The sequence below is a fragment of the Perognathus longimembris genome, chromosome 16, assembly GCF_023159225.1.
Source record: "Perognathus longimembris pacificus isolate PPM17 chromosome 16, ASM2315922v1, whole genome shotgun sequence".
Taxonomy (NCBI): domain Eukaryota; kingdom Metazoa; phylum Chordata; class Mammalia; order Rodentia; family Heteromyidae; genus Perognathus; species Perognathus longimembris.
In genome coordinates, this window is record NC_063176.1 from 26,499,578 (window position 1) to 26,643,756 (window position 144,179).

General features: G+C 42.2%; 1 protein-coding gene, 1 long non-coding RNA gene and 1 other non-coding gene across 4 annotated transcripts; 2 read left to right on the plus strand and 1 right to left on the minus strand.

Annotated features, from left to right (window-relative positions):
* Nucleotides 1-26,095: 26,095 nt before the first annotated feature.
* On the minus strand, nucleotides 26,096-86,650 carry Usp46 (ubiquitin specific peptidase 46). 2 transcript variants are annotated; one of them, XM_048363913.1, is made up of 9 exons: nucleotides 86,431-86,650; nucleotides 59,481-59,561; nucleotides 55,933-56,146; nucleotides 55,082-55,311; nucleotides 42,768-42,844; nucleotides 35,968-36,051; nucleotides 33,769-33,966; nucleotides 31,257-31,335; nucleotides 26,096-29,071 (listed from the first exon to the last, which is right to left on the minus strand). In XM_048363913.1, the coding sequence occupies exons 1-9, from the start codon at nucleotides 86,464-86,466 to the stop codon at nucleotides 28,970-28,972; spliced, it is 1,101 nt and encodes a 366-aa protein (XP_048219870.1). In that variant the 5' UTR covers nucleotides 86,467-86,650; the 3' UTR covers nucleotides 26,096-28,969. The 2 variants fall into 2 exon arrangements, with proteins under 2 accessions (XP_048219870.1, XP_048219871.1); XM_048363914.1 differs by lacking the exon at nucleotides 33,769-33,966.
* Nucleotides 86,651-103,069: 16,419 nt separating this feature from the next.
* On the plus strand, nucleotides 103,070-105,064 carry LOC125364491. Its single transcript, XR_007213534.1, has 3 exons — nucleotides 103,070-103,127; nucleotides 103,412-103,507; nucleotides 104,336-105,064. It is a non-coding gene; the product is annotated as an uncharacterized LOC125364491 (long non-coding RNA).
* Nucleotides 103,739-103,859, plus strand: LOC125365094. Its single transcript, XR_007213644.1, has one exon. It is a non-coding gene; the product is annotated as a small nucleolar RNA SNORA26 (small nucleolar RNA).
* Nucleotides 105,065-144,179: the final 39,115 nt, after the last annotated feature.

A 144,179-nucleotide genomic window follows, 5' to 3' on the forward strand; every position in this document is an offset into this window, starting at 1 on the left:
CTCAATAGATGCCCACAGTAAGTAGCTTTGGCTATTCTTTCTCTTTTGATTGCATAAACCGGATCATGTGAACATGATTTCACAGTCTTCCTTAATATAATCATCTTTCAACCACCTCTAGACCTGGGGGGAAAATTCAATGACACTTCAGATTAGGTCCATATCCAAAGTGCTTGGGCCCACAAGTGTTTTGAATTTCAATTTTTCAAAATTGTGGAATATTTGCATATGCCTAATGAGATGTCTTGGGCATGTGATCCCAATTTATACAATTAATTCATTTATGATTAATATACTTCAAACTCACAGGCTGGATGTTTGGTTTTGTTTGTTTGGTTTGGGCAGTATAGGTATTTGAACTCAGGGCCTCATGCTTGCTAGGCTGTCACTCCACCATTTTAGCCACCTCAGCTCTGTTTTTTGCTGGTTAATTTTGAGATAGAGTTTTGCTTCTTGTCTGGGCATGTGCCTGGATCGCCATCCACCGTCTACAGAATTTCTGTCATTGCTGGAATCACAGGAATGTGCTTCTTTATCCAGCTTCCCTGTATGGAGACAGGCATCTTGTAGTTTTCTGCCTGAGCTGGCCTACCACTGTGATCCCCCAAATTCCAATCTCCCACATAGCTTGTGATGACAGCCATGTACCACTACACCCAGCTATGGGTTGAGAAGGGGTTTTGCAAACTTCTGCAAGGGCTAGCTGTGAATGGCAGTCCTCCTGTTTCAATCTCTTAAGTACCTAGGATTTCAGACATGAGCCACTAGTATCCTGCTTTCTTTCCTTCTCTCCTTCTATTTCCTCTCCTCTCCTCTCCTCTCCTCTTCTCTTCTCTTTTCTCCTCTCTTCTCAATCTTATTTGATTATTTTATTCAGGGTCTCATTATGCATCCCAGGCTGACCTGAGACTCACTATGTAACCCACACTGGTTCAAAACTTGGAAGCCTACTGCCTCAGCCTCCTGAGTGCTGAGATTACAAGTGGATGCCACCATGCTCTGCTCAAAAGATGATCTTGGACAATATTTTTAGCACATCTAAATTTTCATTGGACCAGTCACACTAGGAAAAATGTGGAATTTTCCTCTTCTGCTGTCATGTTGATGTTCCAAAAATTTCAGATTTTAGAGCATTTTTGATTTTCCAATTAAGAATGCTCAACCTATCCCTCCACTTTGTACACTATGTACAAACCTATTTAAAAGTTCTGACCAACATATATTACGACATTTTTCTGTGCATATCTATCTCCCCATTAGACCATGAAGCTCTTGAGGAGGGCAGGGCCTTAACTGATAAAGTATCCCCCACACCTAGCACAGAGCTAGCTGCATAACAAGTACTCACTATGTGTTAGAAATATGTAGACAATCTAATCTAAAACTACCTTCAATTACATAGTTTCTGTCCTATTTAAGAAAGCATTCTGAACCAAAGAAGTGAAAGACCTCTACTATGAGAACTTTAAAAACATGAAAAATGAAATTAAGGCAGAACTAAGGAAATGGAAAAACCTCCCATGCTCCTGGATTGGGAGGATTAATATAATCAAAATGGCAATATTGCCAAAGGTGATCTACAAATTCAATGCAATACCCATTAACATCCCAACACCATTTTTTAATGAAATAGAGGAAGCAATCCTGAAATTCATATGGAACAATAAAAGACCTAGAATAGCAAAAACAATCCTAAGCAGAAAGAACGGTGCTGGAGGAATTACAATACCCAACTTCAAGCTGTATTATAAAGCTATAGTAATAAAAACAGCTTGGTATTGGCACCGGAACAGGCCTGAAGACCAATGGAACAGAATTGAAGACCCAGAAATGAACCCACAGAACTACGCCTACTTAATCTTTGATAAAGGAGCTAAAACAATAGTCTAGAAGAAAGATAGCCTCTTGAACAAATGGTGCTGGCAAAACTGGCTCAACACATGCAACAAACTAAACTTAGATCCTTATATATCACCCTGCATCAAAATCAATTCCAAATGGATCAAAGACCTCGAAATCAAAACAGACACCCTGAAAACACTTAAAGGAAGGAATAGGAGAAACACTTGGCCTCCTTGGCACAGGATGGACCTTCCTTAACAAAGACCCAGAAATGCTACAAATAAAAGAAAGGTTGGACAAATGGGACTACATCAAACTACAGATCTTCTGCAGGGCAAAGGCCATAGCTCGCAAGATAAACAGAAAGCCCACAGATTAAGAGAAGATCTTTACTGGCCATTCCACAGACACAGGCCTCATATCTAAAATATATGCAGAACTAAAAAAATTACCTTCATCCAAAACAAAACAGCAAAGAACCAATAGCCCCCTCATCAAGTGGGCTAGAGATTTAAAAAGAGACTTCTCTGATGAGGAAATGAGAATGGCCAAGAGACACATGAAAAAGTGCTCTACATCACTGGCCATAAAAGAAATGCAAATCAAAACAACATTGAGATTCCATTTCACCCCACTAAGAATGTCATATATCAAGAAAACAAACAATAACAATTGTTGGAGGGGATGTGGCCAAAAGGGAACCCTACTTCATTGTTGGTGGGAATGTAAACTGGTTCAGCCACTCTGGCAAGCGGTGTGGAGATTCCTCAGGCGGCTAAACATAGAGCTCCCCTATGACCCAGCAGCCCCACTTTTGGGCATCTACCCAAAAGACCACAAACATAATCACACTAAAGCCACCAGCACAACAATGTTTATCACAGCACAATTTGTCATAGCTAGAATCTGGAACCAACCCAGATACCCCTCAGTAGATGAGTGGATCAGGAAAATGTGGTACATATACACAATGAAATTTTATGCCTCTATCAGAAAGAATGATATTGCCCCATTTGTAAGGAAATGGAAGGACTTGGAAAAAGTTATACTAAGTGAAGTGAGCCAGACCCAAAGAAACATGGACTCTATGGTCTCCCTTATTGGGAATAATTAGTACAGGTTTAGGCAAGTCACAGCAGAGGATCACAGGAGCCCAGTAGCTATACCCTTATGAACACATAAGATAATGCTAAATGAAATGAACTCCATGTTATGGAAACGATTGTTATATCACAGTTGTAACTACTTTCAACATGCCATATGTAACTGTAGCCTCTATTATTGATGACATTCCTGTATCACCTTCCTGTGGTTGTACCTACACTATCTCTGTATCTTATCTGAGTATATTGGAAACTGGGTATACTGGTATTAGAACCAGGAAATTGGAAGGGAATACCAGAATCGAGAGACACAGGGTAAAAAAAGACAAACAACTACAAAAGCAATACTTACAAACTGTTTGGTGAAAATGAACTGAACAACTGAACAACTCATGGGGGGTGGAGGGAAAGGGAGAAGGGGAGGGGGGAATGAGGGACAAGGTAGCAAACAGTACAAGAAATGTATCCAATGCCTAATGTATGAAACTGTAACCTCTCTGTAATTCAGTTTGATAATAAAAAATAATATTTTTTTAAAAAAGCATTCTGCTTTGCTGAGCCACTGGGAATAAGAAAAGATGACTTTACTTGGATGGCATACTGCTGAGATATCTGGAGGACATCGAAGAGTCTTCTCAATCTTGTGAAGAAGAGATGCACACATTCCACTTGCATTCAGTGGATTTGCAGCGCACAGGGTGTGTGCTCAGTTGAGCTGCTGCAATCATGTTTTCTCATGGGGATGCTGAAATTCCAAACTATGATGCCCACAAAGTGCAAATAACTCTTGCTCCTTCATCACAACCACCGTAGCTAAACAGACATCCAAGTCAATACTGCTCCTGGGGTGTGGACTCTTTAGAAGTCAACCCTTACAAAATGAAATTTTGCTCTCTCTCCTCCCCCCTTTTTATTTTTTCAAATTAATCTCCATCACCTCTTTAATCTTCTTTAGGGATCTAAAAGATTGGTAGATTAGAAACATAACAGAATGTACCCAAGAGGTGTCTTTATCAAGCTGCTATGAAAACGGAAATGTGTCTGTCAGGGATGACAGACAGACACAGAGAGCAGCCTCAGTTAGGGTAGACCTGGAGCTTCCTGGAATTTTGTTGAGATGCCCCCAGGAGAGGCTAAGTCTCCAGATATGGAGTCCTGACTGGGTTTCTGTGGCAACCATCACTGGAGGCTTGGGATCTAATAAGAGAAGTAGGAATGATGGATTGACTTTTATCTTATGGATATTGCACATCATCAGACTGCCTGTTTTCCTTTTTGAGTTGCTTATTGAACAAGTCAGCCACATTTGGTGGCCCACCTTTGCAAGTGTGTGTGTATATTGTGTGCACAGTCTCTTTGCTTACTGCAATTTTACATCTCTACCTTATCCTATCCTTATAAATGCTCACCAATGTGTGAGGCAACAAAGTGGAGAATGATGGAAATTCAGTGCACACAGGGCTTGTGGACTGCTGGACTTCTTGCGGGGGGTGGGGGGATATTGGGGTAGAGATCATTGAGTTTCTTATATTACAGGACTAGAAATCACTATTTCTTTCCTCTTGGGCTGATAAGTTTTTCCTGAGAGCAATCCTCCAGGTTTCTGCCTGGGATAGAGAGGGCTACACAGCCTCTTTTCTATTTCCTGTGTCTTAGAGCCTAGTTGGGAGAAGGAAGAAGGAGCAGGGTATGGAAATCTTGTGCCTCACTTTCCCCATACTGCATACAGTAATGAGATGGGTGGTGACTAGGGTGAGCATATGTCTTCCAGCCTCCATTAGCTACAAATCCTCCCAGCAATGTCAGAAAGATCTTGTTCTCTCCACAGAGACACTGGTGAACTAACATTCCAATTTTTTAGTGTCTACATACATGCTATCTGAGGGCTGGGAATATGGCCTAGTGGTAGAGTGCTTGCCTTGTATACATGAAGCCCTAGGTTTGATTCCTCAGCACCACACATATAGAAAAAGCTGGAAGTAGCACTGTGGCTCAAGTGGCAGAGTGCTAGCCTTGATCAAAAAGAAGCCAGGGACATTGCTCAGGCCCTGAGTTCAAGCCTCAAGACTGGCCAAAAAAAAAAAAAAAAAAAAAAAAAAGAATTTCACATAATGCTATCTGAGAATTCCCACAAGCTATCTGAAGATTCCCACAAGTGATGCTTGCCTGAGCAAGAATGTCACATGGCACACAAAGCAAGCACAAGGCTCTGAGTTCAAACCCAAGTACTGGAAAAACAAAAACAAATCAAAACAAGAGACTACAAGTGATACATTTAGGTTTCTAAATCTTAGCAATCATAAGGTCAATGAACACAACAGCCACATGGGAGCGGAATGGCAGGGTAGTGGGGCAAGAGGAGTTGCTAAAGCTCTCTCACCCCCGTGAGGGTGGGATTCGATGTATATACCTCATTCACTGAAGGTGGTGACTTCACATTCCAACTGTATAATCATTTTACTGCTATTCTTAAGCTGTTGTACAGAAGGATTAACATTTCATAAGTCGAATAATGGGTACATTTCCTCCTTAGGATAATGTCACACATTCTTTGCATTCTCCCATCATCCAGTTTTTAATGTCCACATACCTTTTGTTGGATGGCAAAGCACACACAAGTGCTGAGGATAATTGTTGACACACAGTTGCTAAAAATCAGCTGCCTCCTTTCTCTTCCTTGATATTAAGATGAGTGTATCCAGATATTTCCAGAAGCATGACTTTTATCTGAAACTTTGTTCCTTCAAGACACTAGATTTAACTCTAGACCCCAGCCCTCCAAGCAATTCCACAGTTGGTAAAACTGAGAACTCCTTTCACTACTTAGGGGTTTCAAGACTTCTTTTGTTAGAAGTCTTTGGAGAGCCAGTTTAGGCTAGACTGGCCATATGTATTGGTTGATTTAGAATCATCACCCTGCTTCCATTAACAGCTCTATTCTGTTTCTTTGGAGAATCTACCCTCTCCTATTCCGGTTCTATCTGGTCAGATACATAGCACTTCTCACCATCTCCCCAAAACATCACCCTGTAGAGTGTAAAGGTTGAAGCATGTGACTTCAACCAAAAAGTACATCCAAATTCTCCATGCACAGTGGATGGTCTGAGCACATACATTCTAATCAGAGTCAGCGATACATCAACGAGCCAGTCCTTCAGTAGAAATGCTACAGTAGCATTTTTAATGAACTTAAACTTCAGACATTAGAAGACCTAGGACTATAGTAACCTTTGAGACAGGTGAGTACTGAGAATAAAACTAAGTTAAGAAGAAGACAATATTGAAGAGAGAATAGAGATTGGATCCTGGTGACATTGTTTTAGCCCTGGATCAAACCATACTTGAAGCTAGAGATAGAGAGCTAACAGTTTCAGCTGAACCTCTTTATTAGCTTCCCATCACTATAACAAATACCCGAGATAGTCCACTTATAAAGCTAATAGGTGTATTTGGGTGCACAATTTTGGAAGTGTCAGTCCTTGATGGATTGGCTCTGTTTACTTGGAGCCTGTGTAAGACAGTGCATCAGGTCAGGAGTGCAGTGAAAAATAAATCTTCTCATGTCTGGAAAGCAGAAGAAAGAGAGAGGAAGGAGCTAGGGTCTGTAACCCCTTAGAGAGTATACCCCCTAAAGACCTATGAGACCTCCCACCGGGCCTCACCTCTTAAAGATTATCCCCATCTTTCAGTAGTGCCATGGGACGCATCATTTAGCATGTGGACTTTAATGTAAACCATAGACAAAACCCAAACCATAGTGAGCTCCCATTTTTACTTAAGCTCCTTTGTATAAAATAGACTGCCTCTTCCAAGGAAAGAAGCCTAGTAGCCATGTCATTGCAACTGGCATCACAGTGTAAGGGAGAATGGACACCTCAGTGATGTCATTTGAAAGAAAACAAGCTCAAGGCTTTACATTATGTATCTAAAACAAACTACTAAACAAACATAAAAAGGTCTAGGATAGACCTATCAGTGAATCATAATAGCTCAACAGCTATGTACACATGATTATATAAGATGAGGATAAGCAAAAAGAACTCCAAGAGAAGGACACAGGAGGATTCTACTGTTGTCATTCCATTTAATGTTCTAGGTGAGTTTCCTTTGGCGTACTCTACGTGGTTACTGTATATGATTTTGGTATACTGGATATTGTATATATGTTTACCTGAACTAGTGAAGGGAAAGAAAAATGAGGATGTAACAAATATGACAAGAAATGTACTCACTACCTTATTGTATAACTGTACCCCCTTTGCACATCACCTTGTCAATAAAATTTAATTAAAACAAAAAATAGAGGGCTGGGGATATAGCCTAGTGGCAAGAGTGCCTGCCTCGGATACACGAGGCCCTAGGTTCGATTCCCCAGCACCACATATACAGAAAACGGCCAGAAGCGGTGCTGTGGCTCAAGTGGCAGAGTGCTAGCCTTGAGCGGGAAGAAGCCAGGGATAGTGCTCAGGCCCTGAGTCCAAGGCCCAGGACTGGCCAAAAAAAAAAAAAAAAAAGAAAGAAAACAGGCTCAAGATCATAGGGCTTCATGGGAAAAATATGCAAGTAAGATTTTCCCTTGACTTTCCTCCAGGAACTGAGACCACTGGGAGTTCAAAAGAGGATGTGACTGTGTCAGAGAATATCTGGTGTGTTCATAAATTGGGGAAGCACAAGTGTTTTGAGTGATCACAAACAGGAATATAGCTGGGCACCAGTGGGTAATGCCTGTAATCTTAGCTAGTCATGAGGCTGAGAATAAATGATTCTGTTTCAATGCCAGCCTGGAGAGACAAATCTAAGAGATGAAACAAAAAGCTGGAAGTGGAGGTGTGACTCCAATGATAACCATGTTTGAACAGAAAAAAAGAAAAAGCTAAGTGAGAGTACAGGCCCTGAGTTCAAGTCCTATTAGCAGTACTAAAAAAGAAAAAGAAGGGCCTGGGAATATGGCCTAGTGGCAAGAATGCTTGCCTCGTATACATGAAGCCCTAGGTTCGATTCCTCAGCACACATATATAAAAAACAGCCAGAAGTGGCTCTGTGGCTCAAGTTGGCAGAGTGCTAGCCTTGAAAAAGAAGCCAGGGACAGTGCTCAGGCCCTGAGTTCAATCCCCAGGACTGGCAAAAAAGAAAGAAAGAAAGGAAGGAAGGAAGGAAGGAAGGAAGGAAGGAAGGAAGGAAGGAAGGAAGGAAGGAAGGAAGGAAGGAAGGAAGGAAGGAAGGAAGGAAGGAAGGAAGGAAGGAAGGAAGGAAGGAAGGAAGGAAGGAGAAGGAAGGAAGGAAGAAAGAAAGAAAGAAAGAAAGAAAGAAAGAAAGAAAGAAAGAAAGAAAGAAGAAAAAGAAAAGAAAGGGGGGAAAGATAGTAATCAACTACCTAATAGGACAGAGTCCTCAGGTCTCTCAGATTCCAGAGAGGAATGTAATCTTCATAAGGTTCTACCTAGGAGATTCATCACAGGAATGCTGGGTCAAGGCAAAGAACCCAGGCTCTGTGTCCTACATGCCAGAATCTCTTTGAATGCTGGAGAACAAAGGAAACCACGTGATGCTGCGGAGACTCAGAGGACTTCTCACATATTTCCTTCAGTTTCACGCTATTAGTAACCTCTTCTTGTTTGGCAGGGACTGCAGTCGCAATTTGGAGAGTGGAGAGCCCTGATCCTATTTGTTGGCTGCATCTAAAACAGAGGCATCTATTTCTCATGGAGTACATTTAACTTTGTGTTTTCCTTCAATTCAAAGTAGGACTTTTAAATGGGCGTGCTGTCCTTTTCTATTGATCATAATGACCTTCGAAAGGGCTTAGTGGACAGGGTAATCCTTAGTCCTATGAAAGACTCCTGCTGTAAAAGCTTAACCTAAACCACATTCCACAAATCACACACCTCCCCAACTCCAGGACAAACCTCCTTCCTTAAAGAGGTGCTTGCACTTTTTTTCTTTTTCAAATACAGCTCAAATCCTGGTAAATTTTATATCAGGGATTCTCCATGAGATAATAGGATTAATGCTAGAATATGCATCGTGAAGTCTCAAAAAGCTATTATTCCTTAAATCCTGGTTTTCATTTTGTTTGAATATGAAGTTAAAGGAATATCAAATTGTTCACTTGTTGGTTAATTAAAATGACATGAAGTAAGACTTTTATCTTTGGTTAACTCTTATTTTGAAAAAAAATTTTTTTTTCTGCCCAACTGATTCAGGGTGAAGCAAAAAAAATAGAAAAGAGAAAAGCCAATCTGATAAGTACTGTCATCTGTTCTTTTAGGGTAAACTTGCTATTGTAGCAAATAATCCCAACCTTAGTGGATTCACCTGAAATTACCTTCTCATTCACAGAAAGCTCACACAGCTGTTGGGAAAGCAGTCTAGTGGGCCTGCTGTCTCATACCTTCTCTTGGGGTGTCCCCTAGAGCTTTTGTTTTCTGGCAGGCAGGGGATGGAGGGAGAGCAAATGGCACCTGTGGAAGGACTGGGAAGGCTGGCAGTGCTGGACATCACTGGTACTCCTCTGGCCAGAACTCAATCTGCAAGGGAGGCTGGGAAATTCTATCCCTCTCTATCCCCACAAGAGGAGGTCAGGGTTTGATGGGCCTCTTGTTGGTCTCTGTCATCTCTGCCATGACCATCATTCTAAACCAACACAGAGGATTCTCTTCCACCTCTGTTTTCTGTGGAATCTTTATCAAAAAATCACAGTGCATAATACTTTAGAGATTCTTTTTTTTTTTTTTTTTTTGCCAGTCCTGGGCCTTGGACTCAGGGCCTGAGCACTGTCCCTGGCTTCTTCCCGCTCAAGGCTAGCACCCTGCCACTTGAGCCACAGCGCCACTTCTGGCCATTTTCTGTATATGTGGTGCTGGGGAATCGAACCCAGGGCCTCATGTATACGAGGCAAGCTCTCTTGCCACTAGGCCATATCCCCAGCCCCTAGAGATTCTTGTAAGTCCATTTTCTACATCACTCAACCTCTCTGTGATGCAGCATCAGTAATCTCCTCTTTAAAAACAAGGAACCTGAGACAAGAGCTGAACCCAAGTCTTGAACCCAAGTCTTGCGACCAACTGTTTGACTCCCTAGAGAGGGAGGACACTGAGGTGACAATAGACCTGGCTCTGCCTCAGACTGACTGAGCAGAAACCCAACTTCTGCCTCTTTGTGAAGAAGACCCATAACCAAGGGCCTAGCCTACAACAGTCTTTGTACTGTGGTCTTGAACATTTTGAGCATTTCTTTTCAGCACCAAGGAGGGTTTCTTTTTATACCAACATCACATTAAATTTCTGTAGACTCAATAATATATGAAAACATTTCTTCATTAGATCCATGAGTTAGACATGGAAAATACTATTCCTTGATTCTAACGCTCAAGAATCTGAGTCCTTCATTATATGATCCAAGATCATATAATTACAATATCTTTTCAAGATGACTATGAAACAGTAAAGCAGCACTAAAATGTGGTGGCAGATAAAGTGTGGCTGGCTTTCTTAGAATGTCTTCCAGAAGCAGATTCTGATGAAGACCAGAGGGCATGTGTTAACTTTAGAGGCGATTCCAGGAAGGAAGAAATGAGAAAAGAAAGGAATATGCATTATTGAGCAGGTTACCCCTGTGGGCAACTGAAATTTCTGGGGAAATAGGATATGCAAATCTACTTGTAATTTCTTCAATTTTATATTTTCAAACACATTCAGAATGTCCTTTGCTATCATGAGAGTTCTATTAGTATTCCCGGGCCATCATAATAAATTATCACAAATTTCACAACTTACAAGATAACTATATCCTCTCAGAGTTCTGACAAGAAGTCAGAACTGTGATTTTGTTTGTGGTCTTTTGGATAGATACCCAAAAGTGGGGCTGTTGGGTCATAGGGGAGTTCTATATTTAGCCTTCTGAGGAATCTCCATACTGCTTGCCAGAGTGGCTGAACCAGTTTACATTCCCACCAACAATGAAGTAGGGTTCCCTTTTGGCCACATCCCCTCCAACAATTTTTATTGTTAGTTTTCTTGATATATGACATTCTTACTGGGGTGAGATGGAAACTCAATGTTGTTTTGATTTGCATTTCTTTTATGGCCAGTGATGTAGAGCATTTTTTCATATGTCTCCTGGCCAATCTCATTTCCTCATCAGAGAAGTCTCTTTGTAAGTCTTTAGCCCACTTGATGAGGGGGCTATTGGTTCTTTGTGGTTTTGTTTTGGAAGAGGGTAATTTTTTTAGTTCTGCATATATTTTAGATATGAGGCCTTTGTCCGTTGAATGGCCGGTAAAGATCTTCTCCCAGTCTGTGGGCTTTCTGTTTATCTTGCGAGCTATGTCCTTTGCCGTGCAGAAGCTCTGCAGTTTGATGCAGTCCCATTGGCCACCAGCACAACAATGTTCATCGCAGCACAATTTGTCATAGCTAGAATCTGGAACCAACCCAGATGCCCCTCAGTAGACGAATGGATCAGGAAAATGTGGTACATATACACAATGGAATTTTATGCCTCTATCAGAAAGAATGACATTGTCCCATTTGTAAGGAAATGGAAGGACTTGGAAGAAATTATACTAAGTGAAGTGAGCCAGACCCAAAGAAACATGGACTCTATGGTCTCCCTTATTGGGAATAATTAGTACAGGTTTAGGCAACTCATAGCAGAGCATCACAAGGCCCAATAGCTATACCCTTATGAACACATAAGATGATGCTAAGTGAAATGAACTCCATGTTATGGAAACAATTGTTTTATCACAGTTGTAACTACTTTCAACGTCCCATGTGTATCTGTAGCTTCTATCATTGATGATGTTCTTATATCACCTTCCTGTGGTTGTACCTACACTATCTCTGTAATCTTATCTGAGTATATTGGAAACCATGTATACTGGTATTGGAAGTAGGAAATTGAAAGGGAATACCAAATTTGAGAGACACGGGATAAAAAAAAGACAAACAACTACAAAAGCAATACTTGCAAAACTATTTGGTGTAAGTGAACTGAACACCTCTGGTGGGGTGGTGGGGGCGGGGGAAGGGAAAGAGGGAGGAGGAAGGGGGGTATGAGGGACAAGGTAACAAACAGTACAAGAAATGTATCCAATGCCTAACATATGAAACTGTAACCTCTCTGTACATCAGTTTGATAATAAAAATTAAAAAAAAAAGAAGTCAGAACTCACGGTATTGACAGCATCTTCCTTCTGAAGGTTCTGAGAGAGTCCATTCCGTGGTTCTTGTTCAGTGGCCCCTGGCCACCCATGTCCCACAATCTGGGCTAGTAGATTTTTTGTTTCTTTTTTTTTTTTTTGGCCAGTCCTGGGCCTTGGACTCAAGGCCTGAGCACTGTCCCTGACTTCTTTTTGCTCAAGGCTAGCACTCTGCCACCTGAACCACAGCACCCCTTCTGGCCGTTTTACATATATGTGGTGCTGGGGAATCAAACCAAGAGCTTCACGTGTAGGAGGCAAGCAAGCTTGCCACTAGGCCATATTCCCAGCCCTGGGCTAGTAGATTTATCTCTCTAGTCTCTAGCTCATCTTCACTGGCTCCTCATCCAGGCTCTCTGCTTATTTGTCTCTCCTTTCTTGTCTCTTATTAGGAGACTAGTTATTCAGTTTAGGGAACACCCTAAATTCAGAATGGTATCATGTGAGATTCTTATTTGTGCTAAAATCCTATTTCCAAATAAGTTCACATTCCCAAGCATTGGGTGTTAGAATTGGACATTGTTTTGGGTGTCACAATTCAACCCACTGCAAAGGCATAACCACCTATATATTAGAAAATAGAACTTCAAAAGGAATAAAAGAAATTTCTGAGTTTTGAGAGCCTGTAAAAAGATTAATCAGCTTCTGCTGTTGGCAAACATTAATTGCTATAGTTTCTCTTTTTTTCTCCCCAAAATGCTTCAAAGAAGAGCAAGAATTACAGTAACTAACTGGAGATTATGGATAAACACAGGAAACAAAAGATTTGTTTCATGGTGCATGGCCTTGGAAATGTATACAAATTCTTTCAAGCTAGGACTAATTGTTTAGCTTAAAGGCTGATAATTTATTTACGAAAGTGTCAGAAAATAGCCAGAGATTAAAGAACAGCTGTGGATGAATTAATTTTATCCCCATCACATGAATGAAAGCTGGAAATGTACCAGGAATGAAGAGTAAGTGAGTCTTAAAACTCATAGGCATGTAGTAGGCTAAAGATAGTTTATTCGCTATTCTGCATTATAAATAATAATAATCATCATAATAATAGTATTAGTAATAATAATTATAATAATAAATATAGTAGCTTAAAATATAGCAGCATTTTCTTTATGCTTGGAAAACCATTCTCAAAGCTCTTAACATGTATTATCTTATTGTATCCTCACAATGGCCCTGGGATACTTATTCCTTCTTACTGAAGAGACTATTGAAGCAACAACAAGAGGCTATACAACTTACTCAAAGTCACAAGGCCAACTAACAAGTGGAGGACTACTCTGTCACCCTCCCTATTGTGATAAACTGACATCTCTGAAACCATGAGATTACATAAACCCTTCCTTTAAGTTGCTCATGTCAAGTATTCTGACATGGAAATAACAGTAACTAATACAATAACATTGGCTTTTAAGTAATACTTATTAAAATCACCATAGCATAAATGTGTGACCTCAAGTCACATTAACAACTTGTTGCCACGGAATTAATGGATGCTCATGAATGAATTGCAACTCCATGTTGTAGCCTGTGATCCCACAGATATGGGGCAAGATCTGGGAGAATATATTGGTGTCATTGGTGGTGGTGGATTAGTGATAGGGTTTGTGTTGTTATTGTGGTTTGGCAATTGTTGGAGGTAGTAGTGGTGGTGGTCATGATACATCATCAGGTTGGAAAACATTGCCTTGGGCTAGGTCTATATTTGGACTCCTGACTCTGACCGTGAAATGTTTTGCTTTCCTCAGTGATTCACAGCAATCTGCTGATGCAGGGATTGTCCAAACAAGATTACTCAAGAGATCAAAGCAAGGGTTCTGTCATCTGTTTCATCAAGGACTTTGAAACAGTAGCTTCCTGAGTCCTATTTTCCAAGGCTAATTTTCAGATTTCCATCCTTTTTTCTCAAAAATAACAGAATAAATGTTGTGACATTTCTAATTTGTATGACTTTGGCAACAAGTACAAACAACTCTAAACCAGACATCTTAATAGTAAGACAAGTTTCACAACTGTTGTTGAAAGAGAAAAAGTGGAAAAATGCACATTATCAACTTTCAAGCCTCTCTTGGGCCTAGAATACTTGAAAGGAAAGAAATCTATGCGCTAAATGAAGACAGATAAATCCTATTATGCTTTCTTCCAGCAATCTAAAAATGATGTCTCAGACTATCATATTAGTTGATTCCAGAGTTTAGATATGTGAAACTACATAGATAGACAGACAGATATAGTCCTCTTGGCATTCAATAAAACAAAGTAGTTCTGGGGTCCAGTACTAACTCTTAACTAATTCAATACTTGCTTGTAGACCAGCTAAGCTTTCAGAGCCTGATTATACAGGTCCATAGTGCTCTAAGAAAAGAATTTTAAGTATATGTACAAAGATACTCATTACAAGGATGTTTATAACAGCAGAAAACAAGCAAAAACATCTAAATGTTCTTCAAATAAATTATTATATATCCATATTACATAATTATATCGTGGTGTTATTTTTTTCCTTTATTGTCAAAGTGAAGTACAGAGAGGTTAGTTTTATTTTTAATAGACTCTAATATTGAAAGATCTTTAAGGCTATTGTATTGGGGAAAAAAAGCTATAGGATATAGTTTAACATTTATGTTTAAGAAGTCAAAAACAAATACATTTGCACTTATTTTATATCCTTGTACATAAATATCTCTATTAACATTAATATCTCTATTAATAATGCAAGAAAATCCTGCATAGTTTCATTAGTAATTACCTTGGTGAAAGAAAATGCAAGTGTGATAAAGAGGAATTGTTACTTTTTTACTCTTTTTAACTGTAACCATAACTGTTGCATCTGTTTTATAATTGTTAGAAACTGTGTATGAGTGCTGGAATATGGCCTAGTGGCAAGAGTGCTTGCCTCGTATACATGAAGCCCTGGGTTTGATTCCCCAGCACCACATATATAGAAAAGGCCCAGAAGTGGTGCTGTGGCTCAAGTGGTAGAGTGCTAGCCTTGAGCACAAAGAAGCCAGGGACAGTGCTCAGGCCCTGAGTCCAAGGCCCAGGACTGGCCAAAACAAACGAACAAAAAAACTGTGTATGAAAGTCAAATGTATAAAAACTGGCAGAAAGTACTGTGCTGATTCTTTCTGTATTATTTTTTCCTAATTAAGAATTATTAAAACATTATATATACATAAATATATATATATATATATATTTTTTTTAAGTAACAAAGTGATATGTGAGTATAGTCCCAGCTACTCAGGAAGCTAAGGCAGAAGGCTGACTTGAGGCCAGGAGTTTGAAGTACCAGCCTGGGCAACACAATGACAACCTGTCTCAAGAAAACAACAACAGTTATAATAGTTTTTAAATGAAAGAATAAGCATGTTGTTTGACTGACACTAGGGAAGTCAGGGTGGTTGTGAGTTAAAGCATTGAACAGATTCTCAAATGGCTCTGGGGAAGGGTTGTCACATCACCACAAATATGGAGTGGTTTGTGTTGCCAGTGCACCATGTAGGAAAGGCCTGAAAGCAAGATGGCCACCCTCATGTTGGGCACCACTGATCATTCTTCAGGCCCTGGAAAGATGCTCAGGAATTGTTGAGTGTGGGCCTCGGCAGAGGTGGGTGCCCGCCTCCCCCAAGGCCAGTGCAATGTGAGAGAAGCCTGTGCCAGGCAGAGTTGTCATTACATGCCAGCAACACAAGCCACTCTGGGAGAACTCTTCTTTCAAAGTCCGAAGTAAAAGAATCTAGCCATTTCCGCTTTTTTTTTCCAGCCAAGGAAACAGCATTCATACCTGCCTTGATCTGCAATCTGTAAATTTTACTTTTTAATAAATATTAACTAGCTATCTTTAGAAGCAGGTCACCACGCAGGCTGCATATAAGCTAAAGAAGTAACCTTACTTTCAAAGAATAAAGCATTAAAAGCTAAATGATGTCAGCACAATTCATTATATTTATATAAATTCATCCAAGCAACTTCACTTAGTCCTGTTTTAAATATGTGCTTAAGTAGAAAGATTTTCTGGTACTGCTTATTAACAATAAGTTAATAATAACAACACGATAGCTAATGTTTTCTGGCCACTTCCATTCCAATACTGAAAGTAGTAGGTGTCACTTTGGTCACAGACATCAGTCTATGTGCATGACATATATTTAATCCTCACAACACTTAAGACATAAGTACTGACATTATATTCCCATTTGCATATGGGGAAACTGAGACTGTCCAGGTACATCCACCTGGTAGAGGCAGAGTCTACATTCACATTATTCTATTTCAGGGCTGGGGATATGGCCTAGTGGCAAGAGTGCCTGCCTCGGATACACAAGGCCCTGGGTTCGATTCCCCAGCACCACATATACAGAAAACGGCCAGAAGCGGCGCTGTGGCTCAAGTGGCAGAGTGCTAGCCTTGAGCAGGAAGAAGCCAGGGACAGTGCTCAGGCCCTGAGTCCAAGGCCCAGGACTGGCCAAAAAAACATTATTCTATTTCAAAGCCTGCAGTGTTATTTGAGGGGAAATCTATTCCTCTAGGTCAACAAAAGCTTGGGTCTAAAATACCTCATCATTTGTACTAGACCTTGCACCAAGTAGACTGGCCAGACACTGAAATAAAACTCTTCAAAAGAACTCAGGAAGCCCCAGACTCTGTTTCTTATCTCTATGGGAAAGGTCACACCATAGAGAATATATCTCATCTATCTTATTGTGAGAACCTAAGGAAATAGCTCAAAGTGCCAGGATGTTCAAGTAGATTGACTGAGAGATATTTTGATTAGTAAATCACACCTCATATTCATTGAATAGCCTCATTGTTCATATTAACTAGCTCCATAACCATATAATATAAATGGAGTGTAAACCAATAACACATAAAGTTCTGGACCATTTGGACAATTGGATATGGAAGGTCAAGTTCACTCTATAAAATCCTAATTCTGCCTCCTTCTTGGCTGCTAAAACCACCTTGTTCTCCTTTCTGCCCAGACAGACCCCTTTAGCTCAAGCCCCCAGGAGCTTCTCTGAGACAGCCTCTCGAGCTCCCAAGAGAGAAGGCATTCAGAGAGCTAAGATGTAGCTTGCACCCCCTCCCTGCTGTGAGGGTCACTTCAGCAGGAAGCTGCAGCACAGAACAATTACTCCAGCCCCCCTCCCTTACTCTGAGTAGCACCAGCTCAAAGAGCCATGTAAAGGGGTTTTAGCAATTGAGCCTGGCCAAGATGTCAGGACATCTGTTTCCTTATCTCAATTTGGGAAAGTTCGTGCCATTAACTCAGAACTTCCTTTCCACTCTGGCACTATTTAATGTAATCCAGGGATCAGTGAAAGCTGCCATAACATGTCATGAGAGGAGACAACACAGGAAAGGGTGGGACAAATATAAAAGCCAAGCCTGGCGCCATCTCCTTGGGATAATTCCAGAAAAGCCAGGGGTTGACAGGAGAGTGGGAACGCAACTGAAAGAGACAGATGTAAGATGTAGAAGTTTTCACTTTTGCATAAATGCATGTAAGAACATATTCTATAATTGATATTAGTTATGATGCGCCATTCCATTAAAAATTCCCATTAAATGTAATCACTCCCATGTAACTGCTGTTTCAGTTTCATTGTATTTCATGTTATTTGTCCTCTATAGACAACAATGTAAAGCTGTTTCAAAAATACAATATCTGGAGCCAGGTGCTGGTAGCTCACCCCTGTAATCCTAGCTACTATGGTTTGAAGCCAGCCCAGGCAAGAAAGTCCAGGAGACTGATCTTCAAATAACCACCCCCAAAAAAGTTGGAAGTGAAACTTTGGCTCAAGTAGTCAAATGCTAACCTTGAGCAAAAATGGTCAGGGACAGTGCTTAGCCCTGAGTTCAAGCCCAAGGATACACACACACACACACACACACACACACACACAGAGAGAGAGAGAGAGATACACACACATACACACACCACAATACAATATCTGTATCACAAAAATGCCACTGCCTTTAATCAGATGGCATATAACTTCAAGTTAGAATAATGACAAAGTGAATGGCTAAGCCCCTAGAGCTGGTTGCCAATCTGAACTGTATTAACACCTGAGACTTTTATCTTTTATAGGTTAGAAATCCTGGATGCTTAAAAGCCAGTTATCTTAGTGACTTCCAATCCTATCTGAAAACCCATCTGGATTGGCTAGAATTAACTACCAAACACAGGCAAGGTGCTTTGGGACAGACTCTATCCTCTCTGTTCTTATGCACTTCAAAAAGTCGCCATAATGAAAAGTTTTTTGTTTTAGAGCAAAATCTATTTTAAAAATCAATTCCTTCAGGCAGCTTCATGTAAATCTTACTGTGACAGAAGTCTCTCACTAACTTGCCCTGCCCAGGAAGAATCACACGTTATTTCCCTGTTCCCAAAGCTCTGCTTACTGAATATTCTCCTCACATACCTGCCATTCGCTCGCAGCTCCTGTCCTCAGAAGGTCACTGCTGACTTCCACTCCACCATTTCTACATAGGGACCAGAGAAAATCCCTGAGCCTAATATAATCAACATTCCCATTATAGGAACTATAGTTTGAACTCAATAGTCATGACACAAAAATGCCTCTAAAAATGCTCCAAAATGCAAAATAACTTTCCAGAAATCCTAAACAGTAGACACGTGTCTGGTTTCTATTGCTTTGGCTTAGGTCTTACAGTTTTTGTTGGCACATTCAATAGCGTCCAGAGAATTGTAACTTGAATAGCAACCCAAACCAGGTAATTACTTGCCCATGGGTAGGTCTCTATGGATTGAAATGGTGGTTTGCATCCATGGCTAGCTTGATGTGTTCTGTCCCTCAGGTCATTTGTTGACTTAAACCTTTCCATTGATTTCTCCTTGATGTCATTTCTTTTCCTGCCTATTTTTAATTTCTTCCATCACAAGAATATCTCTTGGTAACATAGCCCAGAATAAATGTCCCCAACAATTCTGTCATGGGGTTGCCATGCTTTAACCCCTCCCCACATCACGTACATGTTTAATTCCACACCTTGTCTAAGCCTAAAGCTCCAGAGCTAATCAGGACCCTGCCTTCGTGGAGTTCATTAGCTCTCCTCCTCTTACAACCCCTTGACCCACTGACCAATTTTTTGCAGAAAGAGGAGGGTCTATTTAACTTCAGCTTTGGCTTAGATTCAAGATCATTGTTGTTAGACTTTGGTTTAAAATTTTGTTTATTTTCAGAGAGACGCATGGACACATAATGTATATCAATAAAAGCAAGACTTGCACAGTAGCTCTTCTGAGAAAATTTGGGGGAGGGGGTGTTTTAAGCCATTCCCACTAGAGGGCACCAGACCCTGCACTTATGTCCTAGGTCCTAGGTCACCTCTATAGCCACCTGCCTGCTCTACTTCCATACTGTCCTCTCCACTCCCAGCCCTAGGGTTCTGTGATGGTTTTCAGCATACACAAGATCCAGGAAGAACTTGGACTTCTCCTGAATAGAGTAGAGCAATAAGAATTCCTGAGGGGCTTTGAGCCTTCCATATGAATGGAGCTAAGCCTCTGTCTTCCTTAGTAGCTTTAGGCCTTGATGCAAATACTAGTTCTAACATTTCAGCAAACTGAGGGATCTGGAGGTAAGCACACTGATCACAGGGACTCTCGTGAGAGGGGTGGATGTGCTCATAACCAATGTGCTACATGCCTTCCAAGCCATTACTGTATATTGAAAACCTGTTCTCTCGTGTTTATTTCATAGGTTAGGAAACACTGACGACCAGACTTACCCAAGTTGGAAGCTTCTCTTGTTCTGAAAACCAACATAGCCAACTCTTTGGGCAAGAATTGCTGTGGACCATTAATAGTCACCTTAGTCATGAGTATAGCACTCTTCTTTCTGACCCCTTTGGAGAAACAGCCAACTGTAGGAAGTAGTTTATCTCTCAGTCCTATCAATTCCCTCTCAACCAGATGAGGCACACAACTCTGGCCTACAGAGTTTAAAGTTCATTGCAGCAAACCAGAGACCAAATACCATAAGGAACTCTGAGGCCTCTAGCGAGGCCTGGGGCTTCGGCTGGCTGATGGGGGCAGGGTTATGCTGCAGGAGTTTGTCTGGATACATGCTGTCAGGGAGGGAGCAAAACTCTTGGGGAATCTTCCTAAATTTCATCAAGGTCAAATTAGAGTGGAGGTAAAGTGGTTACAAAAAAAAAAAAAACAGCAGGGCTGGGAATATGGCGTAATGGTAAAGTGCTCGTCTCATATACATGAAGCCCTGGGTTCGATTCCTCAGCACCACATATATAGAAAATGGCCAGAAGTGGTGCTGTGGCTCAAGTGGTAGAGTGCTAGCCTTGAGCATAAAGAAGCCAGGGACAGTGCTCAGGCCCTGACTCCAAGGCCCAGGACTGGCAGAAACAACAAAAAAACAAAACAAACAACAACAAAAAACAGCACTCACTCACTTGGACTATAGACCAGCCCTCTGGCTCTTGGTATTTCATGGTTTGCATCATGATCTTGGTTCTCCCTGTGCTTTGATAAAATTATGGAGTAGATATGTTTCTTTGTGTCACTGGGTCACAATCACATGATCTTGTCTGAAGCCCATGATTGTGTTGAACACGGCCCAGCTGCGAGTTCCAGGCCAGGTCCTGACACAGCAACCCCAGGCAGCTATCTCTCAGCCAGTTCCTTACTGTCACAGATTTGTTTTTTCCTTTTCTCACCTCTCTTCAGCTTTGTTTCATGCCTGGGAGATGATACTGTGGCCAGGAGTTTCTAATTATTTGAGCAACTAGCTATGACATGCTTTTTCCACTGTTTTGCATTGGTGGATCTCTCTCAAGGACTTGAGGAGCAGAAGCCTTCAAATGCCATTGATTGACTGGCATCCAGCCAACATTCTACCCACCTCTAATACCACCCATCAGGGAAGTCACAGGCAAGCCTTAAACTTGTGTCCTATTACTTCTGATCCTTTGCTTTCCACATACCACATGGCAGCATCTGGAGACCAACCCACACCAGAACGTGGACTTGGAATCCCAAGTCCAAGGTTTGTCCATGCAACTAGGAAATGTGCCTAAAACTCTCCTAGCAGGGCAACAGAGTCTGTATGCTGCTGCTCAACTGGAAGTGCTTTTATATGTTGACCCAGCTTTTAGATAACTCTGCAGGACAAAGGCACAAAGGGATTGTAAGGAGGTAAGGTGTTGTAGCTATTATATAAGGGGCCCAGGAGTACAAGATAAGGTAATAAGCCTTAACCTTTTCCCCTCCTCTTACCCTTGAATCCATTGACCTTTATTCTCCCACATTCTGTACATGTAGGTATATAGGTATAGGTATCCTGAGATCAGGTTCTGCAGCTCAGTTCTTATTTTACAGACCATTACAGGCTCCTCAGATGCCATATCACTTTAAGTCCAAGTCGACATGTGAACATCTGGGGGATTTTCCATCCTTTCTATAGTCCTCACCGTACATCTGCTGAAGCCCTGTGTGTCCATGGAGGTACAGACCGAGTACTTACACTGGCGATTCATGCTTGTGTTGTTTTCTTTGGAGACGGGTTAAAAGACAGATACGCAGGTGTGTGTGTATGCACGCGCGCACGCACATGCACATGCACACACATGCATGCATGCTAGTCCTGGGGATTGAACTCAGGGCCTGGGAACACTTTTCCTGAGATCCTTTTGTTGAGCCACAGCTCCATTTCCAGCTTTTTGGTAGTTCAGTGGAGAAAAGAGTTTCATGAACGTTCCTGCTTGGGCTGGCTTTGAACCATGATCCTAAGGTCTCAACTTCCTGAGTAGCTAGGATTACAGACATGAGCCACCAGTATCTGGCTTAGAAGTGATTTCTTTTTGAAGAGTTTCCTAAGAGTTTTTGAGTAATTTGTTCTATGGAGAGTAATAGCCTCTTCATCACATAGGTTTTATAGTTCACTTAAAGACTTGATTTAGCTGGGTGTGGTGGCTTCTTCCTGTAAGTCTAGCTAATCAGGAGGTAGAAATAGCAGGATCAAGGTAAAAGAGAGAATTCTCAACTGAAAAACTAAAGCAACAACCTGAGACAAATGGCTCCAGATAGAGTGCTTGCCTAATAAGCATGAGAAGTCCCAAGTTCAATATCAATACCACCAGAAGACATACATGTACATTCACACACACACACACACACACACACACAACACACACACACACACACACACACACACACACGTCTTTCTAGTCCCCTTAGAGTGGAAAAGTCAATTCTCAACCTTAAAACAAATGTACTTTAAAGTATCCAGTTTGCTGTAGAAACTATCAAACCCCTTCAAATTCCTCTTGTGTTTATTTAGCATAGTGCAGACACTCTCCACTCCACCCTCGAATTCTTGTGTTTCTTTTTAGTTGGCTCAGCACACAGAGCTCTCCCTGTGCGGTCCACCAAGAGAGATATGAAATATAGTTGGGTTGGTTCACAGGAGAAGAACTCAGTTAAGTACATAGAAATTGTGACTTTAACCATCCATCAAGTATTTTACTTCCAGCCAAGTCAAATCTAGGTCATGGTTTTTGTTTCTAAGACCTCTACTACCACAAGGGAGGTAAGAACAAAATGGGATTGCCACAGCCTTTACACTGAAGAGCTTCTGTGGATTTCACATCACCGTATATCTAACCTGTATGCTCTCTAGGGAGACAAAAACAGTGAAAGAGGGGTTGGGGATATAGCCTAGTGGCAAGAGTGCCTGCCTCGGATACACGAGGCCCTAGGTTCGATTCCCCAGCACCACATATACAGAAAACGGCCAGAAGCGGCGCTGTGGCTCAAGTGGCAGTGTGCTAGCCTTGAGCGGGAAGAAGCCAGGGACAGTGCTCAGGCCCTGAGTCCAAGGCCCAGGACTGGCCAAAAAAAAAAAAAAAAAAAAAAAAACAGTGAAAGATGTGTACTTATAATTTATAACTCGAATAGAATCCCCCAACGTTAATATGATTTTATTATAATCATATGGAAAATGAACACAAAAAATAGAAACCCTTGTTATAAAATCTAATACCATTTCTGACACTGGTCTCTCAACTAACATTAGTTTCTAAGCTACTCATGTGTTTGGTTCAAAACAATTTAAGTCAGAAGGTCACCTGAAAATAACAACACATGTTGTTAACCAATGAAAATATAGCTTTTACATAGCTTGAAGACTCTTATGCCAATGGGGGTGGAGGCAGGGGAATGGTAGAACAACTATCTATCTAGCAAGTGCAAGGACTGGGGTTCAGACTTCAATACTGAAGAATATGTATTCTCATTTATTTTTGTAAGTCTGGTTAGGATCTAATGATTTGGGTGTCATATAAACAAACTGTTTAGAAACATGTCATTTCTGGCTGGACACTGGTGGCTCACTTGTGTAATCCAATCCCAGGAGACTGAGATCTGAGGATCAAATCTGGAAGCAAGCCTAGATAATTAACCACACACAAAAAAACAACAACACAAAAAATCTGAAGTGGAGCTGTGGCTCAATTGGTAGAGTGCTAGCCCTGAGAGAGGAAAAAAAGTCAAGATAAAGGGCCCAGGCCCTGAGTTTAAGGAGGGGGGGGAGAGAGAGAGAGGAGAGAGGGGGGAGGGAGGGAGGGAGAGAGAGAGGGAGAGGGAGAGAGAGAGAGAGGAATGAAAGAAACAAAGAAGAAAGAGAAAACAAAAAAATGTAATTTCATAAAATGTATCATTAGGGCTTCCAAATATAGGCTCTTTGATGATGAGGCAAGACACTCAAATCCTTTGCTACAATGTAGTAGATTCACACTTTATCTTATTGCATTATCCATAGGAGCTTGGAGGAAGGCTAAGGCAATGACAAATGCAGACAGAAACCTCCCCCAAGAAAGGAAGAAAGGAATAAGCCCCAATGCCTGGCACAGTGACACTCACTGCCCACCACCAGTAGGTTCCCACATTATTGCCATATCTTAAAACATAAACTTCTTTTCCACACAGATTTTTCTTCTGAGGTAAATGAGACAGAGGACCCTCTCTGTCTCACCTTTCTATTTTCTCACTACTCCAAAATGCCTCATACCCAAAAGGTGTTAAATAACTAGTTGCTTACAAAGTCTTCTACCCAGGCCATCTTAGGGTAGATCTAAGGAGTTTGCTTAGCGTTGAGTCAACATTCAAAATTTTCTTTCAAGAAAAAGAAAACTCGAAAATATTCTCAAATAAATAAAAGTAAAAATGAGAGGCTGTAATCTGTTTCAGAGTTTATAGGTCCATGAGAAAGAAGATAGAGAAGGCAATTTGGAGGGGGAAAAATAGGAATACTTCTCATTCTTCAGAAACTGGTGGCTTGGAAGTGCTGACAGTCCTTTCCTAGAAACCTCAATTGACAGATAAAGGTTCAAAGAAGGCTTATAAAAGTACAACCCACACCCAAGATAGTCTCTTTATTTTCCCTGGCCAGGCAGGCAGATAACCTACCCAACAACCTTTGTTGCTCCTCAGTCAGGTTCAACTGTATGGCCTCTTCCACAGATGACAGAAACCAGAAGGCTCAGCACTTACAGAACAATCCCATTTCTGGTCTGTGGTGGTGCATTTCCATAATGGAGCCCAGGCATGAATTCCGATGATAACCCCGTCTGTGCATAGACCAGTGGAAGTGACAGGCTGGGAAAAGTCCTATCTAGGACAACTATAGGTTGTGCTCTGAGAACTCAGGGGTAGAGACTTACACCTGCCACCTTCTGGGCAGGGCACAATGTATACTCAGCTATAGATTCTAGAAACTATGGTCTCCATAGTTCAGCCAAGGAACCCAGGGCCAGAACTACATTTCTACTCTTTCTGTAAAACCAGATGCTAATGGGACCACAGGGCTGGAAGCCCGTTCCTTCTTTTGGGAATGGAGCTTTCAGTTGGGCACTAGGGGCTCATGCCTGTGATCCTACCTGCTCAGGAGGCTGAGATCTGAGGGCTGTGGTTTGATATTTCCAATGAACCACCAGAAAGCTGAAAGTGAAGATGAGGTACAAGTGGTAGAGCATCAGCCTTGAGAAAAAATAACTAAGGGACAAGCACCCATGACAAGAGGAATCCATTGTTATGTCTAAAAGCTATCCCCTAAATTTTTTTCATTGATTTTTCTCAGTGTGCTACTTCCTAGGACTTTTTAAAAAAAATGTATCCTCTTACTAAAAAAATGCATTATCTCAAGAACATTAATTATTGTCCTCCTTGAAAATAGCATTGCCTTTACAAATCACAACAATCAAAATCTTTACATTTCTACTACTTCAAAAAAAAGTTTAGAATGAGGACGTGGACAGGAAACTTTCATGAGATTGACATTATTGCTTACAGTGCTTGAATTGGTTACATGGGAGGGAAAAAGAAACCGAAGACGCACATATTTAAATAAAAGCTACAAGTCCTTTTTTTCCTTTTCTTTCTTTTTTTTTTTTTTTTAGCAACAAAAATCAAGTGAATGCCACAAACATACTATTTTGGTTACACAGAAATGGGAGCCAAAAATAAATTAATGTAATACTAGAAAACAGAAATTTAATTAGACAGAAAAATAGGAACTAATTGTGCCTGACCCACGCCATCTGCATGAGTTAATCACAATAGTGCTGATAAATGCCTTGATCCGACGGCAGCAAACCAGGGGGGAGGATGTAGTGCACAATACTTTAATACACATGAATATACAAAGTTGATCAAAATGTAATGTTTAAAGATAAAATCCATCTGTAATAAAGCTACATTCCAATATCTAAAATAAGCCCTATGCGCCAGTTAGAACATAGTTCTCTGTTAGGCATGCCCATGAAATTAAGGGTAACCATGAAAATAATCGCATAGGAACCATTTCTGTCATTTCCCCCCATTTCATCATAAATCCAAAATATATTCAGGCCCTAAAACCACACAATTGGCTTCCTATTCAAACAACACCCCATGTACTGTTTGTTCCTTGCTTTCCTCATACCAGTCCACTTCATGTTGCATTGGAAAAAAAAAAAAAACTCCATCAACATAACAGGACTAGATGTCAGCACTTTACAAAATCCACTTGCAAACAATTTCTTTTTCCACATATTGTGCCAATAACCTAGATGCTAAACTAGTAAGTGACCAATAAAGCAAATATTTCTTCTTTTTTAAACATGTAAAACATTGTAACTTGTTTTTAAACACCCAGCAGTTACAGAAATACAGCATGCCTACTCCCTCCTGCTGGAGTAGGGCCCTCATTTAAACCCCCAGGCATCCAGGACGTATTGCTGAACCTTTGTGCTGTCATCGTGATCTTGAAATGGTCCCACACCCCCCATACCATTCTCTGCAGTATGCTAGGAATGAGGGATGGCAACGTAGGAACGTGCTTACAGGATATTGTCTTTATATGAAGAAAAATGAGGGGAAGGTAGCTGCCAAATGTTTGTTTTGTTTACTGAAGAGGAAAAGATAAGGAAATACCAGATAGCTCTAAATTAAAGGGCAAAAAAATTGATGTGAGTACTGATTGAGAAATATGACAAGTCTTCACTCTTCTTGTATCTCACAATCATTTGAATGTCTATTATATTCTCCATATTCATCTCATCTTTTTCCAAAAATATATTCATGAATACTGAATTTTAACTGACTTTCTATTAAAAGCAATTACTTCAGTTCAATCACTGGGGAAAAGTTCTTTACACATTCCAAAGGGGAAAGAAATACATTGAGCCTATAACATTATTTAAATATTACTTCTACCAACTTGTAATTGAAACATTTTTTGCCTAATAAATTAGCTTCATGAATTGCTGGGAAAAAAGGTTTCCAAAGGTACTTTTAATAGTTTTCTTATGATTCAACTCCAATATGTTCTAGATCAACCATCATTTTCATAAATTTTGTAATCTACAGTCAAACCTATGAAGTGTGTGTAGCAAAAACATTTCCCTATATCAATTAGCTTCACATGGAAAGTGCTTTTCCTAAAAGAATAAAGACTCACCTCCCAGGTAAGAGATTCTGCATATGTTTTATGGAGGGGAAAAAGACAAATATTCATAAATATGAATTTGCCTCTAATCAAGGCAAAGTACATTTTTGTTACTTATATAAAACAATAACATGATCACCCTGTTTGTCTTCTCCAGTGAAGAGTAAAAATATTTAACTTCAAGCATGAACAAATGAAGTATTGGCATGCTTAAGTTCGAAGCAAAAACAGTTCAAGATATTTCAAAGTAAGAAATCCAGTTTTCATCACAATAAAGTGCTATCCTCTTCATTGTTGTAAAATGGCCACTAACATCTTCAATTTGTGTTTTAGTTCACATTATGCCAAGAGTTCGCATGTTCACTAGCTCACTGCTGTACTAGGAAACAAAATAACATGTTCACAGTATACCGCAGAATATGGAAGTCAACTGAATTCCTGAAGAGAGCCAAGATTTATGACTCATTTGTAGGAAACCAAAAACCAGCTCCATGAGGAAACACCAAATCGACCCTTTGAATAAAAGGTACCAGTACTCAAAGCTCTAATAAATACATACATAACAAAAGTGAAAACAAAAATAATTATAGTGAGATGAGGTTCTTCCAAACAACGGTCTTGTCAAGCATTCTAGGAATCTGAGCCAGAGACAGAGCCGCCATGTTGCCATTCTTCCACCTACCCACTAACACTTCCTGTGGCCCCACCCACACCCAGCTAACTCCAGCATGCCCTCTCCTGAGGGTTGTTTTTTTTTTAGCTCTGGGGCTTGCCTGAGCTTCAGTAAACAGACAGAAAATGTGTTAAGAATGAAGCTGTAAAATGTGGCTGATGGTTGGGGAGGTGCAGTACTCTTGATGTGCTTGGTGTGGAAGGATGTTGGTGCTGACCGGCTAAGAGATGTGCCAGAGGCAGTCAACGTGGTGTTCCAGGCCCGCCACCACAGACTGTGAGACGTCAGCAGGATTTGAAAAATAGCTTGAAAAGCTTAGCAGGGCCAGATACAGGATACACATAACTCACAGGACCTTACAGAAGAAAAGTGTCACTAAAAATTAACAGCATCAGGTTATTCTCCTGAAACTTGGGTTTTGGTAGAAAGATAAGAAAAGTAACTTTTCACTGTCCATAAAAATCTTCTTCTTCTTGGCTCTGCCTGCCCTGAGCTCCAGAATTTCTTAGCCCCTGGGATGCTAGTGGAGAGGTAAACACAACCTGATGTGGATGCTAGATGTCAGACACTGCAAACAGCTTCTCTTCACCCTGTTCCTTGTAGAGGATGTTTTAGAGGATGTTTTCGGTTACCCATTCTTACACATTTTCACTTGCATACACTTAAAGCTTATGGTTGCAGACTTCAAAGGTGACCATCTACCCAATTCCTCCATTCTTCTGTCAGAAAAAAGGAAGATGAGATTAAAAAACAAATAGGTAGCAATGCTTCCAGGGAAAAGCTAAAGGAATGTATTATAAGGAAACCCCCAGAAGCCATTTAGGAAGTTTAGCCAATACTCAAATTGGACTGGAACATTCATAGAAAATGCCACTCTAATTCAGTCAGACCTAACAAAAATGGCAGAGCATTTAACCAAATCCTAAAATTAGCAACTGTGACTCATATAAACCTTACTACACTCTGATTGCAGTTAGCCCTACCTCAGACCAAAAGACAACCAAGACTAAATGCTGCATGGAAAACAATGAAGGGAGAAAGCTTAACACAGCCAGACCGCTGAGACTCAGAGTGACAGCTTTAGCGGGCCACTGGGAAGAAGGAGGTCGGCAGAGAAACCAGGTAATAGTGCTTTGAACATTTTCCCCCATGTGATTTAGTCCCACAATTCTTTAAGTTATTCTCTTGACTGGTAGAATAAAATATATCCAGATTCTGAATTTTTTGATATATCTGATGTCAGGCCATAAAATTCTTCAATAGCTTGAGCATCTATTTTCTGCAACAGAGGAAAAATGAAACAGCATAATTATTTACTGGGAAAAGAAAAACTAATAACATATACCATAAAATTAGCACTATACATACCACAATTAGGAATTTTTATGGGCATGGTGTGTGTGTGTGTATGTATGAGTGTGTGTGTGTGTGTGTGTGTTGCTGGGCATTGAACACAGGGCTTCATGCATGATAAGCAAGTGTTCTAAAACAGCTACATGCCAGCTTCACAATTAGGATCTTTGGATAGCAAATGGTTAATTGCACAGACTTTAACAGAAAGACATCATTACATAAACTGCAAATCACTAGGGGAGAAAGGCCATCCTTTCATTTATCAACAACCTACTCAAAGAAGCCAAGAATTCTGTCTTTCAAGAAGTAAACTACAGAGTCTGGGAATTGTTTTACTTGTGTTATTCTACTCCATTTTACTTAATTTGTTAAAACAGTTCATATCTTTGCAGAATTCACTCCAGATAGTATTCCTTTACAGCAAAATAAATATATGAAATTGGTGTAAAGATTTCCAGGTCCAAGAGAAGGACATATAAACATCTGGGTGCTGGTGGTTCACACATATATTCCTAGCCAATCAGGAGGCTGCGATCTGAGGATTAAGGTTTCAAGTCAGGCCAGGCAAGAAAGTTCGTGAGACTCTTTTTTCTTTTTTAATTTTTTTTCTTATTTATTGTCAAAGTGATGTACAGAGAGGTTACAGTTTCATACGTTAGGCATTGGATACATTTCTTGTACTGTTTGTTACCTCCTCCCTCATTCTCCCCTCCCCCCTCCCCCTTTCCCTTTCTCCCCCATGAGTTGTTCAGTTGGTTTACACCAAATGGTTTTGTAAGTATTGCTTTTGGAGTCGTTTGTGTTTTTATCCTTTGTCTGTCGATTTTGATATTCCCTTTCACTTCCCTAGTTCTAATACTAGTATATATAGTATCCAGTGTACTCAGATGAGATACAGTGATACAACCACAGGAAGGGGACATAAGAGGATCACCAACAATAGAAGCTAGGTTTCACATGGCATGTTGAAAGTAATTATAACAGTGATATATCACTCGTTTCCATAACATGGAGTTCATTTCACTTAGCATTATCTTATGCATTCATAGGGGTATACCTATTAGGCTCTTGTGATCCTCTGCTGTGACTTGCCTAAACCTGTGCTAATTATTCCCAATAAGGGAGACCATAGAGTCCATGTTTCTTTGGGTCTGGCTCACTTCACTTAGTATAATTTTTTCCAAGTCCTTCCATTTCCTTACAAATGGGGCAATGTCATTCTTTCTGATAGAGGCATAAAATTCCATTGTGTATATGTACCACATTTTCCTGATCCATTCGTCTACTGAGGGGCATCTGGGTTGGTTCTACATTTTAGCTATGACAAATTGTGCTGTGATGAACACTGTTGTGCTGGTGGCTTTAGTGTGTTTTGTTTGTGGTCTTTTGGGTAGATGCCCAAAAGTGGGGCTGCTAGGTCATGGGGGAGCTCTGAGGAATAGCCTTCTGAGGAATCACCATACCGCTTGCCAGAGTGGCTGAACCAGTTTACATTCCCACCAACAATGAAATAGGGTTCCCCTTTGGCCACATCTCCTCCAATATTTATTATTGTTAGTGAGACTCTTATCTCCAATTAACTACCAGAAAACTGGAAGTGGCACTGTGGCTCAAGTGGTACAGTGATAGCCTTAAGCTGAAGAGCTCAGTGATATTGCCCAGACCCAGAGTTCAAGCCCCATAACCAGCCAAAACAAACAAACATATAAACAACTTTCAATTATAATCAATACAAGAAAAATCTGCTATAATAAGAGGATATTAATAGAAATCTGAAGTCTATGATCTGGCTCTATATCAGAGAGGCCTACAGTCCCAGTAGCAAGCAGTATCTCACGTTAAATAGCTATGTGACTTAGGGCAGCCTAATGTTTCAGAGATGCCATGTCTGTGGCTGGCCAGTAACAAGAGCACAGTAGCAACAACTCTACAATCACAATTCTTCCTCATGGAGAAAGAGGATCAGGAGAATTTAGTTTTGGTAGAAATGTAAGATGTTTTCAAGTCAGATTACAGGGAAATAGGCTTAGTTCAGAAAAATGTCAGAAGTGGATTTTGTCCAAAATCCTATATATACCTTATGCCTACTGGAAAATAATCTGCATACCAACCTCTACAATGTCGTCATCAAACAAAAGCCAGAAGCCATGGCTTTTCACAATAGTGATATAATGCCCTCGATTTGGACCACTGGAAAAGAACAAAGGAAAGAAAGTGACCAGAGTGTCATTTACTTTATAAAACTCTTTTAGCTCTTTATTAGCTGAGATTTCCACAAGAGGAGAAAACTAGTGTCATCAAGACAAAGCCTAGTACAGTGACACTTACCTGTAGGTTCATTTATTCAGGAGGCTAAGACAAGAGAACCACTTGAACCTTCAACTTCAAGGCCAGCCTGGGCAACATAGTTAAGATCTCATCTCAAAAACATAAATAAAATAAGAACTTGGTACAGCTCCTGTCACAAGGCAGATGAGAAGGGTGCCAGCAATGGCAATAGGGAAGAACTATACGATATACAAAAGAGCTGTCTTCTAAAAACTTAAGATCTGAACAGAGAAAATAGATATTCAAATTTAGCAAACGTTAACAAAGAGTTACTGTATATCTACTATGTGTCAAAAAAAAACTGAACTAAACAAAATCTCTGCTTTCTTGGGGCTTGATGCTACAGGCCGAACATATCTCTCACAATTCATGTATTAGACACTTAATCCCCAATTCAACAAGAGTTTAGAGGTTGGAGGTAGGATCTTGGTCTTGTTTCATTTTGTTTTTGAGACAGAGTCTCGCTCTTTAGCTCAGACTGCCCTCAAACTCATAATTCTCCTACCCTGGCCTCTCAAGTGCTAGAATTACAAGCCCGAGTCACCAGAACACGGATTGTCAGATGTGACACTGTACTTTCTGAGCCATCTACCCCAGTGTGAAAGGAAAAATAAATTAGCCAATCTCCCGCATGGTTGAGGTACCATCTTGGCATAGGTACAATCATAACATCTGATCCAGGTAGACAGAGAGGAAAAGATATTCTGTCTATGGCCACCAAGCCAGAACCCATGCAGACAGGGAAAACAGCCCCTATCCCAAGAGAAAGCACACACCCATTCACCTATCCCAACCCCACAAAGGAGAGCAAGCAGGAGGATTTTCAACAGATTTTCTCATGCATCTGTCAAGACATGGAATAAAAAAAATATTTGCTCAAGGGACTTGCAGTCAAAACACTTTGCTTAGCCATATCTAGAAGAGTTCTCTTTTTCTCCCCTAATTGTATACTTATTGCTAAAAACTGCAAAAAGAATATGTTTAGAATAGACTTTGGTGGGGGGGGGGGGGGGCGGTGCTGCTTCTGGGCCTTGAATTCAAGGCCTGGATGCTATCCTTGAATTTCTTTTGCTCTCTATCACTAGAGCCACAGCACCATTTCTGGTTTAGGGGCGATAGTTTATTGGCGATAAGAGCCTCATGGATTGTCCTGCCTACGCTGGCTTTGAACCATGATCCTCAGATCTCAACCTCCTGAGTAGCTAGGATTACAGATATGAGCGACTGGTACCCAGCTTAAGATTTGATTTTTATCACTTGAAATGCCACAAAATTATTAAAATCTGTTTTACTGCTTCCAGTTTGTATTTACTCATTATAAAATACATGAGGTATCATGCCACATATATTATTTTGGCTGTTTGAAAATGAAAATTACAACAATTGAAGCATAAGCATTTATTTTATTTATGAGTTTTGTTGTTGTTAATGGTACGAGAGCTTGAACCCAGGGCTTTGCACTTGCTGGGCAGCCACTCTACTGCTTAAGCCGTGCTTCCAACATTATTTAAAACTCATCATAAACATCATATCTACACAAAGGAAACTCATTAACTTGCCTCCCAGAACATTTGCTTCATTGTTATTATAATATTATTGTATGCGAGTCTATAGCTATGTTTACTTATATACAGTCATTATGACATAATGACATTTGGGCCCATAAGAGATGCAGATATAACAGTTCTTACATAAAATTGTACTGCCTATGTTATGGTTTAGATATAAAGTGTGTTCCAAAACTCTGGGGGGCAGGCCTTTCTCCTTTAAGTTGGCTTTCTCCTGTATTTTATAATCATACTGAAGATGACATCACAGCCATACTTGTATACTTGTCTCATATATCATGTTTACAACATGATGCAATCACATACTATCACATTTTCATTGTTGAGCAACACATCTGTATCTTCTGAGGCGATAATTAAGTGTTTACATGAGGCCAGGCACAGGTAGCTCATGCCTATAATCCTAGCTACTCAGGAGGCTGAGATCTGAGGATCATGGTTCAAAGCCAGTCCAAGCAGGGAAGTCCATGAGACTCTTATCTCCAATTAACCACCAGAAAACCAGAAGTGGCTCTGTGGCTCAACTGGCAGAGCACTAGCCTTGAGCTGAAGAGCTCAGGGACAGTGTCCAGGCCCAGATTCAAGCCCCACAACCAACAACAACAACAATAACACCAAAAGTTTGCATGATATTGCCCAAACTACTGAGTGTCAGAGCCCAGGAAGGGTGAAACTAGGTCTACCCAGTACACTCATCATGTGTACCCGCCTCTTGGCCCGCCTTTACCTGCCACAGTGAACGACCACAGCAACTAGGTCATACATGCGGTCCAGGTTGATGGCATCACTGGAGGTATTGAAGAGCCGGAGCTCCAGAGGGAAGACCACCCGGTAAGACAGCTTGGTATACCTGTGGAGTTGTTCCATGTACTTGAACCTCTTTAGGTGGAGAGCCAAAATCATGGGCAACTTTTTTACCCTCATCCTAAGAAACCATGAGACAGAAATCAGTTGTAACAAATGCCAATTCAGAGAAGAAAATATACTATTACCTGCACACTCAAGATCAGAAGGGGAGAGGGTGGCTGGCAAATAACCAAAACCGTTTACAGAAAGAAAAGTATCTTATTTTGGATTGACTCATCCTATATCCTTGGCTAACTGGGGTGTGCCAGGGAGGAAAGTACAACTGTGTGTCTCTGTCTGATCGAGTCAGATGCTGCAGAATTTGTGTACCAATAAAACACCAGGTGCAATGGCTGACACTGTCCTCTGCCTCCCAGAGTGGAAAGCAGATGAACCATTCACTCTTTGAAGTGGACAGGAATGCCGAGAGGTTTTGAGACTGGGGAGCTGGGGAGATAATAAAGGGAAGCGTGCAGACAGAACTTCCAGTTGTAAGGACCAGTCAAGAAGGCCTGAGGCCCCTATAACTGGGCAGCCAACACTGAGCAACTGTGGACAAGTCAGTGGCCTTCCACATCTCTCACTTTCCTCATTTATAAGTCACTGAGGATGCCTCAGGCTATGTTTCCCAAACTGGTCCCAGAGCACTGGGAAAGTTACCAGACACAGAGTTCCTGCGGCCAAGTTTGGACAAGACTACTATGTTAAAGCCCTCTGTGTATATGAAGTGCTGAAGGTTTTGAGAAATCTTTCACTAAAGGATGGATGGTTTACTAGAAGCAGCACATACTAATCTCATACAAAGATATAGCCTTATTTTCATTTGATGATCATTAGTATTCCTTAACTATCAAAATAGTAACAGCTAATGTACAAAGTACTGCCAGGAGAGGGTTACCAGATACCACCCAGGAACCCAATGCAATGAACACCCTTAATTAGGGTACATGCCGTTCTGCCTGGGCATACCTTCAATGCATATTGGTTGAAAAAGATACATTTTAAAGAGAATATTTATCTTGCTGGGCCCTGCTGGCACATACCTGTAATCCCAGCTACTCAGAGGTAGAGATGAAGATTCTGGTTCAAGGCCAGCCTCGGGCAAAACGTTAAAAGAGATTCCATCTCAAGAGAAAAAAATTGGGTGGAGTGGCATGTACCTATCACCCCATCTATGGCAAGAAGCATAAATGGCAGGATCAAGGACTAGCCCAGCTTGGGCACAAAGCAAGACACTATTCTAAAACATGACCAGAAAAGGCTTAGAGGCTTGACTTCAGTGGTAGAGCACCAGGCAGGCACAAAAACCCTAAGATCAAACCATGGTACTGCCAAAAAAAAATGATAACCATAGAATACAGCTTTTCATTAGTGAGTTTCTTTCACTATATATTTAAAGAAAAATGACAGGAACTATTGCTCACAGACAGTAGCTTGTTAACATGTGTGTGTGCACATGTGTGTGTCTGTGTGTGTGTGTGTACTTGAACTCAAGGCCTTGTGCCCTTGCTTAGCTTTTTCTGCTCAAGGCTATCATTCTACCACTTAAGCCACAGCTCTACTTCTGGACTTTGGTAGCTAGGAGATAAGAATCACACGGATTTTTTGACCTGGACTGGTTTTGGACCCTGAATCTCAGATCTTAACCTCTGGAGTATCTGGGGTGACAGGAATGAGCTACCAGAACCTGGCATACCTAATAGATTTTTTAAAAACCCTTTATAAGAAATCTCCATGTATAAATAATCCTGGTGTCTACTCTGTGTTTTGGTCTGTGACAAATTCTTGACATAATTCATCTTGGATTCCCAAGAGGATACCAATTATAGGCGATCCCCAGTTGTTTATCAGCCGGGTATCTGTCATGGAACAGCACTCCATGTTTGTTGAATGAATGAGTGAAGGAAGAGCAAACAGACAAGGGACAACTCTCCAGTCAGCATTCTTTTCCAGGTTTTACTGACGAGGAAGGTCACTAACCCCCCAAAGCGGCACAGAGATGAGCTTCAAGATTCATAACCATGCCTGTTGCACACTCATCTGATTCCTTCTGGGGACACAAAGCCCACCCTTCACTTACCTTTTCTGGGCCTCCTGCTTGCTGCAGCATGTCTCGCAATAATACTTTTGTTCACTACACAGTGTTTCTGTGTTGCTGAAGTCTCTGCAGAGAAAAACGTTTTCATCTTTAAAAATGTCCACACATACTTGGCATACCACATTTTAAATTCCTCTGTTACCTACAAGGCAATTGTTAAGTGAGTCAAGACCGCACTGTAAGAACTTTCAAACATAGTTTGATTAAAGCCAAGTGTGGTGGGTCATACTAGTAATACCAGCACTCGGAGCCTGAGACAGGAGGATCATGAATTTGAAGCCATCTTGGGCTACATGATGAGACTGTGTCTCATAATAATGAACATCTTTCTTTAAGTGGCTTGACAGGTTTCCAACAGATTCACAAAAATACTTGGGATTCAGGAAGAAAAAAAAAAGCTATAAGTTGAAAATAAAAAGTATTATAATAGAGAAAACTGTTCCCTAGAGTAAAAGCTGACTTGTACATCAGGTGTCAAAAGGCCCTCATGAGTCCAGGTGCCAGTGGCCCACACCTATAATCCTAGCGACTCAGGAGGCTAAGATCTGAGGATGGGTTAAAGCCAGCCTGGGCAGGAAAGTCTGAAACTCTTTATCTCCAATGAGCCACCAAAAATCCAGAAGTAGAGCTGTGGCTCAAGTAGTAGAGTAAGCAAAAGAGCTTGAGCAAAAGAGCTCTGGGACAGCACCCAGATCCCAAGTTCAAGCCCCAGTACTGGCACAACAACAAACCCAGCATTCATATAAAATACAAGGGAATAACACTGTGTGGTTCATGAAAAATGGTATATCTCAGAAGGCTCATGCTTTAAAAGACCACAAAAGCAAAGACAGTGAAATCTGAAGCACACACAGCTGCCCTGTGTTGAACTAAGAAAACCCTAAGTTATTAGGAGGTATCTGCCTCCCACCCACCCCTGCTCCCACCTCCCTCGAGGATGAGAACTTTGGCCTGTCTTCTTTTAAAAAAGGTCATTGTGCTTGTACAAAGTACATCTTATAACGTTTTACTGAGACTTGTGGTTTTCTTTTCTTTTTTTTTTTAATATGGAGGTCTTTCATTCCTTTCTGGTCATCAAGATTCTGCTGAACAATTCTGTGGTCTTCTTCAAAGGGCAGAAAAAGGACATAATAATACCCTGCAGTTCTGAAGATGCCTGTGACATTTTCTTATTCCCCATGTCCTAACCGCAGCATAGTCAGACTTTATTAGATAGAAAATGGTATTGAAATATTGATAATGAATGTACCACTTACATAGAGCATGTCAAAGGCAAACACGGATTGCTCATTCACTGACCCTCTGGACATTAACTGACAGTTTCCAGGTTCAGTCTTGGGGATTCCCACAAGTCCTCAAATGGCTCTACATCAACCAGAGGTAGGTGCAAAAGATCCACCAACCACAGTGAAGCTTAGACAAAGCACTGTATAGGATTTCTCCCTCCAGCTTCCTGTTTTACTCAGGACTATAAAAGCTCAACTTCCAAGTCTCTAGGCCATGATCATCCACTGATCTTCACAACTCTCCTCCTCTTTCTCTTCCTCCTCCTCCTCCCAATCTTGTTCTCTCTCTCTGCTACTGTCACAAAGCCCTTGGATGTTCTCCTTCCTTCCCAGAGCACTCAGCAGTGCTATTGTCACAATACTGAGGTCAGTTCCCAGAGGCCTCCAGAGCTGTTTAGAGCTCAGTGGGACCATCCCCTTTTGCAAAGGGCTTCTCCCCACCCAGCCCCCATATCACATTGCTATCTGGTTTTCTTCCCTGTGCATGTCTTCATCTGAAACCATCCTCAACTCATCTGATCACCTGTCTCTGTCTCTTTTATTGCTAGATCCCCAGATAATGGCAGTCGATAATATTTGCTCACACCATGAATGAACAAACAAATATAAAGTCTGAGGGAAAACACAGAGAAGAGAGAAACAAACTTGAATGGGCATTTTTCTAAAGGGCAATGCCCAGGTCAGGTGCTTGGCAGGTACATATGCTGCAGGGGACGAGAACCAGGCACAGAGGTAAAGGAGGGTGCGCCACAAGTGCGTGACTCGGTCTCAGGTACACTTCTAGGACACAGAATGGATGCTGTGGCTCAGTAGCCCCATGGCCTAGCAAGGAAATAGATGTTCAGAGAATGCTTTTGAGAAATACTACTTTGGATAGCACCTCAAAGAAGGATTGGAGGTGGTTTGAAGGCAAGGAAACCATTTAGAATGCCATTCAGCCCAACCTTTCACTTTCTAGGTCTTGATTCATAAACAAACTTGGATTTAGTCAAATTGATAAGTCAATTGCATAACTTCAGTGAAATCTTGTGGTTGCGCAGAACTGTCTCAAGTGGATGGGAAACTGGTGGACACCTGTGGAGATTTGTATCTGTCAAATGTCTCCACACTCCAAGGTCCCTATTCAGCAACAGAACCAGAATAACCAAAGAAAGAACAAAGGGTTAAACACTCATTCCCCCCCCCCCCCCCACAAAAAAAAAAGGTTCGGTATAGACCCAGACAGGCAGAATTATAGCAGAAGTTTGTACAGGTTGAACAAATTTAATCTCCAGATCTAAAACATTTCTGGACCAAGCATTGCAAAACAGCGTTACTCAACCAGTACTTATTTATTTAAAGATTCTGTTTACAAAGAACCACCATTCTGCCCAGCTCCAGTTGGCTAGAAGCCCATTACTATGAGAAAACCCGTCATGTGGGTGGTGATGCAGTCACCACACTGGAGTGGAAACGGGAAATCAAGGGAAGGGGCTGGCACTGGCAGCAAACTGAGAATACAGCAGCGCTGTGACTTCAAGCTGCTAGATGTTGGAACAAAAGTGAGCCACAGAAATGCGAGGTTGAGTGGCATTTATGCTGTAATCCCAGACGTCAGACGGTTGAGGTAGAAGGATCTAGAAATGGAAATCAGCCTGGGCTATAAAGCTAGATCCTACCAAAAAAAAAAAAAAAAAAAAAAAAGGAGGGAGGAGAGGAGGAGGAAGGAAGAAGACAGCAAACATCACCTTTTCAAGGAGAAAGCCAAAAAGAGAGATGACTAGAAGTCTTTCTGGCACTTGGGATAAATGATCAAAGTACAAAGATGGGGTTAGGGGTTGATAAAGGTGTTTACCAAAGCTCTCTGGATTTCTACTTAAAAGGGTCATAGTAGCCAAGTATTGGTGTCTCACACCTGATACTTTTGCTACTCAGGAGGCTGAGATCTGAAAATTTCAGCTCCAAGCCAGTTTGCACAGGAAAGTCTGTGATACTCATCTTCAGTACCACAAGAGACAGAACAGGAGCTGAGACAGTGCCCAGGCCCTGAGTTCATTAGCCAGAATTAGCATACAAAAAAAAAAAGTGGCAGGGGCTGGGTGGGGGGGTCATAGTAGCAAACAAACATTATTTTAAAATATACTTGGGGAACAAATCTAAAAAGAAATGTATGCCTTACATGAAACCCTGGGTTCAATTCCTCAGTACCACATACATAGAAAAGGCCAGAAGTGGAGCTGCGGCTCAAGTGGTAGAGTGCTAGCCTTGAGCAAAAAGAAGACAGGGACAGTGCTCAGGCCCTGAGTTCAATCAAGCCCCAGGACTGGCAAAAAAACAAAAACAAGAAATGTATGCCTTTATAAAAGAAATCATAAAACCTTTTAGAAACATATATGAAAATTCATGTAAGTGGAGAAAAATCAAAAAAAGCCAGAAGTGGAGCTGTGACTCAAGTGGTAACACACCAGCCTTGAGTGAAAAAGCTCATGGACAGTTTCCAGGCTCTGAGTTCAAGCCCCAACACACACACACACACACACACACACACACACACACACACACACACACACACATTAACCAAATCCCACTAAATCACCAACCACAGAAATAGAATAGGTAAGCAACTGGATGTACATAGGACTGGATGTACATACGTGAATTTACTAAAGAACAGAACTTTCTCAAAAGAGTAGAAATGAATTTCTTTCCAAGATTAACTTCAAATGGAAAGAGCTTTGGGAAAAATTAAAATGCTGCTTCCCTCTGACACCTGGCTAACCTCCCTGGCGTGAAGAGTAGGGTTTTTATGTGAGAGGAAGGCAGAGGAAAGCAAGGAAGTTTTCAAACATGGAGTTCTTAGAGGAAAGAGTGAACGTTCTGGAAAGGAGATGCAGGGAAGGGCAAGGCACTCAAAAGGAAGATAAAAATACTAAAAGAAAGGCCAAGCAAGGACAGGAAAGGAAGACAAATGGCCAAAGGGTATCCCTGACCTTTTCAAAAGGAATAAAAATCTTTCTCTCTCAGTGTTCTGCTGTCACCCAGATGGTTTATGCCACCTAAAACACAGAACAGAGCTCTAAAATATTAGAATTGTACTTTAGCTACAGCACAAATTTATAGCTTCCCACCACCTGCTCCCTAGACTTAACCACAATACCATTTCTCTAAGACAAACGTTCAATGAAAATGCACTGTAATCCATCACTTAAAGACATTCAGGTAAGAAGTGGTAAGACCTTATATTCAAATCTCATGATTTTAGCTTGATTTTTAAAACAAATCATTAAAATAGATGAAAAGCAGAAGTATCACATAATGAGAGTAAAGTGTCAGTGGCTCACGCCTATAAGCCTAGGGCTTGGGAAACTGAAAGTAGGAAGATTACACTTTAAGGCCAGCCTGGGCAGAAAACAAAGAAGAAAGAAGAAGAAAGAAGAAGAAAGAAGAAGAAAGAAGAAGAAAGAAGGAGGAGGAGGAGGAGGAGGAGGAGGAGGAGGAGGAGGAGGAGGAGGAGGAGGAGGAGGAGGAGAGAAGGAGAAGAAGGAAGAGGAGGAGGAGGAGGAGGAGGAGGAGGAGGAGGAGGAGGAGGAGGAGGAGGAAGAAGAACAAGAAGAAGAAGAACAAGAAGAAGAACAAGAAGAAGAACAAGAAGAAGAACAAGAAGAACAAGAAGGAGAAGAACAAGAAGAAGAACAAGAAGAAGAACAAGAAGAAGAAGAACAAGAACAAGAACAAGAAGAACAAGAAGAAGAAGAAGAAGAAGAAGAAGAAGAAGAAGAAGAAGAAGAAGAAGAAGAAGAACAAGAAGAAGAAGAAGAAGAAGAACAAGAAGAAGAAGAAGAAGAACAAGAACAAGAAGAACAAGAACAAGAAGAAGAAGAAGAAGAAGAAGAAGAAGAAGAAGAAGAAGAAGAAGAAGAAGAAGAAGAAGAAGAAGAAGAAGAAGAAGAAGAAGAAGAAGAAGAAGAAGAAGAAGAACAAGAAGAAGAACAAGAAGAAGAAGAACAAGAAGAAGAAGAAGAAGAAGAAGAAGAAGAAGAAGAAGAAGAAGAAGAAGAAGAAGAAGAAGAAGAAGAACAAGAAGAACAAGAAGAACAAGAAGAAGAAGAACAAGAAGAAGAAGAACAAGAAGAAGAAGAAGCAACAGCAGCTGGGCCCTGGTGGCTTATGAGATCTGAGGATCATGATTCAAAGCCAGCCTGGGAAGAAAAGTCCTGGTGAAACTCTTATTTCCAATTAACCACCAGAAAACCAGAAGTGGAACTGTGCTCAAAGTGGTAGAACACAAAAAAAGCTTAGAGACAATGCTTAAGCTCTGAGTTCAAGCTCCAAGACCAACAGATGTGGGAACACTCTCTCTCTCTCTCTCTCTCTCTCTCTCTCTCTCTCTCTCTATATATATATATATATATATATATATATATATATATATATATATAATTTGCTTCTTTTCATGGACATGTTGGGAATCCATGCCATTAATAGAATCAGGCAATAGATAAAGAGGCCATCCTGGCCTACCAAATACACACTGAAAACAAAGAGATGGCAAGTGTGTTGAGGGTGAAGGAAGGGTTGGGGTAGTCAAGTCCCTGGGAATGAGAAACAACCCCCAGGTCATACAACATACCCTATGGTATGGACCAAGAATCTCCCCCTGAGCTGTTACTGGTGCCAGGTAACATGAGCTCCTGAAACAACTGCCTTGTCACCTGAGCCTTATTGATCCAAATCAACAGTATCTGGTTAGGAGAGTACAAAACGTCTCTGAACTGTGTGACACCTGTCCATCGGGAGGCCCACCCTGAGCCCTCAGTGTACACCAGCACCTTCACCATCAGCCTTTCTCGAGACTAGTTTTTTCTTTCAACACACTCAGCATGTGTGCATTCCCATCAGGAGGGAAAACAGGGGCTTTCTCTGACATTTGCCCCTCTATCTCTAGCAAATTAGAAGCAGTTGTTTTCTCTTGTTGAAAGAGAGTGGAGAGTGGGAATCTTGTTTCTACAGCAACTCTGAGGACATGTTCAACACACAATTCAATACTCAATACCTATGATGAATCTGGGCATATACTGTTGTATTCTAGACTCCTTACCTTTTCTCAGTATGAATGAGGAGGAAATTCCTGTCATGAATCATCTCCACAGAATACTCAAAAGATGGAGTAATGGTTAGCACCTGTAGCATTTGTTAACTTAATGATATGAATGTGTGTGTACAGGAAAGGCTGAATGATGAGAGCTCAAAGCATACATCTGTATTAAAGATTAACATTTTACTTTTCAGTTTAGTGACTGACTTCCACCTGATGCACCCCCCAGCTCAGTAAGCCTCTTCTCCAGACCACATAGACTTACTTTGCTTTTCTCATGGGAAAGTGAAAATAGAAAATAATAGGATTATATTGGTTTAACAGTAAGGAAGATTAGGTCCTGGAGGAAGTACAGGATTTTATTTATCCCATTTATTTACTAACTCAAAAGCTTAAACCACAGTGAGAATTCATGAGATTACCTCAGACAGTGGGTAATGGAAGTATTTTGTTCCACATCAACAGAAAGGTCAAGAAAATCTTCATCTTTGCTACTCACCTGAAGGGGGGAAAAAGGAGAGGTGCATTAGGCACATAATACAAACGCAGGCATCATGTGGCTAAAACCTTCAACACTTACAAGTACTCCAACACTGTAACTGCAGGAAGGGTCATGTGTGCCTATGCAACCTCACGGAACCCACTGCCTAGGACATACCCTGGACATCCTAAAGTCTCAATTCAACCTCATTTTGAATCACAATTATGATTCAAACTCAATTTCTCTTCCTTTGTAGTCATTTCCCCCCTTGCTTCAATACAGGAAGTAGTAAACACCCATGTGACCCAGAAGGTAGAATAATGGAAATGGAAAAGGGAAGAGAGTCAGAAAACTACTACCCAGGTGATCATCCCTGCACTATGTCCAGTCCTTTGAATTCACTCTCTCCTTCCCGTGTGTCACTGTGTGTGCAAACTATGTCTGTGGCCAGGAAACCAGAGAGTCACTCTAACCACCCATCAAGCTGTCCTTTGGCAAGGAAGTGACCATCATTTGCAGAATCCTCTGCCATCTGTGATAAACAATCAGCTCTGAGCTGGCCTGGAGCCGTGGCCCACACAGCCAGCTCACCATACTGTGGACTCTGCCCAAGCCAGATCCTGGGCCTGAGCCATTCCTCAGCCCTGCACAGGTCAGACCAGACTCCTGCTTAGCTCACTTATCACCCCCGCTGACCTTGTGCTTACCAACAACCCTTGGTTTTTGCTGTCTGGATGGCCCAGCCACAAACTGGAAAAAGAAAACTACAGCAAAATGAAACTACACCCTTAAAAGTGTGGCTACTATGCTAGGACCAGAAGTTCTGGGAATAGTCAGAGTAGTAAGTACATCCTTTGTTGTTGTTGTTGTTTTTGTAGATAGACACAAAAATGAAGACTGAGACAGACTGACTGGGCCTAGACTCTGTCCTTGCACCTTGTAAAAAGCATGATTTAGGGCCAGGTACTTATCCTCCATATACCTCAGTTTCCTCATCTGTAGAAACAGAAAGAGCATTTATCCCAAAAGGCTGTTCTACAGATGAAATTATATACATATGATAGTGCTTTCTCAATAAATAGGGGTGAATTTTAAATGGCCTAAAATTATCAAAAAGTTGAAAATTGTTTATCACATGGATCATATACTAGTAAATGAGAATGTGTGTTATACAATTATATATAAGTTGGTTCCAGTTATATTAAAAGGCATGCATATCTGTATACACACAAGACCCTTCCTTTATAGCTCGCTACCATCCGGCTTTAGTTTTCTATTTATTATTTCTTGTGGTTCTTATTCCAGCTATGGTAGATGTATTCATGGCCATAAATCTGCCTACTTTGGTTTCTTTGCCTTTATAGTGATAAAGATTTTTCCCTGCCTTGGCGAGTGGGAATTTGAGGAGACATAGTACAAGCAGAGGCTCTCTGATTGTAAAATTGTTCTCTTACACTCCTGTCGTCACCATGGTTTCTCACGTTTAGTCTTCTGGCTCCCATCAGAAAGTCTTTGCCCCTCCCCACAAACCCCCCTAAGGTAAAGGGCATCAAACCATGAGCTCATTCTGTCATTTTGCACAACTCTTTCCCCAAACATATCCATCCCCATTTGCTTGTTTGTGTTCATTTGCCAGCATTTTGGGGGTATCTGCTTTTAATTTAGAGTTATTTTGGAAGCAGAGTAGTATGCTAGGATCTCAGTTATGAATTGAACTTCTGAAAGTTCTAAAGCCAACCTTTGAATTTCCATTTTAGTAAGAGAGGGACAGATAGTAAATAAAATAAAAAATACATCAAATGTGAAGTGGTCATAACAGCTCCCTGTTGCTTTGCTATAAACCAACCCCAAAATTCTGAGGCTTAAGTGAAACTACCATTTTTCATAGCCCGTGAAACTGTGGGTTGGCTGAGGGTCAATTGATCTAAGCTGGCCTTAACTGAACTTGACTGAACTTGTGTGGTTGTGGGTCAGCTGGCTCATTTTGTGTCAGACATAGGCTGGGAGTTTTGCTCAAGGCTGTGCTTAACTGCCGTGCCCTGTAGTTAGGACAGCTCTTCTTAGTTCCTCCATCTTTTCCCTGAAAACAGCAGGCTAGCTGGACTAGCCTAGAATGGATTGTTTCTATTTTTTGCTAATCTTTATTGAAATGGTGATGAACACTGTTGCCCCATTTCTCATTATCTTCTGCTTACCCCTTCCCAGACACCCCCCAAGTTGTAGAGCTCTTTTCCAACGTAGTGTCAAGTGAGTATCAATGGTGCATTAGTTCATCCTTTGTCCAGTTATTCTGTGAGTCCCTTTCCATTCCACAGATGGAATAAACTTATATACAAGACACAAGGTACAGAAAATCAGAGAAAAGAAAAAAAAGAACTAACGACATACAGGACATAACAAGGACCTCTTGTTTCCATTTCTTGGAGTTCATGTTGATATGCTTAATTATATAAGGTCCTATGTGCTTAACAATTGGGTTATTGAGATCCCCTGTTAAGAACATCATAGACATATTCTAGTTATTACAAATGAGGGAAACCATGCAACCTACTTTTCTTTGTGTTTGGGTTACTTCACTTACTATAATTTTTTCCAGGTCTTTCCATTTCCTTACAAATGGGGCAATGTCATTCTTTCTGATGGAAACATGGAGCTCCATTGTGTATATATACCATATCTTCTTGATACATAGAATGGATTGTTTCTAAAAGCAAAACTAACTATATTCTGTCTGTTTAGCTAAACTTTAAATACATACTATGAAAAGAATTAGCTTAAGTACATAGAGGTCTAAAAGTACTATAAAAAAATAGATTTATTGTGTTTGCTGGTTCTGGGGCTTGAACTCAGGGCATAGGCACTGTCCCTGAGCTGTTTCGCTCAAAGCTCTACCACTTGAGCCACAGCTCCATTTCCAGCTTTTTGGTGGTTAATTGGAGATAAGAATCTCACACTTTCCCACCCCTACCTGGCTCAAAATACATTTTAAGACAAAGTTATAATGAGAAAAATAAAATGGATATTTCCTAATAAGTCAATATATTAGAGAAACAATATTATCAAATATGAAGCCCTTTAGAACAAAGCCTCAAAAACACAGAAAGCTGGAATGAATAGAAATCAATCATTAAAAGGATTGGACTACTGATCTATGCTATATGCCTCAAAACAACACATAAAGGAAGAAGTCAGACACAAAAAGCCACATATTATAGGATTCTAAACCTATAAAAAACAGAAAAGGGCTAGACACCTGTGGCTCACGCCTACAATCCTAGCTACTCTTGAGGTTGAGATCTGAGGATCATGGTTCAAAGCCAAGCTGGGCAGGAAAGTCCATGAGACTCTTATCTCCAATTAACCACCAGAAAACTGGAAGTGGCACTGTGGCTCAAGTGGTAGAGTGCTAGCCTTGAGATGAAGAGCTCAGGGACAGCGCCCAGGCCCACAGTTTAAGCCCCACACACCAATCAGTCAATCAATCAATCAATAAAACAGGAAAGGTAAATCTCTAAGGACAGGAAGTAGACCAGGGGGTAGTCTAGTGTTGAGAACAGGGATTAACTTCCAGACACAAGGGATCTTAATGATGTAATTGTGATTTCTAATACTGGATTATGGTGACAGTTGCACAATATAGCAAATTACTAAAATATCACCCATAGGTGAATTATATGCATATAAACTGTACCTCAACAGAGTCAAGAAGTGATAGAATTAGGAGAAATTATACAATCCCACATAGTTAAGGTTTTTTTGGTGTTTTTTTAAACAGCTTTTCTTAGCATTTGATTTTTTTTTTAAAGTTGGAGGAGAAAAATGTCACAGACATCAATGATCTGAAAAACCTTATCAACTACTATACCTAACCAACAATTAAGGAATATTACACCCAACAGCTACAAAATAGACGTTTTGTTCAATTCAGAGGTTTTCAACAGGGGAACATTTGCTTCCAGGGACATTTAGCAATGAGTGGAGCCATTTTTCATGATCACACCTTAAGAGACCCTGTTGGCATCTGGTGGGTGGAAAACAGAGGTGCTGGGAAACACCCCATAGTGTCCAGGGCAGTCCCCACAGCAAAGAAGCACCTGAACAGACCTGGTAATACTTCTGATCTTGAGAAGTTGCTTATGTATAGATAGCACATTTACCAGAACAGTTCTTGTTTTTTCCTTCTTTATTGTCAAAGTGAAGTACAGAGGGGTTACAGTTTCATATGTAAGGCAGTGAGTACATTTCTTATCCAACTTGTTACCTTTTCCCTCATTTTTCCCCCACCTCTCCGCTCCCCATTTCCCTCTCCCCTCATGAGTTGTACAGTTGATTTACACCAAATGGTTTTGTAAGCATTGCTTTTGCAACTGTTTGTCTTTTTATCCTTTGTCTCTCAATTTTGGTATTCCCTTTCCCTTCCCTAGTTCCAATACACATATATACAGTATCCAGGGTACTAATAACAGATACAGTGATAGCAGGGGTAAAACCACAGGAAGGGAATATGAGAGGGAAAAAAAGGGATACTGTTTCACATGGCATGTTGAAAATAATTACAACAATAATATACCACTAGGACAAAAAAACATATGTCAGCCAGCACCAATGGCTTACGCTTGTAATCCCAGCTACTCAGGAGGCTGAAATCTGAGGACTGTGGTTCCAAGCCAGCCCAGGCAGTAAAGTCCCTAAGACTCTCATCTCCAACTAACCACCAAAAAGCCAGAAGTGAAGCTCTGGCTCAAGTGGTAGAGTGCTAATTTTGAACCCCCCCAAAAAAAGCTCTGAGATAGTGCCCAGTCCCTGAGTTCAAGCCCCAGGACTGGCACCAAAATTTTTTCAATTAAAAAAGCAATTAATTTATCGTGACTGAAACCATGTAGAACACATTTTGAAACTGCCACAGAATTAAATTAGCATCAGAATATCTAAGAAAGTTTAAAGTTTTACAAGTTAAACAACCTACATCTTATACATGAGCCAACTTAAAAATCTCAAGAGAAATTTTGTAATATTTTAAGCTAATGGTAAAAAACCAATATCAAAGTTTGTTGAGACACTGCTAAAGCTATAGTTAAAGGCAAATTTACAGCTTTGTAGATGCATATTAGAAAACAAAACAGTAAGGACATTCTTTCCTATTTTAACTGCTATAGTCTTGGTATCCAGTTTCAACAGTTAGTAAGTATCTTATAAATATTTGCTAAATGAATTATTTGACAGAACAAAACTTGGGCAAACCAATTTAGTCTAAAAGTTATCACTAGCATCTGAGAGCCAGAAATATAAATTTCTTTTTTAATATATTCCTTTTTAAAAATAATCTACAAGGATTATAATTAATTAGTAAAGGTTCTTTGGAAGAAAAATGAAAAGTTTATGGTCAACTGGAATCATATAGAAGTTAGCCTGGATCTGGTTAAGAAAACATTCCCATTCAACAAAGTCTTTTCCTACATTTAATGGCTTCAGAGAGAGGGAAGGAAGGTACAGATCTCATTAACCAAATGAAGAAAACAAGTGTACCTTTCTCAATTCCAAATGCAACCTGCTTCCAGAATTACAGTGAGAAAGGACTGCCTGTAAGTCAACCCCTACAGGGAATGTTGAAACATGACACAACCTTTCCATCTGGACTTTTTCTCTCTCCCTGCCCAGAACGACAGCACAGCTAGAAGCCATGAGCCACTAAGCAATAATCTTTGCAAGATTCCCTGCCACCTTGGAGGAGAGGGTTGTTTGGGGTTTTGTTGTTGTTGTTTTGTTTCTCTTTTCCAAGAAAGCTGCCATGAAAGAAAAGCATATTATTCCCACACATAAGGATCTGGTCTAAGGCGAAGTACAGCTTGTCTCCAAGGAAACATATATCACAAGAGATTCATTCCAGTATTCTCGGCAAGAACAGCTGCTTCTTCTTTCTTGCTGCACCCTAATTCTAAGCATGGAGATCCCCACCAAAAAAGTAAAACTACTGTTTAAAAAATGGTAGAAGACACCCTACTTGCTCTTTACTTTAAAAAAATTATTTATGAATCAGCCCATAGGATGTATAAGCCTTTCATACAAATCATAAGTGTTGCTAGGTTCTTGAATAATTACAGTTATATTCAAACATGCTTCTAAATTGCCTGACTCCTTCCTGGGTTAGTGGGAAAGATCAGGAGGTGACATTTCTGTACAACTCAGCCATAATGACCACTTGCTGGCTGGAGGCGATACCTGGATGGGAAAAGTAGGGACCCCTGCCCATTGGGTCTCCAATCTCCTGAGTAAATGGGCACACCTCTGCAATCCAGGCGGTATAGGGCTATAAAATTGGTAATCAAGCACTTCTTGAAAGCAGGTGAGAAGCACTGAAAACAGATTCACAGAGCAACAACTCAGCTGAAATAAAAGGGGGAGGGCATTAAGGTAAACAACAACCAAATTAAGCTCCAAATAGCCTCATAAATCTTAGGAAGAGAACAAAGGAACAGCAAAAGATGCACTGAACTAGAATTAAAAATAATTTAAAAAAAAAACCCAAGCCCCAACACTGAAGTACCTTTATCAAGGTCATCTGGAACATTCGCCCTGAATTACCCCTTCAAACAGTCTCTCCAAATCTACTGCAGAATGAAATTGTTTGTCTCCATAAATCCCACAGTTGACATTTGCACTGCAAATCATAAGCAACATTTACAAAGGGTGAGACCAGGGAAAAAGAATCACTGTTTTCTGAAAACATGAAGACTGGCACAAAGGTTTTCTACAACTGCAGGAACTGAGTGAGGCCGAGACAAAGACAAGGTACCCTCCAGGGGCCAATTTGCTGCTCAGATCTAGGGCACTTGAATCCCATAAATGTGGGTTTTAACAATTCTGACTGAAGCTGCCTGCCCTAGGCAGAGCCCTGCCTCAAAGACCAAGCCAGGAGACTCTCATATTAGGTCCTCTTTAAGGCTAAGTCCTAGCCATTTTACTATAGGAAAAGCCTGCAGGCAACGCATTTTCTTAGAAAGTAGACCGCTTTCTAACAACTAGAGCCATCTAAAAATGGAATGTATCCTTGAGAGGTTGAATTTCCTGCCTCTGGACAGGGTCCATCAGATCCTAGGAACCAACTAGTTAGGACATCACAGAAGGGTCGCAGGCATTGGTTAAAAAAAGGGAGGGGGGATTAGATAACTCCAAGGGTTCCAAGAAATGCAGGCTTTTAAAAAATTGTTCCATCTTCCAATAAGACATACCACCCACTGCCATCCATTTTTGCAAGCCAGACATAAGCAGTTAGAATCCCATGATAACAAACACTATAACAAGACTGGAAAATGCTGAAGGAATCTTTGGACAGAGGCTTTGTGTCTGAGTCTGTAAGACTCATCCAAGAAATAACAGACTTGGTAGTACTTTCTGTGTGGGCATAATTACTTGATGCAGTATTTACTTTGCTGGGGATCAGTTGATCTGTTCATAGGCAAAGAAAGAATTATAAATGCCCCTGAGCCTATCATCAAAATCATCCTGAAATTCTACACCAAATACCACCAAGAGGGATTTAGTAACAGTATTCATTTCAAAGATAACGAAAGCATGAGAGCAGCTGTGCAGTGTGGTGCAGGTTTCCTGGCTACAAGCGCAGTAACCTGATATGCTCATTGTTCTGGTCTCTCTATGGTAAGCTCATGGAGGACTCCGTATCTCTCCCTCACAGGGTTTTGTCATCATAATTACATGGCTCATTATCCACCATGTTGTTAATATCTGTCTTTGTGGTAGAAGTTCCAGAAAGGTGAGGCTCTCACTGTCTCTTTGGTGCCCCTCCTTTTACAAGGCAGTATGGCACAGGTGTGCACAGGGGACAGGGGCTATTCACTGAATACGATATTGGCTGGAGATGCAGCTCAGTGGTAGAGTGGCTTGCCTAGCATGTGCAAGGCCTTGGGGTCAAATACCCAGCATGGGGGAAAAAGAAGAAAGAGGAGAAAAAGAAGAGGAAGAAGAAAAGGAAGGTAAGGAAGAGGAAAACACTTACCTAGCCACTAGATAAACAAAGGTGATGACAGATGAGAATGTGGAGTAACAAGAATGCTCACATACCAGGCTCATACTTGTAATCTGAGCTACTTACTAGGCTGAGGTCTAAGTTCAAAGCCAGCCAGGAGAGAAAAGTCTTTGAGACTCATCTCCAACAAAAAGCAGGAAGTAGAGCTATAGCTCAAGTGGTAGAGCACCAGCCTTGTACAAGCAAGCCGAGTGAGAGTATAAAGCCCTGAGTTCAAGTCCCAGTACTCACATTCACACACACACACAAAATAATAATAATAATAATAATAATAATAATAATAATAATGAGAGGAGGAAGAGGAGGCAGCTCACATACTGGGTATACAAGTGGTTCAAAGCCAGTCCAAACAAGAAAAGTCCATGACATGCTTATTTCCAATTAATCACACACACACACACACACACACACACACACACAGCCATAAGTGGAGCTGTGGTACGGTGCTAGCCTTGAGCAAATAAAGCTCAGGGACAGAGCCTAGGCCCTGAGTTCAAGGCCCAGGACCAGTTAAAAAAACACAATTCACAGCAGCATTGTTCATGATTTCTCAAAAAAGAGAAACAACTAAATGTCTGTCACCAGTGAAGTAGATTAATAAACTGTGGTTTGGTTATGCAATGCGAAACTACAGGGCAAGGATAATGAACGAACTAATGTGTCATGCAGCAACACAAATAAACTCCATCAGGGACCATGAACAAAAGAAACCGGGACACCAAATGCGACAGGTAATCAGTCCGGCTTTTTTAAAGCATAGAAAGAGTAAAACATATGCAAACTCTCCCAAAGAAAAGAGGACTTGTTTTTTTCAAGGATGTTCATTCCAAAAACACTATGAGCAAGGAAAAGTCCAAGTCAATAACAAACAGAGTTGAGTGAGGAGCCAATGGCTCACTCATAATCCTAGATACTCAGGAAGCTGAACTGTGATATAAGGATTATGGTTCAAGGCCAGCCCCCAGAAGAAAAGTCTCTAACACTCTTATCTCCAATTAATCACACACACACACACACACACACACACACACACACACACACACACACTCTCACACCAGTAGTGGAGATGAGGTTCAAATAGTAGTGGTTCAAATGGTAGGCTACTTGCTTAGTAGGCAAAAGGCCCTGAATTCAAACCCCAGAACCAAGACAAAAAAAAGGAACAAAAAATTTTATCTATGGGATTTGCTTTTAAAAAAAAAAAAAAAAAAAAAAAAGCTTGATGGGGAAGGGTAGAAGGTAAAAACATAACATAAAAACTAGCCAATGTTTTAGCAGTCACTAAGCCTAAATGATACATATAAGGTGTTATAGAACTCTCTGCTTTTGCATTCATTTGAATTGTTACTGCAGTAGAAAGCATAAGTGGGGCAGAAGAGATAAAGGAAGGAGAGAAGAGGAAGAAGAGGGAGAGAAGATTTCTAGATAAATGAGTTGGTGCAGAAAATACTTTGGTAACATTTGTTTTACTTTACTGAGTTCAGGGGCTCTTGCTTTTGCTTGAACTTGCTTTGGACCTCCATAGTCCTATCTCCACCTTCTGATTGACTAGAACCACAACCATATGTAACTATCTCTGGCTTGCCCACCCTTCCTCCCTGTCTCTCAGTGGTATTGGGATTTTAACATCAGGACCTCAAACTTGCTTTACGTATTTCTTGGAGAGGGTCTTGGGTTTGGGGCCAGTGCTGAACTGGACTTTAATATTCCTTACTTATGTCTTCTACATGCCTAAGATGACAGGTGTGAACCAAGCCTATTGGTAATGGGGAAGGGGGTTGTCTTAATTTTTGCCTAGATGGCCTTGAACCTACATCCTCCAAATCTCTACCTCCTGAGTAGCTAGGATGACAGGTGTGAGCCACCGTGAATGGTGCCCACTTGCCTTTTGACATAGCATGTTGAGTTTTTTCCCAGGCTGGTCTCAGCCCATACTCCTCCCATCTGTACTTCCCAAGTAGCTGAGATGACAAATGAGTGCCACCACTCTTAGTCCAGTGACAATATATTTTAAAGTTTCAAGAAGTTATCTCTGGGAAAATGTGGTCATAATTTTTTAGACAATTTACAAATTTAATGTATCTGGGCAGGAAGATTACTGGTAATATTTAGTCTCTTTTTTACATAGCTATGTTTCTTAAGTGAATGCACAATGCACAAATCAGTATATTTGAACAAAGACAGTAGAAAAGGACATGGGAAAGATAATTTTTAAATGAAAGGGTTCCTATCTTACATAGCTGTATAAATGTTTCAGGTTTGTTTTGTTTTGTTTTGTTTTGGTCAGTTGGTAATAGGGTTTGAACTCAGGGCCTGGGTGCTGTCCCTGAACGCTTCAGCTCAAGGCTAGTGTTCTACCACTTTGAGCCACAGAGCCACTTCCAATTTTCTAGTGGTTAGTTGGAGATGAGTGTCCCGGACTTTCCTGCCCCGGCTGGCTTTGAGTCATGATCCTCAGATCTCAGCCTCCTAAGTATCTAGGATTACAGGCATGAGCCACCACACCAGTGTAAATCTGTTTCTTAACCAATTCCAGGGCACAGCTTGCAAAGGCATACATATTTATGTCCTCTCAACATTGATGTTAAGTCTTAATCCCTGCTGTCATGATGCTTAGTGACAGGGTCTTTGAGCCATGAGAGTGGGCCTCCATGACAGGATTAGCGCCCTTAGAAAAGCATTTTCTGTCTGTTGCTGGTGGCTCACGCCTGTAATCCTAGCTACTCAGGAGGCTGAGATCTAAGGATTACAGTTCAAAGCCAGCCCAGGCAGGACAGTCATGAGACTCTTAGCTCCAATTAACCACCAGAAAACTGGAAGTGGCTCAAAGTAGTAGAGCACTAGCCTTGAGCAGAAGAGGTCTGGGACAATGCTCAGGCCCTGAGTTCAAGCCCCAGGACTAATGAACAAAAGGAAAGAAGGAAGAGAGGGAGGGAGGAAGGGAGGAAGGAAGGAAGGAGAGAAAGAGAAAAGTGTTTTCTTTTTCTACCTTATGAGGACACAGCAAGAAGGCAGCCATCTACAAACCAGGAAGAGTCCAGAACCCAACCATGCTAGCACCCTGATCTCTGACCTCTAGCCTCCATAACTGAGAACTAAGTTTCTATTGTTTATTAAAGCATTCTCATAGCAACCTGATCAGACTAAGACACAAGCCCTTAGTAGCATCTGTTAAAAGTTACTATCTCTCTCTATAGAAAGATGCCCAAACATACACAAATTTCATATAATTCAAGAAACTCTGAGGTCTCTAACCCATAGAAGACTGAGCTGTTTGTATTGCACACTTGCTATGTGCCAAGCATGGCCCCAAGTGTTTTACAAGTATAAAGCGCTTGACTCATTTATTCCTTTCAGCAGCCTGAGAGAGACTCATACTCACCAAAATCATTTTACAGACAAGGACAGGGAAAACAGAGAAGGAAAAGATACTCCACCTTTAAAGCATATGTAACACACAAATTACTGTGCTGTAGCGACTGTCTTCAAATTCAGCTACCAAGAAGTGCAAGCCATAGGCCAGAGTCTTGGAAACCCTTTGACCAATGCTATGACTCCTTCATCTACCCAGCAAGCTATGGTACAAACAAGATTTAATCTCTAACTTTCAAGTTCACTGGAACACAGCTGAGACTCCCTGTAAGTCAGGGCCATGGTCTCCTCCAAATCACACCTCACTTCCTCAAAACTACAGGCTTTTCTTTTTTTCTGGCATAGGTGCTGTCCTTTACCTTTTTCACTCAAGGATGGTGCTCTACCACTTGAGCCACAGCTCCACTTCCAACTTCTTTGGTGGCTAATTAGAGATGAATCTCATGAACTTTCCAGCCTAGTCTGGCTTCAAATCATGATCCTCTGATCTCCTGAGATAGCTAGGATTACAGGTATAAGCCACCGATTCCTAGTCAAAAATCTTTTTGAAGACCAATGGTCAAGGTCTAGTTCAGTTTTTAGACCCTAAAATTTGCCCATAGCACAAAACAATCCCGCATGTCAGGAGATTTGTGCTCAACTATTTCTTCAGCAACTGAGGAGACATGTGGGATCAATGCATGCTTCCAAAAGTTCACACGTGTAACAAACAGGTATAAACAGGACCATCCACATGTATTAAAAGCAACTCCTGAATACTCTAAGCCACGCTGCACTCGCACACAACACAACCTGTAAAATATGCATTAGGAAAGTCACAAGAGAGCCCTGGTACTCACAGTTTCGCAGTTCAAGCATCGGGTTTCATTGGTGAGAGTTCCCTGAAAAATTTCATGGACCCAGGTGAGTTCTGGTTTATTATTCTCTGCAGGTTCATTCATGTTGCCATTTTTTAATTTCCCATTTTGCTTTTCCTGTTTCTTCTCTTCCTGAAGGATGTCCGCAATCGTGTTTAGCAAATAATTTAAAAATTCGTGAGCATCCTGTTGCATGTAGTTATCAAAGAGATCTGAAAGGGAAAGAAGGTCATGATTTCACTCTCAGGTTCCTGAGAGGCAAAGAGGTGCTTAGTTTTACATTCCAGGCTTCAGTTTCTTTATATTGCAAGGGTGGACAGGTGTGGAATATGAATATATTCAGCTCCACTCTCCAGCTTTAATGTCTAAGTTTCAAAATAATTTTGTTCATTTCTAATAAAATGAATAATTTTGCTGCCTGCCAAGGACTAACTCCCCCTCTCGCCCTATAGTCAGGTATATAAAAAGTACCACAATTTTTACTATGTTCTATAGAACAGCAATTGCCTGACAAGACCCTAATAAGAGCTGGGTGCTGATGGTTCATGTCTGTAATCCTAGCTACTCAGGAGACTGAGATCGAAGGATCATGGCTTGAAGCCAGTCTGGGTGAGAAGGTCTATGGGATGCTTATCTCCAATTAAGCAACAAAAAAGTCAGAAGCAGAGCTGTGGCTCAAGTGACAGAGTACTAGCCTTGAGGAAAAAAAGCTCAGGGACAGCACCCAGGTACTCAGTTCAAGTCTCAGCACTGGCACCAATAAATAAATAATAATCAGCTTTTCATTTGGAAAAGAATGACCCACTTTCCTTATTTCAAGCCATATGACTCACCGTTCTCCTTCCTCAGCCTGGAAATGAATTTCTTTGGTGGGATGACGCCAACCTTCTTCTTCTGTGTGGCAATGCTGTGAAAAAGGTCTGCCAGGCACGTCAACAGGTTTTCCTTCTTTTTTTGCTGGGCTTTGTATGCCAACACATTCTCCCGGAATGGCCGGCAGAAGTACAATGCTTGAAGCACGGAGTTACAGTAGCATGTGTTTCCAAACTGCCAAAGGACAAGAGGGGTGGCTTGAGTCACTGTCCTGAGTCACGCCACCTCTGGACCAGAGGAGGAAGAGAAACGGCCAGGATATATGAGCCTGCCCAGATTCTCAGCATGTCCCTGTATCAGGGCCCAGCTTGCCCTATTCAAATACTAGCTAACTCCTTGAAGCACTGGGGGGATGACTTGATCAAGAAATAAAGGAATAAAAGTCTACAGCAGTCCCCTGGCGCCTCTAGTTTCACATTCTGTTTTCCATTACCTGGAGTCAACTGCAGTCTAAAAAACTCAAATGAAAAAAAAACTTGTGGAGATAAATAATTCATCAGTTTTCAGTGTTGCACCATTTCAAGTAGCATGATGAAATAGCACATTATGGCAGGTAAGCCGTCCGGTCCCTTTGCCCATTGTATCCATGCTGTATACAATACCTGCCCAGCAGTAGTCATGAAGTAGCTCACTGTTATCTGATCCATAATGGTTTAAGTAGAGCTAGTATTAAGAAACAAGTGCTACTAAGTTTATTCCAATACATTGTTTCAATTGTGCTACTTTATTAGGGCATTAGTTATTGTTTATTTCTTGTTGTGTTTAATTTGTAAATTAAATTTACAAATATATGCATAGGAAACTACCCACAAATACATCCCCTTGGGGGAGAGGCAGGAGGTTCTGGAACACATCCCCCACAGGTGAGAGGAGACTCCTATGTATCACTCTGGTGCTTCTCAACCTGTAGACATCTCTAAAATGATAATAAGCACTCTGACCAAATAAAGAGTCTAATGAGAACTTCTGAAGCTTAGAAAGGGAGAAAAGAAAAAAAAATCTATATAATACAGAGACCCAGAAAAGCAGCTGGCTAGATAAAAGATGCCTAATTGTAATACATCAAAATGCTCATGACAGGGAAAATAAAAATGCAAATCAAGAAGCAATTGAGGGGTTTCAGATGTAACTCAGTGGTACAGTATTTGCCACGCATTTGTGAGGACTTGGGTTAAATTGAAGCATGACAGGAGGGGGAAAAAGGCACAGAGGAAGGAAGAGAGGGAAGAAAACAGGGAGGAAGGGGAAGAGGGCTAGAAAGAGGAAGCTAAGGAGGAATAGAGGGAAAGAATCAAAGAACTAGAAACCACTTAGCTAGAGCTTGTTTCTGTTTTCCCTCTTTCAAGATTCCAGCGCTGAAAGTATCACTGTGGCTCAAAGTGGTAGAGGACTGCCCTTGAGCAGAAAAGCTAGGGACAGCACCCAGGCCCTGAGTTCAAGCCCCATGACCAACAAGAAAAAGAGTCCAGTATCCCTGCCCATTGGCTCAGACCACAGTGCCTTAGCTACTCCAGAGCAATTGAGGTAAAAAGGTGTCGACTCAAACCAACTTCCCAGCTTCCCACACCTTCACTTTTAAATGACCCTCGCTCCTGTTTCTTTCAAGGTGACCATTGTCCTGATCCAGTAGCACCCAAGGCCCTGGTATCCTACCATCAGAGTAGGGCCCAAACAGTACTGCTCTATCCCTCTCAAAGCCATGGAGGTTACAATTACAGAGAGAGAAAAGCCATTATCTTATTTGTACCAAGTGACTGTAAGAGCAACTCTGTGGGAGAGTCCAGCTGCCACTTTCACTCAAGAACTGGTCCTACACGGTAAAATAAGTAGGAAAATTCCTAAAGAAATAAGATAAATAGCCCCGATTACAAAGAAGCCATGAAGATTTAAAAAGATCACTTCTCAGAATAGGCTACAAGGCAACAAACAGTACAAGAAATGTATCCAATGCCCAACGTATGATACTGTAACCTCTCTGTACGTCAGTTTGATAATAAAAATTTGAGAAAAAAAAAAACAACAACAACAAAAAAAAAAAAGAATAGGCTGCTAGTTTGAACACTGTCTCCAAGAAGGAAAGGGACACTTCACTAAACTTACATGACATGCTCAGGTAGAAGACTTCTTAGTGTCATACATTTCAATCTGTTTTGACATATTTATGTAACAGAAATAAATTCTTTTATAGAGAAACTATAACCTTCATAAATTACTATCAAGAGCTCATAGATGAAGCTATTAATATTCTCAGAAGTCTAACATAAACTAGGAAGTGACTTAATTCCTCATTTTTCGCCATAGTTTGTGTCTGTATTTCCCATGCCTTGAATAACTCTCTTCAGAGAACTAAGCAGAGGCCCCGCACACAATGGCTTAAACAAATCTAGCACAACTAGAAGTCAGTGTTTCACCAACACAATGCCCTGTATTCCTGTTCCTTATTTAAGTCTACCTCCTTCTAGTCTTTTCTACTCGATATCTCACTTTCACCCAGACACTCTTCAGTCATGTTATGCCAGGCCAGTAAACAAGACCCAGGAAAGAAATGGATCTCACATTGACAGAACACGTATCTCGATACACCTCAGCCTCATGCTGCTTCTCTCAGAGGATCTCTGGTTCGATGGAACCCCATTTTATAGATGGGGAAATGGAGGGTCAGCTTCCCTTTGAAATTACATTGTAAGGCAGTTACTGGTGACAGGCTGGTAACACTTAGAAAACTGGTGGTACAATGTATGGCAAACTGAAGACTTCCTGAAGAGCTGACCCGCATGACAGAGGAAGGAAAGATAAAGTGGATTTAGCTACAAAGGCTCATGAAATCACCATGAAAGTGATGTGTGGGAAGCACAAGGAGGGGTTGTGAACTTGATCACATAATTTAGTAGTTAAGACCATTTTCTAGAACAACTAATATTCTCAAAAATAGATTAAAATACCCCTGACAAATGTTTGCTACTTCTACTATCTAAAGAACATAAAAATTGTTTTAAAAATTAGTTATCACGAGCCAGGAACTGGTGGCTCTTACCTGTAATCCTAGTTACTCAAGAAGCTGAAATCTGAGGATCTTGGTTAGAAGCCAACCTGGATAGGAAAGTCCCTGAGACTCTTATCTCCAATTACTCACCAAAAAAAATGGAAGCAGAGCTGTAGCTCAAAGTATAGAGCCCTAGCCTTGAGCAAAAAAGGTCAGGGACATCACATAGGCTCTAAATTCATGCTTTAGGCCCAGCACACACAAAAAAAATAGTAGTGATGAAAATGGGAGGCGGGCAAGGTACATGCCTGTAATCCCAGCACTCAGGAAGTCCAGACAGCAGGATCAAAAGTTCAAGGCCAGCCTGAGGTGACACAGCAAGTTCCAGGCTAACCTGAGATACACAGGAAGACCTTGTCTCAAAAATAAGCAAAGAAATAAACAAGCAGAAAAAAAAAAGAGCAGAGGAGTGTGTCAAATGAGTTAACATGTTTGATGAAAAAATATTAAATGTTAATTACTTACATTGACCAATCCGAAGTAGTGTTCATTGATTGGAAACTGCTCTGGACCAATGTCTTTTTCCAGAGCAGAGGCATTGGTGCCCTGAAAGAAAACATACCAAAAGTTCTATTGCATGGAAAATAGATGAGAGAATACAATGAACTTAAGCCAGTGCATTACTGTGACAAGCATCTCCCTATAAACAAGGCATTTGTGGACACTCAGGCTGAAAGAAAAAGGGTCAGAAGTTAGTGAACCGGTAGACTAGTTAATAACATCAGTTCCATTCTCATCTCACTTGTTCAGCCCTGTCCTATGTGGCTTCTATCATCTTTCCTGAGGAAAGGATGTTTTTAGATAGATAGGCAAATGAGGAAGCTATCTCAAAGAACTTCTGTGTAAAACACTGGCGTTCCTAACAGCTGAATCAGCTTTAGAAACACAGTGCCTAGAAATATATTGCCACTTTCAAAATCAAATTCTTCATTCTGGTAAGGATTTATTGGGCACTCACTGAGACAGACATTGGTCTCTGGGAATAGGCATTGAAAAGACAATGGAACAAAACAGATGCGGATGGCTGCTCTCATGGAATTCCCATTTTAGTAGATGGAGATGGCCTGAAGCATGAGCAAGTACATCAGGCATTACACTGAGAGGTGATAATGCACTGGAAAAATACTGTGGGAAATGGCACAGGCAGGACATTACAGCTGCACCTTTCCATGGAGTGGTCAGGGAAGGCCGCCTTGCTGGGAAGGGAAATGTCCAACAAACAATGTGAATAATGATATCAGATGGTAAGTCATATGACCCCCTGATCATAACATGATCACAACAACTACTAGGTTATCTTGCTACATACCAGGACTATGCTGCTCATCCTCATTAACTACTATATGAAGTAGGTGCCATAATGACTCCTGTCTAACAGACAAGAAACTCAAAGGCTCAAAAGGGTTGAAGAATGTGCCTTAGTCAGTACAGGGTAGAGCTAGGGGTCGAACCCAGCAATCACACATGACAGCCCTTCATTTTAACAAAATCACACACAGAGAAATCCTATTTCTTAAAATATTGACCAAACATGGTAACCGTAGCTCACACCTTGTAATCCTAGATTCTCAAGTGGTTGAGATCTGAGGATCACAGTGTGAACACAGCCTGGACAGGAAAGTCCATAAGACTTCTCTCCAATAATCACCAGAAAAAAAGCCAAAAGTAGAGGTGTTGCTCAAGTGGTAGAGCACCAGCCTTGACTGAAAAAGCTAAGGGAAAGTGCCCAAGCCCTGAGTTCAAGCCCCACAGCTCACATACATACACACATGAAGGAAGGAAGGGAGGGAAGGAAAGAGGGAGGGAGGGAGGAGAAAGAGAGAGAGAGAGAGAGAGAGAGAGAGAGAGAGAGATGGAGAAAAAAGAAAACCACTACAACATTGACCAAGCCCCACTACAGACCAGTCACTAGTGGTAGATTATCATTACTTTCCCAGGCCTAGATGAGTCTGCTGGGAACAGGGAAAGTGATGAAAGTTCAGAACAACTAGTTAAGTACAGTCATCCGTCATTATCCATGTGGGACTAGTTCCAGGACCCATGAGGAGATGCACAGATCCCTTGTATAATTTTGCTTATAATCTACTCACATCTTCCCATCTACGTTAAATCATTTCTTAATGATTTTCGATCCCTAATACAATATAAACCTTACATAGCTTTGTGTAGAGAATATCAAGAAAACAATCCACAAGTAATCAACACAAACACAACTTTTAGAGTATCGTTTGATCAGCAGATAACTGATATGTGGCTACAGGCCCATGGATCTGAGCAGTGGGGCAGGCAGGCTCCCATCTATCATGTGGGTCACCCATCATTCCATAGCTTTCTCACTTTCTCAGGCGACCACAAAAGATATGTAGCTCACAGAGAGGAAAAGGAAATGAAGAAGTTCTTGTTAAAAATAATAATACTGGGGCTGGGAATATGGCCTAGTGGCAAGAGCGCTTGCCTTGTATACCTGAAGCCCTGGGTTCGATTCCCCAGCACCACATATATAGAAAATGGCCAGAAGTGGCACTGTGGCTCAAGTGGCAGAGTGCTAGCCTTGAGCAAAAAGAAGCCAGGGACAGTGCTCAGGCCCTGAGTCTAAGGCCCAGGACTGGCAAAAATAATAAGAATAAGAATAAGAATACTAGCCTAGCACTGATGGCTCATGCCTATAATCCTAGCTGCTCAGAAAGCTACGCTCTACGGATCACACAGTTCAAAACTAGCCTGGGAAGGAAAATTCGTAAAACTCTTATCTTCAATTAACTATGGGGGGAGGGGTTAAGCCAGAGTGGAGGTGTGGCTTAAGTGGTAGAGTGGTAGCCTTGAGCACAAATGATCAGAGACAACTCTCAGGCCCTGAGTTCAAGCTCCAAGACAGGCACAACAACAACAACAGTAATACTTTTCACTCATATGTGTAGCATCTCTCTCCCAGGAAGAAATAGCCCAAAAAGCAGCCTGGGAACCAGTGAAAATGTCTACTTGCTGCCAAGCAAACATTTAATATAAGATAACCTAAGCCTGGGCTGAGAATGTGGCTTTGTGGTAGAGTGCTTGCCTAGCATGCACGTAGCCCTGGGTTCAATTCCTCAGCACCACATACAAAAAAAAAAAAAAAAAAAAAAAGCCAGAAGTGGCACTGTGGCTCAAGTGGTAGAGTGCTAGCCTTGAGCAAAATAAGCTCAAGGACAATGCTCAGGCCCTGGGTTTAAGCTCCAGGACTGGCAAAAAAAAAAAAAAGATAACCCAAACCTAAGCAAAGAGAACAACGCTGGCTCTCCCCTTCACAGCAGAAATGACATATCTATAGCAAAATTCTGTTTTTACTTGTTTTCTGATTCCTTTCCTCTATCTTACCCATCTAAAACCCTCTCCCTGTCATCTGAGACTCAGGGCTCAATGCTCACTTGTGTGCAATAGTTTTAACAGCTCTCCCTAGTGAGCCAGGTGTCATTGCCTTCACAATATTGTGACTCCATGCACAAGGTTGAACTTTTGAAATAACACAACAAACTAGGGCAGCATCTTATGGCATTGGCAAAAATCACTACAAATTTTTCAATAAGGTGACTTCTCAATCACATATTGATGTAAATAATGTACCTTAAATATATTCCTTGCCATTTTCAAGGATAATTAGAATATATGGCATAGAGCCCAGGAGAAATGTCAGATATAAAAATACAGCACATGAAAATAGATCTTGTTAAGTCGCCATGGGGGAAAAAAAAAGCAAAAGATCTAAGTTAATCTATGATTTCTGCTACTTGTTAATTCTTGGATTGTATCTGCTCTTCCCTACCCATCTTAGTATTTTTACCCCTTTCTGGAGGGGAATCTATGAGGGCAGTGATCTTGGAGACACACAGTCTCAGACACTGCTAGGAGCACCTCCATAGCACAAGGGCAAAGAGAGAATAAAATTAGCTTACTGTGTTTTCAGTGAGCCCTGGCTCTTCTCTGAGGTCCACACTCCTCACCACCTTCAGATCAAGCATGTTCATTCTCTTACACAACATATACGATGGTATGGAAGGGTCAGGAGGAAAAGCAGGCTGGGCCTGATCATTATACCTTCACCCTCACCAAAGTGCCTCCCTTTCTGATGCCAGGTACCCTGGTACAAAGACTTTCCTTTATCTTTGCTTCAACAGCCTCCCCTCCAGCTCACAGAGGACCTACCTTTACATACTTCAAATCTTGCCCACTGTCCTAGATGGTTTCAGCACTCATGCACATGAGCTATCGCCTACTCTGCTCTCTCAGCAACTCCATATCCTATTTTCCTAGTCATTCCACTCGAACTCAGCTACCCATGTAAGGATATCTGATCATCCCCTGCAATCCTGATTTCCAGAGAATCACTGAACATCCAAGCACGGTTTCACTCAATGGCTTCTCTAAGTATATCATCATAGCCATACATAGGCCACATCAAAACATCTGATCTATTCTTTCTTATTCAGCTTTCTAAGCTGAATAGCCTTCTAAGACCTCCTATACCCTGGGGCCTTTGGATATACCAAAAAAACTAAACCCAGTATGAACCACATTGTCCACCTCCTCTGAACATGCACTCAGACAATGCTAGAGTGGGAAAAGTCAAGTCACCATGCTGACCAGATCCACTGGAATCCAGCCAATTCCAGAAGCACTCAACATGTCCCATATTCTACCATGTCTCCAGTGTATTCACTCTCCTCTTTACTATGACCGTGTACAACATTACCCAGGCTTCCCAGAACTTCAGCATTCCTTCTACCCTACTCACTTTACCTCTCCCACTTAGAAAAACAAATGACAATCAACAGACAAGGAGTCCCTTTATTTACTATCAGTAACACACCTACATGCCTCTCTCATAACTGGCAAATATGGCTCTCTTGCCAAAGGATCTGTCCTTATTAAATCTATCTCACCCAAAGTTAGACATCCAGGCTGGAGGCATGGCTCAGATGGCAGATTAAACCCCTGTACTACCAAAAAATAAAACCATTAAATGTCTTTCAGCATCTCCCTTCTCTCTCTCCCTGTTCTCTCTCTCTCTCTCGCTCTCGTACACACACACACACACACACACACACACACACACACACACACACACACCAGTCTGTATCTCTCCCAAATATCTCCCTCAATTACCACCGCCATTCCTACTTCTCATCCAGAGCTTACTCTCTTTAAACTTGTCTTTACTGAAAAACTTACAGATGATCTCTAAGATAAGAGATATGGGAAGGTGTGGGGGAGGGGAGATGCTGAGTGATGTGCCTGAGTGGGCTCACACTATTCTATTTATGTTTCTACACATATAGTCATGCATCACTTAACCACGGGGACATTTTCTGAGAAAACTGTCTTTATGCAATTTTGTCACTGTGTGAACATCATAGAATGCACTATACCAGCCAAGATAGTCTAGCCTACTCCACACATAGGCGTGTGTGTGTGTGTGTGTGTGTGTGTGTGTGACAGCCTATTGCTCCTAAGACAAACAAATCAAACCAAGCACAAAGAAAAGGATGTAATCAAAAGACATGGTAACAGAGGATGTGTGGTCTGTGGCCACAAGGTGCATACTGTTACACACATAGCATGTTGTTTTATATAAGTGAAATGAGTGCATTTGAATACAGTATCCCGTAGCAAATGCCATCATGAATGAGTAAACTAGTAATGTAGTTGTCCATCATTGAGTGCTTTGTGCATAACTAACTGTACAGGCTCTACTTTCAAAGTAGAGTAGCTCATGACTGTGTATAGGTAGAAAAATGATCACCCAAGGGAATGTCTTCATCCCCAAATGAGTGAATACATTGCCTTCCATAGCAAAGGAAGATGGTATTAATTTGTGAATCTACTGATCTTAAAGTATGGACCATTTTCAGGACCATAGTTCTGAATTATGCAGTGACCTTCAATGTGGGAGGCAGAAGCAGGACACAGCAGAGTGTATGAAGACTCAACTGGCCACTGGGAGTTTTGAATATGAAGGATGGGATGGAGCCCAGGAATGCAGGCAGCCACTAAGTGCTGGAACAGCCTAGAAACGGAAACTTCCATTGGAGCCTCTAGGAAGAATGCAGCCCTGCACCACCTTAACTTTGGCCCAAGCAAACCCATTTTGAACATCCAGACTGTAAGACAGATAATCTGGATTGTTTAAGCCACTAAGAGAATATAATAGCATCAGCAGCCTAGAATGTTAATATAGTACTACTTGAAGTTTCTCATAATAACATCTTCTGTAAGACATTTCTATTTCCTAAGCTCTGAGTCTTCTCACAAAACACATTGTTCTACAGCCGAAGAAGTGGCTCAGGGGTGAAACACTTGCCTAGCACCCACAAGGCTCTGAGTGTGATCTCCAGAATCACATTAAATTAATGATAGCAACAAAAATAAAGCTTGCCTGATCCTCTTCTAGGTTCTATCTCCATATCATCCCTGCTGAACTCCAAATGTTGCAGACTTCAGCAAAAGTGCTTTCAGATGGTTAGCTTTCTCCACAGGTGACCCATCGCCCAACCCTGTCCCCTTAGCTTTTCTCTCTAGAGTCAGACAGTAATTTTTCCATGGCTTCAATCAGCAGCTGCAAGCCAACCATTTCCAACTCGATCTCAAAACCTCACTTCTGAGCTCCACACAGCACAAACACTGGCATTCCGACAAGCACTCAACATCCATTTACCCAAACTAGGTTTCTCACTCCTTTGGCCTTTCTCCACTTAGTAAATGACACACGCCATCCTCCTCCTCTGAGTTCATGCCAGTACCTCAGGGTCAAGCCCAACATCCCCTGCTGACCGCTGCTCCCATCCATCACCGTGCTCTATGGATTGCTGCTCCTTAAATCTCTCCATCCCAGGCCCTGTCACACTCCACTGCCTCCAGCCAAGACAGGCTGCCAGGATCTCCTATCAGAATGCCTACCACCTCCCATACAGACTCCAGAGCCCACCACGCTCGCCCTAACCCACTGTCAGTACTGCAACAAAAGGCTCTGTGAAAACCAGATCTGCTTTGGAATCCTCCAGTGACTTCACACTGTCACCATTTATTCTCCTCTCTACTTTGCCTAGCCCAATGTCCCTAGTCACCTCACATCCCCTCCCCACTCATCCTCTAGCATTCTGTCCCTACCCTCTAACCCTCCGTAAGACTGGCTTGAAGATGAGCCCCTCAGGAAATTCTTCACAGGCCACTGCCCCTCTCTGTTCAGTCTTCACAATTGACAGAATCACACCCCTCCCCAGACATCCACATCCCATTCTACCTTTGGCACTATGATCCTACCAGCCAAAGGGACTTTGCTGCTATGACTAACTTAAGGATCTTGAGATGAGGTTGCCCTGGATTTTCCAAGTGGGCTCAGCACAGTCGCAAGAATCCTCATGAGAGGGAGGCAAGAAGATCAGAATCAGTGATGGAGGAAGCAGAGGTAAGAGAGACTAAAGATGCTACACTGCCAGCTCAGAGATGGAAGGGCCCATGAGCCAAGGAATACAAGCGACCTGCAGAACCCCCCTGAAGTCGAGAGAGACTTTCCCTAGTCTTGGGAAAGTCTGCAATCTGGGTCACACCTTTGTTTAACAACCTCTGACATCCAAAACTAAATGATATTAAAGTTCTGTTTTTGAAGCTACTAAGTTTACAGCCATTTTTTACAACAGCAATAGGAAATTAGGATACCTCCTCCCTCCTCAGACTCTACTCCCAGTCACAGCATCCTGTGTGTCGCCCTTATATATTCCCAATTCTTGTTTATACAAGCATTAAAATATGCCCTGCTCCTTACTCTAAATGAGAGCAAAGGACTTCTCTGACCTACGCAATGGTGCATTCTCAGGGGAAGCACACAGTAAGCTCATGGCATCTGCTGGATGGGAGGATAGCTGGATGGATACACAAGTGGGGATGGTGTGTGTGACAGTTTTTTTTAATACAGATGTGCGTGCTGTTCAATGAGGCATGAGTGGTACCCTCCACCACTTCCCTACTCTCTCATCCCTCTTATAGACACACTCCAGGAACTGGTTTCCATGGATACAGAATGTCACTGATATTGACAATTGGAAAGAAACTCTTGCTTCAAATAATACTATTTTCCTTTGGCTACAAGAATCTTTATGGATTTTTAGCATATTTATGGGTTAAATATGTTAAAGGTAAAATATATATATGATAAAGCAACAGATAGGATAGGGAATGTTTCATAAATGATGACAATGATGATGAGTGCTAAAAAGTGAATTGGGCAGTATCAAACAGCAATGTAAATGACCATGTCCTTCAACCCTTCAATTCTACTTCAATTTATTCCACATACATAGTCACAGAAATGGGAAGAGAGAAGAAGCCTGAAACAGTGACCCAAATAATATGTATGGCTTTGGCAAGATGGAAAAATGGGTTTATCTCATTCATATAAATGTTCAAGATGATGTAGGTCTAATGTCACAGCTCTAATGTACTGGAGGATTCAGAATCCTTTCATCTTTTCTCATTTTTGTGATTTATATGTGTATGAGTGATAATTTCATCAGACAAAACTTATCTATTGCTTTCATTTATCTCATTGCTCTGTTGTCCTCAAGAGCCAGATGTTTGCTTTGAAATTAGGATAGCTTCTCTAGCTCCTACCACAAATAACTTCTGCCAAGGGGATATGGAAAAACAGTAGGGACCACACCTAGCTTGTATGCATGCTCCTGGAAGACTCACATATTACTTTTCATACAACCACTGGCCAAAATCTAATCTAGTCCCAAGGCTATACTTAGCTGCAAGGGAGGCTGGTAAAAAATGGTCTTTACCTAAGAAGTCAGTCCAGTTAAATATTTCTCTTGCATTAGGGATGGAAAATGAATATTGAGGGGACAATTTGGAGTTGATAGCTCAGGTAGTGTTTGCAGCAAGACTTGTAAACAGAAAAAGATTGAACTAGACCCCGTGCTGGTGGCTCACACCTATAATCCTAGCTACTCAGGAGGCTGAGATCTGAGGATCATGGTTCAAAGCTAGCCCAGGGAAGGAAACTGTGAGACTCATCTCCAGTTAACCACATAAAACTGGAAGTGGAGCTGTGGCTCAAAGTGGTAGAGCAAAAAAGCCTTGAGCAAAAAAGCTCAGGAACAACACCTAGAAGTTCAAGCCCCATGGCTTACAAAAAAGTTTTTTTGAACTGGTTAAATAATTTGGAATATATACATATAAAATTCAATATAAACATTTTAAATAAAGTTCCTACACAAGTATAAAAATTTATCCAAGCTAGGGTAATAAGAAAATAGTATAGAGTAACAATGTAGATGGAACACTCCTGGAAATAACATCATTCAATCAATTTAGTGCTTCCCAGCCTTGTACCCATTTTGTGTCTAGTACTCTTCTATATCTGAAGAACACGAGGTGGACAAAGAAGACCAGTATTCAATAGTTACATCTTAATGGAATAACAGAAAAATTATTATTTATTTTGCTTGGCTTGGGTTTTGGAGGGTTGTTGTTGTTTTTTCCCCTGGTGAGAGGGAAAGCAAATGGAGATAAGGTCTCACCACGTGCGCCAGGCTGGTCCTGAACTCTAGGACTCAAGTGAGTCTTGTGTCTCTTTTAGTAGGTGGGTGGCACACATCACCACTCCTAATCAACACTTAAGAAATTATTAACGATGCTGGGAGATGCAGAGCTTTTTTATTATGAGTATGTATAATTGTTTGGTACTGAAAATGAAATAAATTTAATAAAAAAATTTAGTGAGCTATTTCCCATCAGACTACTTACTAAAGGCTCCACAGCACATACTTCCGGTTGTATTTGCCCCTTTTTTCCCTGGCAGTATTTATTTTCCTCTGATTTCAGTCACTTTGCCTCTCTTTGGAGGTTTCCTGGCTGAGAGGTCAAGTTGTTGATCTTCTGCTCCCCCTGTTCCACAGGGCAGCAGAGAAAATGAAGAACTGTGAATGTTGCCAGTACTATATACATTGTGAAGTGCTTTACAAAGCCAAAAGCCTGCACTCCATTTGTGCCAGCCAGCACAATGGCTCAAAAGGCAACAGGGAGGCAATGAAAAGAATTGTTATATGACCAGATTCTGAAGAAAGAATGCATACACAGGGGTAAACCATAGGGTCTGAAACAAACTTCTTATTTCCATCAGTTTAAAAAAAGTGGTAACCTTTGAAAAATAATGCAGCCAACCTTATTAAAAATAGAATCTGAGTTGGGACAGGTCCCAACAAGCAGGCTATAATGTTAGCTTTCAAAGCACCTTGGAAAGCAATTCTAAGACTACTGAGGGTATTAGTGACACACCAAATAAAACAACAACGACTCAAAAGAATGAGTCATATATAATGATATAGAAAGCAATTCCTTTTCAAGACAATTAAAAAAAAACTTACAAAGGAAACAAGCTAGCATTTCTTCCTTGAGGAAAATATAGAGAAAGACTCTTGCCAAGGAGGAGGAAATAACTGAAACAATGACAATGACAGTGTCTGACCATGTTCCCAGAGGTGGAGACTTACTTGCCCAAAATCTCACTAAAGCTACTCATGTCTCTGCATCCCATGGCACACAGCCTCTCTTTCAAATTTGAACAGAGTCCAGAGGGGACACTAAAAAGGCCAAAGATACCATGTAATGATTACATCCACGTACACAGAGAACTAAGCCATTAGTTATAATGCATGAATAAAATAGATGCTCCTACTAAAACACCATTTTTAGGCCTATATTCAACAGGCTACTAAACCAATGACATTTTCAAAGTTCAAAAGTATATAACAGCCAGGAACCAATGGCTCATGTCTGTAATCTTAGTTATTTGGAAGGCTGATAAAAGTGGGGGGGGGGGAGGTGTCACAGTTCAAGACTAGCCCAGGAAGAAAAATTCACAAGACCCCTTGTCAACCTATAGCTGGGCACAATGGTATGCACCTGTCATCCTACCTTATCTAGAAGGCTGAGATAGGAAGCATCATCACTCTAGACCAGCCTGGGGGGAGAAAAGAAGTCCTGAAATCTCCATGTTAATGGAAGGTTTCATTTCAGCTATGATGGGAAACCTAAAATAGGCATATCACAGTCCACTTATATGACAGGGCGGGAAGCAAGACCCTATCTCAAAAAAATGAGGGCTGGATCAGTAGCAGAGTGCCTACCTAACCAGTGTAAGGCCCTGAGTTTAAACCCTAGTACCACAAGGGGGGAAAAACCTACATAAAGGACTAACTTACTCCTTTAGTCTAACATTCTAGACTTCTGATGCCAGCAGTCATTCCAAAATAACCTTGTCAAGAAAGTGAAGTAAAAAGGAAGTGATTCAGTTCAGCCCAAGGTCTGTAGTTGAGTCAGGAGCCACCTGCTACAGTTCCAGGATGTTTAAGGGAAAAGTGGATGTAATTAATAATAATGATACTGACTCACAAGTAGCATTTACTGTGTCCAGTCACTTGTCTGAGCATTTTCTGCATTATTTACTCAGCTTAATCCCCTCAATAATCCCCTAAAATGGATAACATTATTTTCCCTACATTAAAATAAAAATAAATAAATAATAAAAGTTTAGCCAGGCACTGGTGGCTCATGCCCATAATCCTAGTTACTCAGATGGCTGAGGAGCTAAGGATCACAAGTTCAAACCTAGCCCAGGCAGGAAAGCCTGTGGGATTCTTATTTCGTTAGCCACCAAAAAGCCAGATATGGAGCTGTGGCACAAGTGGTAGAGAACCAGCCTGAAGTAAAAAAAAAACTGAGACAGCACCCAGGCCCTGAGTACTGACACACAAAAAATAAAATAAAATAATAAAATAAGACAGAGACAAAACTCAGTGCCTGTAGCTCAGTGCAATCCTACCTAGCTGCTCGGGAAGCTGAGATCTTAGGATCAAAGTTCAAAGCCAACCCACACAGACAAAGCTGTGAGACTCTTAATTAACCAGCAAGGAAGTGGAGGTGGCTCAAGTGATAGAGCCCCAGCTATGAGGGAAAAAGCCAAAAAAGACATGAGTTCAATCCCCAGGATTGGCAGAGACAGACAGACAGACAGAGACAGAGAGAAGAGAGAGGGGGAAGGAAGGAAGGAAGGAAGGAAGGAAGGAAGGAAGGAAGGAAGGAAGGAAGGAAGGAAGGAAGGAAGGAAGGAAGGAAGGAAGGAAGGAAAGAAGGGAGGGAGGGAGGGAGGGCGGGAGGGAGGGCAGGAGGGAGAGAGGAAGGAAGGGAGGGCGGGAGGGAGGGCAGGAGGGAGAGAGGAAGGAAGGGAGGAAGGGAGGGAGGGAGGGAGGGAGGGAGGGAGGGAGGGAGGGAGGGAGGGAGGAAAGAAGGAAACAGTATCCTATTCGTAGAATTCTTGTGAGGAATCAAAGGAGTAAAACATGCACAAAATCCTTTGAAAAGGGACTGGGCACAGAGATTGCTACTTCTTAATCATTATAGTTTCACTGCCCTAACTTTTCCTTGGCCCGCCTGGCACCTTGGCAGGAGGCTCCTGACTCATCTAGTGCCCATCACTTCCTTTTTGCCTCACTTTCTCTATCAAAAGAAAAGATTCTCATAATTGTTTCAAAGGCTTGAAATCTTTATCTAAATAAGAAAAGAATGTTGTCCTAAAAAGCAGAGAGAGTGAGATTTTTTTTTTACAAAAAGAAGAAGAATTCTAAGGAGTAAGCCGGTTCACATGTCATCATGGATTAAGAAACAACCTTAATTCCCTAATTTCTAAATTCTTAGAAATCTTCTCAATTCCTGCAAGGATAATGACAATATAACAAGAGCAACAGGATGCAGATTGAGGGGGAAAGTACTAGAAGTATGAAGAACAAAATGTGATTATACCAGTAGAGCTCATCTCTCTGGGCTGGGGTCAGTGGGAACAGGGAGTGAAGGGCAGAATTGGCAGTAATTATATAGAGGGAAAAGTGTTTTCTGCATCCAATGAAAGCTACAGAATATCCACCAGGCCTTTAGAAGATACAAATGCAGACAGTGATGCTGGAACTCTTGACTGGGCCACATGTGGGCCAGTGCTCCCTCCTCAGAGCCGCCCCCAGGCTGACCCACTCTCCCTCCCTCTCTGGCTGCCTCCTCCTCACCAAGTGACCAGTGCCACCTCCGCCCTGGGCCTTCCCGTTCACAGCACCCTGCCTGTTCCTTCACAGTACATTTTGTAATAGCATAACTGCTTATGATTATTTAACATCTGTCCTCCAACTAAGACCACAGGTTTGCAATGACAGCCTATAGACTGAATGTGACCCATCAACAACTTTTATAAATAAAGTCTTATTGGATCACAGCCATGAGCATTTATCTACTCCCTGCAACTTCTTTGCAACACAATGACAGAGTTGTGTCATAGTGACAAGAGACATGATGGTCCACAAAGCCTAAAATAGTCACTCCTTTATAGAGAAGGCTTTATATAAGTGATAATGATGTCTGATTGACTTGCCACCACCATGTAGTGTCTGCTGTGGACAAGGCACTAGGGTAGGTTTGCTCCAGGGTGAGCAGTTTTGCCATTTATTATTTAGAGACCTTCTCACCTAATATATTATTCATTTAATCCTACCCATTAACCCAGGGCAGATGACTCTCAATCTCATGGGAAAATGGAAAGCAGCCAGGCTTACTCAGCCACTAAGAGCAGAAGCAGATCATCTGATCCCAGAATCTTAGCTCCTGACCACAAGTCAGGAGAGAGGGTCTTTCTGCCTGCGCTGCAGAGGCAAAGATTGGGTGGAGAGCACATCCACTTTGGCCAGTGGCTATCAAACATCATCTAATCACCGAGCACATCTCGGGTGGCTACGGATGACCATCCTGCTGGCTTGGCAAAGTTCACCACAAAGCCCTATCCCACTGAGCCACACACAGTCATCTCACACTGTACCCAGTTCTTCAGTGGCAGTGGTATTGTACTCACTCCACAGGTGAGCGAACAGGACCAGTGGAAGTTAATTAACTTGCCATGGTCAACCAAGCAGGAGGCAGAAGTCAGTGGTCATTACTCTACGAAACTAAACCCTGGTTAAATAACCATCCTCTTCAGACTTTAACAGGAGTCTACCACTCAGAAGAAGGCAAACAGAATGTCATCATGTACCATGCTGCCATGTGTCTCCCTCCCTGATATTCCATGACATTGGATTGGGTGGGGGAGAATTACTCAGGAAAAAAAAAATCAATCAACTTAATTTTATGATCAGGGATCCTCACACAGAAGCCAAAACACCTACAACTACTAACGTAGAAATCTAGATACTCGACAGCATACTGGTGCAAAATCGCTAATAAGAAGGAACAGTGAAGATCTGCTAGAACCTCTAGCTGGAAAAACTACTAACCCTCTTCTCTCCCCAGCCTTCCATGGCCACTTCCAAGCTCAAGGTCTTCATGGGTGAAAAGCATGACCCTCTGAGAAGATTGCAAATTCAAGGACAGCCTGGGCAGAAAAACCCATGAGACTGCATCTCACTAAAGGAAAGATGGACACAGTGGCATGTACCTGCCATCCTAATAACTGAGAAACATAAAACATGCAGATTGCAGCTCAGGACACACCTAAAGAGGAGCAAGACCTTATTTTTAAAGTAACAGCAACAGCCAGGTACCAGTGGCTTACATCTGTAATCTTAACGACTCAGAAGGCTGAGATCTGAGGATCAGGGTTCGAAACCAGCCAGGGCAGGAAAATCCTTAGGCTCTTATCGCCAATTAATCACAGAAGAAGCTGGCACTGGCACTGTGACACAAGTGGTAGCCTTGAGCAAAAGCAGCTTATGGTCAGCACCTGGACCCAGAGTTCAAGCTATAGGACAAAAAAAAAAGAAGGAAAAAAAAATAGGAATAGCAAGCTATGAGCTGGTGGGTCACACCTGTAATCCTAGCTACTCACAAGGCTGAGATCTGAGGTTCACAGTTTGAAGCCAGCCTGGGCAGAAAAGTCCCTGTGAGACTTCAGTCTCCAAGCAACCACTCAAAAACTGGAAGAAGAGCTGTAGCTCAAAGTGGTAAAGCACTAGTCATGAGCAAAAGGAGCTCAGGGATAGCATCCCCCCCTCAAAAAAAAAAACACAGCAAAAGCCAAGCTTCAGTGGCTCATACCTATAATTCTAGCTACTCAAGCAGCTGAGATCTAAGGGGATCAAAGGTTGAAGCCAACCTGGGCAGGAAGTCCATGAGATTCTTATATCTAATTAACCAGTAAAAAGCCAGAAATAGAGCTGTGGCTCAAATAGTAAAGCACTAGAAAAAGTTCAGAACAGCATCAGACCCTAAGTTTAAGTGCCAGAACTGAAACACACACACACACACACACACACACACACACACACACACCGGGCAAAAAACAGGACTGGAGGCATGGCTCAGAGTTAAGTGTGAGGCTTGGAATTTAAACCCAAGAATCATAGCCTTTCCCCCAAAAAAGGCCTTGGTCCCCTCTCCTCACAGCATGGAGAACATTCAAGAAGTCACCCTGAGCCGGGTGCTGGTGGCTCATGACTGTAACCCTAGCTACTCAGGAGGCTAAGAGGTCATGTTTCAAAACAAGCTCAGGCAGGAAAGTCTGTGAGACTTTTGTTTGTTTGTTTTGTTTTTGCCAGTTCTAGGCCTTGGACTCAGGGCCACTAGGCCATATTCCCAGCCCCTCTGTGAAACTCTATTTTTTTATTTATTTTTTTTTTTTGGCCAGTCCTGGGGCTTGGACTCAGGGCCTGAGCACTGACCCTGGCTTCTTTTTGCTCAAGGCTAGCACTCTGCCCCTTGAGTCACAGCGCCACTTCTGGCCATTTTCTGTATATGTGGTGCTGGGGAATTGAACCCAGGGCTTCATGTATATGAGGCAAGCACTCTTGCCACTAGGCCATATTCCCAGCCCCTCTGTGAGACTCATCTCCAATTAACCACCAGAAAACTGGAAGTGGAGCTGTGGCTCAAGGTGGTAGAGCTCTAGCCTTGAGCCAAAAAGCTCAAGGACAGCTCCCAGGCCCTGAGTTCAAGACCCACAACTGGAAACAATTGAGGTGTGTGTTTTATTTATCTCTCCATTTTGCTAATGATTCTTTTTTATTGTATTTTACAAAAACAGTGGCCTGAAGAAGATTGAAAATAAAGTGGATCCTTTCTTGCATACTTAGAAAATAATTGCCAACAGCAACACATTAAATGAGATTGAGTGTTTTCTCCTAAACATGGGAATGGCTGCTCAAACTCACTTCTAATATGAAAGGTGCAACTAAAAATACACCAAGACACCATTCTAGCTGGGTGCTGGTGGCTCATGCCTACAGTCCTAGCTACTCAGGAGACTGAGAACTGAGGATCCAAGGGGCTGGGAATATGGCCTAGTGGCAAGAGTGCTTGACTTGTATACATGAAGACCTGGGTTCAATTCCTCAGCACCACATATATAGAAAACGGCCAGAAGTGGTGCTGTGGCTCAAGTGGCAGAGAGCTAGCCTTGAGCAAAGAGAAGCTGGGGACAGTGCTCAGGCCCTGAGTCCAAGGCCTAGGACTGGCAAAAAATAAAAAATAAAAAAAAATAAAGTGAAAGAGAACTGAGGATCCAAGTTCAAAGTCAGCCCATGCACAAAAGTCTGTTAACCACCAAAAAACTCATGAAGTGGGTCTGTGGATAGAGTGCCAGCCTTGAGTGAAAAAGCTAAGGGACTGAGCCCTGAATTTAAGCCCGAATACTCCAGTACCATCTCACTCTCACACACACACACACACACACACACACACACACACACTCCATTTTACAAACATTTTACCCCACTTTACCCCATGGGCAAAGACCAAGAAGTCTGTGAATGGCACACTGCTTTAGCAAGCTTATAGGCAACATAGGTTGCACAAAACACAAATGAAGAACACTTTGGCAAAATGTGGTCCAAGTTATAAACACAAACCCATTTCTAGGAAGTCACTTGACAGACTCACATGTGCAACAGAACAGATCAGTAGAGCTGTTCGCTGCAGCCCTGTTTGTAAAAAACAGAAGGCTGGAAAACTATGTCATGTTACGGTAGTCAGCAAGGACCACACTAAGTGAATTCAATAAAGTGAAGGAACCGAACATCCTGCATCAAAAAACAGAATGACAGCCTGGCACCAGTGGCTCAACCTGTAATCCTAGCTACTCAACTATCTGAGGTATTGTACCAGTCCTGGAGGGCACATTTGGGAGCCATAGTACCTAGGTTTGTATCCTAGTTCTGCTACTTACTAGTTATATGACTTTAAGTAACTGAATTTTTCTGTCCTACAATCTCATTGCCTATAAACTGAGAATCACATGTTTAGGAGGTGTGGCAATTGACTACATGTAAGTCAGAACTTAACAATACTTGCTATCATCGCTAACATTTTTCCTATTAAGATCTCTTCTTGAATTATTTCAAAATCCCAAAATGTGCAAAATTCTGTGGGCTCAAAAGTATTTATCTATATTTAACTAACATTCTGAAAAGTAACATGAAATAAGTGAACATAGAACTTAAATATATAGGGTCTATTAAAAACTGATGTGATATTATTAGTGCTAATATGTTCCAAAAATGCAGAATAATCTCTCATTCAGTTACAAAAAAATAAACACTTTAAAAAGCTGAGCTATGAGGAAGTTCAAAGCCAACCCAGGCAGGAATGTACATGACATTTATTTTTATCTCAAACACACACACACACACACACACACACACACACACACACACACACCCCAGAAGCAGAGCTGTGGCTGTGGAGCACTAGCCTTGAGTGAGAAATCTCAGGGACAATGCCCAGGCCCCAAATTCAAGCCCCAATACTGGCACAAAAATAAAATAAAAATAACAACCAGAGTGAGGATGCTCTTTACACACTCACCGTGTGATACAGATACAGATGTAAGAGGCAGTTCAGGACAGATAGGTATATATCATATGTGCAATTTGTGTGTTTAAAAGCCAGTGGGAAAAGATAAACACATTTGCTTGTCTGCACATAAGAAACATCTAAATAGAAGCATCAGAAATTATAAATATTGATAAATGTCAAGAAAGGAACTTGATGATGGGTCTTTTTTTAAACACGTAGCCATTTGCAAATTCTGAAATTTGTGACCTGTAATCATCAATTACCTATTCAAAACTTTAATAAACTTTTAGGAACTAAGCTATGGCTCAAGCACTAGCCTTGAATAAAAAAGCCAAGTGAGAGTACAAAGCACTCAAGTACAAAGGCTCAGGGATAGTACCTTTGAAGCCCCAGGACTGACATACACCTGTGCATACACACACACATACACATACACACACACTCACAAGCTACAATTCTTCATTCATTTATCAATCATTGATATACCATGGTGACAGCTCGAAAAGCAGCAATACAATAATCATGGCTCCTGCCCTAATGTAGTTACCACTCAAATGTGGTAGTTCCTTGACCTTGAATACTCCTCAGAATCAACTGTGGTCCTTAAAACACACACACACACAACACACGCACGCGCGCACACACACACACAGGTGCATGAAATCCACTCCAGGCTATCTACACTTACATATTTTCAAGAACTATGAGCCTGAGGCCCTTTGCAAGCTGCAGATCAAATAGCCTCCAATTGGTGAAACCACTTCATAGAGCATTTTAAAAACACATGGTGTAGCAATCTATTTTCTATTACTATGAAATACCCAATGCTGAGTAACTTATATAGACTAAAGGTGTATTTAGTTTACAGGCTGAGAGACGGCAACTACAAAGAGCATAGTGCAGAGCTGGTGATGACATTGCATGGCAATGCATGAGCACATGTGAAAAGGCGATATCATAGTGCCAGGGAGGAAGCCAGAGAGGAAGCAGGAGTGCAGAGAGGGGCTCTGCTTGCTCTATTCTAACAGCCCTTTGATGAGCACTAGCTAGTCAGGATTCTGTGAAAACAACATTAGTTCCTTTGGAGAGCATTCCCCCTAATGACCTAACAACCTCCTAGCAGGCTCATCTCTTAGCCTCACCACCTGTTAGCATTGCCATTCTGGGGGCCCAAACCTCAATACATGGCCTCTAGCAGAGTGCAGAAAGGAAGATTTTAGAGCCACATCCTGTTAGAATGAAGGTACATGGGCAAAGTCAGGACCAAGAGCATTCACCACTGCGCTGTTTTCAGATATAGTAGTTTGGAAACCATCAAGTGTCTCTAAATATGAGAATGAGTATGTAAACCATGGCTTAGTCCAAGAATATAGCTATAGAGCAACTAGAAATAACCTAGATCACTGTGTTAGCATAATCTCAAAGCAACATAGCTGTAAAGGCCACATATTTGTATGTAACACACACTGTCATATCACTTATGGATTCATAAATGAAGTCATGTATTATACACACTATCAATTCATTGTAGACAGTTTCTTCTGAATTGAGAGATGACCAAAGAGACAGGGATACTGAGTGGTGTTTTTTAAGGTATTATGTCTGAAAAATATTTTTAAAAAACAACCCAAATATGACTAAATTTTAACATCCATTGACAGAAAGGTAGCTCTTTCCACATATAACATACTACATTCTTTTTCTTAATATATTATTCTGGGTGTTGAGATTTGGTGATTAGTTTGTTAAAGTTGTTTTTTACAAGAATTCACTAGTGTTGTAATACATAACCAGAGTTCAGAATTTCTAGTCCAAAAGCAAAAAAGTCAAAATCTAGCTATTTAATATCAAGAAATACATGTACAGAAAGGCAGCAATCCATAGCTCTAGCTCTTGACATTAAATCATTACCCTAAATAACTTTACATGGATTTCAAAAACTTCCACAAAACTTCTCTACCTATTCTGCTTTGCTTTGATCTATCTGACGTTCTTATTCATTGTCCCTTTTCCCGGTTTTCAGACAAAACCAGCAGACTCCCAAACCCTGGAAAACAGCTTCCCAGCCTCAGAGGTCAAAGCAACCCAGTACAAACCAGCGAGCTTCACTTATAAACAGGAAAGGGAAAATTTAAACCACAATGAGTGGGAGATGCAGATCAGTGATAGAGTAGTTGCTGAGCACACACAAGGGCCCACAGCTCAATTCACTAGCACTACCAAAAACAGAAAATTAAATGAATGAATAAACTACAAAGATGCAATTTCACACCCATCAGATTGGCAAAATGCCCTGTCTAGCAATATCAAGTGTCTGCAAGCATGTGGAACAACTGGATTCCCCCCACCCCCGCCCAATGCTGCTGGTTAGATGACAAATTGGTACAGCTGCTTTGGAGAACAATATGGAAACATGAAAGTAGAAGGTGCCCATTTCCTATGATCTAGAATTTCTCTTCCAGATGTATGCCATTGAGAAATTTTAGACATTTACACAGGGAGCAAGTTCACAAGAGCTCATAACACTAAAACAGCACAGATGGGAAAATAGTAAGCTTCAACAATAAAATGGACATTGTCGCACATACATTTGTAGGAATATTACACAGCAGTTAAAATTGACTACAGTTATGTCTATCTTAGTGGCTAATTCTCCAAATCATAACTTAAGCAATATCAATGAACTGAGAGGATCTGCTCAGTGTTACACAGCATGTTTAAAACAAAGAGATAATATTATATGCAGTTAATGAATGCACATATGTATGATAACCATATAAAAACATGTGATAAATACCAAATGAAAACTAGAGGCCATTCTCTCTGAGAAGGAGGGTGCTGAGATACAGAAGTGTTCCCAGGAGGTTTAAGTGTGTTTGTAATGTTTTGTTTCTTCACTGCCTGAGTGTTCACTCTGCTACTATACTGACTTTTCTAGATGCCTAAAATTCATTCTCGTCCAGCAAAAGAATCCACATCTGAGCTACTTTAACCCATTGGTGGTTCTCAATGTGGCCTCAAAACTTCAAATCAGTGAAGCCTCAGAAACCAATAGCCCTCCCCGCCCCATCCCACCCCACTCCTCCTCCCATCACACCCTTAGATCTTAAACCAAACCCACTGCAAATAATGATGGTTAGAACAGTGGCCAAAATTCCATACTGGAATTTACAATGGCCCCCACGTTCTAGCCCAATAATCCTAGGACAAAAAGATTCCCAATGCCCTTCCTGCCCGTGTTAGAGACATACAAAATTTGCCTAAAGGAAGGTTTTGCTCTATCATTTCTAAGTGTCCTTTTCTTTCAAAAGACCAGACCTTAGACTAGCATTCACTATGACCACAACAGAAGATTCACTACAACTAAATGTATTAAAATATTCAGACCAGGAAAGCTAACTAGATTAAAAGACATCATCTATTTCTTACAACCCTAAATTGCTTTGAGCTGGCTTTATGGGGTGGCTAGAGGTCAAATCACCAGGAGGCATCTTTTTGATATTTCTGAATTTAATACATCATAAAACCTCAACTATTTACAACTGCTAGAAAGCCTAGGTGAGCCAGGAAAAGGAAAGATTGGGAGGAGGGTGGGGTGGGACATAGGGAATCAGAACTAGGAAAAACTCTTAATTGTGAAGATAATCTAATTTCAAAATCACCATCAATTACAATCTAAACATGCAAATTATCTCTACTAGTGAGAAAAGTATATAGGTTTATTCTATGGGTGAAATGAACTACAAAATTTGATATCCATAAAGGTATCATGATCTTTCATTCTAACTAAATATTGGCATTCAACTTTGTCTTCCCTCAGTATTCCAACAAAAACACAGAAAAAATCTGCAGATTTAATTGTTAGGTCTTGACCTAACATAAACTCCAGAATATTAGCCCTGTGGAGCCAGAACAGATTTTTTTTTTCCTTTAAACATTAACCTACCTCACTTCAGGCTGCGTTTTTTAAAACCCAGCAGCTAGCAGAGTAAATCCTCACACATAATTGTAACCCTCTTGGCTGAAAGACTGAACTTCCAGTTGTCAGGTATCTTTAAGAATGATGGAAAGTATAAAAACAAAAGGCAAGCCTTCTCCTCACTCACCTCATGAAATGAACTTTTTTTTTTTTTAATTCCAGCCAGGTTCTGGTGGCTTGCACCTATAATCCCAGCTATGCAGGAGACTGAGATCTGAGGATTACTGTTTGAAGCCAACCGAGGCAGGAACGTCCATGAGACTCTTATCTTCAATTAACCACCAAAAAGCCAGAAGTAGAGCTGTGGCTCAAGTGGTAGAGCACTAGCCTTAAGCAAAAAAGCAAATAGAGATTGCCTAAACTCTAAATCCAAACCCCAGTGCCAGCACACACATAAAATAATCCCAACCATTCTCAAAGTACCAAATTAGCTGCCTCAGGTAAACAGTTGATTTTCTAAGATAAAACTATCTTTAAACTTTAAAAAAAATCTCCATTTTTGTTGCTAAATTTTTACTAATTTTACCCTCCCCTTCATTTCTTTAAGAGAATTCCAAGCTGGAACTCAAGCTGGAATAGCCTGGGATTGTACTAAGACACTAAAATGCTAACATGTGATCAATTCTACACTGCTTTAAACAAGGTAGTTAGGGAGTCAGGTATTTTCTAAAGACTTTGTGTGTGTGTTCCAGTACTGGAGTTTGAACATGAGGCCTCACATTCTTGCTTGGGTTTTTCCATGTAAAGCCACTTCTCTACTACTTGAGCTATACCTCCACTTCTGACTTTTTGACAGCTTGTTGGACATAAGAATCTCATAGATTTGTCTGCCTGGGCTATTGCTGAACCATGATCCCCAGATCTCAGCTTCCTGAGAAGCTAGGATTACAGGTGTTGAGCTACCAGTATCCAGCTATAAAGACTTTATCTAAGAAATACTACTCATTAACACATAACTCTCTATCTCAACCTCCCAAGTAGCTGTTATGACAAGAGTAAAACACACACACACACACACACACACACACACACACACACACAGTTTGACAAGATGAGAAAAACTCAAATCCCCAGGAATACTTCCCCAAAGCGACCATGAGATTCATGTTGAGCTGAAAAGAATCTCAATGATACAGATTCCAGTTCTAACTCACACTGACTATGATAGGTCCTCATCTCAAATAAAAGGCACAACTAGAAAGTGTTTGAATATGAAAGTATTGCCCTGTTGCACTCCTCAGTCTCCCCACGATTCATTCACTCAAATCAGTATTGAAATGGCTTCACCTTTACCACCTTGTGTCCACACACGGAGGAACGGCTGAGCAGGGACTCCCTCCATTCATATTAAGCTGCTGCATAGAGTATGTGCCTTCATTAGCCTAGCATGACTCAACAGACAGCTATTTATATGTGCAAAACTTGCCATTTGGTGTTAATTGTTGTTTATTTTGGGGGGTTTGGGGTTTTGTTTTTTTTGTAGTGTTGAGTATTAAGCCCCAGGCCTCACATAAGATAGGCAAGCACTATCAGCAAAGCTCTCCAGCCACCACACTTGTCATGTCTTTGATACATAGTATTTCCTCCAACATGTATCTTTTCCTTTTTCTTCCTCCCCCCCCCCCCACTTTGGCAGTAGCTACATTGGAATTCAGAGCCTCATATTTGCTAGGTAGGCATTCTGTTGAACCATACCATAGGGTCTTGCTTTTGGCCCAGGCATTGACCTTAATCCACCTATTTCAAGCTCCTAGTCAGAGCTGGAATGACATACCACCCTTCATCAAGCTTTTTCTATTGAGATAAAGTCTGTAAGACTCCTGGACGTATTTTTTGTTGCTGGTGGTGGTGGGTTTGGGTTTGTTTGTTTGTTTGTTTTGGTCTTGGGGCTTGAATTTGGCCTGGGTGCTGTCCCTGGGCTTTTTTGCTCAAAGTTAGTGTTCTACCACTTTGAACCACAGTACCACTTCTGGTTTTCTAGTGATAAAGGGTTTTATGGACTTTCCGGGCCAGGCTGGATTTGAACCTCCATCCTTAGTTTGCAGCCTCCTGAGTAGCTAGGATTAAGGCATAAGCCACCAGCACCTGGCTAGCCTGGAACCTTTGTAGCCTCCCTATCTCAACCTCCCAAGTAGCTAGTATTACAGGAATAAACAACTGTCACCCAGCTCAAAATACATCTTACAGCTCTATTAATGAATGAAATGAACATAAAATGATTTCATTTGCTTTGATAACAAACCACATTTGGTATCTCTTAAATGCTTCCAAACCTCCTGTTTAGAAATTCCTCAATCCAAAGTGGGACATTATAAAACAAACAGACAAAAAAATCCACCTTTTTGTCTATGCTTTAATAATTCACACATTGGATATTAAATTCATTGGTCTGGACACAAATCAGAGGATTATCAACAGGGGACATTTCCTCATGCTTGGTAGCAGCTAGAGCATTTTCAAAATTACAACACACCAGCCAAACAAGCTTTACTATCTTTGAACCGTCCAGACATTGCCATGTGGCTAAGCTCACTTGCCTTAAGCAAGTTGATCAAGAATTACTACAGCAAAGAACTCACCCAGCACAAGTTAGTGAGAGCCAGCATTAAACTTCCAAAGGACAGTAAACCTTCAGTGGTGTGGGAGGCAAGATGAGGGATGAAAACATGTTCCATGCTCCCTATAGCTAAAAATGGCATAAGAAATAAGAAGAAGAGACATGGTATTTAGCCATTGATCACAGGATGAATTTGCTACACGTTTTGTTCTGCTTTGTTGGAGGAGAGAGACTGCTTTTCAGTGCTGGAACTAGGTCTGTGGTACAGGAGGAAGACCCTGAGTTCCATCCTCAGAATCATCCCAAGACAAAGCAATCCCACTTGCTTTCACCACACCTATACAAACCAGCAAGGACCAAAAGGAAATGGAACAAATCAAGAGCCCCAGAGAAAAAGCTCAATAGGCAAGTGAGCCCGCCCCCCTGCCCCCAAAAAAGACATACCTGGAAACAATTCATCATCCAATGAAGACTCTAACAGAGACACGGGGGAACATTTATGTTGTCCTAGGTGAAGGACTGCAGGCTCCTCATGACCAGCCTTCTCCTCTGGGAAATGAGTCTGGGAGAGGCAATGATGACCTGCTCAGCCTTTTATAAGGGGCGGGGTTCAGGATTCCCATCCCAGACATTGTATACTGCCACACAGCCTGGTTTACCTAGTCAAACATGTGGGTTGTTTATCTATCAGGTTGGAGAAGGCATCATCACCATGCTCCTTTAAACATATGGTATCATTTGAACAGAAAATACTGACAAAAACAGCACTTGCTGTGCATTTCCTGTGTTGTATGAAGCTTCGAACCCCATGAAGTCACTTAATACAACTGTCTGGCAAGATAGCAACCATTATCATCCCCTTTTTATGGATAAAGAAAGCAAGACTGACAGCAACTTGTTCGAGGACACAAGGCTAGTACATTTAAGAAGCAGGGCCTGAAAGCTAGGCATGGTGGTGCACACTTATAATCCAGGGAAGGCTGAGGCAGAAAGATGTTCAGGTCCAGGCCAGCCTGGACCTAAATTGAGAGATCTGGTGTCAAAGAACAAATCAACAAAAAGAAGCAGGACTTAAATGTAGAGTCTTGCTTTCAAGTGGTTGCTCAAGCCACTGTGTCCAAATAGGGAAATAAACTGTACTTAAGAATTAAGTCCTCACTTTACAGGGGTGATCATCTTTACCTCATACCTTTTGGGGTTGACACAGGAAGTAGACACCATTCTAGCCTGCTCCTCTCATGTCCACCCAACAGTAGGTTTGTGACATTCAAGAAAGCCTGGGGTTGGCTTCTTGGGACTTGCTAGTTTTCTAATGTCTAGTCTGGCTCAATAAGAAGAGATGTCACCACACACACAGGCAGGACAAAAGCACCAGCAAGAGCAGGGATGCAGCCTTGGGACCCTGCAGGCCTAAGGCCACCCTAGCAAACATGAAGATAGCATTCACAGCTCCCTTCAGGAGCTGGTGGTAGCAGACAGACACTGAGAAGGAAAGCATCGCCTTCTCACTGCACCAAGCAACATTAACGCCACTTGACAAGAAGAAGCAGAAAACCTTCCTCCAGGAGGAGAAAGGAAAGGGGGTGAGGGGAGGAAATGGCAAGGTTCCAGGAGACGCCTACTTTATCTATGAACTCGCCTGCACCAATGCGAAGCGGTTATCACTATGAGAAGCCATCCTCAGCAATTACTTTGCTAGCCATGGCCTTGCCCCACAGTGGGGACCTAGGGGTGTTCAGTCAGTGACCCCTGGATCCCCACTAGGCCCTGAACACATGGCTCCTTAATGCTCCTTTTGCCATGTGTTAATCTTGCAACAGCATGGGAGACAGAAGACTGAAAAAGCTGTTTGGGGGAGAAGGGCAACAGGATCACCTTACCCCCAAGGCTTCTTCATTTCATTCAGGGGTTATCAGTTTTTGAGGGGTTTCCCCAAACTAGCCAAGAAAGAGCATGCCTTCCACCTCAGAGGGACACGAAGGCGTTCTGGAGAGTGGAAGCAAAGCACACACTCGTGTGTCCTGCACAGGGCACCATGCCTTACCCCAGGCTGAGCTCCTCAAGGCACTGACAAGAGAGAGTGCCAACAGGGAACACCCTGGGGACCCAAAGGCAGAAACTGAAAAGGAACGGAAAGAAAGCAATGGGAGAGACCCGAACTAAAGTCCCCGTGGGATCATGGCCCAGTAATGTCTTGGCTATGTCCATGCCTGCCAGCTTCCCCTGAGTCTCCAGCGAATGGCACGGAACCAGCCTGGCAACGTCCCGGTGCGCCCACAGCCATCCTCACAGGCCCTGCGAAGGTGGCTACCACGGAGCCGCTTTTACAAGTGGGGAAGCTGAGGCAGGCAGCACTCACGCCCGTGCTTTCTTCCACCAGGTTGAAGTTCACCCCTCTAACCACACTTCTGCGCTTTTCTTTTTTAACACTAGCTTTCTTACATTTCAAGATGCACTGATCACTATCGCCAAGTGAATTTTAAATTCAAATACACGCTGAACTCAGGATGAGGCAGGACCGTCAGCAGCCCAGCAAAGGTTTATTTACTGCAAGCTGAGGGATTGGGTGTCCCCCACCGCTGGCTCACCCGCTAACCCCTCAGTCCCCTCCCAGCCCCCGGGATATCCATGCGAGGCCACCTCCCTCCCTCCCTCCCTCCCTCCCTCCCTCCCTCTCTCTCTCTCTCTTCCTCCCTCCCACCCACCGCACACCCCCTCCAGCCGCTTCCACCGCAACCGGAGGGCGGGGGCACGCCAGCGGCCCTGGGATCCCAAGACCCACGGGTCGGGCGTGCTGGGGACACCCGCACGGACAGGGGACGGGGGTCTCAGCCGCTCCCCCGGCAGCTGGGGGTGAGGGGAGGTGCAGCCGGCCAGGCCAGCCCGGAGAAGGGAGGGCCGGGAAGTTCTGGCCGTGCAGGGTCCCAGGTCCCCCGCGCGGGCGGGCGGGAGCGCGGCTCGGTTTCTCTTTCTTCGTGCAGCCGGCGGCAGGCGCGACCTCCGCGGCGGCGGCCACTCACCATATTACAGATGGAGGCGATGTTTCGGACAGTCATTAGTCTAAAGGTGGCAGCGATCCCGCACCGCCATCTTTACCAGGGGAAAAGAGGACTGGCCATGGTGGAGCGCCCGCGGCGGGGGAGGCCGGGCGGCGGCCGGCGGCCTGGGTCGGGCTTTCCGCGGGGCTGGGAGAGGAGGCCGGGCGGCGGCGGCGGCGGCGGCGCGGCGCGGCGGCGGCGGCGGCGGGAGGCGGGGAAGGGGAGGGCGGGAGGCAGCGCGGAGGGCGGGGAGTGGCGGAGCGAGGGAGCCTGGGCCGCGGCCACGGGCTTCAGGAGGAGGAGGAGGTGGAGGAAGAGGAGGAGGAGGAGGAAGAGGAGGGGCGGCACCGACCCGGGGGAGTGCGCCGGCCGCTGGAGCGCTCGCCTAGCCCTGCCGAGTGCCCGGTGCCCCGAGCCCGCGGCCGCCACCCGTGCGCCTCGCGCGCCCGCCTCGCCCGGGCCGCCTTTGCCTTCCGATGTCCTGCCAGCGGGATCGCGGGGCCCGGCTGTCCGCAGCGCAGCAGCCGCAGCCTCTCCCACCCGGGGTGAACCCCGGAACCGCGGCGGACACCCCCTCTCCGGCCTGCCTTCCCTCCGTGCGCGGGGGAGCCCGGGATGCCCGGGGTGGCCGATCGCGCCGGCCAAGGACCGACACCGGACTGGGGCGGGCCGGCCCCTGCCGCCCCTGCTTTTCCTTCTAAAATGAATCCCTCCCTTCCCTTCACCCCCCCCTACCCCGTCCCCTGCCGCCCCCACCGTTCTTTTTCTTTTTCTCCCTTTTTTCTTGTGGAGGACGTTAGGGGCCGGGGAACGAAGGCCAACTTGTAGTTTCCCCCCTGGGCCCAAGCCAGACGGCACCCGCGGGAACCCGGGAAGGAGAAATAAAATGGGGTCAAGACGTGGGAGTGGAGTGGCCAGCAGCCGGCCAGTGGCCCGGGACGGGAGAGGATTCCGGGTCTGGGCGGAGGCCCGTGGCGGGATTCTCTGGCGGCCCGGGACATGAGCAGGTACACAGGAAAAGTGCAGGCTCTGGGCAGCCCTCGACATGATGCACTGAGTGGAAAGAACAAAACTTTTCCGCACGCTCAAGGAAGACCAGTCTCCCTCCCTGGAGCACCTAACTAACCTGGCTTTGGATGGGTGCTGCTTAGGCACAAAGCCCAATCCAGGACATCGCTTAGAAAAGTTCCACTTCCGCATGCATAGTTCCAATTCACTGCTTTCAACAGAAGAGCTGAACAAGTGAGACGTGATAAGTTCTAAGCCAATCCACCTAATGACATTCTAGAGAAAGTGATACCATTGAAGACAGCTTCTGAAATCTAACCCAGGCAAATAACTGGGAAAATGTTAATAGTCACTAAGATTTCAGAGCCATTGATTGCTGATTCTCCAAAGAGAATGGAATGGAAACATTGTTGCCTGAAGGCGTTGGGGTTTTGTTTGTTTGTATTTGCCAGTCCTGGGGCTTGGACTCAGGGCTGGAGCATTGTCCCTGAGCTGCTTTTTGCTCAAGGCTAGCACTCTAACACTTGAGCCACAGCACCACTTCTGGCTTTTTCTGTGTATGTGGTGGTGAGGAATTGGACCCAGGGCTTCATGCATGCCACATTCCCAGCCATGCTTTGGGGTTTTTATCTGCACTACATTTTTTTTTTTTTTTTTTTTTTTTTTTTTTTTTGGCCAGTCCTGGGCCTTGGACTCAGGGCCTGAGCACTGTCCCTGGCTTCTTCCCGCTCAAGGCTAGCACTCTGCCACTTGAGCCACAGCGCCGCTTCTGGCCGTTTTCTGTATATGTGGTGCTGGGGAATCGAACCTAGGGCCTCGTGTATCCGAGGCAGGCACTCTTGCCACTAGGCTATATCCCCAGCCCCTGCATTACATTTTTGAATAAATAAAAGGACTAATATCTCCAGCTAATCCTACCTAAATTTCATTTCCAAATAGATCTCTCGCCTCCCGGTGTTCCAATGTTCTGCATCTGCTCCCTTCTTGCAGGATGGAGAGGCCTTCTCAGCATCTCCAACAATAGTTAACTTTGATAACAATAGTGCAGCTTTGATTTCTTATGGTTAATCATAACTTTCTTTACATTCATAATCTTCTGCCATGACACTTGCAGGTGGTAGACTCTGACCTCCTTGTACCCATCAGCATGATTAGCTATCATGCATCCCACAAGTTCCCTGACCAGCACCATTGGAGAATGGAGCAAAGATGGCCAAACGCTATGACAAGTCAGGCATGCCCACAGAAGGTTAAAGATTTGAGGATTGTCACCTAAGTCCAGGAACAGTTTAAAGGTTACAACTTGGGATGGGAAGGGGTAAGACAGGGGAGAACGATGGATGGGGTGACACCAATCAAGATGCATTGAACTAAAATAACCTGACTTCTGGAACTGAAACCCTTTTATGCAACTACTTAATAAAAATATTTTTTAAAAAAAAAACCACCTCTGAACTCAGTTTCCTAGAAGGTTCACTGTAAAAGCATTGGTTCAAAGCTTGAAATGTTATCAAAGTTTTATACCATGATCAAGTTCATTATTTCTCCCCACACAGCCACATTGTTTGCAAGAGTGGAAAACACCCTGACACACTAAATTATCTCTGCTTCCGAAGTAGTCTCTCACATCAGCAAGTGAACAGGATCTTTTCATGCCTTCTAACAGCCTAAAACTGAAGTGTTCACTGTAGACAACCAGAGTGAAACTCAGGCAGTCAGTCAGTTACATACACAACAAATCAATTGAACAGAGCAGAGTTTGTCAGCCTCATGAATGATTAAATACATTTTACACTTCCACAGGGTTGGTATTCACAAGTCTAAAGGGGAGAAGGCTTGAATTGAAGAATAATGTTAGCTTTAGTCAGTGAGGAAGCATTATTCTGGAAGTGGTAAGAGATGAAATCTTAAGCAAGCCAGACCTGAAGAAATATAGGCTATATGGTTTCCCTCATTTGTAATCGATAGAATGTATCTATAAATCTACAAATAAACCTAATGGATAGTAAAAGACAAAGAGAGAGAGAGAGAGAGAGAGAGAGAGAGAGAGAGAGAGAGAGAGATGAAATCTTGAAAAGGATGACTAGCCGACAAGAGAATTTTGAGGAAAAGTGTCCCATGTGGTCAGAACAGCTGGTATGAAACCATGAAGAGTTAGTTAGGATGGAAAACACACGGGCAAATGGAAGGATGGGTACTGCATAGCCTTCATGAATTTGAGGGAGGCAGTCACTCTAGTACTGTGCCCCTTACTACACAGGATGGTGTCTGGGCCATCAGCATTGGCATCAGCAGGGAGGTAAGCTGTACCCATCTGAGAATAAGCTAGACTCTACACAAAGGTGGGACCAACAATTTGGTAGTTGTTTGGCTAGCAATCATTCTCCTTCTCTAGTCTACTCTGGAGAAGTTCCTCTCTCTGACTCCTAGACTCTAGGGTTCAGATGTGCCTCACCTCACCCCGGGCTCCAGCGGAAGGGCCAGGATCCAGGCCTGCCCAATAAGAGTACTTCCTGACCCAGCCCTGAGGGTTAGCCTCAGCGAAGACAATGAGATACAAACTGAGCCAATAAGAGTCAACTCTGAGACTTTGGGGGGAGAGAAAGGCTCTCCTTCCTGAATTTACTGAGTGGATAGGATAGCTGAGAACGGAAAAGTGATCCTAGCATCATGTATTCAATTCTGGCCAAATCGAAATCCTGTACTGTTCAGTAACTCCACCAAGTATTCTTTGGATTTTTTTGTTCCTGCAAACTGGGTGTCTGCTGAAAAAAAAAAAAATTCTAATGCACCAGGGGTCTCCCCATCCCTGAAATTCATTAGCCTCATTCTAACATTCCTCTCTTCTCTGCCCTTAAAACCCATCTCTCAAGGTCTGCCTCCTCCAAAGGCCTTCCTAGACTGTTCCTCCCACACATTCTGCTCTACCCACCCTGCCAAGGAACATCTGCATCCAGGTGGCCACTAGTTTTATGCCTCACTAATTTCCTGTGTAGCAGAGCCATAATCAGGAGAGAGATGCCTTTGGTATGTTGTTAGAGCACCATCCTACTTCTGCCATAGCACTTGTATTTGTAAATATGTTTGCCGTGTGTAGCTCAGCATGGAGGCAGTGGGAGGTTAAGCAGTTGACCCTAGACAATGGGCAAGGTTCTCAACCTCTTCATGCCTCAACTTCTTTATTTATAAAATGAATACTCTGGAGGCTAAGATCTGAGGATCCTGGTTCAAAGCCAGCCAGGGCAGGAAAGTCCGTGAAACTCTTATCTCTGCCAGAAAACTGAAGTAGAGCAGTGGCTCAAAGTGATAGAGTGCTAGCTTTGAGAAAAAGAGCTCAGGGACCGCATCAGGCTCTGAGTTCAAACCCCATGATTGACAAAAGAATAAGTAAATAAAATAAAATGAAGACAATAAGAGAAACCTTACCTTAAGAATACAAGTTGTTACTCCCTGTAAAACATGCAGAACATCACTTTTAGAACAAGGTTTAAGAAACAATCTTTTTGACCATGGGCAAGTTCTCAATCTCTTTATCCCTCAACTTCTTTATTTATAAAATGAGTACTCAAGAGTTTGAGTATTGTGGTTCAAAGCATCCAGGGCAGGAAAGTCTTATGGGTTAATCCTGTGGTAGAGGATATATTGAATCCCTCATATTAGAGGAGAGAATCTCAGGCTCAGAGTCAAGTAACTTGCCTAGCCTCAAGTAAGCATTGTCTCTACTGGGTCCTTTGAATTCTTTTAAGGGGCAGCTCGGGTGAATGGGTTAGGATAGACTCCATATGGGAATAGTTAGTAAGTTTAAAGGAGGTGAGAAGATGGGTTTAAAGATATGGGCTTTGACGGGAAGGAAGAACAGGCAGCAGACAACAGAAATTCTCAACAGTACCTCCAGGGGTGTGAAGTATAGCTGGGCGGTGGGGGTGTGAGGGGGTGGCAGTTCTCCATGGTCTACTTGGTCTGGCTCTGCCTATCTCTTCCAGGTTTGAAGTCAAACACATCATCTAACCAGAAGCTTCCAGAATCACATCTAACTCCCACCACTTCTAAGTCCACTGATTCCTCACAGTTCACTACCATAGAAGTCTTCTCTGTCTCATGTTCTCTAGGACGTTCTAATCAAGGACCACTTTTGTTGTTGTTGGTGGTGGTCCTGGAGGCTTGAACTCAGGACCTGGGCACTGTTGCTGAGCTTTTTTTGCTCAAAGCTAGTGCTCTACCTACCACTGAAGTCATAGCTCTACTTCTGGCTTTTTGGTAGTTAATTTGGAGATAGTCTCACAGAGCTTGCCTGAGATGTCTGCAATGCGATCCTCATATTCCAGCCTCCTGAGTAGCTAGGATAACAACTGTGAGCCATTGGCACCTGGCCAAAGATCACTTTTCTTTTAGTTCTCTTTAGAAAACTGAACTGTCTAGCACAGTGTCTGGTACCTACACAGAAAGTTCTCAGATCCTTAGCAGGTCCTAATTCACCTGGTACACTTGGCTCACTTGATCAGAACCATTTTACTCACCATCTTGCTTCCTTAATGGTTTTCTCTCTGCTCTGAGCTCTGGTCTGAATTATATAGAACTGGCTGCCTTTGTGGATGTGGGAGGGTGGGGTTTAGGTAAACCATGTGAGAAGTTGAAGCAAAAAGGCTTCTCTAGAAATAAAACTTCCTAGAGAGACCAGAGAAAGCGATCTCCAGCAGAAGCTTGAGGGAAGTGAGGAGATCAGTGGGTTTGGCCAAAGATTTGTTCCTTTCATCATGATGTTTGTCATTAAAAAGTAGAGGCGGGTAACAAGTTTGACAAGAAATTACTCACTATCTTACGTGTGTAACTGTAACCCCTCTGTATACCACCTTGACAATAAAATTAAATTAAAAAATAAAGAAATAGAAAAGTGTGGACTGGGGTCCTGGCTCAAGTGGTATTTGCCTAGCCAAAAAAAAAACAAAAAAACGCAAGACCTTAGGGCAAACGTCCTGGAGCACTCCTGTAATCATGGCTAATTGGAGGCTGTAAGTATTAGGCTCAAAGTCCAGGCTAGTCTCAGAATAAAAAAAAAATTTTTAAAGTAAAACCCTACCTGAAAAGTAACTGAAGCAAATAGGGCTGAAGGAAGCTCAAAAAACAGAGCACCTACATAGCACATAAGTTCAAGATCTAAGTTCAAACCCTAGTAAAAATAAATAAACAAAGAAAGAAAGAAATTATTTCTTCTGGCCAGGGTATCCCCCATATCCTCCCAGCCCATTTTCATCTTAACAACTACCCCCCTCCCCCGCCAACCCAGCACCAGCTGGCAGGAGGCAATGGCAGAAGATGCAGCTGGGCCTTCTTCCCTCCGCCTTGCATAACATCTACCATTTTCCTCTTTGGTCCTGTTCTTCCAGACAGCTGCAAACCATGCGGCCCACTGAAAATCAGGTAGGGCTGTGCAGACTCTTTTCACTGTGGTATTCTATCCCAAGTCAGGTTAGGTTTCCACTTCTCCATTTCTTGAGGTCTTTACTTGAAGGGCCATACAAATGTCACTGTCCTACTGATGGCTGAGGTGTTCTATGTCCTGTAAAGCACCATACAGATGCTAATCACTAACTGTGTCACCTGGGGCTAGACAGAAGTAGGCCATGAGGAATTAACTGACCAAATGATCCATGCATTTGTTAAGACATTCATTCATTTTGATGCTGGTACTGAGTCTTGAACTCAGGGCCTCACACTTGACTTGGGCTTTTTCACTCAAGGCTGTCTCTCTACCACCTGAGCCATATCCTCCAGATTTTTGCTAATTAATTGAAGATAAACAATTTCATGACTACTCTGCCTGGGCTGGCTTCACGCTGTGATCCTTAGATCTCAGCTTCCTAAGTAGCTAAGATTATAGGAATGAGCCATCAGCACCCTGGCTAAAATTTTTAAAGAATTATTAGGTAAGTGGATTTAGCACTCTCAAAAATACTATTGGATTCAAATGAAGACAAATGGTTTAGGCTGTTTTTGATAAAATTCTGGTTCAATTGGAACCATTGAAAGCCACTGTAGAAGTTTCCATTTTAGGCACATTACACTTATTGGTATTCAGACTTGTCAAATAAAAGAATATGTATGGTAAAGCATGTGCCTATCCTGTGTGAGTCCTGGGTTCAATCTGTAGGAAACACCAGGAGGCCATTATCTCTAATTGATCAGCAAAAAGCCTGGAATAGAGACCTCAAGTGGTAGACTTCCAGCCTTTAGCAGAACAGGCCAAGTTAATCAGTATCAGCACCAAAAAAATAAAATCAATAAGCAAAATAGAATAATAAAATACAAGGTGGACAAGTAAATACTCAGAAACAAAAAGCAATTACAGAGAAATAGGCAGCTTTAAAAAGCAAAAATCAATGTAGCCAGGCACTTGTGGCTCGAACCTACAATCCTAGCTGGTTGTAACTGTACTATCACTGTATCTTATCTGAGTACATTGGAAACTGTATATCCTAGTATTAGATCTAGGAAAGTGAAAGGGAATACCAAAATCAAGAGACACAGGATAAAAAGACAAATGAGTACAAAAGCAATACTTACAAAACTGTTTGGTGTAAACCAACTGAACAACTCATGGGGGGAGAGGAAAAGGGGGAGGGGGGAGGGGGGAATGAGGGAGGAGGTAACAAACAGTACAAGAAATGTATCCAATGCCTAACGTATAAAACTGTAACCTCTCTGTACATCACTTTGACAATAAATAAGAAAAAAAGGAAGCTAATATCTGTATAAATTGTGGTTCAAAGACAGTCCAAGCAGGAAAGTCCATGAGACTTTTATTTCTTTTCTTTTATTCTCAGTCATGCGGCTTGAACTCTGGGCCTGAGTGCTGTCCCTGAGCTCTTCAGCTCAAGGCTAGAGCTCTACCACTTGAGCCACAGTGCCACTTCTGGTTTTCTGGTGGTTAATTGGAGATGATTCCTGCCTAGGCTGGCTTTGAACCATGATTCTCTGATCTCAGCCTCCTGAGTAGCTACAATTACAGGTGTGAGCCATCACCACCCAGCTTTGAGATTCTTATTTCTAACTAACTCCTAAAAAAGTAGAGCTGAGTCTCAACTGATACAATGCTAGCCTTAAGCACAAAAAGCTCAAGGACAGTGCCCAGGCCCTGAGTTCAAGCCCCAGGTCTAGCACACATACATAAAAACCAATGTAAACTAGAATGATGGGGTATATATATTCAACCAATTTAGAGCAAAGACAGATTCAGTAATGTAGACAGCAGAACTGCAAGTTTGGTCCATATACACATAGCCTTTTATAGCCTTCCCAGAAATTTTTTTTGACATCTCTAAGTCTAAAATTTCTCCCTAAACTCAATCTAATTTCCCAAAGTTCAAAATAATTTTGTAAATGCACTGAGCCAACCATGAAGAAAATCAGTATGTCCATATGTTATAATAATGTACCAAGCTTTCTCTAACTAATTAGGAGCTGATTTTATACTGAAACCCAATCCTAACAGAACATGATATACGACTATCACTCTTCAGAGAGACAAAAGCAGTCTGTCTAAACTCCCACTACTTTCTCTGCCAGAAAGTCAGGGCTTGGAGTTTTGTAAAGCAAACTATGTAATTTCCCTGCTTTCTTTTTCTCTAAGGACTCCAGCGGGGCCTTACTCTGAAATAGGATAGCTTTCTTGTGGGAAGATGTCACCACTGGCCCCATAATCCATAGTGCATAGACTTTGACTTATGGCACTGCACTGATCCGTGTACATTCATCTCAAGCTGCTACATGATGAATGGCTCACAACTACAGAAGTCTGGCCTCTGGCTACCAACCAGAATAATGCTCATTTGTTCTTATAAGTTTTATGGTTTGAGTCTCTGCTAACAGCTGTGGTATACCAGCTACACACTGACATTTGCTCATCTCTCATCTTGATTTGAGAAACATAAGTTCTCTTCTATTTTATTAAGGTATTCATTTACAGGGTTTATATCTCCTAAATCAAAGCTCCAGAGTGGTGGCCCAGGGACTTTCTAGTTTCACTGTCACTGTGTTTAATTCCATTGGAATTAATGCCAATGTATGAAATCTAATGAGTTCACCAAGTTCACATAAAAATTCAGGTTACTGGCTGAAATGTGGCTTAGTGGTAGAGTGCTTGCCTAGCATGCATGAAGCCCTGGGTATGATTCCTCAGTACCACATAAACAGAAAAAGCTGGAAATGGCGCTGGCTTGAGTGGTAGAGTGCTAACTTTGAGCTAAAAAAGAAGCTCAGGGACAGTGCTCAGGCCCTGAGTTCAAGCTCCAGGATCAAAAAAAGAAAAATCAGGTTATCAGCTGGAGACCAGTAGCTCATGCCTTTAACTCTAGCTACTTAAGCGGCTGAGATCTGAAAACTGCAATTTGAAGCCAGCCCAGATAGGAAAGTCCTTAGACTCTCATCGCAAATTAGCCACAAAAAGCTGCAAGTAGAACACTAGCCTTGAGCAAAAAAGCTAAAGGTCAATGCCTAGGCCCCGAGTTCAAGCCCCAGAACTAGCATGTATAAGCATGCATGTGTGCACGCACACGCGCGCGCACACACACACACACACACACACACATGCAGATTCAGATTATCAGCTTCTTTTGAGCCAAAAGCTTTAAGCATTCAGGGTTGGCATTTCCTATAGGAGCCAAAAATAGCTAATGACCCCGCGTGACTTCCTTCTGTGGGGACATTACTCCTTAACTCACCATAGCCCCCTGACTAAGCTCTTCAATTATTATTATTATTATTATTATTATTATTATTGTCATCATCTGTGAACTCAGAGCCTGGGTGCTCTCCCTGAACCTTTTTGTGCTCAAGGCTAGTGCTCTACTGCTTGAGCCACAGCTCCACTTCTCGTTTTTGAGTGGTTAATTGGAGTCTCAGCGGGACTTTTCTGCTCCAGCAGACTTCAAGCCTCACTCCTCAGGTCTCAGCCTCCTAAGCAGCTAGGATTACAGGCACGAACCACTGGCAGCTGGCTAGGCTCTTCACTTTTTTCTACTATCTACCTTGCCCCATTCGAAATTCCATCCTCTGTCCTAATTCAATAGTTCTCAAGCCACGCTCCTGCCTAGAGGCATTGGCAGGGACATGGATAATCTTACAGCAAGCTGCATGTAATTGTGGCCCCTGCAAGGCCCTGCTGGGTTGCCTAATCCTGTCATTGCCATGCCCTTTCTACAAGCTGGATATTGCCACTGAACTCCACTGGCACACGATGAGACTGATTCATCTAGAGTTCTGGGATTTCTATTATGCATCCATGAACTTGACTCCCAGTTCTTCTTCCCAAACACATGGGAAGAAAAATGCTGAGCACTGGAGTTTAGCTTTCTCTAATTTGTATGAAATTCAATTGACAAGGAGATCTGCAAGTCTGAATCTTTTTTTTAAAGCATTTATATTTCCCCCCTGTGAGTGCATTCAACAATGCTATTTAAAATTCAATAACTAAGGCAAATGAAATTATAAAAATGGATCATCACTTTTATGGAAAACCAACTAAACAAATGTTTTGCTGAAAATGTCAAGCATTGGGGGATTTTAATAAAATATGGAAAGCACTGTCCCTAGGGGAGATAAGCAAATCCAAAACAGAGCAGATGACAACAATGCTAATTGATATTTCAAATAGGAATGGCTCTCATGTCCTGATGGAAGAGGCACTGTGTCACCTGATGAGATGACACAAATCACACCACGAGGGATCCAGGTCCCAGGGGACAGCAGCTGTGCAGGATATAAGGCTGTGGATACAGCCACGCTGTGTCCCTGACAATCCACAAGGGAAATTAGTTCACTGCATAGAGAAATACATTGCAGAGGATCTAGTAGTATGGTAAAAGTAAAGTAGTAAGAATCTCACTTGTGTCCATCAAGACCCAAGCTTGAGGCCTGTCATGTGTTTCCTGTCTGCAATCTCAGCTACTCAGGAGGCTCAGAGTGGGAGGATTGTAGTTCAAGGCCAGCCAGGGCAAAAAGACCACATCTTTTTTTAAAATTTAATTTATTTATTTATTGAACACAATTTTTTTTGATAAGGTGTTGTGCCAAAAGGGTACAGTTACATAGTAGGGCAGTGTGTTCATTTCTTGTGATATCTTACGCCCTGTTTTTCTTTCCCTTCTCTAGGTCAGGTAGACATATATACAATATACAATTTATCAAGAACATATACAGTAGCCACGTGGCCAAGCCCAAGAAAATTCGCCTAGGGCTTTAAATGTAATGTCGATATTAGACAATATGTCGACAGTAGACTTATATGAACGTACATACGTAGCTTTTGAGCTATTGTATTCCACTGAGAGGTCAATTTTTGACCTTTATATGTTGAGTAGTTGTTTGGTTTTAGTTACATACTGTTGGGTCGCTGCCCCAATCCTGTGGAAAATACCATTTGACAAGCAGTTTTTGGTTTCACAGACCTGGTCTCTACTGTCTCTCCATCTCCCTTTCTTAACAGTCATATATCAGGGAGATCATGCCCCTTTGTTTTCTGTGTTCTAGGCTTGAAAAGACCACATCTTAACCAAAAAAAAAAAAAAAAAAAAAAAAAAAAAAAGCTAGACATAGTGACCTACGCCTGCCATCATAGCTAAGCTGGAGGAATAGAGGGATCACAGGCCCCAGTGTCAACTCAGGCAACAACATGAGGCCCTACCTGAGAAATAAAGCAAAAAAAAGGACTGGGAGTGTGGTTCAAGTGAGAGATGGCCTGCCTAGCATGCAAAAGGCCCTTGGTTCAAACCCTAGTACTCCCAAGAGAAAAAAAAAGTGGAGCCCTGTAAGCAGTCCAGCACTGCCATTCCTCCTGGAAATAATCAAATGTCTACCCTGAATTCTCTGGTTGATCTTCTTAGCTTATTTTGGAATAACTAGTCGATGTGTAACCATTAGTCCTTTACTCCCAATCTCTGATGGGATTGTCTCCTATGGGGCTATACATTCCATAGTCCTCTTTGTCTCTCTGTGTGTGTGAGTGTGTGTGTGTGTGTGTGTGTGTCTGACTGTCTCTCTCTCTCTCTGCCTCTCTGTCTCTCTGGGTTAATCCCAGGGTCCTATGTATACTAGGTAAGCAATCTACCACCTAAAGTATACCTCCAGCCATTTTGTTTTCTTTTTCAGTTTATTTTTCTTTTTTTTTTTTTTTTTTTGGCCAGTCCTGGGCCTTGAACTCAGGGCCTGAGCACTGTCCCTGGCTTCTTCCCGCTCAAGGCTAGCACTCTGCCACTTGAGCCACAGCGCCGCTTCTGGCCGTTTTCTGTATATGTGGTGCTGGGGAATCGAACCCAGGGCCTCGTGTATCCGAGGCAGGCACTCTTGCCACTAGGCTATATCCCCAGCCCCTCGGTTTATTTTTGAGAGTATCTTGTCATTCCCTTTGCCTAGGCCAGCAAAGGATCCGCCTACATCCACCTCCTAAGAAGCTGGGATTTTAAGTGTGTACCACCACAACCATTTTAGAAATCTCTAGGGGAGAGTGTCAGCAGTGCAGACTCCAAGGATATGTTCCCAAAAGCTCATCTCTCACCCCCAGCAGGGCCTGGTAGGGACTGTCACTGACACATTAACCAGTGATGCCAGGGGTTTCTGATATGCTTGGTTCTCACTTGTACTTTCAGAAATACCATCTCAGAAGGCTTATGCCAGCAGTTCATGACTCCATCTCCAGCACTACTTTAATCTTTTGCCAGTCCAGGGTCTTGAACTCAGAGCCTGGGCACTGTCCCTGAGCTTCTTTTGCTCAAGGCTAGCACTCTACCACTTGAGCCACAGCATTACTTCTGGCCTTTCTTTTGATGTAGTACTGAGGCTTCATGCACGCTAGGCAAGCACTCTACCACTAAGCCACATTCCCAATCCAGCATTAATTTTGAAAGCATGCTTCTGATTGAAATGATACAGATTAAAAAGATTCTGGGCTGGGAATATGGCCTAGTGGTAGAGTGCTTGCCTCGTATACATGAAGCCCTGGGTTCAATTCCTCAGCACCTCATATATAGAAAAAGCCAGAAGAGGTGCTATGGTTCAAGTGGTAGAGTAGTAGCCTTGAGCAAAAAGGAGCCAGGGACAGTGCTCAGGCCCTGAGTCCAAGCCCCAGGACTGGCAAAAGAAAAAAAAAAAAAAGATTCCACGAGTTTGAGGCATGACTCAGTTGGTAGAGCACTAGCTTTGAGCAAAAAAAATCTCAGGGACAGTGCCCAGGCACTGAGTTCAAGTGCCACAACCAACACCACCAATAACATAAAAAATGTCAAGACAGTACCCAGGCTCTGAATTCAACACACACACACACACACACACACACACACACACACACACACACACACCATGACTATGATGTAGTTAGGTAGTAGAGCACTTGCTTAGCTTACACAGGTGCTAGATTTGATTTACAGTACAGCAAAACACTAAAGCAAAAGATCAAGCAAGGCTCAGACCTATAATCCTAGCTACTCAGGAGGCAGAGATCTGAGGAGTGCTTTTGGAATCAAGCCTGCACAAGAAAGTCCATGAGATCCTTATGTCTAGTTAAGCAACCAAGAAAAAAAATCAAGAATTGAAGCTGTGCCTCAAGTGGCACAGTACCAGCCTTGAGAGAAAAAGCTAAGGGACAGTGCCTAAGCCCTGAAGACAAAAGAAAAGAACAAAGAAATTGGTATTCATCAAAACTTAAGACACAAAAGAGAAGTGTGAGGTTAAAAGAAGAGACTGAACTATTGGAGCCAAAATCATTTTGTAACTTTTTTACTCTGGAATACCCTGTGGCTGTACAGTTCCAGCTCTTGTCAAAAACTAGACAGAATGGCATGGAGTGGGGTTGTGGGAGGTAGGAAGGCTGAGACCCAGAATGACAATTCCTGCTCTGCCTCAAGGTTCATGGTCTAGGAGCGCCACTTAGACCTCCTTGCCTCAGTTTATAATTCTGAAATTATGATGGTAGTATTTTTAAATAAAGGGCTTAATACTATGAATGGATCTTCAATGCTCATTCTACATTACTAATATTCACCCCTGGCCCATAATACATCTCCTTTGAATATTGGTTTAAAGTATTCAAAATAATGTGTCCAGTCACAGTAAATGACTTCTGTTATTGCCATACCAGAGAAGTTGGTCAGCTAATAACAAAAGAGAATTAAGGAAAAATATAGCCGGAACCAGCACTTAAAGGGTGTGAAGAAATAGGGCTGGGAGTATGGCCTAGTGGCAAAAATGCTTGCCTTGTATACATGAAGCCCTAGGTTCAATTCCCCATCACCATATGTATAGAAAATGGCCAGAAGTGGCGCTGTGGCTCAAGAGGTAGAGTGCTAGCCTTGAACAAAAAGAAGTCAGGGAAAATGCTCAGGCCCTGAGTCCAAGGCCCAGGACTGGCAAAAAAAAAAAAAAAAAAAAAGTAAAAAGAGTGTGAAGAAATAGTATGAAGGGTATAAGAAAGTCTTAAAGGGAAAACTAGGGGACTGGGAATGTGGCTTAGTGGTAGAGTGCTTACCTAGCATGCATGAATCCCTGGGTTCAATTTCCCAGTACCATATAGACAGAAAACAAAAAACAAAAAACACAGAAGTGGCGCTAAGGCTCAAGGGGTAGAGTGCCAGCCTTGAGCAAAAGAAGTTCAGGGACAGTGCCCAGGCCCCGAGTTCCAGCTCCAGGACTAGCAAAAATGAATGAATGAATGAAAACTAGGAAGGGGCAGAGACTCAGATACTCAGTGGCAAGGAGGAGCTGAGAACCAAGTATAAAGTTGTATTCAATATCAGAGAAGCTATGTAAATGAGGCACCATTGGATTTGATCACTGTGAGAGCCAGTGGTGTCCTTAGGGTGCACAGCTTCAGGAAAATAGAGCTGACAAAGGATTTCTGGGTGGAAGAATGAATCAGGCTGAGATGAGTAGAAGAGAGCAGATATACATACATATATATATATATTCATATTTAAAGTTAGTAACATATTCTCCTTTAAGTCAAAGGAATGGTTTTAGAATTTCAAATAAACTATTTGTTATCTCTATTGAATTAAGGATTTGATCAGAGGGGTAAAAATTTTAGATTACTCCTAAATTCACATGAAATGTTTTAAAATTGTCCCACAATCACTTTCCATTTTTGTCACCTAATTTTGGGAGAAAAACACTTTGCACAACTATCCCCAAATCCGGATTCCTGAATTAACTCTCCTTACTTACTGAGGAGATGGACTTAACCTTTTCTAAGAGTCTTTGTAGCCTGGCCACATCTACTAACACGGTGTTAAAGGTAATGTCTACACAGTATCAAAAGGGACAACCAGAAAAACAGATTCAGATTAGAGCTAGGTTTGAGATAGAAGGGTTAAAGGAACAATAAATTTGTATTCCCTCTACCATTTCAACCAAATCGTATGAATGTTTGCAAGGAGGTGGCTGTCTGTTATAGTTTCTATTACTATAGTTGCTTCAGTTTCTTCTTCTCACCCAAATCATCCTAAAGGGTTAAATGACCCCTTACATCAGTCAGATTCTGCCATTTCCCTGTTCAAAAACACATGCACCTAGCATGCTCTGGCCTCAATCCATCCTCACATCAGGCCACAATGCTTCTCAACCCTCACGTTCCATTTATACTTTGTGGTTCTTCTTTAGCCAGTCAAGCATTTTCCTTTTTCGTGTGGGAGCTCTGAGCAAGCTGTAAGCCTTCCATCCCACCAGACGCACCCATCTCCAAGAATCAGATCTATTTACTAGATCTTCTTCCTGCAGTCATCCCCACACCTGGGGAAAGGCAACGCAGTACGGTGAAGGCCTCTGCATTCCCTCTGCCTCGGCATACATCCCGGACCATACTTACTCTATAATCTTGGCTAACTTGCTCACCTTGTCTATTTTCTACCTATGAGTTGGGGGATGCTAAAAGATTTGGAGGATTCATTGTGTTAGCAGATAGTAAGCACTCACTTCCACTTAGGCAGTCATATGGCTGCCAAGTTTGAGCCTGTCACTTTGGAGAAACGGCCTATCTCACCCTCCCCGGCTCACATCCGACCCGTTGGTTACTATACTGGTTGGGCACTGTAAATGAACGAACAGGGCGCATGCAGAAGACTGGCCCATCCAGGCTCAGAAAAGGCAACGGGGGTGAGCTTGTTGGGACAAGAAAACATGTTCCAAGTCCCGAACACACACAGAACGAGTTTTGGAAAGAAATCTCAGAGCTGTAGTCCAGCCCAGTAGTAACAACAGGGGTCTCTTCAAAAGAGTCTCTGAGAAAGGCACTCTGGCCGCGGAGACCCAGAGCCCCCAGTAGCCAAGAACAGGCGCGGAATCTGCTCCCAGGTAGGATTCCGTGCAATGAGGCAAACCTGAACCCGCCCCCGCCAACCCACAGCAGGACCAGCCCTCAGCCAATGGCCTGACCTGTCCCCCAGAGATTTCCTGACGATTGGCTGTCAGTCAGCGGCCTCCTCCTGACTCTGCCCACACCTAGAGTCTTCCTGGGGATTGGCTGCTCTCCCTGCGGTCCTCCCCCCTCGCCCCGCCCCTTGCTCAGCTCTCCGGTGATTGGCTGTCCCTCTCTCTGGTTCATCCCCCGCCCCCCCCCCGCGCCCCGCCCAGCCCTCCTAGTCTCTCTGCCGAGCTCAGACCACCGGCCTTTCAGTCCTGCGCATCTGCCGGTGAGTTGGTTCCAGCGCCTTGCTGCTGTAGTGGCATCCCGGGAGGGTGGGTAAGAGGCCTGGGCTCGCCCCGCGTCCCCTTGAGCTTTGCCCGTCTGGAGCTCCGCTGCTCCTGGCGGCCAGAACGGAGGGGTAGAGCAGTCCTCGGCGGCCTGGGGGACGGGCGGCATGCCCGGCCCGGGGCTGCGCGAGACACAGGCCTCGCCGAGGTCCTGGGCCGCGCCCGGCTGCGCCAAGGCACCCGGAGTGGTCCCCGGTAATAAGTCTGCGCTTTACTTCCCCAGGGCCGGCCCTCCAGGACCCCAACCCGGGCGGACCTTGCGCCCCTGGAGTTGATCACTAGCCTGCTGAAGATTCAGCGGTCTGCGTTCCGACTGCAGGTACGACCCTGCCTTGGAAGGAATGACCAAGCCAAGCTGGGAGCACGTGGCCAAGGGTTGGGGGGGGGCGGGTTTTGCTGCCGGTGTTCCAGTCAAAGGCTCAAATCCGGAAGGGGAGGGGACACAGAACCTCGCTCACACGCTACCTCTGGCGGATTTCCAGGCCTGTTAAACGGCTGAGATCCGCGTGGTCTGTCCAAAAAGCACAAACTTCCCAAGTCGCCCTTTCCTGTGCCCTTTTAAGGTTGACCCGTGCCTTAAGAGGCTAACACAGAAGGGTAAAGGAAATCTCCATAAAACCCAGAGATGAGATGGTAAAACTCTTCTTTGGATCCTGTCTGGAGTTACAGCTGAATCAAGGAAACCAAAGTTACAATGTGTTTGTAAAGTTACTACGTTTATAAAGGGAGGGATGCATTGAAACGCAATTTTTGCTTCGTAGACTCTTGTGGTATACAAAGTAATCCTTTGAAGCTTGGGAACGTACTTACGGTGTTTGGCGGAAAAAATCGGACTAAAAACACATGTACATGATGTTTTATGGACAGTTGCCTGAACAGCAACCGAAAACATACTTAAATGGTTTTCTCGTTTTTGTTGCCAGTCCTGGGGCGTGGACTCAGGGCCTGAGCACTGTCCCTGGCTTCTTTTTGCTCAAGGCTCGTACTCTACCTCTTGAGCCACAGTGCCACTTCCGGCTTTTTTCTATGTATTCTGTGCTGAGGAATCGAACCCAGGGCTTCGTGTGTACGAGGCGAGCACTTTACCACTGGGCCATATTCCCAGCCCTTCAATGTTTTTTAATGCTTAAAATCTTTTCATTTGTAGGTTGAAAACTACAAGGCACAGAAACTTGATGCTGGGATTCCCTGGATTCCAACAGGATTGCAATAGGAAAGTGCAGCTAATGAGGTGGTATATTAGATGTAGTGACTAGGAGTCTGCAACACTGCTCAGGACAGCGCTGGTGGTGGCAGGGACTCGGGGCAGTTGCTCCAAGTACCCCTTTTATTTAACTCAGAATTCTTGAGGTAGGTGCCATTAGTCTCATTACAGAAGGTGCAGTGGTTTGAAGACATGTGTGCAACTTGGTTGCTATGGGATTAATGGGATCCCTTAAGATCGGTATCCTGGTAAAATTGCAAAAACTAAACAGTCTGCTTTGGATTGGCAAAAGCTGACCAGAAGAGCTTAAGAATCTAAGCTCTTTGTAGTTCTTAATTGCATTGAACCCAATTTCCCTAACTTTGGTGTAAAGGAGCCAAATTTGGGGTGTTGGTGCTCATCTGCCAGAAAAACTCAATGGCCTGGCTCTGAGTAGAGCCCTTGGCAAGGAAGAGACCTGAGTTAATGTATGTGCAGGTAGTGAAATGAGGTGTGAAGGGGAATTAAAGAGGTAAGATGCCTTGGATGGGTATAAGGAGCCTCATAGGGGTGTCAGCCTGGAAATACAGTTCACACATGGAAGATAATTCCTGCCTTGTACAACCAGTCTGCATAACCAGCAATAACTTCTCATTTTCCAAAATCTTTAAATAAACTTATGTTGATTTTTGAGTCCTTGATGGTTATGGCTAAATCTCAAGTCAATTTGTTGGGAAGTTGGGTTGTTACATCCTTAAAATTTTCTACTTACACTTCAAAGTACCACTTTTTGGGGGGGGGGGGCAGTCCTGGGCCTTGGACTCCGGGCCTGAGCACTGTCCCTGGCTTCTTCCCACTCAAGGCTAGCACTCTGCCACTTGAGCCACAGCGCCGCTTCTGGCCGTTTTCTGTATATGGTGCTGGGGAATCGAACCTAGGGCCTCGTGTATCCGAGGCAGGCACTCTTGCCACTAGGCTATATCCCCAGCCCCTCAAAGTACCACTTTTAAGATGTACACAGTTCTGTATGCGATATAACTTGGCCACAAATATCCAACAAGTAAAATGTCCATAAACAATTCAGTCTCTAGGTTTATGTGCTAAGGAATATGTATTTGAATCTCTAGCAAAGGTTTTTTCCCCTGTGACATGTAGCAATTCGTTATAAAATGGTCTGGGATATGACAGTTGAGTTTTTGATAAATGTCTTTATGGTGTATACAGTAGGTGGGGTGAAGTGCAGCAGTAGAGCTCGCTGGGCATTTGTGGGAGGGGGGAGGTACAGGGAGAGTGGGGAAACAAAAAGGAACTATACCCATTACCTGACTCCTAACTAATCCCTCTGCATCACCTATAATAACAAAGTAAATTAAAACAATTTTGTTGTACAGAGCTGTTACGGTTACATAGTGGGAAAGGTTTTTTTCTTTAAAATAAAACATTGTGTAACTTAGCATCTACTACCTCAGGCTGCCTTAAAAAAAATGGGTAGGAGACAGCCAAGGAACAATTAACACCTTAAAAGGTTGAGCAAGGGCCTCTGTTGCCCCCCAGTATTAGGGTTCCAGCCCTTTTGCTTTGGTCATTTTTCAGGTTGGGTCTTGAATCTACCCCGGGCATTCTCAAACCACAATCCTGTTCCCCTACCAGGGTTGGAGTTTGACACCACACTAAGCCTGGCTTGTTTGAGATGGGATCTTTCTGCCCAGCATGAATTACCTTGCTAAGAGCAGGAATTGGGTATGTGCTAACCTGTTCCGTTGGGACAAGTCTGTATTCGCGAACGGCCTGCTCTACTTGAGCCACTGAGTAGTTTTATTGTAGAGGGGCTGGCTTTGGCCCGTGAGTGGCTAGAACAAGCGGGATCCTTCCACACAGTCTGCCCCTAGACCCCAGGTCAGGGATCCGAGGAGCGACGGCTCCATCCGTAAGCGTTAGGCCCCCAGTCCTGTAGAAGCGCTTTGGAGAGCAGCGCCAAAACCGGGAACACTCAAGACCTGAACTGTCGCGAGAGGTCTGGGACGCCTCAAGGACTACGAGATTAGTGCCAATCACTGGGTGGGGGCGGTCCTCGGTGCTTATTGGTTAAACCCGGGCCCTGCCCCACCTGAATCCCCGCCCACTCCCGAGGCTCGGGTCCTTCAGAAGGTGGCGACGAAGCCACGGCCCTGGCGTCTGGTTTTTCCTGTTCTGGGAGCTGGAACTCTGGCTTTCAGAAGAGCCCTAGCTCCTCACCCACCCTACCTGGCGACCATGTCACGTCCAGATTTTTAACACCTCCATGCTAACTTCTGGCCACCTATTCTGTGTCCCAAGTCCTAAATTGGGAGATGTTTTGGGGAAGGCGGGGTGACCTAGATCTTGTGAGATCAAGGTGCTTGTTCCCAAGCTTCCTAATCTCAGCATTGTCTTGTGTCTCTTCAGAGGCGTTTATTGGGGGAGGGGAGGGGAGGAGTGGAGGAGACACAACTAAACTCCCTTCATTCAGGAAATCGTCAAAATAGTACCAAACGCAGTAGTAGCTGCTAGTATTCCCATTTTTTTTTTTTCAGGCAGAAAAAGAAGGCAGGGGTTTCCTAATCTAAATCGTGATGTGTGGCTTTCTAAATACCAACCATACTAATTTCATCCCTGTTGCTCTTGCTTGGATTACTTACACAAACAGCCTGGTAACTCCTCTGTGGTCAAACTCTGGTAATCTTCCTAATGTAAATCCGATCATGTCTCAAATCCTCCAGTGTCTGTAATGTCAAGCTCTTCTGTTTCACCTTATTGCTTACAGGTTCTGGCCAAGACTGCTTTTTAGTTAAAGTATCACACACTAGTTAATAAGTACCCCAACCATCAATGCAGTCTGCCAAAATGTCACAAACTATCACAACACAATCAGAGCAAGCTCAAATAACAACCTAACTACCATCTTTCAGGCCCTAATTACTCTTCTCTACCCAAGAGTGACAACTACCCTGTATACCATTTAAATTGGTGTAGTTATGAGGTTCATCCATATTTTAAATATAACTACAGTTTATGAAAATAGTATATTGCTTCCCATTTATTTAGTCAAATTTTAGTAAGGATTGGTGTAATAATCTACACTTTGGAGCTAGTAAAAATATTGCTCCTGGGAACATTAAAAGATGTTCCCCCCTTTTTTTTGGTCAGTGGTGGGCTTTGAACTTGGGGCACTGTCCCTGAGCTCTTTTGCTCAAGGATAGATCTAACACTGAGCTACAGAGCCACTTCTGGTCTTCTGGTGGTTAATTGGAGATAAGAGTCCCATGGCCTTTCCTGCACTCCCTCCCTCCTGCTCTCCTACTCTCTCTCTTTTTCTTTCTTTTTTTTTTTTCTGGACCTGATGCTTGAACTACAGGCCTGGACTCTAAGCCTCGGTGCTCAAGGCTAGTGTCTCTATCACTTGGGCCACAGCACCACTTCCAGCTTTTTCCTGAGTAATTTATTGGAGATAAGAGTCTCACGGACTTTCCTGCCCAGGTTGACTTTGAACCAAGATTCTTAGACCTTGGCCTCCTGACTAGCTAGTATTATAGACATGAGCCACCAGCATGTAGCATAACATATGTGAACACATTTCTGTTAGGCATATATAGGGAGAACTAGAATTCTTGAATCATGGATTCAACAATATTTAAGTAGATAGGTTGGGTTTTCCAGTGTTTGGGTCAATTGGTACAGAGATGAAGAACCAATTAAAAATCCACTGTTCTACATTCTCAACACTTAGGTTTCTATTTTAACTTATTTGATGGGTAATAATTAAATCACACATGATTTTAACATTTATCTTTACCACTGAGCTATATCACCAGCCCTCTATAGCATTAATATTTTATAAAATGATTTATGATATTTCTGTCCTTCCCTCTACCAGTGTTGTTACACTTAAAATTGCAGATAGCAATACATATTTATTCCTCTAAATTCAGCATGTATATCACTAAGGATGATAAGGTCTCTCTTCGTGTTCAGTGCACATAAAATATAATATGCAAGTCTTCAGCCTACACTTAGGGGTTCTGACAAATGGATTTGTTTGTGTAACCAAAACCTCTTATCAGATATATGCTATATTATCCTGGGAAATCCTTCATAGTCCCTTTCCATTTCCCCTTTCCCAAGGACAACTCATACTGAGGGAACTCTCCTTCCACAATAGGTCAGTTTGCCTATTTCATCTAGAATCACAAGTATGTTCTTTTGTATAAGGCTTCTTTCATTTGAGGTGTATCTATGTTGTATGTGCTAGTAATTCATTCCTTTTAATTTCTGAGAAGCATTCCCTTTGATGAATATTCCATAGGCTATTTTATCCATTGTAAGTAGGGTTTTCAAATCATAGAGATATGATTGCCACACTAAATTCTCTCTACGTTCAGTGAATACAAATGTAATTATAGACTCTTGAAATCATCAGCACAACCTATGTCATAAACATATTCATCACCTCCAAACATTTCCTTCTGTTCTCATTATTATCATTATTGTTAAGGACATTTAAGATCTTTTTTTTTTTTTTTTTTCCCAGTCCTGGGGCTTGAACTCAGGGCCTGAACACTGTCTTTGGCTTTTTTTTTTTCTTTTTTTTTTCGCTCAAGGTTAGCACTCTACCAACTTGATCCACAGCGCCTCTTCTGACCTTTTCTATATATGTGGTGCTGAGGAATTGAACTTAGTGCCACTAGGCCATATTCCCAGCCCCACTTAAGATCTATTCCCTTAGTATATTTTAGGTACACAAAATAGCACTGTTGTCTTTGTTTTAAAAATGAAAATTTATCCTTTGTCATATGTAAATACATGTATTCATAAGATATATAATAGATGTATGATTTCATTCTGGGATCCTTTTCATTTTATTACTGTCATTTGAGGAAAAACTTCTAATTTAAAAAAATCCAATTTATTCATTTTATAGTCAGTGCTTTTTGATTTATTTAATAAATGTTATTTAAATCTGACTTCTCCAGGCTATAAACATTCTTGCTATTTTTTTCCTCTAAAAGTTTTTTCTTTCTTAGTTTGCTCTTTTACATCTGCCATCCATTTGGAATTGATGACAGTGAATTGTAAGAAATGGAGGTAAAGGCAGATAAACTTACTCTGTATGGATAACCAACTGTTCCAACATGTTGAATTTGGGTTTTTTTGTTTTTGTTTTGCCAGTCCTGGGGCTTGAACTCAGGGCCTGAGCACTGTCCCTGGCTTCTTTTTGCTCAAGGCTAGCACTCTACCACGTGAGCCACACAGTGCCAGTTCCAGCTTTTTCTATATATGTGGTGCTGAGGAATTGAACCCAAGGCTTCATGTATATGAGGCGAGCACTTTACCACTAGGCCATATTCCCAGCAACATGTTGAATTTAAAAGAGAACGAAGCTCGACACAGTGGCTCATGTCTATAATTTCAGCTACTCGAGCAAGATCAGGAAGATCATGTTTGAGACTAGCCCTGCAAAAGGTAAAAGAGGCCCCATCTCAACAACTGGGCACACTAGTGCACAGCTGTCGTTGCATCTACATGGGAAGGATAAATAGGAGGATCTAGATCTAGGTTCAGTTCAGCATGGGCAAAAATATGAGACCTTATCCCCAAAATAAGGCAAAAAGGGTTGGGGGTCTGGCTAAAAAGCACCTGTCTAGCAAGTAGGAGACCCTGAGTTAGCCTCCAATATCACCAAAGGGATAAAAAGATGACATTCCTACTTGCACATATCATAAATGACTGTTTATGTGCAAACTTATTTTTCACTTCTGTTCTGTTCTATCAGATGGTCTGAGTATCTTTGTACCAATACCTTGTCTGTTGCTATTGCTTTATCATAAGCCTTGATGATATATCAATGAATTATTGCAATTTTAATAAACCTGAAATAGCCATGTAGCTATTAGCAACCATGCTGGACAGCACATAGAACATTTTCATCCTCACAGAAAGCTTTATTTTATTGGATTACACTGCTCTAAAAGGTACTGAAGGCCCAACACTAGAGTCTTCATTGTCCATCCAGAGTGTAATATTGGCTTGTTATTTTAAGAACATCTATGTTAGATCTCTTCAAGAGCTAAAGGCATAGCTGAAGTGTGGTGCTTTTAGTTCCATTGCCAGTACAAGGGGGGGGGGGAGCCCTCAAACCTTTCTAATATAAATTGAGAATATAGTTTCCTATAGGCAAATGAGGCTCCCAGTTCTTTGAACCATGTATTTTTAGCAATGAAAATATTATTTCAGGTGTGGGAGAGCTTTGTGCTTTGTGAAACATTTTCCTTGGTGAGACATGATGAAATACAGAGCCCCAAATCAGGGGAGAAAATTTCCTCCAAGTGGCAGACTGAATGACAGCCGCTATGTATGTCCACACCCTAATGCCTGGGGACTTCTACAGCAAAGGGACTTGGTGGATGTAATTGAACGAAGGATGTTGAGATGGGGAGATTATCCTGGATCATCTTTGCAAGCCCTAAGCACTCTCTCCAGTGTTCTTATTGTCCCTGGAAGATGGATGAGGGCTACCTCAGCTTCCAGTTTCCACACAAAATTACAGGTTCTTAAGATCCAGTCATGAAAAACATCCCAAGGTGTCTCACAAAAAGGAGAGTCTCACAAGGTAAAGGTAATAAGCAAGGATTTGTTTTAGTATAATAAGGTTACAGTAGGGAGAAATGTAAAATAGAACCACTTCCTCTGCCTTTATTGTTTCTGAGTTGGGGGAAATGCATGTGGTTTATGACCTAGCAACCCCCAACCATTAGAAAATAATATCATTTGGGGAAGAAACTGAGTCATGATCTGGCTAAAGTGAAATACTTATGAAACACCCAAGCGAAGATCTCTCCCTCTTACACACACACACACACACACACACACACACACACACACACACACACACACACGGAGTTGAGTGAAGAAACCAGGCCTGAAGACACAGAATTGGAGATTATTACTGGAGATCTGAGAGACATTTGTGCCCTTCTCTTCAATGTCTGGTAGATTTGAGACCCACAAAGTCAAATTATGATTTAGACTCATAGTCAGGGGAAAGCTGATATGCCAGTTCAAAGGTGCCAAGCAGGGGAGAAGCACTTTGTTGTTCTACTCAGGTCTTCAACTGATTGGACGATGCTTGCCCACACAAGGGAGAGACATCTGCCCCACTCGGTCTATAGATTTAAAGGTTAAATTTATCTATCTCCTCCAAAACAAAAGCAAGCTGCATGGAAACACTGAGAATGGTTGATCTATCACCTAGACACCACACAAATTGACTCAGAACTAAACACAGTGTGATTGTAGGGAAGGCACTTGGAAAGAGTTAACAGGCAACTACTAAGAAGGACACTTTGAGATCTAATAAGAACTTAATAGAATCATTTATTTGGAAAGATAGAGGCTAAGAATATCCTTGATGAGAGCAATTCTATTGATCATCAAATGCATCACTAGAAAGGTGGAGGTAAGAGAGTGATAAAATCCAGGGACCTTCATGGGAACAGAAAAAAGAAGAGGAGAAGATGATTAGTAGCCTGTTTAATTGCTTCTATTTTTAACGAAATACCAACCAGGGTCATCTGATGAGAATGTGGAGGTGGTAGTGTTAAAAATATTCTGAAGGAGGGGCTGGGAATATGGTCTAGTGGTAGAGTGCTTGCCTTATATACATGAGGCCCTGGGGTCAATTCCTCAGCATCACATACATAGAAAAAGCCAGAAGTGGCACTGTGGCTCAAGTGGTAGAATACTAGCCTTGAGCAAGAGGAAACCAGGGACAGTGCTCAAGCCCTGAGTTCAAGCCCCAGGACTGGATATATATATATATATATATATATATATATATATATATATATATATATACATATATATATAGAGAGAGAATATATATTCTCTCTATATAGAATATATAGACTATATATTATATACAGTCTATATAATATATTATAATAATATAATATATAAAATTATTATATAATATATTGTGTATATATATTCTGAGGGAAAAGGAGAAAGGAAAGTATGTGGAGTTATTTGGACAGCAGTAGAAGCTAGACTTGGAAGGCAGGAAGGACCAAGTTTGGATTTGTGGTTATTCTAGGCCAGGAATAGGTGGCTAGTTGAGGAAGAGGGTTAGCACTTTGCCATGTGGAGGGAAAGGAGACAGGAAAGAATGTTAACCATGGGGCTGGGGATATGGCCTAGTGGCAAGAGCGCTTGCCTCATATACTTGAAGCCCTTGGTTTGATTCCCCAGCACCACATATACAGAAGATGGCCAGAAGTGGCGCTGTGACTCAAGTGGCAGAGTGCTAGCCTTGAGTGGGAAGAAGCCAGGGACAGTGCTCAGGCCCTGAGTCCAAGACCCAGGACTGGCAAAAAAAAAAAAAGAATGTTAACCATAATGATTTGTTTTAAATTATAAGCTCAAATTCTCTGACCATTCTTGTAGAGATTCTTCACAAGGAAGATGGCATAAGAGGGGGGAGTATTTCCTTAAGATGCACTCCTAGTGAAATTACTCAGCCAAGGGGAATGAAGTTTTAAATATCCCATTAGATACACACCAACTGCTTTGTTCTTGCTAAAGGATGGTTTAATAGGACTACAATACAGAAAAGGAAACACTCAAAAGAGATAATTAGGTTTTAACACACACATATTTAAACTTAAGGCTTTAAACTGCCATTTGTAAACCTTCCTGCTCGGAATTATAGTTTCACAGGAAGTGGTAAAATTAATGCAGAGATTCCAGGTATCCTCATTCATCGTTTTCTGGGGAAGTCACTGTGCACAAGAGAAAACTAGGCATGTGTGCTCATAGCCCATGGCTCTAAGACATTCTGTCATGTGTACATGTATGCAATCACTGAAATTCAGATAAAAGATTACGCTACTACAAAGATCTCCCTCCAACATTAACTACTATATCCCAAGGCATTCAGTTCAGAAGACTGAAAAAAAAATCATCCATTCTTTCCTCCAACTATTTTTATTATGCACTTTTCTTCAGTTATAATTACTATAGATCACAATTGTTTTTAGGTTAAATGAGTATTTCCTTCACTCTTGATTTTGTAGATCTCTGTGTTCTGAATGTAAGTCAAATAATACAGAATTTTTGCTTTAGGCATTTTACTTAGTGCTTTTTTTTTTTTTATGAGACAAGATCTCATTCTGTCGCCTAAGTAAGCCTTTTCCTCAAAATCCTCCTGCCACAGTCTCACAGATGAGGGGATTACAGATGTGAGCCACACACCTGACTAATATATTTCATCATAGTACTACTGACTGCTTGTTAAGATCCTACATTTCACTATTATTATACTAAGTTTTAAGGAAATAAAGGGATTAAAAAAAAACCCACAATTCTCCAGTGTTCCTTCTCTGTAAGAACCTATTTCAACTAAGGTTTTCTTGTTTGCTTCTATTTTATACCTAGATTATCTAAACTTCAATACAAATGAACCAACTTTTAAAGAAGTGACAGTATATACATATATCTGAAAGCTGACTTAACATTTTTTTTTCTTGTGGTGCCAGGATAGGACTCAGGACCTGGCACATTCTAGGTAGGCACTTACTGTATCAACGATCTACACCTCCAGCCCTTAACTTTTTTTTTTTTTTTTTTTTTTTTTGGCCAGTCCTGGGGCTTGGACTCAGGGCCTGAGCACTGTCCCTGGCTTCTTCTTGCTCAAGGCTAGCGCTCTGCCACTTGAGCCACAGCACCACTTCTGGCCATTTTCTGTATATGTGGTGCTGGGGAATCGAACCCAGGGCCTCATGTGTACGAGGCAAGCACTCTTGCCACTAGGCCATATCCCCAGCCCAGCCCTTAACTTTTGAAAACAATGTTTCAACTGGCTCCTACTACAAAGCCAAAACAAATGGGCATGCATTGTATTCTAGCTGTGAAATTAGTTTCTCATGGAAGTATAAATGAGCATTTTGTACTTTATATAGTACTATAGACTTTGGTAGGGTTTCACAACTAAATAGATGGCAGCTATCATCTGTAAGTTATTGTGAAATTCTATTATGAAATAGAATTCTGTCACAAAAAAATGAAGTCACAAGGAAGGATGAGAATGAGCCATCTATACTGGTTGAGAGATGGAAAATCTATGTGCACTTTTTTGCACTCATTCACTTTAACAAAGTCTCTCTATATATATCATATCTGCATATGCAGAGTATGGTCTATACACATCCATTTCTCAGCTTTGTCCACTGATACCCTAACAGCAATAGTAATGAGCATATCTCATGGCTATATCTTGGTCTAACAAGAACCCACAGTTTCCTGGAAAAAAATGACTGATTCTATGGCTGAACAGAAAAAATAGAAGATGAGCCTGGAGCACAAGGCAGCACCATAAAGCAGTGCTGAAACACCAAGACAAACCAGGAAAACAAAAACAAAAACAAAAAAACCAAGGACAGGGGTGTGTCAAGAGGATCCAGGAATCAAAGAGCTCTGAAAGGCCAAATCTGAGCAACAGTAAGTAGTCAAGTATTGGATCACAATTCAAAGAATAATGTATGCATCCAAATGTTATGTAACCAAAAATCCATACTGGGAAAAAGGATAGAATTCTAACAATGGAGAAGGGAATAGGAAGTTCCTGAAACTTTCAGTAGTGGTACTGGAAGTTATCTGAAATGTAGCTGGTGGCCCCTGTGCTAGCTAACAAATAACTTTTGTCAACCAATTTGCCTTGAGCTCCATCTGAAGCATAATGATGGGAAAAGGATTTGTCTCCTGTTAATATTGAGTTTCAAATATCAAATGTGCCTTTTGTGATCATCTTTTCAATTCTAAAAGTATTTTCTATGTCCTCCCATGACCTATGACCTCTCTGCATATATAATTTCATATTCTTTAACCCATCATTGTGTGGCTTTATATGTCTTAAAAATCACTCCCACTGCTTGATAAAGGAGACTTAATTCTCCTAAAAGAATTCTAACATTTCCAATGAATGCATTCTTCCTGCATGTTTCCTTTCTGAACTTTGTTGGTACCTGATACTCTGAAATAAAGACTGAATAAGCATCATGAATATCCATGACTAAGAAAATTCATCTTTTCCTGGCTTCTGTAGTTGTAGCACAAGTGTTCAATGGACTTCATATGGCACAATATATCCTGTAGCACAGAGTGCTTCCATACTGTGCCCTACACGAATGGAAGAACTTGTTTCTTCTTTCCACATAAAATGAATAAACTTCCCTCTAAGGATGTTCCTAGTGTTCCAAGTTCTTTTTCCCTCCTCCTTTTTAATTATCTTCAAATAGTCGTACAATTTAGCATGTCAATTTATGTGTACAATGCATCCTGATTAATTCCTCTTCTTTCATTCTCTCACTTTTCCCCGCCCCCATTCTCTCCTGTTCTCTAGTTCCATTTTCATGCATATATGTTGAACACTATGACTGATTTCCCCACCATTCCTCTCTCCATTTATCCACACTCCACTCCTTGGCCCCAACCCCTCAGACAAAGGCAAGTTTCAGCTTACGTTTTTTTGTTTTGTTTTGTTAAACTGCTAGAGTACTATTTCTTACATGACCTGAAATAATTGTTCTACATTAATGAGATGCCAGTTGCTTATAATGTTCGTTATATTCATCGTTCCAAAAGGTGATGACATTCCCTTTACATATAATCATTTTCATAAGGTTCTCACTTGCAAGTACATATCATATATCACCATTGTTTTTCTTATTTCCTCTTCTTTTTATTAACCTACCACAAGCCCAGACAGAATGAGATGTTACTTCATTACAAATACACATACTTCCCCTACCAGGTCCCTGAAGTCCTGTTCTCATCCAGGCCTATGGTGGTAAAATGGCTACAATCACACCAAACCAATTCCCCATCAGACTGTAGATTAAAATGTCCAGAGGAAGTCAGAGAAATACCTATTGTCTGGCTTAAGTGGTTTGTAGCTTTCGTCCCAAAGGAAATACTGCTTCTGTCAACTTTTAAATACACACAAAGTATAGCCTTTGAGACTCAAAAGAAGAAAGCTTAACTGTATATGCATGCATGTTGTTTTTTTTTTTCCCACTTCCAAACAAAACTGAGCTTGCCAAATGCTCTTATCTATTTCAACATATTCTGAGCTAGAAAGTGTAGCTAGGAGCAAAACTTGTCCTCTGTCAATTTAGGCTCCAATGGATGTGTGTGTGTGTGTGTGTGTGTGTGTGTGTGTGTGTGTAAATTAACAAATTGATCAGTCATAGACCAGGATGTATGTTTTAATGTGAGTCAAGGCTTCAGAGGGAAAGTGTGGGAACTTCGGATAATGCTTAGTTATGCAATTCAATCCTGGGAAGGCCCTCTGCCCAGCGATTCCCCTCCTTTCTGGGGCTCCCTCTGAGGGGGCTGTAGCAGCTGAATTCTCAGAAAGGCCTGCTCCCCTCATCAGAGGGAAGTTTAGTGAGGGCTTGTTGCTGCAGCTGCTGTTTGTTCAGATGTCCTTACACTGAACATCCTTTTGGGCTGTTAGGCCCCTCATTACCCCTTAAGCTGAAGCTTCACAGACAAGCGCTGACTACATAGCTGTGCAGACAAGACAGGTCAAAGGTCAGGAGTTAGTGATCCATGGAAGCAAAATACAGATTTGAATGAAGTTGAAAAGGAACAAACAGGAACACATTGCTCCACAGTTCCACTGAAACAACCTGTTGGTCAACAAATGCAAAGTGTGCTTCCTTGACACTACACTACTAAGGGTTGGTGTAATTCTAATGTCTGTGTAACAACACTGATTATTGTGCTATTATTTTGGAAATATTTAGAATTGTTTTTTCTAGAAAATAAGTTCCCAGACTTGAATAAAGGCTCTGTATTTTTTTCAGATAGGGTCTTGCACTTTTGCCCAGGCCAACCTACCTCTGCCTCCTGAGTTGCTGGGATTATAGTTCTTTTCATGCTGGATATTTTTAATCATTAAGTGTTTTTTTGTACAAAGTGATATATACATATAATTCTTATATAAAATGTTATATAACATTATATAATAACTATATAATTATATAATAGATTTGATGTATTATATAATATATTGCATGTGCTATATAAAAATTATGTTATATAAATTCTAATATTTTTTCATATTAAAAGACTAGGGAATTGAGGGGATTATGCCTGGATTTTTATGTTCCACATACTCTGAGATTGAGAACTACGTAACTATGAAACCGTAATGACTGTTTCCAGCTCCCTGCAAACAACTACTTCCACTGACTTCCCAGGTAAAAAGATTTATTAAAATTTGGTGGAGCGCAGGTATAAGTGGAGGCTGGGTGGACAAGGCAATCTCAGTGTTTCAAAGGAGATGCTCTGGCAAAAGCATTGGCAGTTCTATCTGGGCATGTACAGCTCAGGCACAGGCAGCAAGACAGCGAATCTTCTGCAGCACTAGAAAGTTGTGCCCCCAAATTTGCATAACTGTGCCTAGAAAAAAGATGGACAAAATTGATAGAAGGCATTGGGGGGGGGGAGGGGCGGATGGGTGTTGTTTGAGCAGGAGATATTTCATGCCTGAGCCAGGGAGCCGTAGTTTGTACTTTTTTATTTTTGTAGTTTGGCTCCGGGAGGCTCCATGGCCTTGGCCAGCCAGTGCCCTCAGATGTTACAGATTCCAGACAGTAGATCTATGCCTTTCAGCGTCAAATAGCAATACTTGGCCTGATGTATCATCAAAGCCCATGATAGGTCTGAATTTAATATTTGTGCTAAGGATTATATGAAAACATCACAAAGGTGATTGAACTTCAGCTAAATTTCTTTTGATTCAGGTGTAACTCCGGGTAGGATCCAAAGAGTTTTATACAAATTCTTCTCTGCTCAGAGTTTTATGGAGGAGTCTTTTACTAGCTTTATTTACAAGGCGTGTGTGTGTGTGTGTGTGTGTGTGTGTGTGTGTGTAAGGGAGTATTGATTTGGGCCTCGACACCAAACACTCACACGCGCCCAAGAGCCTTCGCCTTTGGCCACTTGCCTGGCAACTTGGGTCACTTCATTCAAGGACAGAACACAGGCTGCTGCCCTCCAAACAAGTTTGAGACAAACTCCGGGGTGCAAGTTCCCTCCAGGTCGGGGTTCTGGCTGCTCGGCCCTGGGCAGGCGAAGCGCAGAGCAACCAGCCCGGGAGCCACGCAGGACCCTCGGCGCGGCCGGACACAGCCGTCCACCCCAACCCCGGCTCGGACACAGTCGCTCATCCCTGCCACGGCCGCCGGGCTCCGGATGGGCAGGGCTCGAGGGGATGCGGAGGAGCCCAGACCTACCACCCGCCGACTGGACGCCCTCCCTGCGGGAGGCCGGAACCACCGATACTCAATGCCAGTCCCATAGGGTGGTTGGGGACGCGCGCGCTTTAAGGCGATCGAAAAAGCAAGTTGGAGCCTTTAGGGCCACAGGGGAGCAGCCAATCGTCGAGAAGCATCAGGGGAGGGGCCTGACGAGGAGGAGAGCGGCGGAGCCAGCAGCCAATCCCCAGGAACATCCTGGGAGTGGGCGGGCCACGAAGCGTCCGCCAATCACAAGAGTGAGGGCGGGGGCCTAAACGCGGCGGGCAGCCAATCCCGGAGATGTCTCGGGGCGGGTTGGGGCGGGGTGGGGCAGGCTTGAACCTTGGGTCGTTCGGTGTTCAGTCCTCCGGAGTTCTTCTGTCCGCGGGGATAATTTGGCCTCTGACTGCGGCAGGACCAAGGCGACTTTGCTTGCATCCTTCTTGCAGCCTCAGAAATCTCTGGCAAGAGGACCGGGTTCACCCGGCTCCTCACCAGTCCTTGGTGTATCTGGCTCTCGAGCCAGCCTGCCTTCCTCGGGTGCTCCCTTGGGAGACTCGCTCTCCTCACCGGGGCCTGCTCTCATCCTGGGCTGCTGTTTCTTACACCACGTTGTTTATCACTTAATCAGCACAGCTTCCCTGTGTACAACCCTCCGTTCCTTAGGTGGACCAAAGGGTTTTCTTACACTGAGATTGTAGTGGAGAACTGAAAAAAAACAAGATGAAGGTATCAAATATGTCTTACTGTGACCAGTGCTTGGAGAGAGGGGGGAAAAAGTATTGCAGCTGGAAAAATGAAAATGACTACCTCACGTTATCTGGGAACAACTGCGCTCTCTGACACTCAGAAACGAAACTTGGCTGGGAAACATTTGAGAAGTACATTTCACGGCATCAATGAGTAGATAACACACACACACACACACACACGACTCTTTACCAGGAGTGATGGCACCTGCTCACCAGAGGAGGGCTCTGTTTGGGTCGCTAATAACTCACAAAAGAGGACAAGGCTGGACTCATGGCCCACAATCCTAGTCACTAAGCAGGGGAGACTCCTAAAGATGACTGTCCTGAAGTGGGAACAAGAGGTGTTGTGTTTAAAAAAAAATTTTTTTTTTGCTGTTTTTCTTTTCTTTCTGTTTGTTCTGTTTGTTTATATGTCTTTGGGAGTGTAAGAGGAGGCGCAGAAATAGAGGGACAAAGGATAAACAAATGCAGCAGTGGTACTTACTGGACTCTGTATTGAAAATGAACTACAAAACTTTTGGATGGGGATGGGAGGGAAAAACTAAGAGGGAGAGAAGGGGTGATATTGTCCAAAAAGAAATGTACTCCTCACCGGACTTTTGCACCTGTAACCCTCTGTACATCACCTTTATAAGAGCAATTAAATTTTTTTTTTTTTGCCAGTCCTGGGGCTTGAACTCAGGGCCTGAGTGCTGTCCCTGGCTTCTTTTTGCTCAAGGCTAGCATTCTACCACTTGAGCCACATTGCCACTTCTGGCCTTTTCTATATATGTGGTGCTGAGGAAGCGAACCTAGGGCTTCATGTACAAGAGGCAAGCACTCTTGCCACTAGGCCATATTCCCAGCCCCGCGATTAATTTTTTTTTTAAAGAGAAGATTGTCCTGGGTGGGCTACTGATGTCCAAATTCCTCAGTTTCCCCATCTGCTCAACTTGAAATGAGCCTACAGCTTACTTAGCTCATCCCACTCTTCTGCCAGCTGGAGGAGGTACCCCAGTTCCCTAGCCACACGGCCCTAGGCTATTATTTTTGGCCTGTGGTTTCTCCATTGATGTCTTCTGTCTTTCATTCTTCTGTATGGTTCAAGACATAGGTTTAACCACTACTATTATTCCTTCCTATGTTCACCCTTCACTCCCTTTCCTCTTTCCCATCCCTTTACTTCCCCTGTAGATTTGTCTTTTAGCACTTCACATGCATGTGGATGGTGAACACATCCATTAACTGAAAAATATGGCAACATTATTCCCAACATAAGCTAGTCACAGTCTAGGAAATCCTCCATGATACATGTTTCTATAGACACAGTTGATGCCACCTAGGGGTATAGACTCATTTTCTTCTCTGACTAAAGAATTAAAAGGTAAGGGAGTGTTTAAAGCAGACAAAACAAGTTTATTTGAAAGTAAAAGGAAAGCAGTGGAGAGACACTGAAGAGGGGACCCCCAAAAGATGAGTCCAATGAAGTATAGTACTCTCTCTGAGAGTAGCTACTTACAGGGCTCTTCCAATATCTCCTTCCCTGGACATTATGCTGATTGCTTGATGGTTTATGCATAAACTTTCCTGGCTCTTTTCATTTGTTGAACAGACACTTAGAGCATTACGGCAAGAAGTGTTTGAGAGGGAACTTGAAGCATTATGGGAAGGAGAAGTGCCATGATAGGCTACATGTTGTCTGTTACATGTTATGCTCATTTTTTTTTATCCCTATCTGAGAAGCCCTAACTCTGTCTTCCTTGTTTGATATACATACATCATACTGACCTCCCCATTCCCACTATGCCAACTTATCTTTTTTCCTCCCCTTCCTGTTCCTTGAAAATTAAGTTCATATCCTCCACCCCAACTCCAAACTGTTTATACTTTGTAAAGTGGAGTAAGGCCATAGATGAGAGGAATAGTAATTGTGTTTGTTTGTTTGTTTGGCCAGTCCTGGGCCTTGGACTCAGGCGTGAGTGCTGTCCTTGGCTTCTTTTTGCTCAAGGCTAGCACTCTGCCACTTGAGCCACAGTGCCACTCCTGGCCATTTTATGTATATGTGGTGCTGGGGAATTGAACCCAGGACCTCATGTATAAGAGGCAAGCACTCTTGCCACTAGGCCATATCCCCAGCCCAGGAATAGTAATTGTGAAATAAAATGATGCCCAGTCTTTGGAACTGATGGCTTTGTGTTGGGATATGCTTATTGATTTATGGAATACAAATGTATAGAATTTACTGTATGCCAAAACACTGTAAATAGACTTGCGGCATAAACAGTGAGACAAAAGTCAAAAGTGTTGACCCTGCAAACTTCTAACATCGTGGACAAAACTGATATTAATACTTGAGCCATGCAGATGTAAAGCTACCACTTGGGAATAGTTAAAATGGTGGTGCTAGGGGTCCCTTGAGAGAGAGGGAGGGTGGTAAAGCAGAAAACTGAGGCTGAGTCCATGAGGTGAAGGAGAGGAGCCTGGATTCTAGACCCGGGTGGAGGCAGGAGTGTGTGCAGAACCAGCTCCAGGAAGTTCAGTGCACTCACAGAAATGTGACTCCTGCACTAACAGCCAAGGACAGATAGACAAAGCTACATGACAATATATGATCCAGACTAGGCTGTAGGGGGCTTGTGGGATGCGGGACATGTTAAAAAGGCCCACAGGTGATGCTCACTGATAATCCATTATATAAACAGATATCAATAAGAAGTTAATGATTGCAAGACAAGCACATGTTCAAATGAGCTCACCTTCATTGCACACTTATTAAATGCCCTGCAATCCTTTAGCTTCTCTACAGAGAGCCTCTCATTGAATCCTCTACCTATTAACTCCACTCATCTATTCTAACCATTAGGCACAATTAAATAAATTTTTGGTACAGGAGGGTTCATGTATTGCTAACATTTTGTGAGAGCTATTTAACTCCTTATCTAATAGTATAAATGTGTGGTGAGCACAGCAGGCATTTAAAGTCCATCAATCAGGCTAACACCTGACGATTCCAGTTCCACACTAACACCTGCACACTTGTGGGCACAAGCACACATATCTAGAAAATATGCATCAGCAAGATGACTGACACAGGATGGCAGCATGGAATTCTCAATTTCTGTCACTTTGAAGGTGTTGTTTCTTAAAAGTGACAATGAGATAGGACTTAAAGGCCTTTAAAATTCAGAATTATATTTAAAAAGTCATGTTAGAAGTTGACCTCATGGTGCTAAATAGTAGTTTTGTTTCTTACAGTCTTTGGTTATATTAGATTTCTTTTTTCTTTTGAAAACTTTCTTAAAATAATTACACATTACCCATTATGTGTAGCATCCAATATATTCTATTAGACTACTATATGAATCATATTATGTGGGTCAGTTAGACTAATTAACAGAAGGCATCGATTGAAAGTACAGCTAACATGAACTCTTTTATTCTGTTAAAGAAAATTGAGTGAAAAGGAAGACTTGAGTCTTCTGTGACAGGGTTTTAATGAGACTGCTTGCATAGAGTGCTGTTCTACATCAAAAAAAAGGAACAAAAATCCCTTTAGGTTCTATTTTTGTCTATACTACAGAACAAGATGGAACCTGTTCATTTTGTTTCTCTCTGCAAAATGTAGGTGATGCTTTCAGCCTTTTTAAGTGAATAGCAGGATTAACAAACATCACAAGTGACCACGCCTGTTCTGTAACCACAAATGTATCTTTAGTGCTGTATTTTCCTGAGAGATGAAAATCTGCTAGATTTTTTTGCTTTCCTTGAAGAGTTAACATGAGGGTAAAACTTCAAAATCTGATATGTGCAGTTGATCAGCTACTCTTTAAAATTCTAGTTTCCAAACTTAAGCAAGTGGAGTATCAGATAAAATTTTCAAGTGATAATCAAAACAGTAAGGAAGAAGTAAAAAATGTTGGTTTCTAAAATGCAATCTACTTGTTTTTTCAGAAAGGCATTCTTTATTTTCGGTAAAATTAGTAAGATCATCTGACATGCATTAACTCAGTCTTATGTTGGATGAGGCTGGCTTGCTAAGGGAAAAAAATGGCAAAAGTAAATTGCTGGACTTTCTCTAGTGGCTCACATCAATAATCCTGGATACTCAGGAAGCTGAGATTTGAGGATTACAGGTCAAAACCAGCCTGGGCAGGAAAATCTGTAAGACATTTATCTTCCATTAACCACACACACACACACACACACACACACACACACACACACGCACGCACGCACTAAAGCCACAAGTGGAGCTGTGGCTCAAGTGATGGAGTGCTGACCTTGAACACAAAAGCTCAAGGACAGTATCCAGGCCCTGAGTTCTAGACCCAGGAACAGCACACACATGCACACAATGACTGTACATGCGTGCGTGTGCACGTGCACATGTGCACACACACACAGTAAATTGCTGTGTCCATGGGAATTTACATAGAGAGCTACCTAAGAAGTGTAGTAATGCACTTTAAGAATGACTTTTAGCTGGGTGCAGTGAGTCCCTTCTGTAGTACCAGCTACTCAGGAAGCAGAAATTGGAAGACTTATGTTTGGAGGTTAGCGCTGGCCTAAAGTTATCCAGGCTAGAGATCCCAGGTAAGCCTCGAACCCATTGCCTAGCTCAGGGTAGTCTTGACTTTGGATCCTCCACCCTCAGCCCTAGAGTGCTGGAATCACAAGCATACGTCATCACACCTGGTCCAGTCTAGGGTTCTCACCTAGCTCACTGTGGGGCAGAGGCCATTGTGGTTTGGATGAATGTTTCCCCAAAGCCCATATGTTAAAGGCTTGCTTCTCAGGGTGGTGCTACTGGGAAGAGATGGAACCTTTTGGAAAGTGGGACCTGGTGGAAAAGCTCTAGGTCTAAGTGAGTGTGCTCATCAAGGAATCATGGAGCCCAATGCCCTTTTCTTCCTAGAGAGTAGAGTCATTGGTTCTTGGACTAGAACCTCCAAAACTATGAGCCCAAATAACCTTTTCTTTTTGTCTGTGTGAGGCTTAAACTCAAGGCCTGGGTGCTGTTCCTGAACTCTTGCCCTCTACCACTTAAGGCACAGTGCCATTTAATTGGTTAACTGGAGATAAGAGTCTCACAGACTTTCCTGTCCCGGCTGGCTTTGAACCTCAGTCTTCAGATCTCTGCCTTCTGAGTAGCAAGGATTACAGGTGCGAGCCACTGGCACCCAGCTAACCCTTTGCCTTTATGTTAAATGCCTCTGATATTTTGTTACAGTGACAGGACACTGACTCATATAGAGATTCTGAATGCATAGAAAACTTTTAAGTTTTTGTCACCCAAGAAAGATCACTACCACATTGACCTTGTCCCTATATACCTTTATATAATACATAAGCAAGATCTCCAAGCCAAGGACTCTGGATGGAGACAATCAAGAGTTAGTGTTCATTCTAGACACTGAGTACAGAGATGATATCAGATTTCTGGGGTCTGAAGCTCTGAGTTATTAGCTTGTGCCTAGGGAACCTCTTTTTTTAATAAATATACTTCTTCTGGTTTCTGGAAACTTTTCACATCAGAAACTGCCCCAGTTGACTTACCTCTTTCCACCTGTAGTCTTGTTTCTGTTTACAAAGGTAGAACCACATATCTTGAACAGTCCCTAAATTCAGACCACAAGGCTTTTTAGAGCTGAGCATTTCTCCAGAGATGAGAAGAGTTAGATGTGGACTCTGGAGAGGAAGTAAAATTCTGCAGCTCTTGCAGTGCATGTCAGGCTGTTACATGACTGGGCTTAGAAGCATCATGAGGACGCCCTTGTGGTGGGGGCTTGCTGGCATCCTCTTAAAGAAAGTCTTTTAGGATCATGGTTAAGAGGGAGAAAAGACTCCATTAACTAAAGTTCTTTATAGCACATCAGGAAAATGTGTGTGTGTGTGTGTGTGTGTGTTCACTGCCATCTTAGAGGATGTTTGTGGTTTCCTGACAAGCTTCCATCATCATAAAGCCTGTGCTTGTATAGACAAGTAGAGGAAAAATCCTGATTGACATTCATCTCCAACTATTGCCAGGAAGGTGTTTTTGTTTGCTTGTCTTTGAAGTGAAGATCAGAGGTGATTCTTTGTCACCCTCAAAACTTTGATGTTTTGCTGCTCTCCTATTCATAGCCAGGATACAAACACCCACATCTCCCTCACAATCTCCACCATCATTTTATGAATGAGACATGTGTTGAGGAAAGCATACTTTGTTTCTGCTCAGTTGTGACTTTGAAATGTTCAGGCGTCCTGGAGGGAAGGCTAGCTCCAGAACAGAAGAAGTAGTGCCCAATAGCAATGTCTATTTAAAAAACTACAGAGACATCAAAAACAGCTGAAAAAAAAGGAAAAAGAAGGGACTTGCTTTCATGCAGTTGGAGTGGGAAGATATTAGAATGAAAGCCTGACAGGCATCTGAGCCTAAGCCTGGGGCTGGGGAAGTGAACAAGCTCAGCTTTGTACCTCATCCCTCTCACTGACTAGCTGTGTACCCTCAAGTAAAGTACAACCTCCTCATGTTCTTCATAAACAAAAAGAGGATAATAATATTGTTAAGATTAGGGACAATTACACATTTAAGTTGCCTAATATGTAAGTAGATCCCTAAAATGGTATCTAAGTTGATCTTTGTGGGGCACACCTGGAAGTCAACTAGCTGGCCTGTTTCTCAGTCTTGGGGCCACGTGTGGCTAAGATGGCGGTGCCTAACAACAACGCACCGCTGCTACAAGTGTCTTTGGTTATAACCCGGAGGCGGTTCTGTGGGCTGTGACACCCCCCCCCCCTTCTGCCTTTGATGGACAGTTCATGCCTCCCCTTCCTGCCGATCTTAGACCTGATTGGCTCCTGTGCCTTATATTAGTGGCACGTACTTCCCCAATAAACGAGATCTTGCACAGACTTGACTCCCAGGCCATCTGATTGTCCTCTGGTGAGGAAGGGCTGGGTGCGGGCGATCTGCCGACCCTTCTCCTTTCTTGGCTTGTCCTGCCTGGGCGTGCCTTCCCCATCTCTCCCTCGGGTCAGGGGAGCACGGGGGGTGGGGTGCAGAGACCCCGACAGATCTTAAGTGAAATAGTCATTTCATGAAACTTTTATCCTGAAGTCTCAAGTAAAACAATGTGAGTTTTAAATGTACAAAAATGTTCCAGGTGCCTTACCTGTTCTCTTTCTTCCTGGTTTGATAGTGGCCTCCTGCCTTCCTCATTGCCATAGAAGGTTGAGGATCATGATTGAGATCATGACTCATCAAGGATGCGAAGAGACCTGGCAGAGAATGTAGGAATCTATGTAGGTCTGCCATTCATACCCACACTCATTCCACATGTTGTACTCACAAATGCACAAACAATCTGTGATTATTGCTAGCTCTCTCTTACAAATAGTCACTTCCGCTTAATTTAGATTCGTGTACATATATACATATGATAAAAATATTTCCTATACTTTAACCAATAGAACAGTTTTCCAATCTGTGAGAAAGTCCTACCATGCCATGAAGCTTTAAGAGAAAAGAAAGGAAAAAATGGTGAAGGGGCAAAACCCCTGGCTGATATTCTTGAATAATCAAATCTGTATCTATCTGTCTATCTGATCATGCATGCATCCGCCTATTAATTGTCATTCATCCATCCATCCATCCACCCATTACACTACCAGGTGCTAAGCAGTGAAGACATAGTGTTAAGCAGATGTCTACTCATAGAATTCATAGCCTGTGGATCTCTGAGTTATCAGTTAGCTTGCCCTGAGTTATCAGTTAGCTTGCCCTCACATCCAGTGAGCAAAAGAACATCATTCCATTTCAAATATATGGAAATTTTAGGTGAAATGAAATTTGTAGGAATTTGCGGGGGGAATGAAGAAAAGAATAATCATCTTTATCTTTTTCCAAGAGTTTATTATCATTTTGGTGTATTTCCTTAAGTGCTTCTAACCCTTTCTCACACACACTCTCTTTCTCACTCTGTTATATGCAAGTGTGACATCATGCAATACATACTTGCCTTGTCTTATTAACTGCTTAATAGTATAGTCAATTTTCTATGCTATGAAAAACTTTAAAAATATGACTCTTCATGGTTGCGTTATGTTCCATTCTGAACAGAAGATACATTTTCTAAAGATGTTTTGCTACAGTTTGCATCCTAAATGTCCCCTGAAGGCCCATGTGGTAAAGGTTTGCTCTCTCCATGGGGTTACTATGAGGTAGTAGAACCTTGGGCGTGGGGCCTAGTAGGAGGTCTTCATGTCATTGGTGACTGGCCCTTGAAAGATATAATGGGACCATAACTCCTTCATCTTCCTCCTTATCACTGCCCAGCCAATGAAATGAATACTCTCATTTCATCATTACTACACTATCATAGGCCCAAAGCAATGCAGCCAACCAATCGGAAACTGAAGTCTTTTCCCTATTTCCTGGTATATAAATATTAGTCACAAATATGCAATATTGATTTTATTATAACAACCTTAATTTATATACCCAATGACATACCTAATTGTAATGTGATTACTGTGATGACGATACTTGCTGGCTCACATAGTTTATCATGATTAAATTTATTGTAGTGTACATTTTGGAACCTTTTTTCTGATGGCTAGGTTTTACATATTTCTCCTGAACCACTCAGGAGTGTAAAACTGCATGTAAAGCAAAGCTGAGCTCCTCAAAGGATGCAACTCAATGAAAATATAGCCAAATCTTGCTCCTGACGTTGAGCTCCAAAAGAAAACTAGCCCATTTCCACCACTGAGTAGGAAAAAAAGAAAGAAAGGAAAGGATTTAGTGATCTGAAAATGACAGCAGTGGGCTTGGGGCTTTGGGATGTAAATTTGCATTAACAGTAGAATCAGGAAAAGCCCAAGCTCAGAATTTAAGATAATCTATGCTGGTCACAATTTGCAGAGGTCATCTGGCATGCGGTTAAGACAATTGGGAAGTCACTCATAAGGAAAGCATCTTTGGCTCCAGTCGCTCAGGGCTGGGAGGATGGAGCTGTACAGCAGAGGCCAACAGGAAACATTAGCATGAGAAATGACTCATCATGAATAGCAGACAGAAGAAGAAAAAAGCTTACAAAAGATCCAGTTCTCAATGAATTAATATACTAGAAGGATTAGCTACAGTAAACTGAAAAAAGAAACCTCAAGATTCACTGGTTATTTGGTTTCCTGGAATCTTGAATTCGTTTGGTTTGGTTTTTCTTTTTTCCTTTTTTTTTTTTTTTTTTCTGTACTAGGGCTTGAGTTCAGGGCCTGGGCACGGTCCTTAACCCTCTAGCATTTGACCCTCCTGTTATTGGTTAATTGAAGATAAGAGTCTCATAGACTTTCCTGCCCTGACTGCCTTCAAATGATGATCCTCAGTCAGCCTCCTGAGTAGCTAGGATTACAAGTGGGGGCCACTGGTGCCTAGCTTTGAGTTAGTTCTTAAAAGAGTGAGCCTGGCCCTTTTGTGTTCCCTGGCTTTTTTCCCAGGTGATGTGTCCCTCCCTCACTTTCTCCTACCATAATGCTATCGGCATGCTCTGACACAGCCCAGGGAGCCTCACCAACCAGGGCCATGCTCTTTGAACTTCCAGCTCCCAAAACTTGGAGCTGAATAAATCTTTTTTTTTTTCTTTATGCTAACCAGCTTGGGCACTGTAACAGCCAAAGAAAACAGGCTAATACCATGTCTTCTGATTCTGAGATTATTCTGCATTTTTAAATTATTTTAGATCCTGCTTTACTGATACCCTTTCTACTAGCATTGCTGTCTTAATTCATAGCATATCAATATTTTTGATGACCTACCACACCCTGGTGTCTCATGCTTTTAATCCTAGCTACCCAGAAGATTTGGAGGGTGGTGGTTCAGAGTCAGTCTAGCCAGAAACGTCCATGAGACTCTATCTCCAAAATAACTACCAAAAAGCTATGCTGGAGGCATGAATCAAGTGGTGACATGCTAGTTGAGCAAATATGTTTGAGTAAGCTAGAGGCCCTGAATTCAAATAAAACTCAAACATGATAATACTTTCTACATCCTAGTCTCTCAATGACTTTTTTTTTTACATTTGAGTTGCATTTCATTGTATGAATATCCAATTGTTTGTTTACCCAGCATTTACCAACTAACCTTGAGGTTCCTTCCAGTTTTCTCTTTTGTAATGAAGCTGCAATGGACTTTCATGTTGTTCTTCTGCTGTCAGACTCAGCGACAAATAGACTCAGTGATATTTGGCTGATTCCAGGTTGTCTTTGCTCTCTTTTGCTTGGATTCTAGTTCCTTTTCTTGATACCTAACTTTGCTGATCACTGGTGGTCTTGTAGGCCCAATGCAATATGTTCAGTGATGGCCACAGAGACAGACCTGCTTCCTAGAGACCTCTCCAGAGATATATGTGCCTTTGAGACCCCATTTAGCTGCGGAACATGCTCAGTGTCTCAGCTCTTACAGACATGTTCTCCAGCATGCAAAACAGTTATAAACCAACTCTACCATCCAGGCCCTCACTTCCTCACCCCTCCCAAATCTTTAAGACACAAATCCTACACTAACTCCTCGATCCCAGAGTACTACAGTGGCTTTACTTCCCTGGTTGTTATTTCCCAGTAAGACTATCATGAGCTTCATTTCTTTGGCATAATTTCCAACATCATTTATTTCCCCCACCAGTGGATTTTTCTATGTCTTTTCTCAACAGAAAAGACTTGCTCATCATCTATCAGTAAAGATGAAAATACAAAAAAAGTATACAGATTTTACTGCCCTAAATTAGTTAATGATCTTAAAATACAAATTAAGAGCAAGTCAGAGGGGCTAGGGATATGGCTTAGTGGCAAGAGTGCTTGTCTCTTATACATGAAGCCCTGGGTTCAATTCCCCAGCACCCACATATACAGAAAATGGCCAGAAGTGGCGCTGTGGCTCAAGTGGCAGAGTGCTAGCCTTGAGCAAAAAGAAGCCAGGCACAGTGCTCAGGCCCTGAGTCCCAAGCCCCAGGACGGGCAAAAAAAAAAGAGCAAACTGGATTAGAAATGAAAATGATTAGCAATAATGAATTGCCAAAATAGACAAAAGCTTACATTTTCTCAGATTTTTACAGAAATTTATCTTTCAGTTAACAAACTAAAATAAAAAAAATATACATATGAGCCTGGAAATGTGGCTCAGTGGCAGAGTGCTTGCCTAGCATGCATGAAGCCCTGGTTTCAATCCCTCAGTACCACATAAATAGAAAAAGCCAAAAGTGGTTCTATGGCTCAAGCGGTAGAGAGCTAGCCTTGAGCAAAAAGAAGCTCAGTGGCAGTGCCCAGGCACTGAGTTCAAGTCCCAAGACTGGCAAAATAAAATTGCTTATTGTCATATAGTCCTACTGACTGAGCCTTCCTAGTATTTGCTTCTTCCACAGTTGGCTTACCATTCAGGTCTGGCAATTCCTGAACTGGCACAGATGGCATTTAATGGGATGTGCCCATTAATCACAGAGGTAGATGTCGCAACAATGTGAAGTTGCTATGAAGTTTCTAATTACTTGCTTTCAATGTCTAATTGTAGCTCCAAATACATAGGCTAGGCCTCATTAATGGACAACCACACCCAAATTATTGTTAGTTCTGAGGTGCAGAGGATAACTAGGCCTCTGTTATATATGCGATGTCAACTAGATATATGGCTGGCACAGACTGAGAAAGTGACAGTCTCTGTGCTCACTGTCCTTGCTCTGAGTTTCTTCTTTGTTTTGGAGATTTCTTTCATGGAAGCGTAGCTATTTTTTTTTTAATAATGTCCTTTTTATGTTTATACACCATATCTAGGTCTAAGAATTTGGTCAAATGCCAAGTTCATGAACTCGGATAATCTGATAGCTCAGTTATCAGATTGCCCAGGCTTTTATTAAAAATTTGGAGTTTATTTGAGTAGACAGAGATTTATAGATTAGGCATCACCAGAGTGAACAAGAGGGAGGAGGCAGGATTCGGGGCTCCAGGGAAAGGAGTAGGAGGGGAGAAGAGGTGGAAAGGAGAGAAAGAACCATCTCATTAGTTAAGGTGGGGTTTTGTTGAGCATTTCAAATTAGCTCAGTTTAAATTTTATTTTACTGTTTACATCGAGCTGGGCTTAGTTTGTTTTGGTAGGTATCCAAGGCCCTGGAGCTATCTCCATCTTACAGCCTCCCAATTAAAGTTTGCAGCTGGAATCCACTCACAGACCTGTTAGCCTAGCAGAGCCTAAGATAGCCTGGACAGTGCTGTCACCTGTGAGTGGCAGAAGTCATGCTAAATTTATGTTATACACAGGACACTTGAAAACAGTGTCTAGAACATCACTGTCACCAAATATGTACTGATTTTTCCATCACTAATATAGTGTAAGAAGTACTTCTTGCCATGGATGGCAAACCTTTGCAAATTTTTACTTATATATTAAATTTTTAAAAATGTGTTTGAAGAGCAAACTGAAAATATCTTCTTTGCTCTAGATTCAGGGAAAGCAATGAGTGCTATTATTGTTAGAAACATGGCACGGGAGCACTGTGGGACACTTACGAGCTAAGGAATTGAGGTTATGAATAAGCTCTCAGGTTTAATACCCTACAAAATATTTTCCTCAGAACATTAGCATTTATTTGACAATTTTAGAAATGTCCACCTCTGTTGACTTTGTTTCTTGTTTCTTGGCAGTGAATAATGAAGTAGATTATTATTTTATATGTGATCAAAATAACAAGGGATCAATATATTTGGAATCAGAATGGGATGATGTAGAATCATAATAGGATAGATGGAAAGATGCTTGCTGTAGTTGGTATCTTAAGGCAAAATATTTGAATGTCAAAGCCAAAAAATGCCTTTTTTGGAGTTGTAAGCTTGGTTCTACCTCTCCCAGGAACAATGATTATCATTTACTGAAGATGTTCCCAAGACAAAATTTCCTTAATAGGATTTCCCACACAACCTCTGGATGAGTTCCTGACTAGTATCAGTGCTCTGATCTGCATACTGTGTTCTTTCTCTGTGTTTTAAGAACATGGCATTTGTTCTGACTTTCTCTGTTGTGTCTATAACAGTAAATTCTCCTTAAGCGAATACCAAGTGTCCTTACGTACTTGGTGGATTCTGGTGAGATCACAAATCAGGGGCTCTGTGTCCTCTATCAAGGCGTTTTACTTGCTTGCTGTTCATTTTTGCGCAGGCACTTTCTGTTTTATAGTTGTCTCATGGTACCAATTTAAATATACTTTTTAGTTTTTGGCATCCTTAAAACTCTAGTTATTTAAAGGGAAGAAGGTCAAAGCATTATTCTTTCATGGAATATGCAGTCTGAGGGAAGAGTTTGCCATAAAGGATTACATCTTTCATGTTAGAGGTGATTTGACTTTTGGATATCATAGAAAATGTGCTCCATTTCCTTTCAGCATTTAATCTGCTGAAATTGTTAAACGAAAGTGATCTGAGAAGGCAGAAGGCTTCTCTTTCCCATCCCACATTTCTACGGGAACATGGCTGTTTTCACCAGATTTCTCCTTTTCCCATTAATGATTTTGTCCAATATTTGCATTGCTTGTTTTTATTTATTATTATTATGAGTGTCTAGTCCATCATCACATTTCAAGGACTGATGGTTTTCTTTCTATATCTTAGAGGTGTCCTGGCTCTTTCAAACATCCTCTATAGTCATCTTTTTTTCTTTTTCCCTATGGCAAGGACCAAACCCAGGGCACTGTGGATGCTAAGGAAATATTCTACTACTGAGCCACATCTCCAACTGTCACCTTCCAAATAATGAAAATGAGAATCAGTGTGTCAAGTTCTCCAGTGAATCTTACTCTTTTTCTTCTCCTTTTTCCCCCAGTCCTGGTGCTTGAACTCAGGGCCTGAGTACTGTCCCTAAACTTCTTTTGCTCAAGGCTAGCTAGCACTCTCCCCCTTGAGCCACAGGGCCACTTCCAGCTTTTTCTATTTATGTGGTACTGAGGAACCAAACCCAAGACTTCATGTATGATAAGTAAGCACTCTACCACTAAGCCACATTCCCAGCACCCCCTCACCCCAGTCATTATGTTGAGATCACATTGAATGTATAGATCAGTGTGGAGAGAATGGAAATGTTGTCAGTAATTTTATAATTAATGATTTGGCTAAAACTGTCCCTAAAAACAATTGAAGCTGAGCACCAGTGACTCATGCCTGTAATTCTAGTTACTCAGGAGGCTGAGATTGTGGTTCAAAGAACAGGAAAGTCAAGTTGTCTTTATGATCCCCAAGGATTAATGAAAATTCTGGAGCACAGATCTACCACATTGTTGAAGATTTGAGGAAGCTGGGCGTTGGTGGCCCATACCTGTCATTCTGGCTACTCAGGAGACTGATCTGAGGTCCTGGTTTAAGGATAGCTTCAGGGGAAAAGTCCATGAGATTCTTATCTCCAATTAACCAGCCACAAATTGGGGAATGGAGCTCTGGCTCATGGGACAGAACACCAGCCTTGAGTGAAAAAGCCAAGTGAAGAGTCAGAGGCCTGTAATCCCAGCTACTCAGGAGGCTGAGATCTAAGGATCAAGGTTTGAAGCCAGCCTGTGCAGAAAAGTTCCCATGAGACTCTTATCTCCAATTAACCACTCAAAAACCTGGAAGTGGTGCTGTGGTTCAAGTGGTAGAGCACTTGCCTTGAGCACAAAGAAACTCACGGACAACACCCAGGCTCTGAGTTCAAGACCTACAGCTGACAATAAAAAGAGAGAGTGACTCTGAGTTCAAACCCCAGTATCAGCACATTAAAAAAATTATTTTTTGTAAAAGAAGATGAAAAACAATGACACAATTGAGGAAAATCAGAGAGTTAAATAGCTTGGAATAAGAATGAAAGCGTACAAGGGGGATTGGATGAGAGAGTTTAACTCTAAATATGGGGATGGAGGGGATTTCCCCCCCCCCCCCCCCCCCCCCGGGCAATGAATGTCAAAGAGAAATGTCAAAGAGAAAGCCTCAGTGATTACTGTCTTCTTTCCTTCAGTGTCAGGAGGAGGACAAAGCCAGGTCCCTGGGATTGGTTGGGGATGCTTTATTTCAAACAGATCATTTGCATAGCACTTGACTGTGTGAATGCCAATCCAAAGTATCTAGATAAGGAGGATGAAGGTACAAAAATGTCCACGGAAGCCAAGATCTGACATTTCCAAATATACAAGTGTTTGTACAGATGATTCCAAATATGTAGCTGACAAACCTCAGATAAGTCCTGGAATTTTTATTTTTAGCCTTGCTATTTTTAGAACATCTAGTGTGGAGTCATGGATGATAGGGTAACTGCTTCAAATTCTTGACCTCAGGAAAGGCCCATGGCCCCAGGGAAACCTTTGCAAAACTGCTCATCTCTCCAGGGTCACTCGAATCCCAGAAGTCTTACAAACATTTCTGAGTTATTAGTACCCTAGAGAGGAAAAGGTGTTCCAGAGACCTGTGGGCTAGCGTGCAGCTCTGTGCTAGGCAGCCAGTAGGTGCTCAGGAAGTCCAGGAGAAAATCTGGCAATCAGAAAAGACTGTTCACATATTCCCTCCCTGTAGCACCAAAAAACACATCTTTAATGCAAATAATTTTCCTATGCTGCTATTTAAAAACTAGCCTTCTGGATCCTCCTTCCTCACTCTACTGGGTAGCTGTGATCACAGGTATGCTCCAGGACACTGGGCCTGACCTTGTGTTGATTATACCTCCTCAGCTACCTACCACCATGTGTATTTTAGAGCACATTCTTTTGTCTGTGTGCATGATCCCCTTTCCCTTTCTCTTAAACCTGCTCTAATTAAACCTTTAGTTCTGTCAATTCCATTAAATCCAGACTCATTAACCTAGGCTCTATCTCAATGCATTTCCTTGGAGATTTTATTAATCTGTAAGGGGCTACTATCTGAGGGTTTTTGCCCTCCCAAATTTCTATGTTAAAAATTCTAATCCCCAGTGTGATGGTATTAGGCAGGTATTAGGCAGAGAGATGATTAGGTCTTAAGGGCAAGGCCCTCATGAATAGGATACATGTATAAAAAAGGGAGTGATTGTTTTATTTCACTTCCGGTTGCTATAACAAACTACCTCAGGCTTGAATATCCATAGATGTATAAAGGTGTGTTTAGCTCATAGTTCTGCAGATTCAGGTGCCCAGTGCTGTGCATCTGCTCAGCTCTGATGAATCTCTTGGCAGAAAGCATCACAATGGTGGAAGCATATGCAGAAGAGGTGATGTGGTATGACAGGAAGCCAGAGACCCAAGAGGGGCAAGGCTCACTCTTTTTAGAACACCCTGCTCAGGCAGGAACAAATCTCAGAAAGATCAAGATTAATCCCTTCTGAGGGCAGAGACCCCATGACTTAACAACTTCCCCCTGGGCTCCTCCTCTTAAAGGTTCTACCACCTCTTAACCCCACCACTAATTTTCTAGTATGTAAACCTTTCAGGAGCTGCCACAGCAACAATGTAGTTCCTTCCTGCTTTGAGAGAGCACAGTAAGAAGACATTTATCAGGAAAGGAAACAGAGCAGTGCTCACCACTGAAAATCTGCTAGTACCTTTTTTTTTTTTTTTGGCCAGTCATGGGCCTTGGACTCAGGGCCTGAGCACTGTCCCTGGCTTCTTCCCGTTCAAGGCTAGCACTCTGCCACTTGAGCCACAGCGCCTCTTCTGGCCGTTTCCCATATATGTGGTGCTGGGGAACCAAGAGCTTCATGTGTAGGAGGCAAGCACTCTTGCCACTAGGCCATATACCCAGCCCCTCTGCTAGTACCTTGATTTTGAACTTTCAGTGGCCAGAATGTGAGAAATAAAGTTCTATGGGATAGGATCTTCCCAGGTTAAGCTATTTTGCAATAGCAACCTGAAGGGACGAATAGCTTTTAATTCTAGTAACTTGAGAGATAGAGGCAAGAAGATCATGAGCCTGATCAAGTTAGCAAAACTCTGTGCCAACACCACCAACAACGAAGGCTGGTGGTGTATCTCAAATAGTAGAGAGTTTGCCCTAGTGAGCAAGAGGCCTTAATATAAAAAAATAAAGTTAATAATGGATATACTGACATTGTGATATGATAATTTCTATGTAACATTGTATGAGAAAAGTATTTGAAAAGAAGTCTCTTCCTCAATGTGAAAACACACTTTTTCATTTATCAAACTTATTAATAAAGGTAGTCAAACATATAAAGTTTTTTGACAAAATTAAATATATTCAAGAATAGCTGGTATGAAAAAATCCCCATGATATACTAAGTTACTTTGAGAAACCTATATTTCGTGCATAGAAGCATGAAGTATATTAAGCTATTTTATTTAAGCAACTCTAGATGTTCACAATTCTAATAAGGTTTTCTTTCTTTCTTCCTCTTTCTTTCTTTCTTTCTTTCTTTCTTTCTTTCTTTCTTTCTTTCTTTCTTTCTTTCTTTCTTTCTTTCTTTCTTGTTGTTGTTGGAGATGTGCCCACAGCAGGTGTTGAATTCTCCTTCTCTCTGGAACACTTGATTCTTTAAAGAGGGGGCACCTATCTCATTCCAAGGGCCCCGAGTGCCTGAGGAGTTGTTTCAAGAACATTGCAAACAAGATGCATGTACCCCATGTCATCGCACTGAGAAACCACTTTGTTAACTGGCACATTCCTAAGCAATGCCTGGCGTATAAACTTGTCTTTTAACTCCATTCTTGAAAATTCTCTTCTCGGAAAACATCACTTTTATTTATTTGTTTATTTGAATCCCTGATTACCAGCCCTTGTGGGAGCTGTCACATGTCCATGATGCATGTTAAGTACCATGGGATTTCTTCCCATTCAAAATAAGGACCTGCCAGAGTGATTCGTTAACTTAGCAAACAAAGAAAGAACAGAACACATTGAAGTTTGCTCCTGGAACAAGCTGGAAGATTTTGAAAGGTTAATGTTACATGCAGTTCAAAGTGACAGTGAAAATAGAGAACTGTTGATGGCTCACACCTGTAATCCTAGCTACTCAGGAAGTTGGGATTTGAGAGTTGTGGTATGAAGCCAACCCTGGGAGGAAAGTCTATGTGATTCTTATCTCCAATTAACCACCAAAAAGTTGGAAGTGGAGTTGTGGCTCCAGTGGTAAAGCACCAGCCTTGAATGGAGAAGTTAAGGGGCAGGGCCAGTACCTGAGTTCAAGCACCAGTATTTGTACAGATTAACTAATTAATTAATCAAATAAACAATAAATGATAAAAACAAATGGCGAACTCTTCAAGCTCAAATAGGATAGGGCTGTGGGCTGTGGGCTGAAAACTGGCAAGTTTCAAAGGGCAGGGGGTAAATTGAGTCCCAGGGGCAGCAGAGTGAGACAGGCTGACAGCAGATGCCACAGTGGCAGGGAGGGGAGTGTGCACACGTGCCCCCCCAGGAGTACAAGAGCAATCTGTGAGTTGAGACGGCAGCCCCAGATAGGGGTGGCAAGTTGGCAGGCTGTCGTTTCTGATCTCTTTGTTCATGATGACCTGCACCATCTTCACATCATCATAAACACAGATCAAACTTCTAGCCAAAGGTTGAGACCGGCAGGAGGGTGTGTGAGATGCACAGAGAAGTGAAAGACAATGCGCACAGTGAGCATGACTGTTGGCAGTAAGCTTATAGGTAATTTTAAGTATTTTCTATACCCCCTTAAAAATATGCCTTACTATCAAGTGTGGTGTGTCACCCTGTAACTTCAGCACTTAGTAGGCTGATTTTGGAAGATCATGAGTCCCAGGCCAGCCTGGGCTACATAACAAGCCTATGTCTCAAAACAAACAAACAAACAAAAAATTTACTGTTTTCTCAAAAAGAAGAAATAAATTACTACCTAAAGACTTCAATTATGCTGTGAACTTTGGAGAAGGTTAACACAACCGAACCAAATTGAAATAAAGACAACTCAATGCAAATCACAGGCACTAAAATTATACTTTCTCAAAGTAAAATAAAATAAATACTGCCATATGAACAGCAGTCCTACTTGGCCTGCACCCAAAACATGAAATTAGCATGTCAAAGATACATCTGCATTCAGTGTTCATTGCAAAATTGTTCACAATAGCCAATATGTAGAAACAACCTAATTAGCACCCATCAACAGATGATTATATGCATACATATATGCATACACACACATACACACACACAACATGAGTATTAACCAGTCTTAAAAAAGAAGGAAATTCAGTCATTTTTAAAGAGCAAAGATGAACTTAGAGGATATGTGCTAAGTGAAGTAAACCAGACACAGAATGACAAACATCCATGTGGTCTCACTTCCATGTGGACCATAAGACTCAGATTCTCACAAGTACCAGGCTACTCCTAGTTACCCTGGTAACCAGGATAAGGGGCTGGGAAAGGAGATGTATGGGTAAAGCAGTGATTGGTCACATGCAGAGCCTCAGTTGGGAAGAATTTTAGTGATCATAAAATTGCTACTAGGAGATGTTCAAATGTTCGCCCCCCCCAACACACAAAAAGGTTAAGTACTGAAGCAGTAGATAGGAAAGTTGGTTCAATGTAATCATTTCACAATATGAACAAGGATCTCAAGACCATGTTGTATTTCACACATAATCCTAGCTGCTCAGGAGGCTGAGATCTGAGGATTGTGGTTCCAAGCCAGCCTGGGAAGACAAAACTCAGATTCATAAATCCAATTAACCAATAAAATTCTGGAAGGGGTAGTATAATTCAAGTAATAGACCACAAGCCCTGAGCAAAAATGCTAAGGAAGAGCTCCAACTTCAAACCCTAGTACTGGCACGCACGCGCATGCACACACACACACACACACACACACACACACACACACACACCATAAAATAAAATCACATTCTCACTGGCCAAAGAGTTTTTCAGTCTTGAAGGCCATAACTTCCAAAGATAAAAATAGGTAAGCATAGGTGAAAGTTTCTAAAAGGCAAGCGAGCTTATAAAGGGAATGAGGGTAGGGTGTGCTGGGGAGGAGACAGCTGTCTGGAAGTCAGGCATGGTGCAGAACCTGCACCTGGGAAATACTTGGTTTGCTCAGCTTGGGCCATCAGTGTTCCCATCTAGGAGGATCTGGGACTCAGTGTACCCTCTGATTTATAATTATCTAGCATTAAAGTCATTCTTTGGAAACTATTTTCAGCCATCATGCTCACTGGGGTGTTTAATTCTATCTCCTTAAGAGACCAATATATATTCTATGGAAGTGTAACCTTTTCTTCCTGTAGGCAGAAATTTTCAGCTCATCCAGCTCGGGAACCAGTTAATACTGCATCCCCAGCAGGCTGCTCCCCGAGTGAGGACCTCAGGAGTTGGAAATCCAAGAAGAAAACAACCAGAAGCTAGGAAAAGGTGTTTACACAAGGAATAAGTCCTCATCTCTAGGGAGGACCTCCCACAGTTCTTTTAATGGTGGGCTTACAACTATTTTATTTACCATCCCATTTTATTTACCTTGTTTTATTCTATTCAACAACCACTTTGGAATTTTTATTCTTCCTGAGATAGGGTCTCCATCTGTAGCCCAGGCTGGTCTCAAACTCAAAATCTTCTTGCTTCTGTCTCCTGAGTATTGGAGTATGAATCCCCATACCTGGCTTTCATTGATTGACATATGCTCTGTGTCGGGAGCTATTTGGATTACTAGCTCCTCGTTATTCATGGCATTCAAGAGTGTAGTGGGCATCTACTGTGTGACTATGATCATTCCAGGGGCACAGTCTGTGTTACAGCGATGCAAAAAAACAGAAATGCCTGCCCCAGAAAGGCTAATAATCTAATGGAAGGGAACAGTGACAAAAAACCTCACACATAAGCAAGTGTAGCAGGTAGGGAGATGGCAGGTGTTATGGAAAAACCAGAGAAACTACAACAGGGTAAGGACATTCGTAGTGTGTGTGTGTGTGTGTGTGTGTGTGTGTGTGTGTGTGTGTGTGTATGTGTGTGCGCTTTGCAATTACTAAATAGGATGGTGAAGTAGATAAAATATTGTCTAAGATTCAAAAATATGCCCAAAGCATAACCAATGAAGCTTATATAATCTCAGCCCTCAAGAAGTAATTTTACCAAGTTCAAGGCCAACTTGGGCTACATAGTGAGTTTCAGACCAGCCTATACTATGTAGTGAGACCTTGTCTCAAAAACCAAACAAAAAAGGTGACCTTATTTGGTCACCTTTTGAAGAAACAGTTAAAAATCTCAAGACAAGACCACCCTGAATGATCCAAGTGGGCCTCAAATCCAGTACCAGTGCCCTTCTCTTCCTCCTCCTCCTCCTCCACCTCCTCCTCCTCCTCCTCCTCCTCCTCCTCCTCCTCCTCCTCCTGCTCCTCCTCCTTCTCCTTCCCCCCACTCTCATTTTTGTTATTATAAAGGTGTTATAGGTACATACATTCAGCAAAGAGTACATTTCTGTTTGGACAATGTCATCCCTTCTAAGAGAAAAGGAAGAACGAGACAGAGCCAGATGGAAAGACAGAGGCTGGGGTTGTACAACCCCAAGTCAAGGGGCCTTGAGCCACCAAAGCTGAAAGAAGTGAAGAAGGCTCTTCTCTAGGGCTTTTGGGGGTTACATTACTGCATTGCCTTGGCTTTGGGCTTTCGGTCCCTCAGTTATAAGAGAATAAATGCCTGCGGTTTTAAAGCACCCACTGTTGACCTCTGCTCCCCTGAGGCTTGAATGTGGGGTGAGAGCACCCCTGTGAAGCAACAGTGATGTGGAGATGAACTCCCAGGGAATGGGGAGCCAGAGTACGTGGTTATGCGGGTGACACATGGTTCAGTGGCCAGCCTGGCAGAGGCAGGCAGGGCAGGAAAGGACAAGGACAGAGAAGAGAAGCATCGAAGGGGTGAGGGGAGGTGGCCATGCACACAGGGTCTCTCTGAGTGGAATTTGTCCTGTAGACATGACACAGAGAGCCAGCTTCAAGCCTGACCCAGGTTGCTGCTGGCTCAGCACCTGTCTGTGCTCAGCACTTCGGTCATTTCCTAACTTCGTGGATGGGAAGCTGTTGTGTCCCATGGCTGCCTGCCGTGCTGGGCTTCCCCGCCCCCCCCCCCCCCCCCCCCCCGCCCAGTCCAGACTCTGCTGAAAATCCCGCACTTTCCACCCCATCTCACAGCCTGGCCAGCAGGACGTGGTGGCCTGGTGGCGGGGTGGGGTCACCACAACATACCTGCAGCTGGGAATGCTTATCCTAAGAGCAAGTACAGCCGGGGAACTCTGCACACGGCCTCCCCTGCCACACTAGGATCCTGCAGGAAAAGAATTCAAGACTCAAGAGAGGTGGTGGGAACTGAGTAGGCCTCATGACGAGCAGGAGGCTTGCTCCAGTTCTGAAGCAAAGCTGATGGCTCTGGGGTTTGTGTGTTCTTTTTTCCCCCTTCACTTCTGAGGTTTGAATGTAGGGCCTTGAGCTCTACCACTTGAGCCATGCCCAGTCCAATTTTGAGTCTCACACTTTTGCCTGGGGCTAGCCTTGAACATAATCCTCCTAATCTCCAAAGTGGTTGGGATTATAGGTGTGAAGCATGGTACCAAGCCCATGAGTCTACATAGTCTTGATGAATACATTGTCCGGATTTGATCATCTGGGCAGGGGTTGTTTTTGTTGATCTCTGGTGTAAGTACAATAATTGTGTTCAACATCTTCACTTCTGGAACATGTGAGGATGCTATTTGACAGGACAAAGGGAATTTTACAGGTGTGATGAAGTTATGAGCCTTGACTTGGGTTCCTGGGAATATTCTGGTAGGCCCAGTGTAAGGGTTCTTCTTAACGGAGAAACCTTTGGAAGAAGGGTTTGGGAGATGTTTGGGAAGAGGACTCAACCTCATACATAACCTTTCAGTAGGGATGATAGACTCAAACCCAGAAAGAGGGGCAGCTTTCAGAGATAGGAAAGGAAGCCACCTTAGAGAAGCTGGCCCTGTTGACATTCTAGAATGATCCCAGTAAGACTGCCAGCCTCTGATCCACAGAGCTAGCACCTGACACGTTCCCTGGTTTGAAGTTATTTACTTTATGGTGATTTGGTACAAGGGTTAGAACCAGCACAGCAGGACAATTCAGGTAGCTTATAATAAGATGAGGGCAATGGAGGAAATTGTGCAAAGAAAATTGAGAGAGGAAATAGGAGACTTTTTTTTTGCCGGTCTTGGGACTTGAACTCGGCCTGGGCACAGTCTCTGAGCTTCTTTTGTTCAAGGCTAGCAAGCCACAGTAGCACTTCTGGCTTTTTCTGTGTATGTGGTACTCAGGAATTGAACCCAGGACTTCATGCATGGTAGGCAAGCAAGCACTCTAACCATTAAGCCACATTCCCATCCCTTGAGGAGACTCTTGTGCGTGTTAAGCAAGTACCTCCTTCCTGATTTACCTATTGTGCGATTCAAAACCTATGAGTTATTTCTGGAACTTTCCATCTAATATTCTCAGACCATTGTTGACTATGGACAAGTGAAACCATGGAAAGCACAACCAAATCAAGGATAAGGTGGATCACAATACATACATATATGTTATGTTTCTTTTGATAATGCTGACAATTACAATTACCGAACCCAGTTTTGTATTTTTTATTTTAGATTTGTATTACAGTAATTTGCAGCCAATATAGAAACAGTCAAAGTAGTATTACAAATCCCATGTTTCTAGCACTTGCCTTCAACAATATGTAATTCATGGCCTTTCTGTTTTTGTATGCTATGTTCTTGCCCATTTAATAGACCGGTGGTCTATTACTTGAGTTATACTTTCCCTTCCAGCACTTTGTTGGTTAATTTTGAAGATAACCCCAGACATCATATCATTTGAGGTACACACATTTCAATGTGCATCTCTAAAGCTAATGACTCATAAATATAACCACAAGGCCATTAGCGCACTTAGAAGTAAAAACAGTCTCATCAAATAGTCAGACATGCTCAAACCTCCACCACTTATCTCTTGAAAATTGATTCTAGTATGTATCAATTAAAAAATTTAGCATATGTTTATCAAAGAACTTTTGAAAAATATGAAAAAAATGTGCAATTAAAAATTCAAACCATCCACAATTCCTGGCCCTGATGCCAGCTTATATGATGCCATTGTAAAAACAGAAAAGGAGGGGCCTTCCCAGCGGACCTGAACTGTGCCAAAGTGCCAGCTGCCACTGAGCTCTCCAGGAGAAGCCCTTGCACCAGGACCAACTGGCATTGTGTGCTCATGTCCCTGGATGTTCCATTGCTGTGTACCTTTTGGAATATAGCCTTCCTGATTTTCTATGGATATATGCATAGCTTTTACATAATTGTTTTCATACTGTACATTCTGTTTTTCAAGCCGCTTTTTTCACTTAAGAGCAGACCATAAACACATTCTCTTGCCATGGAATTTATTTTCAAAGCACAGATTTCTGGAGCTATGTCGAGGTGCATTGTATGAATGTCCCAGAATAGATGAAGTGATGGCCAATTGTTTAGACTGATAGGCCTCCGAAGGCAATGCCTGTCTTTGGTGGATAAAACCCAGACAAGAACACTATGTACTTGGTAGGAACAGGAAGATATGCAGGGAAATTTTTGCACACCCATTGTATGATCACAAGTTTTTAAATTGGTTCCGCCCGTTGGCTTGGAAAGAAAATGAAGGTATGGTTCTACTTAGTTCAACAGGCATCCCTTAATGTGTTTAGATTCTGAACGCTTCCATAGTAAACAAGAAGTTTCAATGAAGAGTGGTGAGGCAAGACAAAATAGAAGATACATTTGAGGACAGTTATTCC

Bases quoted from the DNA above. Each gene is read 5' to 3' on its own strand.
- Usp46 (XM_048363913.1), bottom strand. From the start codon at position 86,466: ATGACTGTCCGAAACATCGCCTCCATCTGTAATATG. The intron at 36,052-42,767 runs GTAATCTCATGA...TTTTCTCTGCAG, and splicing joins TCCATTACCCACTGTCTGAG to AGACTTCAGCAACACAGAAA. The intron at 31,336-33,768 runs GTAAAGGCGGGC...GTTCTTTTCCAG, and splicing joins GTGGTCGTTCACTGTGGCAG to TGGTCCAAATCGAGGGCATT.